This window comes from Alligator mississippiensis, chromosome 2 (assembly GCF_030867095.1).
Source record: "Alligator mississippiensis isolate rAllMis1 chromosome 2, rAllMis1, whole genome shotgun sequence".
In the NCBI taxonomy this organism is placed as follows: domain Eukaryota; kingdom Metazoa; phylum Chordata; order Crocodylia; family Alligatoridae; genus Alligator; species Alligator mississippiensis.
In genome coordinates, this window is record NC_081825.1 from 59,648,515 (window position 1) to 59,792,693 (window position 144,179).

A 144,179-nucleotide genomic window follows, 5' to 3' on the forward strand; every position below is an offset into this window, starting at 1 on the left:
TTGGGGCGGGGGGAGCTCAGAGTGGCTTAGAGCTGCCAGGTCCTTTGACAGCGACTAAAAAGACTTCGGAGGCAGTTTTGGAGTGACTTGGGCTTGTTAGTCCACCAGACAGGGGAGGCGCATACCGCCTGTCGGGATGAAAGCCCGATGTGACTGCGAGTAAGAAACTCGGAAACATGGATCAGGAAAACATGGACATCAAATAGACTGAAAAGGTTAAGGAGCACTGCACTCCGCCTTTTAGCTCCCACTCCTTTCTTGACTCCGGAAAAAATCCAGAACCGTTCTTGTGTTGCAAAGATCTCCCAAAACCCACAACGGGCCAGACTGGGAATTCCCTTTTGAAATCTCCGGGTTCATCATCTAGACCAGGTGCAGGTGTTTGTCCATCTAACCAGCGCTAATCCCGCACCCTTCAGAGGATGTCGAGGAACTTCAGGACTTGAGAAGCGCTGAAATCAGCCAGGAGGAGATATCTGCTTTTAAAGTGCTGGAGGGAAGGATCCGTCTTGCGTCCTGCTCAGGGGCCACCGGTGCGATTGCTGGGCGGGGAGAACAGCGGTCCGGCCCCGCGGGAGGAAGGTCTCCGGGCCGCAGCTTTCAAGCAGTCACTCAGGTCCGCCTAGACAAGCATCCAAGACGGATGCAGACTGGACCAAAACAAAGATCCCCGATGTGTTGCAGAGACGAAGGGAAGGGAGAGAGATTCTCAATTCAAATACTTCACACTGTTTAAAGCAGAAGGTGTTGAGTGACTATGAAGCCGGGCAGGTTTAGTAGCACCCACGGGTTTCTTCCACTGCAGATCCTGGGCAATCAACCGGCAGCTTCCAAAGCTTGCCCGTGTCCCAGGTCTCCGCACGCACGCCTTGCTCTGGAGACTGTCTGCCTCCGGCACAGCTTGGCTTCGCAAACTCGCCAAGCCTGGAGACTGAGATCGACCCGAGTCTGGAGTGGAGGTATCTGGGCTCGGCCCTTTGGCCCCCGGTGCCGTAATGTAGGGATCCTGGATTTCTCCGAAGTAAAAACATCCCCAATTTTCGGTTAAATCCACATTTGTCCATAACTAAAATGGAACACCACTCAGATGAGTGATGTTTCATTTAAATCACGAGAAAATGTGGATTTACTCGTTTTAACCGAAAATTGGGGATTGTCTTTAAACCAGAGAAAACCAGGATACCTGCAGATAAGTTACGGTCTTGTTTGTTCAGCAGAGGAGACTGAGTGACTCACTGGGGTGGGGATGCTGCCCTCGATGCACTGACTTTTTGGCATTCTGCTCTGCTTTAACGGGGGAATTGGGGAGGGGAAACTAGGGGAGCGTTGTAAAAACATTTTTCGCCCAGTGGCTCGATTGTCTACAGCTGATCGCACGGAGCAAAAGTCGAGCAGAGCAACTCATCTCTTTTCCTTTAAGGAGAGATTTGGCGCTGAAGCCGGGCTGGTAACCCTTTCCCAGGCAGGCACGATGCAGGGAAGTGGAGATGCATCCACTTGCATCTGGAGACACTTGCTTCCCAAGGTGCGAGATCCTTTCGGTCAGCTGGTTACCAGCTCATGTGCTGAAAGCAGGTCGCGGATTGATTATTAACTAGCAGCAGAGAGACTTTCCCCAAAGAGCAGCTCTTTTCGGGCAAACCCTTCCCGAGAGTGGCTTAGCAACACGGGCAAGCTAACGCGTCCTAGCCTGTTAGCTAAACTTTGAGGCAACCTTCCCTTCGCGGCTGGGACTGTATTTGGACAGAGCCCATCGCGGCTGCTGTTCCAATCATGCGATAAAGGGACTCCTGAGATCATAGGAATAAACCAAAGCTCTCAAAGAAGATTTTTTTTCCCAACTATTTGAGTTGGTTTAATAAAAGATATCAGATTTACTCAAAGAACCTGGTCTGCCCCAAGAATAAAGCCAGGAAGTCCTACAGCTGGAGTTTCTGGTCATTCAGAACTGGTGAATTATCACCATCATTATTGGTGTTGTTCATTTTATAAGGGAGGACAAATGTCAGATTATAACCGCCTTGAAAAATAAAAGCCCAGGCTGTCACTTCAGCCGGCACTTGATGAGCGCTCCCATTCGCAGCAGAAAAGCTCGGCTGCTTTTAGGAAAGATAAAGTTTGCTAAGTGCTGAGCCAATAAACACCACAGGCAATCAGGCGAGAGGCGCGATCTCTAAATAAACCCGCTAGCTGCCCAGCTGTACAGTTCACCCCATGCTTTCTCCCCGGGCAGAGGGGGGCTGGGGTTGAAATTCCCCTTTTCAGCCAGACGCGCAGCCTTTCCTTTCTCTCTCTCTCTTTTTTTTTTTTTTTTTTTGTGATCGCCAGGCTCTGCCTTTGAAACCCGAAAGCGGCGTTTTAACTTTACATCCTTATCTTGGGAGGATCCTAGTTTTTTGCCACTACATCTCCTGAGAACAATCGGAGTCTAAGACCCTGAAAAGGGAACTCTTGCCCCGGTTCTGCTGAATGCACTTCTGAGTTCATATAATGCTAGGGCCTTTTGATGTGCTACAATGCGTGTTACGCCCAAAGATTGTCTCTTTGGACAGATCTACAACGCTTGGCTTGATGTTTGGAAGTTAAATGGACAGCGGGGATGTTGAAACTCCCACGCTGTAGCCACTGCCGCAGCTCGCTACACTGCCCTGCTCGCTCGCAGAAGGGAAACAGGCAGGGTGGAGTGAAGGCGGCTGGGGGAGGGAGTGTCCCTTGTTTCAATCCGCACTCAAGGAGGAGGAAAAAACATTCCCCCCCCGCCTTATTCGTGCCCCCCCCCCCCCCCGCTTTACTCTTTGGCAGCCTGCAAATAAGAGCTGTTGGCTAAAAAAGTCCGCCTTGTATAGGTAGCTCGTCTCTTCCAGTCACTGGAAACGTTGCTCCTTCATTAAATAAAAATTTATGATTATTCAAATGTTAGTGACTGTGAAAAGAGAGGAAGAAAGAGAGAAAATTAATATTGCAGCTGTTCTTCTGATTAATGAGAGATAATTGCTCATGAAAAGTCACCCCTGTGGCATTTTGTTGTCTCCTGGATCTTTGTTCTTTTCCACTATTATTGAGGACTTTCTTGAAGACTAAGCGGTTCTTTTCAATTTTTGGTATTCAGAAAGTGTTGCTTGGTTACAGATAATGGAGAAATCTCGGGCTATATTGGGTAAGATGTGCCACAGACAGCAATATCACAATGCCACTTTCAGAGAAGGATGGATACAAGTTAACGATGCGCTTTCAATAAAACATTAATAGACTTGTTCACGCTTTTCTAATGACCTCATTAATGGGAGCTGGGGGCAAGTCCTAGCTCCTGTTTGTGTCCCCCGGAACAAAAACCCGATTCGAGATCGCGGAATGCTTTGGAAGCGAATCTGATATCGGGGTTAGATTTAAGGAATACATTTGAGCAGCAAACGCGGGGCAATATTCCGCTCGGCTGCTAAACTGCTCCAGAGCAGCAGATGCGCGGGGGGGGGGGTTGATCGGCCGGGGTTTGCGAAGTTTAACTCGGAGCCGTGTGCCCGCAGTGCTAGCCAGATCCCTGCCCAGCCCCCCCTCCCCCCCCGACAGGCAGATCCATTCCCTTCGCAGGCATTTGGGGAGGGGGGGTGGCTTTTGTCACCGAAGCCGTGAATCTCCTAGGAATAAAGGTGCTAGGGACATCTGGGAGAAAGGGGAGACGTGAGCGTCGCTGGCCCTGCGGAGGGGAGCAGCTCTGCTGTTCTTTTTGAACTGCTCCACTTTGAAAAGGGGGCAATTTCGTTACATTCTCATTTGTTCCAGCGTCTTGAACTAAAGGCAGACAAAGCTATACCCTGTCACCCCGAGCAGAATGGAGGGAATCAAAGGATTTTCCCTTAAAAGGACTAATTTTCTCCTTGAATTATGAAAGTAATGGCTAGGTAACAGCCTGTGCTCTGTACCCGACTGCTTAATACCTTCTAAATCCTTCCACGTGGCTCGACTAGTCGTGGCAATTAGAGCTCATTATAGGCTCATAAGAGCGCTCATTTTGGGGATTACTTAATGGGCAATGAAATTTTATCGGACAGAATTATTGAAAAATAAAATAGTGAGGAGGTCGCTGTGATGTGGGCGCGCGCCGAGCATCATTCCGCCTGGGCTGGGGTAGCTGTGCCCGCAAAGCGCTGCTTTCTGTCTCTCCCCATCGCTGAGCTCAGTTTATTATAACAATTACGGCTTAAAAGCCCGATCTGATCCTTACTCGGTCTGACTTCCCTTGACACAAGGCCATTTCCCTCGCAAGATCGGTATTGGCGCAGCAGAGAGCTTGTCCCCCCCCTCCCCAGCTCTTCCAGGATGGTAGGAGAGCAGAGTTGGGCGGTGGATCTGCAGTAGGAAGGAAGGACCGGGCAGACTCGAGATCGTGATGATTAAAGTCGTGTTTGTCTTTCCCGCGGCTGGGCTGGGGATGGGAACAGCAGCTGGAAACGCCGGCGCACTTCAAACCCCGTGCACAACTGGCTGGCTACCTAGCCTGGCTTTTCTTTTGAGCAGGGAGCAGGTGGGGCAGTCTCGCATTTGCCCTCTGTCCCCATAGCCCGTGCCTGCGACTCCGGGAGTCCCTCCGCTGCCCCCGCAGCAGCCCGCCGCAACGGGCCGAGTCGGGGCCGACAGGCCCTAAGCCGCAGCTCCCTAATTGTCACAAGACGCGGGATTAGCGCATTGCTGGAATAGCTGCCTGTTTACCCTCCCGGGGCTGCAGGCCGGTAAACACTTTCTAATTGAATTCTAATCACATTAAAATAGCTCCGTGGCCAGCCTCCGCCGCAATTCATAAAACTTTAATTGCCATCCATAAATCCTCAGCTGCCCGGGTGCGGGAGGGCCCCAGTGGGGCAGGGGCAAGCCCCTCTGTCCTGCGGCTCCTTGCCTGTGGTCACCTGGGGATGGGGAGCAGAGGACTGCGGCCCTTTGGCAGAGCCCGAGCAGCCGCGATGCGCTGAGTCTCCAGGCGCGGCGGGGTTGAACGTGCCCGCGGCGCCCCTCGCTCGGTTTGCAACCCGCCGGGGAGCCTGCTGCCTCCTCCGGCGCGGCCCGCGGGCACCTGGGTGGCGGCGGAGAGCGAGGGGCCCGGGCTGTGCCCGCGGGCGGGATGCGCTGCGGGGAGGGAGGGCTGAGCCCCACCACGCGTTGCTGCCACCGCACGTTACGCGGGCAGCCGTGCCGAGCCGGGCTGGCGGGTGCCCCCTCCCCAGCGGGTCCCCGGGGCGGGGCGGGGCGGGGCAGGGCCCGTCGCAAAGCGCAACACGTGGCGGGGCCGGCGGCGCGGCGCTGCGCTGTCCTGTCCTGTCCTGTCCCGGCCCGGCCCGGCCCGGCCCGGCCGCACCCCGCGCCCCCCGGGGTTTGCCCTGCCCCCCTCGGGCAGCCTATCCCGGAGCCGGGGGCAGCCGCGGAGCGGCGCGGCCCGCGGGAATCACGTGTTAAATAGTGGCTATAAAACGCTGGCGCCGGGGAGCCAGGCGGGGGACTTGAAGCCCAGCCCTCTCCGGGGACCCTTTTGTTCGGGCTCGCCGACATCAGCACCTTCCTCCGCCGGGAGCCCAGCCCGGCCCGGCCTGGCCCGGCCCGGCCGCGCCATGTCCCGCTCCTTCTATGTGGACTCCTTGATCATCAAGGACTCGTCGAGGCCGGCGCCCGCGCTGCCCGAGCCGGGCCCGGCCCAGGACTTCCTGCTGCCCCTCGGCGTGCCCTCGCCGCTGGTCATGTCGGTGCCCGGGCCCGGCTGCTCCGCGCGCAAGAGCGGCGCCTTCTGCGTCTGCCCGCTCTGTGTCACCTCGCACCTGCACTCGGCCCGCGGCGCCGGCGGCGGCGGCGCCCTCCCGCTGCTCAAGAGCCAGTTCCCCGCCGGCGGCGACGCCCAGTACTGCCCCCGCCTCGGCCATGCCCCGCACCCGCACCCGCAGCAGCAGGGCTCGGCGGCCGCCGCGGCGCTGGGCCACCCCGCGCATCACGCCCCTGCCTGCACCGCCGCCACCTACAGCGTCAGCGACCCGCGCCGCTTCCACTGCCTCGGCATGGGTAGGAGCGCGGCCCTGCCCTGCTGCCTGTCAGCACCCGGCAGGCGGGGATGCAACCCGGAGCGGGGCGGGAGGGAGGGAGGGAGGGAGTGATGGGGCACGGGCCCCAAGGGAGAGGAGTGTGACTTTCTTCCCTGTTCTCCCTCCCCGTCCAGGCGGCTCTGACACCAGCCAGATCCCGAACGGCAAGAGGATGCGGACGGCGTTCACCAGCACTCAGCTGCTGGAGCTGGAGCGGGAGTTCTCCTCCAACATGTATCTGTCGCGGCTCCGGCGCATCGAGATCGCTACCTACCTCAACCTGTCCGAGAAGCAGGTGAAGATCTGGTTCCAGAACCGCCGGGTGAAGCACAAGAAGGAGGGCAAGGGCACCCCGAGGAACGGGCACGGGGGCTGCAAGTGCGCCAGCAGCCAGGGGCATTACCCCCGCTCGGAGGACGAGGAGTCTTTATCCCCCTCGTCGGCCCCCGAGGACAAAGAGATCTCCCCCTTGTAGAGCACTCGCGGCTTCCCTTGAACCTGGCGTCGCCGCTCTCTGAACTCGCTGCTCGGCCATATGGGGGCAAGCCGGAGCCGGACGCGGGAGCCGGGGCTGAGGTCGCTTCATTCACCTGCCGCGAGCTGCCATCCTGCTAGGAGCAAACACACACAAGGACGCAGTTCTTTTCCGGCTCCATTCTCCCGTGAGGTTACCTTTACCCCAGCCCCAGCCCTAGATCTATATTTTTGAATGTACATGTTTCAGTCGTGAGAGTTTCAGCGAAAACGCGACTTTAACTATGAGCGAACCCGGGACTGGATTTTCCTATGTGCATGACAGGTTTCTCTCCCCACCACCCCCTTCCCCAGTACAGTTTAAGAAAATCTCATTTCATGGTTTGTTTGTTTGTTTGTTTGTTTGTTTGTTTGTTTACTGAATGTTCTGACGTTGAGGATTTAGACATAAAAGGAAGACAAGAAAAACGTTTAGGTCTATCTGCCAATCATCTGTACAGAGTTTTAAAAAATGACAGTCCTCCCTTTGTATGTGAATAGTTTTATATCAAATTTATATTTATATTTATTTAAATAAATGAGGTCAGGCAAGAATTTTGATTGTTTTTCTTCTTCAAGAGCCAGCCTAGTTCAAAGAATGATGGTGTTCATACTCGGGCAAAATGTTTCTCTCTCTCTTATTTCTAATCCCCTTTGTACTATAAATGAATTAGTATGTTTCAGAAATATATAAACGATGCCAATAAATGCCATTGGCTACTAACCTGAATAATTATGTTTTTTGTTGCACCCTGACTTCTGGCATGAAAATAAATGCAAGCTGGCTTTAGGTGAGCAGAATGCAAAAGCAGCAACTTTTCTAAGCATGGCATTGTAATTAGGTTTGTCTCATTTAATAGCGCTGGACAAGGAGTGTTCTTTGACTTTCTGACAGCTTTTATTTGTCTGATGATATGCGTCATTCAGCATCCGAGCAGTTTTGAATTTGGTGGCTGTTAGGTTCCAGAAAGTAGGAAAATGGGAATAGCTGGACAGCATGAGGAAGCATCCCTTGAAACTACCAATGGGGCAATAGATCCCAGTAAGCAAATGATTCTTCTCCCACTGGGTCAATGGTACAGCTTTCCCTATAGCTTCTCCAAATGGGATGTGCATATCCTTGGGGACTTGTAGGGGGCTGCCTGAAAGGAAGAAATGGGAAAGCAGAAGGAAGGAAAGGAGAATTATTTATGGAAGTAATGGGAGGAAAAACAACAACTCTATAATATCTCTTAGGTTGCTGGGAGTGTTCTAATATGCTGCCTTGTCATAAAATGTTGCTTTTTTGGTAATTCACAGCCAGGACTCATGGGGTGCACAGTACTGCAACCAGCTAAGGACACAGGATTCAAAAAGTTTCAGAACCACTGCTCCAGAGGGCAAGAGCTGGAGCTTGCATTCCTTGTGCAGTGAAGCTCCCCCTAACTTCAGTAGCTGGCTGAACTGGACTTTTGAACGGGCATATTGTATACAAATCCTAAATAGTACTTTGAGGCATATTATTTTACCTGATCTGGGGTGGACAGTTTTACTTAGAGGATTTAAATAATTCTAAAGATCCTCAGAAGGGAGGAACCAAATGTTTACACTTGATTGCAACCCCCTGATGTAACATTCAGTCTTCTGTGTTCAGTGAGCTGACCCTGACTGGTTTGGCTCAGGCAGGCTAGTCCTGCTGAATTCAGGCTGCTTCTAGGCAGAGTCAGTAGGAACTGGTCTTGTAAGAATAGGTTTAGGGAAGATAATAAATGCAGAATGTGAATTTTCTAGCTGTGTCTTATGTTGACTGTGGATGCTGCCTAGAAATAGGCTCCATTCTGAGAGCCTTAGTTAGGCAAGTGACCCTTACTTGCATTGAAGTGTCTCTCAGGGGAGGAAGGGATAAAGGGGTAAGGCCTCTGAGTTTTATTTATAGTCCAGTTCCACTTCCTGACTGCAGAGGTAAAGTCTAGAGTGCTGCTTATTAGTGCTTGTCACCGGTTTCAATGGAGCAGGATGAAGCCCTGTACATTAGTTCTTGGCAAAGAGTCCAAGACTATCCTAACTTTATCACAGACTCCCTGTAAGAGCCGGAACACCTCTGAGATCAAGATTCATACCGAAGCCATTACTGATATCCTTGCACAATGCATCAGATCAGATTTATCCATTTTATACTGACTTCTTTTTTAACAGTATTTTTCCCTGTTGCAATTTTTCCCTAAACATTTTGCAGCCTTTTCCCCTTATGTATATCTCTTTTGAGGATAGATTTTAACTATGACTTAAGTTGTACTGAAAAAGCCTTTAAAAACAATATTTGTGTCTCTTACATTTTATTTCACATGTTTTATGTTTAATAAAACCCTGGAGTCTGGGTCAGATATAGATCTCATCCCAATTGTCTGCTCCACTTTTAATCTCAAGCTAGATAATAAAGTTCCTTACTGTGTGCAAAAGTGAATAACATAAATGCACTGTACATTAGCAGTGAATAATACATAACTGGTGCATTGTTCAGATGAACTTCCTAACAATGGCATTATGAACTGTCTTCTAGAAAAAGAACAAATCAAAACGGTTTGTAGCCTCAAAAGACACCTGTGATAAAGGGGTAATTAGTTAGGCACTATTTCTATATTGCGTAAGTATGTAGATATTAATATTTTCATTTGTTATTTGTTTAGAGCCTGATTTTTGCAATGTGTTTAGCACTCTCAACTGCCTCTGAAGTCAGTGAGTTGACTTCCCTATTATTTACTTAATCTTGAATTAAGAATAGCTCCATTGCAGTTGAGGAAGTCAGTGTGAGGTGAGAGAAGAATTAGATCAGATCAGAGGGCTAAGTGATTCATCAGATCAGATGCAAGGAGCTTGATTCTGCTACTTAACTCCTGTTTTTTGCTAATGTGCTGAATCGGGTCTGGAGTGTTGGTAAAATGTTAAGACCATGTAATACACAAGAGCTAAGATAGCCCCTGCCCTAAACAGTTATGAAAACAGTTGCATGCTTGGATAGTGTGTCCCAAATAATCAAAGCTGAAGACTGCTTAGAGTGCTTTGTCTGGCTGATTTGGTTTTACTCTTGCACTCCAGAGATACAATAAATTCACTTCTTATGGGCTTTGCATGGAAAATCTATGAAGTGTAACTGGAACGGTCAGAGGGTGGCAGTTTTGCAAACCTGACCTGGGCTGTCAATCCACACACAATATGAAAAATTCACCACTATAGAAGGAGGAAAAAGAAAATTAAACAGACCAGGGATGGTGGTATGACTGGTACAGGGGGTGGAATGTGGTACTAGGCAGTACCAATTATCTGCTTATTAAAATCACATACTTACCTGGCTTTGTTGGTAAGTGTTTGATCTGTATGTGGACTCAAAGCAGGGACTATAGTGAGGTTGCAAGGTAAAGGTAATAGGCAGGGGGTAGCAGATTGGGACCATCCTGCCCATCTTGTATTTCTAAATGGGAGAGTGTCCTAGCTAGTTCCTAGCTATATGAGAAGAGGACTGAGAGAGGGGGCCACTGAAATGGAGCTACTGGCACCATCTTGGTATAGTATAACTGATCCCATATATCAATGATATACTTCAACATTTTTCAAATTGAAGCCCAGAGGTACATGCTTTACATGGCACATATATATTGGGAGATAAAATAACCAGTGGAAGCAATGGTTTCAGCCTGTATGGAACTGTGCCTGTCATACAGATATTAATCACAGTATAGAACCAAAGAAAAATGATCCTCATGTTTTCATTCCTGAAAACATTACATTTCTTCAGCTCAAGTAAGTGGGTATGTTCAGAGATTTTAACCTGTTACCCCAATCCTGCTTCAGTTAAAGTGAATGAGTTGGGAGGGGGGGGGGTGGGGGGGCTGCTGTCAAAAAATGGCCACTCTTAGTGTAAATACCTGGGGCTAGATTGTCTTCTTCTACAGAGGAGCCTCTCAGATGGAGAAGCAGAGGCTGGAAGTTTCACTAAAGTAGTTCTCAGGGGATATCCAGCCAGTTGTCTCCTCAGGGGCCACATCTACACAAAACGCTGACTGTGTAGTCATTACTGTGCAGTAATTTAGTATTGTTATACACAAGTACTAAATGACCATGCAGTAACTGGAATTACTGTGTAGTAGCATTGCTGAACGGCTTTTAGGTGATGCTGACTGCACAGTAGCTTGTTACTACTATGTAGTAGCATTGTGTCACACTTTCTGCCATGCAATGCTACTGCAAAGCAGTAATGGGCTACTGTGCAGTCAATGTCTTGTGTAGACCCGGCCAGGCAGAAGGGATATGGGGGAAAGCAGAGGAGTTTGAGAGGCAAGGAAATTCTAGTTTTGGGGGTTGAGGCCTCTAGTTGACACCTCCTTACCATGACTTGGCCTGCTTCCTTTACTTCAGGCAGAATAGCATAGCAGCAGAGAGCACCCTCCTAGAATTATTACTGATTCAAGAAATATTTATTTACATCTGAGAAATCAGAGGAATGGCAGGACAGGGCACCAAAGTCCAAGTAGACCCTGATTCGCCCTATCTGCCTCTCCGAATTTAAATTCCAAAACTCCAGAAGGGTTTCCTCAATGGAAGTTTTCCTGCAGTACTGTGGAAAGAAATCATACCACAGAGTAGGATTCTTCTTTAGCACCCACTAGGAAAGTTGCATGCAAATCCCCTAGGGTCCCTCCGTACACATAAGGAGAATCAAGCAGGATATTAATACTTTCTGAAAGTAACCATGAGAGAAACTTTTATGGAGAAAAAAACCTTCACATTTCTCAGACATGAGAAGTGAAAGTACAGCTGAAGAATACTGCATGAGAGAATAGCAATATGCTACATACATTCTACTTCAGAGCTGAAATTTCAGAATCCATTTTCTTTTAACTGTAACATACTTCCTTGGACAGAGTTTACCTGTTTTTATATAATTGAGTGGGAAGATGTGACTCAATGCAGAGATTAAATATCTCACTCCCTTTCTGGTACTTACGAGCTCCAGAGATGTGTGTGAAGTGATATCTTCATTATAGTTTTTCATAATTTCTTTAAAAGGAAAGAAAATGGTAAAAAAGTTAGTCATGTTTCATTAGTCAATGCTTGTATACTGCTTTGAAACTATAATATAATGTAATATATGCTATAATAGCTATATATGTAATGTAATATAAAATAGCTTTTTATATGGTATCCACCACAACAATAAGTAAGCACCTCATAAATGATTTTTTCTTCAGAATATGCCTGGGAAATAGGGAGATTTTCTTATTTCCATTTTTCAGTGAAAGAGGAATTGAGACCCAGGAAGATGTCTTATACAATGCAGTTTGTGGAAAAACTAGGAATGAAGTCAGCTCTCCAGAACCCTAACCCAATGCCTCAGACATACCTTTAAACAAGGGATATGTAAAATTACACCCTTTCCCAGCCTACATTTAAAGCACATTAATATGGCAAAAGCAAGTGCTCAGAAATTAGCCTCCCCCCAAATTAAGATTCCCCATGTAGTTTTAGTTCAGCTGCTTTGTGCATAGGTGCCATGATATGGCCTTTAATCACATGATCACAAATTATTTTTTTCCAGAGGATCCAGGGCATGGAATGGTTGGAGCTTCCTGAGTGTATAACTCTTCAGTATTTCTATCTCATTCCATGTGTGATCCCAGACCTTCCTTACTATAAATCTCCAAAAACCACAGTCAATACAGAATTGCTACTTTCCTCATCAGCTTTGCTGTCATGCTCATCATTGCTGCATGACTGCTTCAGAACTTTATTGACTTTATCTTTGTCACTTCCTTCTGAGATCAGTTGGTTTTATTAGCTCTTTTTACAAATATAGAACTAAAGCCTGAAGAAATTATGGCCCTAATTGTCCCGTTGGGGTGTTCATTATGAGGCACAAACAAGGGACCACATTTTTGGTGTAGTTAACATTTTTAGCACTTTATATGTTCAATGCATAGTTTGTTACTTCAGCTCTTGCAATGCTCAGCACTTCTACAATTCATACCACAGGTAACTCCAACTGAACACACAGGAAAGAAAGGGTGCAAAGTGGCCCCCTTTTTGCCCAGCATCTCATATAAACTTGTCTTGTCACAAAAGTTGTGGACTTTTGTGGCAAAAGCAGACTCCACGTCTCCATAGCAGCTTTTTCAGCTTGCTTGGCCATAAAACTGTCCTTTATTTTCTTGCAGTTCCCCATGTCATTCATTCCACACCTTCTAGTTTCTGCAGCACATAAACCAGGGGTCCTACGGATTACATATTCCTTTACTGTACAGCTCTGATTCTTTCTTCGAGCTCTTGTCTACTGAACAATGCAGAAATTTTGAAAAAAAATAGGGTAAAATCATATCCTTAAAGCTGTGTCAGGATGCATACACAGAACAGGGTGAATTAAGTTCGAATAACCTTAATAATGACTATTCCTATATTTTGAGGAGTCATTTGCAGCTTCAACGTTAACAGATTTTAAAAAAATGCAAATGAACAGACAAAAATTAAGTGCTGTGTAGATATCTATGCATGCTATCAGCAGGGTCTCAATGGTTAGATCCAGAGAGTAGATTTCTCTCACTTGAATTACTTGAAAAACTGTAGCAGCAGTGGCAGGCTGTTATCCCCTATATGGATAAACTACTTTGAGCAGCCCATAGATTTCACAGCTATTTACTAGACAGGAGATGCTGGGAATCAAGAATCCTCCTTTTGTGATTATAAACCTTTCTGGTGTGTCTCCCTACCACTGATCCCAATAGTAGCCTAAATGGACTTGAATGTAGCCATCAGTGACTAGTGAACATGTGCAAAAAGCAATAGTCAGAGGCTTATAACTTAGCAAGATTTGGTGGATTTTCAAAAGAATGACAAAAGGCACAGTCCTAACTGCAGACCACCTGAAAGCTCTAGAACTTCTCAACACAGCGGTTGCATAAATGCTTTAATCTCGGCAAAACAATATATTTGTCCTAAACTCATTCGCAGAAAAGGCTGGAAATTTTCAGTGTGAACAGTTAAAGTTTGGGAAAGTTGTAAGCAACTAAAACTAGAGCCTTATAATGACAAATGTTAAGCAACCTTAACTATAGGCTTTACTGTCAGCTCTGTGTATGTTGTCTCTGCTCATATAAGAAGAAAACCGGCATGGCAGTGAAATTCCTCCTGATAGTTTAATCCTCTATTTATTTGTCTTGTGGAGAGAACATGCCAATGATTTTTAAGTTAATTCCATCTCAGCAAAAAAACCGTAAAGGCACAGGCAAAACTCAGCTACATGCAAGACTGCACAGACCTTAGTGTTCATGTGATTAGAGTTCATGTGATCTAGTTGGGGATGGTCGTGGTTTGAGCAGGGGGCTTGACTAGATGACCTCCTGAGGTCCCTTCCAACCCTAATTGTCTATGATTCTATAATTCTGAGTTGCATATAATATGTTACATATAGATCAACACTTCTGAGTCACATGACAATAAAAGCAGATGCTTTTCCCCCTGAAAACTCATATCGTGTGTGCTCCTCTGTTGTCTATTTTTGGTCCTTAATTGTTGCAGCCACTTCTATTGCCCATGTGTTAAGATAGCACACAAAATCCTCCCCCAACATTTCAAGAACAAGAGAGAAATCGTTCTTCTCTTTCTTTTTCATGACGGATAGCCTTCCTGATGCCTAAAAACACCCAATATCCAAAGTGGAATTATGCTGGAAGCACTTCCTCAGGAACATATAACAATTAGGAACAATGGCACAATACAATATAACAAAGGGTTGACAACATTTTTGGGCAGAGTGCCAAAAAACACCCACAACCTTGACTTGTAAGATGTTGGCGTGCCAAGGTCAGACAGCAGGGAAACTGAGAGGGGCCTGATCCTTCTTGTGGCAGTGCAGCCCCAGCCTCTACCCTGCCATCCACCCTGAGGTGTGCATGCCCAGAAAAATCCCTTTGTGTGCCATGCTCTGGCACCTGTGTCAGGGGTTGCCTACCCCTGCAATTTAACAGTGGTTTCCAAGATTTTCATTAAAGCAAGTATATAGATGTGAACTGTAACACTTGAAAAGTTCCTGAAGGTAGGCTGTTGAAGGATACAAAAATATCTATTTCTACTGGTGGCTGTATCAGTAGAATTACCAACCATCCAGAAGTAGTTTTGGACAGAAACAAGGTGCAGCACTGAGAGAAGAAAAATCTAGTGCTGTAAATGGCATCTCCACCCTGGAAGGAAGATCTATTATGATGATGGTAAGAGCCCATGACAGCAAGCTGTAACCCTTCCCTTAGCTTAGGGCGACTTTCCCCAGGGCTGAAGCTGGATGTGTGATATTAGTTCTGCCTTGAGAGAAGGCCACAGCTGTGACAAGAAAAGTACACCATTATCCAATACTGTGCACTTCCATCTGAGGATCTCAAAGTGCTTTGTTGATGCATTTAAAGAAAGGGAGGAGGATGGGAGATGAGCTACCAGATTTCTCCCAAATTGGCTGCAATTAGACAGAAAGGCTCAGAAACTAAAGCTTTCTACTTACCAAGCCTCAAACGTGGCTCATAGGATGGGACAAAAATCTACATGCTAACAAGGACACACAGATACACAAAATGTATGTAGACCCATCTCTTGGGCAGAAATAACAATTTATAGAATCATAGGATCACAGGGACCTCAATCTATATCTCAGTTCAGCCCTTAACTGATGTTAAACCACCTGACTTAGCCATGTAGGAATTCCCTTTGAGTACCGGGAATGTCCAGGTGATGAACAGCAGCTAAAATAATCCTGTTCCATGAACTTCTGGTAGAAGGAGTGTTGAAAGCAGAAGTGGAAGAGACAGAACCAGCTAGAATATCTTTCTGAGCTGGCTATTCTGAACCAGGATAATGCAAGCCTCCAAATGCTCTGCTACAGCTAGGAATTGGGTCAATCACTGGACAACTCCAGAATACAGGAGGCAGAGACACAACTGTGTGGAACAAACCTGAGTTGGAACAAGGAACTGCAGGCCCATGAGACAGTGCCTCCCTGTCCTCTATTTGGTAAGCTACACATATAATAAGGGCAGAAAATCTATAATTCTCCAAGGACTGGGAATCCTGCACCACTAGCCACCCTGGGGAAAATAAGTTACTGAGTATGTTCTGGAAAGATTATTTCCCAGAATCTTCACTTATGTTTTTTTAAAAATTGAAGAAAAAATTTTAAGCAAAAGGTGTGGGCATTTTTTTTTTTTTTGTATGTATGATTAAGGAAAAAAAGATTGTGTGTAGGATATTTAAAATGTATTCCTATTTCTGTTTTTTTTTTGTGTGGGGAGGGGTTGTTGTTTTGTTTTTGTTTTTTTTACATGTAATGGCACTGTCTGCACAGAACCAGTGGAAAACTACTATGCACTTTGGTAGTGTTATCGAAGCTTCAGGAGAAGCTCCACCCATGGTTCAAAACAGCATCATACACACTAGTGTCTCCCATAAAGCTTAAAAATGGACACCGTATCTTCTGTCAAAAATAACAGTTTTAAACATGCTGTACTATACACCTCACTATTCTGGTTAAGAATGTAATGGGCTTATTTGTGGTTTGCAGTTGTAGTCCACCATGCTTCAGGGTAACCAGCTCTATCATTTTGATGTGTAAGTATATTGTTTGCACTGTTACTGTTTATGAATGAAATGTCCTAATTATTGTGAAATAATACAAATCCTACATCAGTGTTACTAAAGAATTATAAAAAAAACTCACTAAAATCTTTCTCACATGCCTGTTTTGATAAAGACCACTATACATCCTTGAAAAAAAAAAGTACTAATTTCACACAATATCTGATCTAAACCAAATCCCCACTATTCTTTCTGGCACTGATGCTATACAGCTTTGGAGAAATCTGATTTTCAAGCTAAGTTTGCTCTTCTCTGACTGTTTTAAAGTGCTTTGAACTGGTTCCATGCTTCTTTCAAGGCCTCATACATATCAAACATATCCAGGGGATTTAAGCTATTGCAAGTGTATCAAAATAGATCGGAAGTGTATACTGTGTGCTCTGGAAAATAACTAGTTTCAGATTAATGAAGCAGTGACAATTTCAATCTGTTTAAAGGCTGAGGTTGGCACTGCCCAAGCCAGAGCGTGGGGAGCTCGCCAGGCTTTGCTTTATATTGTCTACTTTTCTGAAGAGTAGACAAAGATGGATAGAGAGACATTGAAAAGCAGGAGGCGTATTTCAAACAGTCCAATAAAGAGGGTTGTCACTTTAAGACAAGAACCATAGTGCTTTGATGACTTTGTATTAGCCTCACCATTTCAAATAAGTGACTCTCCTCCCTTTGCAGAACTCAACCAAATTTAGTGGATGACACTTCAGTGAAACTACTTTAGACAGTACCAGGAGTCTATAATTCCAGGGGGAAAAGCAGCTTCTTTAGCACGTTTAGGAAAGAAAGAACATGGATTAGGACTTCATAGGAAGGTTTAATTGTTTCATCCTTAAACAAATAACTTCCGCAAAGTGGTAGTGCTGAGAACTTGTATAACACTCGGATGAAAACAGAATATAAAAGAAGTAAAATAATTTAGTTACACCAAGCAATAAAAGAATAAACTGGAGATTCTTGTAGATGGAAGGAAAACACAGAACTGAACATGCTGAAGGCTTATTGTAAGGGCTCTTTACAGCCAGTGGGGAAATGTTGCATCTCAAAAGGTTTATGTGTGTAAATGAAAAGGCATTCAGCAAGAGCTTGCCTTCTTTTTAAAATCTAATTGTTAAATGCTTAGGTGAAACACCGCCAATGCTGATTTTTGGAGGATTTCTAGTAAACAGCATCCAAGACATTAGAAATTTTAATTGAATTGTATTGAGATTACATTTTCTATGGATTTTAATGTAGATATTAATATAGATTTATTGTCCTGAAGTTATACTTTGATGATGTATTTTGTTACTCCTCCCACTATTAGGTCTGTTGGAAAGTTCTAAAGTCTGCCCCCAGCAGGGACATCTCTTTGGAGCCAATGCAGCAGTTTGAAGATGTTACAAGCCCCCGAGAAAGAGAGAGAGAGAAAGAGAGTGTGTGTGTGTGGTGGGGGGAGCTACATTTCCGGGCAAAGCCGTTGACAGGTTAGATTTTTCTGCCAAAGACAAGTATTTTTTAAGATGGGGACCCCCGACTGTTGCAGCCCCACATGCTTTGAAGGCACAGCGAAAGGGCTCCACTGTAGGCTTGAGAGAACCATTTAGTCACTGTTTCATTAGGCACTATTTGAACCTTGCAACATGTGGTAATTTCTGGGGCAAGCTGAAAAGGGGGGATTATGTAGGAGGGACACAAGGAAATTAGCGAACGGTTAATTTAACTCGTTTTCTGGTAGAATTTTCGATACATTCCTAATTGACTGAGGAGGCAGGTGAAGTCTCAGTTCCAGGCAGACTCATTCACGGTGGGAATAAATGGCTCTTTTTCAACTCACACGGCTCACAATATATCATCAGGGAAAAGACATGCAATGAATATGTTGATTTTTTTTTTTATTATTATTAATGGAATTACACCCTGCCACGCAGGTGTGAGGCGGAAAAACCTATACTGCAATGAAATCAGATTAACAATGAAATGAGAATTTTATTAGCTTTGTGTGTCACACAGACCTGGATTTAAACTGTCAAAACAAGAAACAAGGGGGGAAGGGGGAGGGGGGGAGATCCTCCGAAGGCAGCGGTGTCAATCAAGAGGGAGCAGTAACAGCTTGGGAGCTAAATAATAATTAGGTGTAATTCCCAGTGAATATCTGCCCCGCGCGGTATATGCTATTTATATCATATGGAGGGGGGCTGATTAGCGTCTAATGGCAAAGCCCTGGTTTGCCAATTAACCCCAGCGCCTAATCACTGTGAAACTAGGCGCTTTGTGAGGGCGGCGCTGGAGGAGCCGGCGGGGAGCGGGCGCGGGCGCGGGCGCGGGGCCCCGGGGCCAGCCCTCGGGCCGGGGCGGGCAGGGGACGAGCCTCCGGCCCCGCTACCTGGGTCTGGCAGGCGGAGAGGTGCTCCATGCAAATGAGCCCGTCTTAGCCCCCAGAGAGCTACTCCCAATGGCCCTTTGTCACCTCTTATAGAAAAGGGAGGCATTCTGCATGACAAAGCACAATTAAGCTGGCTATTCAGGGCTTGTGCAGCTGGTAGCCCATTGGGAAAGTGGGAGGAAACGGGGAGAGATTGTGTGGAAAAAAGTTGTTTTGTTCCTGCCTCCCCCTCCCCCTTTCTTTTTTTTTTTTTGGAAATGTATGTATTTATTTATTTTGGGGAGCTGCTGGCTGGCGATCGCGCCTGCCTCTCTTCCCCCTTGTCACGGATCAAGAGCATTTGGAGGCAGCCCCGCGCCTCCCCCAGGCGTGCGGGGGGGCTGCCCTCGGCCGGCCCGCGCCCGGCACTGCGGCTGCGGCCGCCTCCCCGCAGGCTTGAGCCCGGAGGGTGCCCTGTGCCAGGCCCGCAGGTGAGGAGACCCCTGCGGGGAAACTGAGGCAGGCCGGCCGGCCGGCCGGGCAGGGCGAAATGTGATCAGGGACTCGGAATCAGCTCGGGGCAGAGAGGGGGCCCTGAGAGGGACTTGGGCTTAAGGCCTGAGCTTGGTTTCAGTGACATCCTGCCTCGGTGCAGCTAGGGAAGGGAAACAAACATCATAGAAATCATGCAGAAGTGGGGCTGGAAGGGACCTCAAGAGGTCATCCAGCAGTGCAACCCCCTGCCCCAGGCAGGAAAGATTTTGTGTCCCGAAACCAAATAAAAAGCCAAAAGATCATCTCTCCAACCAAAAACACCACCAAGGCCAAACCACCAGTTAGGCCCTCCAACCAGGACCAAGTTCTTCCCTGGATGGGAGACTCAGGCCAAAATCGAAGTAAGAGGCTTGCAGATTCTGACATAGACTAACTTCCCACCTGAATTAATGCTCCTGTGTTATGAAAAGATGAAGGCATTTGCACTTCAGTGTACTACCATCTAGTACATCCAGGTGTCAATTACCTGAAAGCTTGCAAAGAAGAATTTTTCCCAGCTATTTGAGTTGGTTTAATAAAAGACATCAGATTTACCCAAAGAGCCTTGCCAACACGAGTAAAACTGCAGTCTCACAACAAGGGAAAGTGTTTTCTGGCATTCATTTTGTAACAGGAACAGCTTGGCTGCAAGTCCCCCTGTCTCTCCTAATATATTTGTTTCCAAGGAAAAAAAAGAGAGAAAAAGTGCCTGGGGGGAAACAAATCCATCTTTGAAAAAAAAAAATTAAAATGAGACTGATAGTTTTCTCACACTGCTTAAAAGTGCTGAAAAAGGAAGCAGTGGAGGTTAGGGATACTGCAAGCATATCAAAATAATTTCCATGAATGAGGAAGCATGGCATTCTCATACAGGAATGCATTGGATGTGCAGGGGATGTGTAGGGGCAGCCCCCTCCTTGGTTGCTGTATGGCTCGTGGAAAGAGGCAGTCTACCACTGACAAGCCCTTAAGGAAGCCAGTCAGAGTATTACAGAAATATAGGGCCATAAGGGACCTGAAGAGGACACCTAGTTCATCCTCCTATTCAGGACCAGGCTGGTTTAAAAACTGCCATGTATGAAAAGTTCAGAAGTGGGCAAGTTATAATTTTAAAACTGATTGAACACTCCATTTCTTTCAGAGTTTCTGCTCCCTACTAGGGCTTGTTGGAGCTTGTTAATCAAAAAAGCACTGGATTATATCTCTTGCCTTCTACGTACCCACTAAATTAAATGACAGCTATAGCTCCTTAAAAGAAAGAGAGGATAGAAAACTACAAAAGTAACATTTAAAATGCCAAACTGTTTTATTTGCATCTGTCTTTACCTTAATGATATATATATATATATATATATACACACACACAAAATTCACATACAAAACAACCTCAGTGTCCAATTCAAAGTTTACAGATGACCGAATCCTTTTATATTTAAATATTCAGGTTCTCTACATGGCAAATGAAGTTTACATCAAAGCTACATATAACTGTACAAAGAATTAAGCCCAAGCCTTTAGACCATTTTACTCTCAGGTCTCACCCCAAGCATAGTGAAGTTGAGAGCAATCGTTCCATTACCCTCCATGGGATTGGTTCAGGACTTTTCTGTGAAACTACAGCCCAAAAAAGCAAACTGGAAGAATCTAAGACACAGATGTAGACAAATATGCACATAAAGGAGGCAAATGACACTGGGGCATATTCAATGTGAGCCAAGAACACATGCTGTAGATAAGGGATGTACAATGCAATTAAAACAAACAAATGCTCTCAGTCTGACAACACTGTTCCTGTTCTGGATGGCTGAAAAACTTTCAACTCAGGTTTCAGTCTATTGGTATGTCACTACCCCACCACCAGTCTCTACTTCACTAATGAGTCTTCCATCAAGAATGGAGAAGTTAAGATTTCACATTATTGATATTACAAAACAAAAACAGGCAGGAAAAACTAATACGTTAAAGCCTCCACATTTATGCAGTACAAAAGAAAAGAAAATGGATTAATGGGTGCATCTACATCTGCAATTAGCATGTAGCAATAAACTCCAGTGTAATTTGTATCTGAGTTTATTGCTCCTGGATGCAGCATTTACACATGTGCCTGAGACCACAGCATTTTGAGCCAGGGTAGAGCAGCCCTGGCTGGCAAGGGACAGGGAGGGGGTGAAGGGGCAGGGGCAGGTGTCAACCTGCCAGCCTGGGGCTGCTCCACCCCAGCTCAACCGGCTGCAAAGGGGCTGGCTGGGGCACAAGGGTAGCTGGCAGGCAGCCCTCATGTTGTAACAACCTAGTGCCACAACCAGTCCCAGTCACTGTCTACACGTGTGTTTTGGTGCACATAACTACTCCACTTGTCCCAGACAGTACTATCCTACAGCAGAGTTAATTAATTTACTGTGCCTTAATAGGGGCATATGCAGTGACTTTATTGGGGCCCTGGGCCCAATAACAGAAAATTAGAGGCCCCCCACCAGGTGAGGGTAGACTTCCTCTGCACCTGCAAGGGGGCTGCAGCTGCCCCCCTCCCCCAATCCCTCCCCTGCTCCTCGGCATGAGCCAGGGGATGCAAGCAAGCACTGCTGAGATGAAGGCAACCCTGGCCCTGGCCTGGCCCCTCAGCCCAGCGGGTGTCGCACTGCTAGGGCTGCAATCCCTCAGCACTGTGGGAGGTGCTGGGAACAGGCCTGGTCTGGGTGGGGGTCATGGACTCTGGACTGCCCCCAGCTGCCTGCCTGCCTCTCTGTTGGCCATGGCAGGGCAGGGTGTCTCATCCTGTCCTGTCCCAGTGGTGCTGATACCTGTGACTGCACCTAGAGAGCAGGCAGTGGGACCACCCATGGGGCCTCCTGGCAGAAGGCAGCCCTGGGAAGCCACCACTGCCCACAGGGAGCCCCTCACCTGCCATAGCCCCTATCCCTGGCCTGGCCAGAAGGGAGGAAACACATGCTGCATGCCCTGGTTGCCCACAGCCAGGATACCTGCTTGGGCTGTGCTTCCCCTGGCCTGCCAGGGAGCTCCTGATTGGCAGGGGCCCCTGGGCCCAGGCCCTGCAGGCCCTTGCATTAATCCACCCCATAGTACACATGTAGATGGTGACACTTTACTGTGGAGCTAATTAGTTAACTCCGCAATAAAGCACACATGGAGATGTACCCACTGCCTGCGTCTACACGAGACACTGACTGTGCAGTCATTATTGTGCAGTCATTTAGTACTTGTATTTTTGATGAGTCCATTGACACAAGTGGTCTTTAGGAATTCTACTGGATTCATTGAAACTATTTGCTTGAGTAAGAGTTGCTCACATAGGAACAACTTTTCTGCATGATGAAGACTCTATCAAGGAGAGTTATGTTGTGCCTCTAACTCTCTTCATTCACTCAAGGGACTGATTTCAATGAGTTAATGGATAGCAAAGCATCAGTTTCTATTTTTTCCAGGTAGTGGGACCTGACAATATTCCAGAGGAAAACAGGTATCAGCCCTAAAGTAGTTCTATTAAAATGCTTCTGTCATTATGGAAAGATCACAAGACAGATAATTTTTTTATGTTGCTTTGTTCTCTCCTTACAAAATCTCTCTCTCTCTCTTTCTCTCTCTCTCACTTTTTAACTGATTTGTCTTTTATAATTGCTCCAAGACTTGAGTGGGCTTAGACAATGTACAATGAGTCAGTTTAATAGATTTTGGCAGTTTAGTCCATTGGGTTTTTAGTTATATCTGTCAAATTGCAATTAAGTTGTCAAGTTTTTTTTTCAACGTGCTACTCAGTTAAAGTGTAAACAAGTGATCACTGGTACCAAATTATTAGTGTGCAAAGTAGCTCTCAAGTTTCAAACTTTTCTAAGGCTAATATGAAATTCAATGGATTCCTTAAGCAAAATCAGTCATGTCTACATTATCTTGCCAGACACTCAGTTTATGATAAAATGCCAACATTAAAATATAGCAACCTGTTCAATAGTTTAGCTCAGAAAGCTTATACTTACAGAAACAATTCAGACTTTGAGAGAAAACACATAGCTAGAGGTGGCCACTAAAAGGAAGGAAGTCAACATTGGTTGAAACCTTGGAACAATACAGAAACACTGACTCTTGCCTTGATTTGTGACCTGAATTTCTTAAGAATAATTGATTAACAATATTTAGTAAGGTTCACTGAGAAGGAAAATGGAAAAAGTATGATGGTCTTCCTGGTGTGTATAGAGAGGGCTATTTGCATATGAAATAAGGGCTAGGAGTTTATGGTCTAGGAACACTTAGGGCAGAATTTTATTTCACCTATTGGTTGGCCAAAGTGCAGCTCCTGACCAACTCTGAGTTAACCAACTAAAGTGAAGGTGTAATTCTATTACTCCTTCTCAGCATATAAATGCCCCCGTTATTACAGGAATAGAATAAATCTCTGGAGACAGGCAAACACAAGCCTATTGCCAAAATGGAGCCACTTACATTCACAGAGGTGTAACAGAATCACCACTATACTTTAGTCAGTTAGTCCAGACCTGGTCACAAACTGCACTTAGGTTGTTTGCAAGAACAGACAGAATTCTGCCCTTACTGGATCCATCTCCCTACCCTTGCTGCTGAAGTCTACGGAAGTTTTGGTAGCCGAGGAATAGAGAAGACTGATGGCTAATAGCATCATAAATACCTGACCCTGGTCATTTATTTTTGGTACTTGCTGAAGGAACTTTAAGCTGTGCCCTGTGCAAATGTAAAGTGAGAGATAGAAAAAACAACTTATTTTATTTTATTTTACTTGGTATGTGAAGATAGTGGAAGTGCCTAGTGAATGAATCTTTGAAAAAAAACAGACCATCTGGGATTAACTATGAAACTTGGGCCCTTTCAGGAAGCAAAAGATACTGCTTAGGGCCACATCCATATAATCATGGATGTTTGTTTTTCCAGAGACAACTAGCAGTGGCACACCTTGTGCCACTGCTAGTTGTCCCCAGGGAATGCCCGTGCCACATGCCCTCTGGCACGCAGAAGGTTACCCTGAGTGGGGTGGGGGAAGTTGGGCCAGCAACTGTGCTGGCCTCAGCAGCCTTACCTGGGGCCATGGGGGTCTTGGGGAGCTGCAGCTATGGTGCTCCTGCAGCTGGGAGCCTGGACAGCAGCTGGATCATGGCTTCAGCCAGCCAGGCTCTGGCTTTGGGCAGCACATGTTGCTGCCATGTGCTTTGCTCCACTTTTTTTAGTGTGGGTTTTTTTGACCCCCGAGTAGCAGCATGGGGAACACCTGCATGTGTGGTATGTGGTGCCACAGAGCCATCTGCAGCACCACATAGCGCATGTTCACGCTTGTCTGGACATGGCCCAGTAGTCCTACTTCTTTTCCCATTGAGGTTATAGCACTGATCCATGTCACGATACCTTGGTGGTGTTACCAGTTTACACTGGCCACTTCCATTGTTACTACTATATAGTTTAGAACTGCTTTAAATAGGATTATATTGCATATTGGTAAACATTTCAGTGGCCAATAGAAACTAGTACTTCCATGATAGCTAAAAGAAAGGTGAGATAATTTCAGTTTATCTGAAGAGCAGATGTAATCTTTGTAACTTGTCTGATGTGCCATGGAGAGAAGCTATAGACTTGCCTGTGAAATAGACACAGGTAACAGAACGATGCAGTGTCAGAAGCTAGGGCACTGATCCTTTATAATAATAGACTTTGTTCAAGAGATAACCAGAGGATCCCACTTGTAAAAATGGGATTTTACAGCAAGATGAGAAGGTAGGTATTAGTGCATCTTTACAGAAGAGAAGATCACTGATTTGCTAAGCCTACCAGGTTTTCCTGTTGAGTTTCTTTATGCAGAGAAATTAATGTAATGCATTGTTTTTTCTCCTGAGGCAAGACGAGAGTGAGAAGTGTTAAGGGAAAAAAACCATGCAATGAAGACATTTTAAAATGATCTCAATTCCCCTGACTTTTCTCATAATTTAGATTATTCAAATCCAAATTTTCCAGAAACTGATACAAGACACAATTGTAAGTAAATATTTGTCTCTTTCATTCAATATCCACATAGCTCAGACTGATTTAATTTTATTCAGATTTTAAATGTTCCATGAGAACTTCTTGGAAGAACTTTGGAATTTTTCAAGTAGTACTTTGGCTTGCAGGGGAGAAGTGGGATGCAAAGTTTGAATCCATGACTTTTCAGGAAACAAGATTAAGGTGTCATTTTTAGATTTCCTCACAACGCTAGTCCAGAATTAGTTTAACTGGCTTAGTTTCCTTTTGCTATTTTAGGAATTAAGTAAGGGAGGTGCTCACAGGCTCCACTTGCTTCTACTGACTAACAAATTTACCCTTTAAAAGAACATCCACAGGATTTGAATAATTGTGAATTTATTTGTGATCTGCTTGTTGGCTTGGATATAAACCTGTGCTCTTCATCTAATATTTTAAACTCCCAACAACTAAATGCAATTCTCTACATGTTGTGGATTGTATTACTATTATTTTAAAATAATTAGTCATGTACTTCAAAGGATTTAGGCCTAGCTTTATGCAAATTGATGAAAAATATATTAATATATTATTTACATGTTTTTGGTGTTGGTTATTAGAAGGCATGGAGAAATAACAACCAAGAGAAGGTGAGACACAAGGTTGAGACAATGAGTGAATACAGAAAAGATGAGCTGGTCAACTGGGAGTGTCTATTGACGAGCAATTTCAGTGGAACAGTTTGTGCTGGAAGTGAAAACTTCCACTCTTGAACTGGTGCCATCTAATGGACAGAAGGGATAACTTAAAAGAGTTGAGGTTAGCTGACAAAAAGGGTATTGTATTGTAGGGCCAGGCCCGGGTAGCTGGGTGTTGGTTCCATCCTGGCCCTTTTTGGGAGGTATGGCAGAGGCAAAAGGTGAAAACTAAAAAGAGAAAGTGGAGAACAAAAGTTTTTCGTACAAAGTGGATATTTTGATCCACTGACAATTTCTCTATTCCAAGCTGCCAAACTGTATGAAAGGGAGAACAGGAATGACCATCAAATCAATGAATGTATGTGGATTTAAAAACTTCATTCTTTTGTAACCAGAGCAGAAAATGGCACAACATGAATCCATTCTAGTGGCAATGATTGTAAATGAGAATGGGAATGGCACAAAGGTAACCCATTACAGTTTTAATAAAGTAATCCTGTGTGGTCTTCCTTGGATGCCCTAACACCCTTGGCTCTTTATTTGTGGAATCTTATAGTTTCTTTGCTAGAATGACTGCATGCTCATAGCTCTGGAACAGTGCATCAGCAAAGACTTATTCATCTTTAAAGAGCATAAGCGTCCACTTTAATTACATTGACGTTGATCAGCAAACTTCTTTCAACTCTTCTATAGCATCATGAAAGTGATGTTAGAGTGACTAAGGAGGTATTTGAAATATAGGCCTGTTCCAGGCACTTAAGAGCTCCATAAAGTAGACTTTTGTTTGAAATGTGTCATGCTTTTTCTCAGAAAAAGGAAGGGGATGGGGGGGGGAAGCAAACATTCCAAAATGTGCGCCTGACTTGGGCATGTCTAAGTACAATTGTACACACAAACCCTGATTTATCTGTATGGGCATATACTGGTACACAGAAATCAGGGTTAGAATGTGTCCAGAGTGATCGGCTCACACACAATGTCATGTGCAGTTTATCATGAGAATGCTATTTATTTGTTTTGGATGATTAAGTTGGCCTGAAACACCTCATGCACTTACCTATTTTCCACCCTCCTGGGAAAGTGCTAAGAGGGCTTGGCTGATTCACAGGTGTGGTTGGCTTGTTACTACACCCAATTATAAGATAGATGGGACTACATCTCAGGAGACAGTGGGTGCAACTACACATGCATTTTAATGTGCATTACCCTATTTTAATGCACATTAAAGCGTCGTTAAACCAGTTATTGCACATTAAAATAGGCTAATGTGCATTAAACCATCACTAAAAACGATGCTCTTTAGTTAATGCACATTAAGATAGTCTAATGTGCATCTTCCTAGTACCTCACAATGGAGGTACTAGATTTAATGCGTATTAAAGAACATGTAGATGTGTCCTGTGTATCTACAAGTGCACTTTACTATGCAGTAGACTAATTTAATATGCAGTAAAGAGTCATTGTACATACCTCAAGATACCAGGCGCAGCTTGTGAATGCTGAGATGGTGGGGCAGATGGAGCATCCCACAGGAGGGGGACGCTCACACTTCAGGTCCACTTCTGGGTCTGCTGTGGAGCATGCGAGGGACCCCCCCTTGCTCCCCAGCTTGGCAACTGGTGCCTTCTGGGTCTGGGGGGGCACCTGGGGTCCCCCCACAGCCAATCGCTGAACCTGAAGGCACAGCAGTATAAAAAGTCACCCTGGTGAGCAGCTCAGGGCTACTTGTTCTCAGGAGCTTCTGAGGACCCCCACGTCATTCCTACCCTTTTCTTCCTTAGTTGTCCCACAAAAAAAAAAAATTAGTTGTATCTTTCAAACTTTGGCCCCACAGAGTAGTGTGACTATTAGGTAACTAGGTGGGCCTTAAGGCCCACAATCTCCAGAAGATACAAATAGACAGGAGCTTCTGAGGCTCAGCCAGTTGGTATCTAGGGACATTAGCCCCTTGTGCCACCTGGACTGATGAAGCAACCCTAACCTAGAGTGGCCTCTGCACCCACTATCCAGTGCAGAAGTGGTTCTCAACCTTTGGTACCTTGTGTACCACCTGCCGATCAATGTGGCAAAAGCGAAACCTGAAGTCCCACCATGGCACTTCTGGTTTTGCTGTCGTGAGCTGAGTCCCACTTTTTCCTCGTGCACCATGGCCTGGGGCAAAACAGCCTGTGTGCCCCGCCTCCCCCAGTCCCTTGGCAAACTGACACTGAGGACTGAAAGCCCCGGCGCACAGGATGCAGTGGGAGGGGCAGCAGCTAGAATTGCTGTCCTGAAAAGGGAACGACCCCTCCAACCTGCTGGGCAGGCGCGTGGGGCAAACTCAAAATGCAGCACCTGCATACCCACTGCCCATGTCTCACATACCCCCAGGGGTACGCATAACTCTGGCAGCGGGGGCTGCTGCCTGGCTGTATCTGGCCCCTTGGACCTGTGGCTGCACGGCTGCATGCTTGCCAGACTCAGTTGGGGACTGTATGGCCACCTGGGCTGTGGTACAAGCACTGCACCAGAGCTGCCTGCAACTCTGGGCCAGCTGCCAGTGGGCCGTGGCTGCACAGTTGGCCTTCAGGCAGCACTGCTGTCATGTCTTCTGCTGTCCCCACTCTGCCATCTGGGTACCTATTGCCCAGAAGATGTGCTCATTGTGGTGGCCCACTTTGAAGCATGTTCTCCTGGCCCCAAGTGGCCAGGAGGTCAGCCACCTCATCTGCCCTCCAGCTGGGTCCCCAGTGTTGGCCCTGAGCAGACTTCTCTGCCTGGGTCCCGCCACTTGCTTCACTAGCAGAGTTCCTGGGGTTCCCTGTTTAAAAATTGCAAATTCTCTGATAAAAACCCAAATTATCTCATAAAACACCCCAAATCTATGTTCTTCTGCAATTAAAATTAAACACCACTATATATAGAGAGATCAATTGGTCAATGTTTTATTGATATATTTATAATTTTAAAGCAATTTAAAGCAGTTTGAAAGCCTACCAGTGCCTCTATCATCATAATAAAATGAATTCTAAATATCTATATATTTTGGTGTTTGCTTTTGGTTTTCTTATCCTTCCCCCTTTGCTCACCTGGATGTGGGGCACTGAGCAACACTGATATGCCAGTGCCCTGCCCCTCACTCCCAACCAGCAGCCCCGCTAGTGCCCCTCACTCCTGACCCTCAGCCCCTACCTCCCTGCACTAGCTCACTCCTGGCAGCAGCTCTATCCCAGCACCAGGATATGAGCCCAGCTGCAGCTGTCCCACTTACTGCTTTGTGGCTCTGAGCAGTGCCAGCCCTTATTGTTCTGATCCCTGCACCTGTACCCAGGCCCCAGCAATCCCCATGTTGTTCCTGGGAAGCCCTTGACTGGGCTGGATTGTGAGGGAGTTTGTAGGTGTGGGGGGACTGTGAGGGTGAGGGGACTGTCGGAGGGGGACTGCTTGGGAGGGGTGGGTCTCCTACCTGCTCCTCCGCACAGTGCACAGCCCCCCGAATGGTGCACGCCCCCCCCTCCATCCCCGCAACTGCAGCAGCAGCAGCACCAGCAGCAGCAGTGGCTATTGAGGCACTCATGGCTTGCTGCTGGCAGAGACCCCCGCTGGTGCAGTTCTGCCTCAGACCTGGTGGCTTCACATGGCACAGGGCACAAGCCTTCAATCAGGACCAGGCCGGCTCTTGCTGTCACCCTGGCTCCCAGCAGCACATGCAGAAGCCGCACACTATTGGGCTAAGCTGGGTCCTGCCTCCATGTGTCCTTCATGCTGTCAGGCTGGGCCAGCTCCATGGAGGCAAGATCCAGCCTGGCCTGATGGTGCACAGCTTCTGCGTGCAGTGCCAGGTGATAGAGCTGGCCTAGTCCTGGTTGATGGTGTGCACCAGTGGGCTGGGCCAGCACCCTGCACTATGTGCAGCCCCCAGGTCTTGCAAATAATTGCTAATATTCATAATATTTATTACTACAATAGAGTTATACAAGGTAGAAAGCACTATGCTTGACTCAGTCATGTTTGTTTGCAGAACTGTTCCAGAGAAATCAGTGACAAAACGCTCAGAAATCTGTAGGCACAGGGTTAGATTTTTTTCATAGTTCCTAAAATAAGCCTTTTAAAAACCCAAATGTTGGCTTGTAATCGTATAAAAACCAGCAGTTCATATGACACTTCCATGCCTTCCTACAATATAATTTTTACCCAAGACTTGCTTTTCTTCAAACTTCAGGAATAAAAATGTTTACAACTGGACACAGTAATGTTGAGATGATGTTGGAGGCAAGAATTCTTGTGTGCAATACGTTTTATTGGACCAACAGCATGGTTGATATAAACATAGGCAAGCTTTCAGGTATCGCAGTACCTTCCTTCAGGCTTCTGAGAAGGAAGCAGACACAACTTAACTATCACAGTAGATGGAACAAAAGCTTAAGTGTTGGGTCATTATTGCCTGTGAAGTGCAGGGGACACTTGGAAATTGAAAGACACTTGAAAACTGGAGACAACAGGAGAACTGTTACAGCAGATTATTATGTACAGTGTATATTACCATAGTACTATAATATTACAAAGCTGGCTTTTAAACTTTGAGATCCAAGAAAGTTATCACCGTTTCATTACCAGTCCTGAAAATATACATTCTGGCAACATTTAGGGACCTGCTGAGGTCATCTAGTCTAATCCCTTGCTCAAGGCAGCATCATCTCTGTCTAAAACAGCAAGTGTCTGCTGCTTAGTTTTTTGTTGCTGGGTTTTTTTTGGCCTTGTCTTGTCCTCATTTTTTCATGCCTTTTTCATGTTTGGAAAGAATGATATGCATCCATAAATCTCTTATCATTCAATATTACATATTAGTTCTACTGCACTACACAATACATTTTAAAACGTGTCAATAATAATATGATTAGCAAGGACAAACTATTTTACATAAACTATTTTACATAGTTTCATAGTAGCTAGGGTCAGGAGGGACCTGAACAGATCATCTAGCCTGACCCCCTGCCACAGGCAGGAATGAATGCTGGGTTCACAAGACCCCAGACAGGTGATCATCCAACCTCCTCTTGAATTTGCCCAAGGTAGGGGTGAGGACCACTTCCCTGGGAAGCTGGTTCCAGATTTTGGCCACCCTAACTGTAAAATATTGCCTTCTGATCTCTAACCTAAACCTATTCTCCATCAGTTTATTACCATTGTTCCTTGTCACCCCAGGTGGTGCTGGGGAGAAAAGGGCTCTGCCTATTTGCTGTTGATCTCCCCTGATGAGCTTGTAGGCAGCCACCAGGTCCCCCCTCAGCCTCCTCTTGCTGAAGCTGAACAGGTTCAGGTCCTTCAGTCTCTCCTCGTAGGGCCTGTCCTGGTGCCCTCTCGCCAAGCGGGTGGCCCTCCTCTGAACCCTCTCCAGGCTGCCCACATCCCTTTTGAAGTGTGGCATCCAGTACTGGACACAGTACTCCAACTGCGGCCTGACCAAAGTCGCATAGAGGGGGAGTATCACCTCTCTGGACCGGCTTGAGATGCACCTTTGGATGCATGACAAGGTATGGCTGGCCTTGCTGGCTGCAGTCTGGCATTGGCAGCTCATGTTCATCTTGGAGTCAGTAATGACCCCAAGATCCCTTTTCGCCTCTGTGCTTTCAAGAAGGGAACTCCCCAGCCTGTATGTATGCTGTGGATTCCTTCTCCCAAAGTGCAGCACCCTGCATTTGTCTACATTGAACCCCATCCTGTTCTGTATTTTGTGTACTATTTTTATAGCTTCACTGTCAAGCAAAGTTCTTGAACGTGCTTAAACATGCTTTTGAGTAGCATTGAATTCTATTGAAGTTAAGCACATGATGCAATTAGAGGCAAAAAAATACTTCTAGCTTAAAAATTAGACAGATTAATCTAAATTTAACAGATGTTATGTGCTACTTTTGCAAGGTTTTTCTTTTTGAACAAAATGTCATCTGTTTATTTGACTAGGTGTTCATGAGAGCTCCTGAAATCAATGGGAATTGCACCTTTTACTTCAGTGGAAGCAGGATTGTATTTTTCAAGAATAAGTCAAATAAGAATTCTTCTGATTTGAGGTATTGTTGGACATGGCTTCCAAGTAAAAATCCTTACAGACTGATTAATGGGATTAACAATAACACTGTCAACTGTTCTGACAAATGCACTACAGTACCTCTAAAAAGGGTTCACTTCCAACACTATAAACAAGATGGTTCTTTGTGTTACATGCAAGAGAAGTGTTTGTTGATAGTTTGAGTGTATTTTTTCACGGAGTCCTTCAAACTGAAATCTTTGTGTAGTGTAATGATTATGTTTCTCAATGCTTTGAGCACAGTTTGAGTACAGTTGGATATTTTGCTCACATTAAAAAAAAGGTATCACAATACTCTCTATTTCTTAACTAAATAGAGTACATATGAATGTCTAAGCATACTTGTAACCCTTTATGATGAATGCTGGGTGTCTCCTTTCACCTGCAACAAATCCTATGCTTTTGGAAATCTGCCTAAATGTGAAACTGGCAGAAGCTCTGCACCTCCTATTTCAGCAGCTTCCTGTCAACATATTTCCATTCTTCAAACTAAAGATGTAATATGACTGTGATTGGGCTGAGTAGTTAATATTGCCTGTCTTCATATTTTCCAGTTTTAGCCAGTTATTACCATGTGCGTAGCATTAAAAATTAAAAATCCAGCTTTGGATCCTTCTTCAGATTACAGATCTGACCTTCACAAGTAGGGTCTCACACCAACTTTTAAAAATGTTCTCAGATTTATTTTCTTATTCATAACGTTTTAAGACTCCAGGAGGGAAAGAGGGGTGGAGGTAGATCTGAAATAATTCCCAAAGGTTTTTAATATAAGAGAAATAAATAAAATAGACATCTAAAATCACTATTGGCCTTCACCTAGACACTATTTTGGGATTTCATTTCTGGGGTGATTTCTTTTAATGAAAGAAAAGCAAGACGGGGCAAAATACAGAAGAAAAATAAAAGTCTGGAGGAACTGTTTAATGCATTTTAAAGTTCTGCTGGTTTTGGATGAAGAGCTTATACATTCCTCAAAGTTCTCCGATTCCCTTTGCAAAGCTTGTTTGAACCAACAAGTGTCTACCTAGATTGCAACCTCTTTCCATTGATTTTAATGGGAATTTTGTCACAGGAACAGGATAAAGTCCTTAATTAGCCTTCTTTGCAGTTAGGGCTTGATTCTGCGAACATTGCCATGAATAGAGACATTGACTTCAGTTTTGACCATGGTCAGGTGTTAGTTGAGCTGCTAAGTAGATCAAGACGAGGGCCTATAATTAGTTACCTTGAACCTCATCCTCTCTCATTCCTTCCTGCTATTAGATCTAGAAGGGATTTTATACATCGTATAGTCATCAAAGATTATTTGCTATAGCTTCAGAGCCCATTCACTAGGGCCCTTCCTGGAACTGGCCAATTATCCCAGTATGGAAAACTGACCTGCAGCGGAGGAGAGCTGTTCTTGCTTCTCTTATAGTTCCACCCACTCCTTCTTTTGAGGGTAGCATTCAGAACAACCTCTCTGATGCAAACTTTGCAAAATCTCCTGAACCCCCTTGTGAGACAGTCCTCCTGTGAACCCTAGTGTGGGAGATTAGGATACCCTTTTGGGTTTTCCTTACATAGGGCCAAATACAATGTAAAGGGTCTATTCCAAAGACATTACTTTGTACCAGAGTGGACCAGAGGAAGAAGTCTTATACTTCCAGCCTAAAAACTGGAAAACCAGGCTAGATCCCTGGGTTTTTGGTTGTAGCTGTGTTGATCTAAGGACATAAGCAGGCAAGGTTCTTTGAGTAGATGTGATATCTTTTATTAGACCAACTGAATAGCTGGGAAAAAGTTCTTAGCAAGTTTTTGGGAGCAGTCACCCTTCTTCAGGCATTGGGAGTTTCTACTGTTCTGAGACTAGGAGTCTCTGCTGTTCATGTGCAGTGTATGGTGCTTTGGATGGGCCTGTGGCAAGAGTAATCCAATGTTCATTTTCTTCCAATTTTAAATCTTGCTAGCTCCTATGAATGCTATCTGGAAAAGCAGATACTGTTGGGATATTAGTTGTGATACTTTTAATCACTTGTTCATTTTTGTGAGCTTTTACTCAGAAACATTTTCTCCGAAGTCTTGGGGAGAGCGGTTATAAACGAAGCTGAAAGTACCCTGCATCCAGAGCTGATATGTACCTTTCTCTATCGTTAAATGGACAGTGACTTTGACCTAATGACTTTCCCTTAAGGCCAATTTCATATAAGCAAGAGCTGCACATGGAGCCCTTGAGCTGTACTTTATGAGCACATTTTCCAAATCAAGAGGATTTCTGGGCAATCTCTGCTTCCTTTTCTTAATTTTTTTCATGTAATTCTTCTGTAGTATAGAAGAGCTTGGAAATGCATATCTTATTGTAGAAATCAGGGCCTAGCTGAAGAGAGAATCTTTCTTATAATGAGCAAGATTATTTCCTTAATTTTTTTAAAAGTAGCCTATCATTGAAAATACCAACAAAAAAAAAAAGAAAAGAAAATATAATACAGTTGAATATAAGTAATGTGAACACATGAATCCTTTGGAGTATCTCAAGTGAACAAAAACCTACTGAGTCATTTGTAGGTAGAGCAGGTAACATACACCTGTTCCTTTCCCTGAAAGGTGCTGCGCTTCTCTGTTATATTGGGGTTTTTTTTCAAAAATATTATTCTATTGATTTCAGTGGACTACCTCCTGATCTGCATGAGTAGAAATGGAATCTCTTTCCAGTTCCCCATAAGTCTCCTCTACCACTGAAGCCACGGGGAAAAACATTTTACTGGTGCAGCATCTAGCCTACCAAAAATTATGTTGTTCCCATATGATTTAGCTTATTTTCAGATGTATAGACTTCATTCCCTTACAATGTCATTTAAAATATTTATATAATAGGGTGCACAATCAATTTAAAAGAATTCATCATTAGAGTTATACTGCTTTTTTACAGAACAAATGACCAACTGTTATTTCCATTCTTCCACTGTTCCTAAGAGTTATAGTTCCTTTTGGCATAAATTGCTAAATAGGACTGACTCCGCTCATTTAAGAAGGAGCTTATTATGCAATTGGGAAAACATTACATACCAAAGCTACTTACAATGAAATCACCACTGATGGCTTAGAATGCACAATAGCAGCAAAATATCTGTAACTATAAACTTCCTTTTAGTTTGAAAATATGATCAATCATCAATAGGTCTTTCATTAAAAAGAAAAAAATTCCAACCTGGGAAGTATTTTTTTTTTATCCTGTTGTCCTCTGTGGGTGCATCTACACATGCAATTAATATGAAGCAATAAACTCTAGAGCAATTTGAGCTAGAGTAAACTATTCCTCAGAGGTCAGCCTGTCAGCCCAGGGCTGCTCCTGCCCAGCTCAATGTGATGTGGAGAGGCTGGCTGGGGCATGAGGGGGCTATCTGGGTCAGCATCTACACACTAATTAGGCAACTCTGCAGTAAACATCTTGTGTAGATGTGTCCACTGGGGAACAATCATTAAAGGCTGATAACCTATACACAGATGTACAGAGCAAGATGTGATACTTGCTCACATATACATTTGAAGAGCTAAGACATTAGCAAAAACCACTTGACTGATTACTAGAATCTACCCACTTAAGTTTCCCCTCCAAAAAAACCCCACAAAACAAAACAAAAATCCCAAAACACCAAACCCAACATCCCCCCCCCCCAAACCTCCACCCCCTACCATGCAGGTATTTCACTTAGTTTTTCAAAAAGATAATCACAAAAACAGGAAGGTATACCCAGGGCAAAATGTTTTATGTCTCCCCAGAAAAGGCAGGGAAAGAGATGATGAGGGAAACTTACAAAGCAAGGGTGTCATTTGCCCTGTGAGTCTGAGTAAGCAGAAGGAAATATTTTCTTGTACCTTGGGGAAACCCACAGTTCTCCATCTCTCAGCAGCCAAGAGGCTAGTAGTATATACAACTAAGAGGAGACTGGCAAACACCAGGCCCCCACATGCAGTTATTTGAAGAAACAGAGACATAACTGCTCAGGACAGCACACTCCCTAAGAGCAAGCAACAATGGCATCTACATATAGAGTTACTTAATAAATACCACCAGAAACTCAGTTTATTTGATCATTTTTTTAAAGGAAAATAGAGATGATATGTTGAAAAGTGGGAGCAGCGGTTAATTGCTTTACAGGTACAAAAATCTTGAGTTCAAATGACTGAAAATCAGATTTTTAAAAAGCCACTCCCAATATCTCTCTTTGAAGAAGCTACTCCAAGTCATTAGTGCAATAAGGTGATTAACACCTAAGCAAAACAAAGGATTTTTTATATGCTTTCCTCAAGTGAAGTGGGAACTGTTACTGATAAAAAAGCCTGGATGCTGAGAAAGTGAAATAGTAAATCAATATGTTGTGTTGGTCCTGGAGAAGACTGGCAGTTAAAATATTACCATCTTTTAGAGTCTGCAGTGAAGTTTGCAGGTTACAGTCTTGGTTTCAGTGTTATTTTCCTTTTCTGTGCCTTCCTCTACCACTGCAAGTCTATATGTAGAACAAACTGTAGTTACCAGCTATTGCTGCAGGCTTCAAATATGAGTAAAAATGTTAATGAACAACTGATCAATACTAGAAAACACAAAGCACAATAACTGAGAACCTCTATCAAACTAATAAATAATAATGATGCAAACGTACCTGCTTTTAAATACTCATTTTTTCCTGAGGGCCAATTTTTGCAGATTAATGAATATAAAGTGCTAGGAAAAACGTCAAAATGATTCTTTCTTTTTTATTTAGGACCTTTGAAACGGAATGCAAAATGTATCAGTTGCATGTTCTGTAATGGTATTCAGAATGATGGCATTTGATTCATTTCTCAAAATCATTGTGTATTAGAAGTATTTCTATAAAAATATTGCAGATGCAGCCAGGGGAAGAGTATAGTGGAAAGAAATCAGGCCTTCAGTGGACGCATCTATATGTGCCTGAATAAACTGTGGAGCTTATTGCTCTGAAGTTAATTGCTCCTGGGTGCAGCATTTGAACAGCACCTGGGAGCAAATAATTCTGGAAAAATAAACTCTGTGGTTTATTCAGATGTAGCATGTGGAGCCTGAGTGAAGAAGCCCTGGCTGGCAGAGGGCCCCAGGGGTCAGCCTGCCAGCACAGGGCTGTTCCCCTGGCTCAGTGTGTTGTGCAGAGGCTGGCTGGGGCATGAGGGAGCTTCAACGTAGGGCTAGCTGGCAGGCAGCCCCTGCACTGAAGCACCCTCATGCCTAAGCCAGCCTGGCAGTGTCTACATGTGCACTGCTGTGCATGAAATAACTCCACAGCAAGGTAGTACTTGTATTTACAAGCACTATCTTGCTAAGGAGTTTATTACTTTTCAGTGCCCTAATAGGGCGCATGTGTAGACACTGAGATGTTTACTGCGGAATTAATTAGTTAGCTCCACAGTAAATGTCTTATATAGATGTGCCCAGTATTACTTGGGACCTGATCCTGCTACCAGTAGCATCTGCAAGAGTGGCCATGTCTACACAAGATTCTAAAAAAATGGCTTTATGCCATGAAATCAATTAGATTATTTATGGAGCAAAGTACTTTGTGTGAAATTGTTCTGACAATATTCTGAGTAAATTGCTATTGGCAGAAAATGTGGGTAGAATTGGGCTGGGAATTATTTGAATGATTTTTTCTGAATCATCCACCATGCACCTACTGAAGGTTGTTATGATCACTAAATCCCTATTTTTAAAGCCTGAGGGACTCAGTAAATCTTGTGGGGAAGGAAAGGTTATCTGGGAAAAGAAGAGAGAAATATGAGAATTTTAAGGAAACCTGGTCTTATTGTTTGGCACTATATTGATGGGGAAGTAGGCTGGTGGGATTTATTATCAGACCTTTCATATTTGTACTTTGATTTAAGAAGGTACTTTGAGTGAGCATGTAGGCTAAATACAAGTTGAAGACTTTATTATACCTCTTTTGCTTTGAATAAAATGATACATACTTCCTCATCTTTGTTTTCTTTCTTTTGGAAAAAAATTCCTTTAAATAAATCCATGTTAAAAAAATTATACCTCTGATATTTTTTTATAAATGCATTTAACCCAGGGGCCAGCAACTTTTTCATGCCATGGGTCAGAACAATCTGGCTCCAGTGTAGCATAAGCTGGGTGGTTTGGTGGTGCAAGGGGATTTTGCCTGCGCCCACTTCAGTCCAGGCAGCTGGGAGCTATACTAGTGCTGGCACTGCTTTTCCTAGCCCTTATTCCCCAGCTGGGGTGTAAATGTAACTTTTAACTGGAGGGGAGCTGTGCTAAGGCTGGGCAGCTGGGAACAGCTGCTGCTGATTTTCCCCTACTCCGCTGCAGCTTGGGTGGTCAGCCCCAGCTCAGTTCCCCACCACTTGGAAGCCATGCCTCCAGCAGTTATGTGGGCACAGCTTCCAGATGCCCAGCCTTCACACAACTTCTTGCTGCCCAGCCGCAGGGCAGGAGTGAACAGAAGCAAAGCCCTCCAGTTCTGTGGGCCAGATCTAGTAACTCTGTGGGCCATATGTTACCAACCTCCCATTTAACCAACAAATATTTTACACACACAAGTGTGTTATGGACTTATTCCATTTCCTGCAATGTGTTATGCAAGAGGTCAAACTAGCTGATGTTAATAGATCATTCTGGCCTTTACATCTATAACTCTGTTTTTCAGTATAACTCTGTATTTCAGTAGTGGAATACACATTAAAACCATCCCAAACATTCATAATGTTGTAGCATATGTATGTGCTAGAAATCAGCAGCAGAAATGAGATAACAGAAGAACTCAAATCAATAACTGGGTAGAAAGCTGGTCTAATAGCTAAGGTTTTGAGGAGATTCATATTTAGTTAGGTACATAAGAATCTAGGAATTACGCATCCACAGTTCATCTATTTCACTACCTTGTCCCTAGTAACGGCTGGTCCCTGCTGCTGCTGAGGAAGATGTTAGTACATTGTAACAGACAGATGTTTGATAACATGCCCCCAAATTAGGTTCTGTCCTGGTGTCTAATGATTAGAATGGCTTAACACAGAAGCATAAGATTTTATATTCCTTCCAAAATGTTTGTTACAACTAACTTTGATAATATGCTTATGTCTTTTCTCTATAAAATCCATTTTTATGTTAATTAACTTCTTTCTGACTTATTGCCTGCCATAACTTATCTCCCGTTTATTGGATTAATTAAAGACTGATTTCCAAATTTGAAGATTTATTAATTTGCTTCAGATAGCCTATTTTACCCTACCATTTAGTCATATTTTGTTTAGAGGTTAATGTATTGTTTTTTTAAGGAATGTCCATCCAACAAACCTTGTTTAACTAAAGGGCTTTCTTGACTAAACAACTCATTTAACTAATATCTCCCTTTGTAAAGTTTAGTGTCAGTTCTGGAACCTTATCTCCCCATTTGATGCTAAACCCAATTATATTGTGGTAGCTTATTAATCAGTAACTCCTCCACAATCTCTTCCCAAAGTACGTGTTATTTAAGACTTAGTTCCAAGCTAAGTCACATCACAGACTTCCACAGGGCAAGTCACTTGGGACAAATCCTCAGCTGGTGTAAGTTTGCATTGCTTCATTGACTTCACTTGCCCTTTATCTGCTATTCAATCAATCAGCTATTAAATAAAAGCACCAAAAAGCCCCGCTGAAGTGCATGATCTATCTATACAGACGTTGGGCAGGATGGGTCAAACTGACATGGGTCCTCTTCTGGGCATGCAGTGCTCTCAGTGTGGGGGCATGCTGAGCTGAAAGTAAAGCGTCATTTTTGGTTTTTTAATTTCCCATGTCCGTCAGTAGCCTATACACCTAACACACCAGGGTTCTGGCCTAGGTTGGTGATGTAGCCCTTACAGTTCATAAACAAACAGTGTGATAATTTATTGTAGAGGAAATAAAGAAGCTGTGGGAAAAGAAACATGACCTAAACCCAACTAACTTTTTGGTGGATAACTAGCACTTATATGACTAACTTTAACTGTGTAAGTAGCTTTTTCAGATTTTATGCAGATTTTTGGATCTTACTCTCTCTTTGTGTAACTAGTCAGGTACTTCTGGGCATGCTTAGAAAGATCGGTTTTAGCCACCTCTGTTTTACTGTGATCCTATGCCAGAAAGAGAGCAAGGCAGGAGGAGTATGGCTCAGTGAGATGGAAACTAACCTAAAGAGAGAGGACCCTGGGCTCTGGCCCCCACCCCCAATGATAGAGCAGTTATTCCCATTGCTGTTTATCCATTTTATTCCTTGACTATTAGGTATGATATGCAGAAACCATATTAGGGGCAATAGAAAAGGCCAGATGCCAGGTCTTGTCTTTTCCATGGCAGTGACTATCTCACTGAGCCATACCCTCTCCAACTTGAATTCCTTCTGCTTCTACATATCTTCCTTTCTTAGCTACCATGACATTTGTTATACGATGCTAACCCATGACATCTGTTTCTACTGACACACACATTTTTTACTAACTTATATTTTACATAATATAGATGCACTGTCAGGCCCTGAACAGCAAGGGCTGGGTTTAAATTTAGGAGTTTAAGACCAACTTTCTAGTTGTTAGTTTATGGGAACCTCCCAGATTGTGTTGCAGACACAGTAGTCCTGAAATCAGAGTTTAAAGAAACACTAATGATGAGAGGAATTTTTAGTTCACTGGACAACTCCCCTGCCTAAGTTGTTATAGTTGCTGTTTCAGTGTCACACTGTTTATCTTATGTTGTGCAAATGTTATAGTTCCATTAAGATTATTCTAGCAAGAGTGAACTTTTGCCCTTTGCTGACACAAGTGACATAATTTTGCTGTGAAGCATGCATAAGTGGCTAGTATCTACCTGTTGAGTGCTGAGTGCTAGGTGTGGTGCTGTGTGCAATAGTGTAGTAGCACGTGCATAGACATTTGATTGGACAGGATACGGTCCAAGCGAGTGTTTGAAACAAAGTTTGATGAGGGAAATGGTTGCAGACTGCATGAGATAAGTGAGAATTTGACTGGACAGTATATGGTCCTAGTGTGAGCTTGATACAAAACTTGATGATGAACAGGTTAGAGTGTGAAGTGTTGGATGAGTAAGATGGAGTAATTTTGGGGTATAAGCATCTGAGTTTAACTTGTGTGTGTGGGGGGGGGGGAGGGGTTCTGCTCCAGAGAGAGAGACCCTGCCCCATGCTCCCTGGATCAGCGAATGGCTAAGGGGGAACCCAAGTTTCCCCCACAAGACCCAGGAGGCACCAGTCACTGGGTTGCGGGGTGCGGAGGTCCACTGTGTACTCCACAGTGAACTCAGAAGTGGACCGGAAGTATTTCTGGTCCACTTCTGGGTCTGCCACTGAGTGTGCGGGGGATCCCCGCCCCCGTGCTCCTGTAGGATGCTCCATCCACCCCACTATCTAGTGTTCATGAGGCATATCTGGTACATTGAGGTACATAGAAAAAAGATATAAAGCTGTGTCTATGGCCAAATCATCAAAAGTCTACAAATCTCTCTGAATTGATTTGGAGGCTTCCGATTCAATTTGGAGAGATTAAGGGGTCTCCTGATTTGATTTGGATTCAGAGATTCAGCCACTGAATCGGCCCAAATCTCCTCTGAATCAAATCAGTGACCGAAGCTTTGCACAGCCCTGTGACCTTGGTTTTCATAGATGTTTGGGTCGGAAGGGACCTTAGCAGATCATTGAGTCCGTCCCCCCCACCCTGCAGGAAAGAGCACTAGGGTCAGATGACCCCCGCCATGTGCATGTCTAGCCTCCTCTTAAAGACCCCCAAGGTAGGGGAAAGCACCACCTCCTTCAGAAGCCCATTCCAAATTCTGGCAGCCCTTACTGTAAAGTTCTTCCTGATGTCTAACCTAAATCTGCACACCATCAGTTTGTGGCCATTGTTCCTAGTTACTCCAAGGGGTGCCCTAGTAAACAGAGCATCTCCTATTCCTTTCTGCTTCCCCGCCCCCTGGTGAATTTGTAGGCAACCACAAGATCACCTCTCAACCTTCTCTTGTGGAGGCTGAAGGGATCCAGGTTCAGGTCCCTCAATCTCTCCTCATAGGGCTTTGCCTGCAGGCCCCTAACCATACGAATGGCCCTCCTCTGAACCCTCTCGAAGTTGTCTGCATCCCTCCTGAAGTGTGGTGCCCACAGTACTCCAACTGCGGCCTGACCAATGCCACATAAAGGGGAAGTATCACCTCCCTGGACCTGTTTGTCATGCACCTGCTAATGCACAATAAAGTGCGGTTAGCTTTACTGATTGCTTCATCACATTGACGACTCATGTTCATCTTGGTGTCAACAATGGCTCTGAGATCCCTTTTCTGCCGTTGTGCTGCTGAGAAGGTGTCGTCCCCCCCCAGCCTGTAAGCATGCTGGTGATTTCTTCTCCCTAAGTGCAGCACCTTGCACTTGTCCTTATTGAACTGCATCCTATTCTGTTCCTCCCACTTTCCCAACCTGTTCAGATCTACCTGGATTCATTCCCTACCCTCTAATATGTTAACTTTTCTCCATAATTTGGTGTCATTTGTGAATCTGGACAGAGTGTTTTCCATGCCTTCATCTAAGTCACTGATGAAGACATTGAACAGCACTGATGAAGACATTGAACAGGACCGAGCCTTGTGGGATTCCACTGCCCACATCTTTCCAGGTCGATAGTTGTGAAGCAATGCCAACTTGTTACCTCTCAGTGTTCCCAGCTTGAAGTGTGACTCTGGTATATGTTAATATAACTTTTTTTAAATGTTCTGTCCTGTTTTATAATTTATATTCTATAACATCTAACAATATACTTACATTTAATTTACTATATTCCTGTGTGTGTGCTTATTTTGTGCTCTTTTACACAAACTCTCAGATAAAGCCCAGCAGATATCCAGCTTAAGCTTTATCTCATAGGTTACCTGGTTAAACCTTATGGCCCTTCACCACTTCTTTCACTTCAGTATTTTAATTAGTTTCCTGCCCAGCTTAATATAAATTCATCTGTGGACTCTATTTAAAATATTGACGGTTTACACTGCCAATTTAAAAAACTGTAATTTTAAAATATATACCTATGTAAGAGTTAGCAGTATCTAATATAACAAGGGTGGGCAAAATATGGCCTGCAGGCCAGGTGGGGAAGCAGCAGGGGGAAAGGGGGAAGTTATAGCTGGGTGGGAGTGCAGAGTGTGGGGCTGGGGCTGGTGGGAGGGTGAAGCCTGTGGCCCACACCCAGGGGGGCAGTGGGAGCACAGAACTTGAGTAGGCAGGGTGTGAATGTGTGGGGTTTGTCTGGTGTGGGGGAGGGTGGGGGTGTGTGGAGACCCTGCCACAAGTCCCCCTTATGGCAGCAGCAGCAGCAGTACTAGGCAGTGGGCCCTCGGGCTGCTTGTGGCCCACTCAGGTGCAGCCATCTGTCAGTGTTCAGCTCCAACAAATTCTGGAAGCTGCATATGGTGGCAAGGAGTGGAGCCAGGCCAGCCCAGCTCTATTATGTGGGGCTCATGTACAGCTCCCAGCACTCATGTACCACCAGGGGGAAACCCCGTGCAATGGAGCTGGCTGCCTTCCTTGCTTCCTGCCCCAACATGCAGCTGCCAGGACTCCACCAGGAAGCAGGGGGCAGGGCTCCTCACCACTTCCAGCAGAATCCAGGGCATTGGTGATGCATAGGGGGTGCACGTGGGTGTATGTGCACCTGCTGAGCTTGGCAGTGCACCCCCTGCAAAAAGCACCACCAACACTGCCAGCAGCACCTGCAAGCAGCTGCCAACTGCTGGTCAGCACACGCCACCCCCCCTCACCACTTGCCAGTGCGACACTCCCACCACCAACACTACTGCTGCCACCTGTGGGAGCTCACCGTGCCCACCCAGCCTCCGGGGGCATGCGGCATTCATGGTCTAGGGGACAGCACATGGTGGCAGGGAGCGGGGAAGGCATCCAACTCCATTGTGTGGTGCTTCCCCCTCGTGGTGTGGAAGTACAGGGAGATGCACATGAGCCTCAAGGAGCACCATGCAATACAGGCTGGCTGGCCTAGCTCTGTTCCTTGCCACCTCCTAGAACTAGCTGGAGCTGCACACTGTTGGGTGGCTGTGCCCATGTAGGCCAAGACCACCCCAAAGGCCTGGTGCCTGCTGCTGCTACCACCAGTGGTGGGGGCTGTGTGCCATGGGGGAATGTGTGGGGAGGTCCCCACATCCCCCACCCTCTCTCACACCTCACAAACCCCACAAACCTACACCTTGCTCCCACAACCCTCCCTCACATCCACACCCTGCAACATACCTTATACCCCCCCACACACAGACACACTAACTCACAAACCCCACATACACACCCCACACCCCACCATATACATACACCCATACCCCACATACTTCCCCACACACAATATATAAGAGTAAGACTATTTTTGAGCTATTATGCAATCATGTCTATATATACTACATAAACACAAATAAATGAGGACAACAATATTTTTTAAATAAAATTAAAATACTGTATAATAGATGTTTGACTTTTAGTATATGATGATTTGGTTTTTTTTCTGGTTCCAAGATGGCAACCCCCCTTCCCAAAAGGAGTACTTCTGGGGGCAAGGGGAGGGACTTCCAGTAGCAAAGGTCAGGGGCTAGGGGTGGGACTTCCGGTCCCAAGATGGTGACCAGGGGTTGGGGCACCTGTCAAGGGGCAGGACTACTTTTGCAGCCCTCGACAGTGCACCAAAGCTCATTCAGTGGCCCTCTAGCCAAAATAATTGCTCACCCCTGTAATATAATGGCAGGAGTTAGCATACCTTTTATCTTTCACTCATTTTTTTCTTTGCTGAAAAGACCCTTATTAAAAATCACCACTGGAGAAGAAAAACTAACTAGCAAACAAAACCCCAAGTATTTTTAAAAGAAATGCTATCAATTCAGAATCACTGCAACTTGAACCCAATCAAAAGTTAAACTGAAATAAATTCAATAAAACTTTACTTTGAAGTAAAACTTGATTATACATTTAGAAAAAATAATGGTGAATTTGATATGAGTCCATAAACGTCCGTTTAATTAGAGTGCATGGAAAAACTTTTCTAAGGTGGTATCTCCAGGTCAATGTAGTCGTACAATTAAGGACAAACATCATCTAAATATCTAGTGAAGTTTTCTTGCTGAACTATAATGATGTGCATTTATTGGTTTGCTTGTAAAATACAGTGTATTGAAAATACTATGTCTCATTTTCCCTGAGATAGTATACCCCAAATCTAATATTTTCTTTGAAAACACATACTTTACCATCCATCGAAACTATCTTTCCTTTCCTTGATGTAATCTAGAAATATTTGGCAGCATGCTGTTTCCTGCTTCTAATTTCCCCATCAAAATGAGGGCTGAATGTGCAGCTGTGCTCAGTAAATGCTGGGTGCAATAGAAGGAGAGAACTGAACGAACTGTTTGCAGGCCTTCAGTTCTGGAGCTGGTTTTCAACGTTTCTATCCCCAGCATAGTTCAGAGCAGCCTTGAGGACAATTTGCTGATGAAACATCACAGGAGTACAGCATGTTCTACTCATGCTGCCTCTCATCCAACAAGGCAGCTGCATAGAGCTATTTTGGCTTTATGTCAATCAAGGATCCCCTTACATCAGAGGAATCCTCATTGTCTGGTCAACTTATGCTACTAGAGAATTGCAAAGGAGTCTTTTTTACAGACCAGAATCTGTCTCTGAGTGCTGCTTTTGGTGCTAAGAGGCAAAAGAACTAAGGCCAAATTTACTAAGTCTAATATGAAAGTTCTGTGGTTGTTACTCAGAGGTACTTAATCCTTACTCTATCAAATGAGGTTCCCTTTAGTAAAACTGAGTAAAAATATAGTAAGTCTCTCAGGATGTAGCCATTTGTAGCCACAACTTGAAAGCAAACCAGGACTGCTTTAATGTTGCTCTCCATAAAATACAATCAAGATGTATAGCTAAGAATGAACCAACCATGAGATATAGTCTGTCAGTCTTTTGGGGGACCATCACCACTTAGAGTGATTTTTCACAGTTTTCTGAGAGACAATGAAAAACCAAATTCTGGCATTTGTTCAGCTTTTTCTTTCTTTCTTTCTTTTTTTTTTTTGGACTTGGGCTTGGATTTTTTTCCTAAACAAGAAAAAAAAAGAAAGAAAAAAAAAGAAAAAAAATTAAAACAAATGAAAAATATTCCAAGATTTCCCCAAAACCAACAAATATGTTTTGACCAACTCTGGCTTTCAAGTCCATTTTTAGCATCTGATAAAGTAGGCTGTAGCTTATAAAAGTTTATGCCTCTCTGAATGAATGAATCTACAACATGCTACCTGGACCTGCCTTCTGTCTAGTTCTCATATTTGTAGTAAGAACTGCAATCGTAAACCCATTTCCAGATGTGATCCTGCACCATTCAAGTCAATGGCATTTTTTCCAATTATTTAAATAGGAGTAGAATCAAGGCCTGATATAGCAATAAGTTGTTATGCAGTTCTAACACATTAGAATTTTTGAGGTAAGGAAATCAGTATTTTGTGAGATGTGAATATTTCCCAATAGTTAGTAAATGAGATGTGATGCTCTCTCCCCAAATGTCAGCTATTTCTAGTTCATTTCCATAGAGCACGACATCAAAACAGTCCCTACTTTTAATGGCAGCGATGATTTGAAGTGGTGTGTGTATATGTTCTACATGTTGAGGTTCTCTAATTGTTTGGTATATGAATGTTGGAAGCCATGAATGGGGTGTGTCCCCGGCGGCTGGGCGGGCACGGCTGTGCTGGTGGCAGCGGCATCTGGCGGCGGTAAGTGCAGATCTCCTGCAGATGCCACCGATGGTGTTGGTGGTGGGGGGCAGGGTGGCAAGCATTGACCAGGGGGTGGCGACCACCTGGCAACCACAACAGTGTTGGTGGCGCCTTTTTGTAGGGGGTGCACCGCCTTGCTCAGCAGGTGCACGTGCACCTGCATGCACCCCCTACACATCACCCCTGTTGGAAACACTGATATTACTGTATGTAATAGGCCTGCTTCCACTTCTTGCTTAAGGGAAAATAACGTCTGTTTGAGTATTAGTAGTAAATATAAAGTGGTCTGGTTTATTTATAACAAAATGTTTCTTAAGTTCCCTGATTAGTGCCTACACAGTTAGTTCCATTTTACTAATGTATTTTTTATGTTAGGAAAGAGCAGTTGCCAAGAAATGCTACTGCTGGCTCTAATTAATTGTTTTTCAAGAGGAAAAGCTGCTGGATTAGCTCTGAGTAATGTCTTCTCTTGCCCATTTGTAAATTCTCTGTGGCTAAGTACAGACATTCAAAAGTCCTGAGGCAGAATTGATCCAATCTATGTGGGTTTCTCTAAGCTGTGTAGATTGGATCGGGGGTTAATGAAACATATTGTAGTGGGGCAAGGGCTAAGACCTTCCAGTGGCAGAGTTAATAGCTGATTGTCCCACTTTCCATCCCAATCACCCTGAGTTCACCCACCACACCTTGATCTTGAGTGATAGAATGGGTTTAATGTATCTGGTCCTCAAGGTAGACTGTTGTGTGGGTGAATCAGAGTTCTGCCTCATGTTCTCACAGGGCTCTTCCTCCCTTACACCTCTCCTACGCTTCTCCCAAAGAGGTATTCTGCAGCAGATGTCAACAGCTTGTTTTTCCTAAATTAGTTTCTCTTTCCCAAACTCAGGTTTCTCCTTTTCTACCAGTGTTACCCCTTTTGGAACAGTGGCTTCCCTTCCCAAATATTGCTACTTTAAGGGTCATTAATCCAAAGCAATAAACAAAATCAGGGGCTTGCCTGCCCAGGCCACCTATGTAGTAGCTTTTTGGAAGTCTGAGGGGTCCCCTACTCTTTGGCTTTGGCTATTCCCCTCCTGGTTGCTGTCCACCTAGAATCAGCCAGGCCATTTACATTCCTTGGGCCAAGCTGCTTGCTGCCTACCATCTGCCGTGTCTCCCATCTGGTGAGGTGGCTTTCTGGCATGACTCTGGTCTCTTCTCCGGTGCTTCCCCTCCCAGGCATCAGATGAAACTGACCTCAGCCATAAACACAAGATCTTATGACTACAAATAAATTCCTACTCCAATCCTGGGTCTGTATTAGGGATGTGCGAAGCAGGCTGTATTTGATTCAGATTTAGACTTGGCCTGATTCGGGGACAGTGATTTGATTAATTGATTTGGATCACTGTCCCAATTCAATTCAGCCGAATCCGAATCTGAATATTTGATTCTGATTTGGAGAATCGGCAATTCAGCCATAGACACAGCTTTCTATGTTTTTTTCTACATACCTCAAGGTACCAGGTGTGGCACGTGAATGCTGAGATGGTGGGGCAGATGGAGCATCCCACAGGAGTGTGCGGGGGCACCCCCATGTGCTTAGCAGTGGACCTGAAAGTGGACCAGAAGTACTTCTGGTTCACTTCCAGATCTGATGCCAAGAGCACGGGGAACTTCCCCTGTGCCCCTCTGGCTCAGTAATCAGCTGCAGGGAGAACCCAGGTGCCCTCCAGACCCAAGAGGCACCAGTCACTGAGCTGGGGGCCAGGCAGGGCAGTCCCCTGCATGCTCCAGGGTGGACCCAGAAGTGGACTGGAAGTGCTTCTGGTCCACTTCCTGGTCCACCGCCAAGCGCACTGGGGACCCCCCCCCATGCTCTCATGGGACACTCCATCCACCCCACCATCTCAGCATTCATGAGCTGCCTGGTACCTTGAGGTATGTAGAAAAAACATATAAAGCTGTGTCTATGGCTGAATCATCGAATCTCTCTGAATCGATTTGGAGGCTTCAAATTGATTGGGAGAGATTAAAGAGTCTCCTGATTCAATGTGGATTTGGAGATTTGGCCACTGAATCAGCCTGAATCTCTGCCAAATTAAATCAGCGACCAAAGCTTCACACAGCCCTAGTCTGTATGTCTGGCTAACCTCAGTTTCTTTTCTTGCTGTCACCAGGCCTAGCTTGCTTCCAACATGCTTCTTAGCCACAAGCCCCCCTGCTAAGCACTTCCTTGCTTGGTTTTCATGGCCAGATGGCCTGATCAGCCTCTGGGGCTCCCTGGCCCTGCTTCCTTCCAGTCAGGTGACCCTCCTGGGTTGCCTAGGAAGCCCTAGGTGTTTCCTAGTTAATCTCATTATCTAGTTGGGATGACAACCCAGCTACAGCTGTGCCCTGCCCTTCCTGCAGGGCTGTGCCTGGGTTCCTCCATTGCACCAGCCCCGCTACCCAACTACCTGACAGCTGCAGGCAGGAGCCGTAGTTCCTGGATGGAGCTGTCAGGCGAGGGAAAGGGGTGGTGGAAGGAGCCCCCACCACATGGCCTCCCACCCCACTGTGCTGGCTCAGAGTCAGAGCCATGTGGTGGAGGGCTCTGTTCTCCTACTCCCAGTTCCTGACCCAGCTAACAGCTGCAGCCAGCAGCCGTGGTTTGGAGCCATGCAGCTCTCTGCTGAGCTGGGAACTGAGGGTGAAGGCAAGAGTGGAGCCCTTGCTGTGTGGACCCAGCTTGCCCCACCACCCCCAGACCTGATCCAGCAATCTGGATGGGGGGCATGTAGCAGGGGGATCCACTTCCCCTCTCACCTGCTGTTCCCAGCATAGATTCATAGATGCTAGGGTCAGAAGGGACCTCAATAGATCATCGAGTCCGACCCCCTGCATAGGCAGGAAAGAGTGCTGGGTTCAGATGACCCCAGCTAGATGCTTATCTAACCTCCTCTTGAAGACCCCCAGGGTAGAGGAGAGCATGGCAGAGAGCTGCACAGCTCCTAGCTGCAGCTGCCAGTTGTTTGGGCAGGGAGGTGAGGGGGGAACAGAGCCTCCCACCATGCCCCCCCCCACACTATGCTGGCTCATGAGGTGGCTGGGGCAGGGGTATCTGCTTTCCCCTTCTCTGCCTCCGCCACTGATAGTTGGAGGGGGGGGGGAGGAGGGGGGTGTTAAGGCTGTGGAGAGAAACCACACTGACAAGGCAAGCCAGGCAGTGGGGAAGGGGGAAGCCCCTGCCATGTGGCTCCCTGCTCCCACCCTGCCCACCCAGCTGACAGGTAGGACACAGGGCTGGGGAGCAGAGGCTTTGCTGCCTCAGTTCCATGACAGATGTGGGGCAGGGCTGGCCCAGAACTCAGCTGGAGCAGATGAGTGTGGGCTGAGACTAGTGCACCTGCCCTATCAAGGGGGCTTGGTGGGGGAGCTGCAAAATCTCCTGGGATGCTAGGGGTCTGAGAACTAACTTGAGTTGGAAGGGGATCTAGGACAGAAGTTCAATAGACTGCTGTAGCTTAAATCGATTAAATCCATCCAGGTCTATCTTAGATTGGGTCCTGCCATTTTTAAACTGGACTATGTACACTGAACTTCTATTTCATTACAGGTTTAGGCTGGTTTCTGACCACCTAAATTGGAAAAAGTGTAATGTCTTCACCTGGCCTGTGAGTACAAGTTATCTGTTCCAGAAGCATATTGCACCTGATTTTTTAATTTCTTAAATCAGTGTAAATTATGAGTACTCTTGTTGCCTTCCCCCCAGCACTAGTAAGGCATGTGATTCTCTAATTTATCACACCAGTTTTATGTGGTGTGTTTCCATTGAAGACAAAAAGGTGAAGAAGCAAGTGAAATGGATATAGAGCAGTGTAAAATATGTAGGGACAAACAATCCAAAACCCACTGAAGTAATCTGAAGTCTTTTCACCAACTACATTGTGCCTCAGGATCAGACCTTCTGGTTTTATTGTCTGCCTGCAGACTGCATAACTTTCTTCTCTGCTTCCTTTCTCCTTCCTGTTCATGATAACAGTAAGGTCAACATTTTCACCAGATCTTCTGTATAATCCTTTTGGGAATATGACCTTCTAGTCACTTAAGTGCAAGTACTAGTTAGGAAACAGCAGACCAGTTTAGTATCTTGGGAGAAGGTCTGTTCAGGAGATTTCAGTAAGGATTACTGCATTGAGATTATCTCCATACATTATTCCACTGAGGGAGAGTTTTGTATCCTTCCACTAGAAAACGCTGTAGGACACATTCCCAAACCTGACAGGTCTCAGAGGGTCCACAGGGGCAGTTATATGCAAATCATGTCCCTGCACCACCACTGATTCTCAGCAGCCCCCTTTCTTACATCCCTGGGATCTTGGCTGCACTGAGGGCCACCCTATTGGAGAATCCTTTTGCTGCCTCTGGCTTTCAAAGGTGGAGCAGGCTTCTGCTAGAAAGATCAATATAATCCCAAACTGTATTATCTTTACTCACTAGCTGTGGGGATTCAGCTAAAAATATATGTCCTCAGATTTGCCCCAAGCACTTTACTCTTTCCCCCCAATCCATCCATTACCTGTTCTTTTCCCTGTGTGGACTGTGGGCTAGAAAACATTTTCTGTAGGATCTGTAGGAAGAGGACTAACAGTGGCACAGAGTGGGTAAACCTATCTATCAACATGGGAGGGCAACAATCCATGCAGAGATCATTTAATCCAGGCGTTTGTAGCAGTTTGGAACAGGAATTGTAGAAGAGACAATTTGAAGGGTGACACTAGGAGATTCCAAGAAGCTCCATGTGTTTGGACAGGGAACAGTAGCGCTGAGCAGAAGTGCACAACATGAGGAAGAAAAATGTCCAACACACCTACAGTCTAGGGAATGACCTGCTGGGTGGCACGGAAGTGGAAAGGGATCTTGGAGTCCTAGTGGACTCCAAGATGAACATGAGTTGGCAGTGTGACGAAGCCATCAAAAAAGCCAATGGCACTTTATCGTGCATCAGCAGATGCATGACGAATAGGTCCAAGGAGGTGATACTTCCCCTCTATCGGGCGCTGGTCAGACCGCAGTTGGAGTACTGCGTGCAATTCTGGGCGCCGCAATTCAAGAGGGATGCGGATAACCTGGAGAGGGTCCAGAGAAGGGCCACTCGTATGGTTAAGGGCCTGCAGACCAAGCCCTACGAGGAGAGACTAGAGAAACTGGACCTTTTCAGCCTCCACAAGAGAAGGTTGAGAGGCAACCTTGTGGCCGCCTATAAGTTCATCACAGGGGCACAGAAGGGAATTGGTGAGTATTTATTCACCAAGACGCCCCCGGGGGTTACAAGAAATAATGGCCACAAGTTAGCAGAGAGCAGATTTAGATTGGACATTAGGAAGAACTTCTTCACAGTTCGAGTGGCCAGGGTCTGGAACGGGCTCCCAAGGGAGGTGGTGCTCTCTCTTACCCTGGGGGTCTTCAAGAGGAGGTTAGATGAGCATCTAGCTGGGATCATCTAGACCCAGCATTCTTTCCTGCTTATGCAGGGGGTCGGACTCGATGATCTATTGAGGTCCCTTCCGATCCTAACATCTATGAATCTATGACTGCAAACAGTATTCATAATAAAGATCTAATTACCTCAGTCCTAATGGAATCCATTTATGGTTGCACAGAGTCATGGTATTTTATATATCTTTATAAGCATGTAAAATACTTTTGATACATGGTGAGGGCAGGACTTCCTGAAAATCTGCTTTGTTTGCAGAGTAAGTAGCATAATGATTCATTCTTGCAAAGCAATGAATGAATCTATAACATAAAACAACCCTGCACCCCAAGCTCTGGAGCAGCAGTAGAGATTTTTCATAAAGTCTACTTCCTTGCAATGCCTGTAGTCATCTGGAAAAACCTTCAGGTGGCAAGAAAGGAGGATTCAACCAGCAACGGATTCCTACCCTGGTATTGCCAAGACAATATCCTGGCATTGCCTTGTAGGGTACCTCTTCAGTTCTTGGACAAGTCTAAACTATCAAAAGAACATGTTGGAATGCTTCAGTGAAGCATGTTGCTCCCATTCTACATATGCTGAACCATAGATAAATGTAAAGTATCTGCCTTTGTGTGGTGCTGGGTGCTCCAGTAAGCACTCCTGACAGAGCAAGTTTGTCAGCATGCATTCAGCTCCACAGTAAGGTGGCTCCCTTTTGTGTGATTCAGGACATGGTGTACATGAGGTGGGCATACTGTGTCCTTTGACAGTGTAGACAACCCTGGTAGAGTGGTGTGATCCTGTTTTAATTTTCAGAAAGCCTCTAAACCTAGGGAGCCAGAGCCTGATTGTGGATTAAATTCAAGGTCATTCTAATGCATTTTTAAAACAAGATGCTATGTTGTGGTCCTGCCAAGAGTTTGGAAAAAATCTAAGCTAATGGTCAGCTCTTTGAGGTTTAGGAAATAGTCTGGTATTCAGGATAGAGTGAAAAAAAATGAATATTCTCTCTGATGTGAGATGAGAATGGTGAATTTCTCTTCCTAAAATTTGGGGCTGGCAAAACATAAACCTTTTTATTCATATCAAATCAAAATTTTCTGCATATTTTTTTTTCTAAATGGGCGGTACTTGAAATGGAAAGTTGGCTCCATTTCTTGTATGTTTCCAAAAACAAAATTCTCTCTTTGTGATTTTCCTAACATATGAGTTTGAAAAAGTGCAATAAACATATTAGCAACTTTCTTTGAGCTCTGCCTTTGGACACATTTGCTCAGCTATGTGTCCAAAGTTCTTGGTGCATAAAATTTGTTATTACTTCATGCGTCCTTGAAGGTTTTCAGTCCCTGTTTTACCACTAAAAAGAAAACGTGATTACCATAGTCTGACAGAAAAGACGCTAAGCTTCAGGTTTTGATTCTCCTCTTCCTTACACCATGGTGTAACTGAAGGCATGAAGAGATGATAACCTGGTGTAATTTGCCTCTCTTTTGTATCCTGATACACCAGGATCAGGCATGGACAAATAGACAGCTATCCCTGGGTTGGTCATGTGTAGCAGATAGGTATTACTACACTTTTTTTTACAATGAAGCAACTGGGGAGCCAATAATAGTCTTATCTGCCTTTGGCAAATAACAAGCTTGGAGCAGCAAACCCAATTACAGATAACATCTAAACTGGTGTACAGTGGCGACATGTAGGGGGTGCACGGGGGTGAATGTGCACCCACTGAGAGTGCCAGTGCACCCCCTGATTGGCTATGCTTACTGCTTAGGTGATGGGCAGGTGGAAGCACTGGTGTCCTCCCTGAAAGCACCAGCCGATCGCTACAGCTGCTCCCGGAAGCAGCCGCAGCCACTCCTGGAAGCAATTGGCCGTGGGGGAACTCTCTCCAGGCAGTGAGATCTCCCATGGGGGGACATCCCCCCCACCCGGGCAGCGAGACTAGTCACAGGGGAGGCAAGTGTCCCCCCGACGAAGGTGGCACCAGTCTCCTGTGCTGGTGTAACTTTCAGCTGTAGACTTCTATCCCTGCCTCTTTCAGGAGCCAATTCTCCACCAGATTGGGTGAAGTCAACCCAATTTTAGAGCTTGCTTTATTTGTCTGCTACTTTTTTACATCAGTGTGAGTAGTGCTGTAGCAAAAGCAGGGGAGGGAGGGAGCAAGTGGGGCAACCACCCCAGGAGTCGAACCAAAGGGGCCCCAAAAGGCACTGCCCAGCTGGGGCAGGGAGTGGGGTGTGGGGCAGAGCCCTGAGTGGCTCATTTGTGGGAGGTGCAGGGATGGGGGAAGGGCAGCTCCCACCTCTGTATGCACTCCCTGGCAAGCATGGGAGGGTGTGCGCCCCACAGATCTGTATGCAGGATGAGGGCAGGCTGCTGCTGTGGACTTTGCCCCAGGTTCCAAACTTGGTTGCTATGGCACTGAGTGTAAGGCCCTTATACCACTGTATGTTCATCATTTGCCCAAGCCCTGAGAAGCTCTTGAAGTCTTTTTCAATTCACAATTAGCAATGAGCATTGGTTGATGAATTTCACTTGTTAGGTAAAATCCAGCCTTGACCATATCTTTCAGACAGTTATGTATAAACTCCTCCTGCCCCCCACTCCCACCTTTGGATCCTGCTTTTATTATTCTCTTAGGGATCTGGGACAGAAATTCCATAAACTGCTTTGACCTAAAACAGTTAAGTCTGATACTACATCCATCCAGGTTTACTGTAAACTAATTTTGGTCATTTCGAAAGTGGTTTATGTACACTCAACTTCTATTCTGTTACAGGTTTAAACTGGGTTCTGATCACTTAAACTGGCTTATATATAACATATGGCAAAAGCCCCTTTTGCAGTATTTGCCCCCTTTTGGGGATGCTTTCTCTTTTCTACCTTTTCTTCCTTCCTCCCTCCTCTTCTTTTATTATGTTATTATTTTTAATAGAATATACGGTGTACTTGTAATAAAAATATAATTTGTAGATGCTTTTATGGGTATAAAATAGTATTCTGCATCCGTATGCCCCCCCCCCCATTTTATTTGGTCTATTTGTTGTTTGTGCCATGGCATTTCACCCTTTATGTTTTATATTCTATGCTTTTTAACTTTGTAACAAATGTACTTTAAGTTTAAAAGTACCATGTAACAATGTTAGCAAGGGTGGGAATCGAACTGCTGGTTCTCCGTATTGAGCAGGTCCCTGAATGAATCATGATTGATTGCATAACACAGTAGCTAGCCAGGATAACAAGTTAATGAGCAGCAATTAACACCTGGAAACCACAGACTAATGAAAGGAAAGAATCAATACTGAGCCTGGAACTCCCTGAAACTTCACTGTTAAAGGTACAGAAGCCCCGGGTTGAACTAATCAATGCCGAAGACCAACTCTTGGGACTGAATATCCTCCCCCCCAGTCAACTGCTCCCAGAGCCCTGGACTGAATATCCCCCCCCACCCCTACCCCCCCAGTCAACTGCTCCCATTGTTGAGGTTTGATTAATTCATGGCAGTGAATTAATCAAACTTCATCAATGGACTCCCAAGACTGCATGTACCTGTGGACATGACCCCTGGGGCTGACAGCTGCCATCCAGCAACCACTAAGGGGGATGTCCCATGAGCTCAACAACCCCTGGATTGGGTAAACCTGAAAATTGGGGAGTCACCAAAGTCTGCCAGAGAGGGATAAAAGGCAGTGAAGAATGACCCCCAATAGCACCCTCTTTGACCTGACCAGCACCCTGCCTGTCCAGTCAGAAGGACCTGCTGGCAACCCCCTTATGAAGCAACATTGCATTGAAAGAAGCCTCAACTGGCCAGCGACAGCAGACTCCAGCGTTTGGGGATACGTATATCTTGACACCGGTGTTTAGTGTTCATAGCTAGCTACTGTGAGTGTGTTTGTGCGTGAATGTGTGTGTGTTTGAGGGGATCAGCCCCAAGGTTTATGATCTGACTTTTGCATCCATCTAATAAACTAGAATTTTATGATGATCCTGTGAGTTGGTCCTTTGTAGCCAACATAACTTCCAAAACAAAACATAAGTATCTGCCCATGCCTTCTTCCCAGGCTTTACCACTTCCTCTGGCGCTAGTTCCCTTTGCTTCAGAGAGACACTCCAGTCCCCTTCACACTCCTAGCTTGGAGTTGTTGAACCTGATCATAAAGTGCCAGCAAAATTCTGAGGCATAACAAGCAGTGTTGGCACCCTGGGCAAACCTTGCATAAAAAGTGGGGTAGGGCCCAAGGAGAATGCTAGAGGGGTGCAGGTACCAAGAGTAGAGGCCAGAGGTGTTGTTGAGTTTTGAAGGGGTGCAGATTCTGAGACCAGGGCAGGGAAGCATGCAGAAATCTTACCTATGCCAGGGACTCAAAACAGTTCCCTGCTGCATGATCTGTCTTCCCCAACTGCTGCTCTTACTGTAGCGGCACCACAATGTCCCAGCATTCAACTGCTGGTAGAGAGCAACACTGTAGATTACTTTTTGGTGCCAGGGCATGCACTCTATGAGAGTAAGGGGCTTTTCTGGTACCCCTCATAAGATGGTGCTCAGGGCTGGTGCCCCTCTCACCCGCCTCTAATGACATTACTGCCTCCAGCAATGGTGTTAAAAATAGCGATGGGAAACAACTTCAGACTATTTTGAAATTTCAAAATTGTTTCCCCTTTTAAATGGTTCAGAGGAAAACTTGGGAGCTTTTACATGATTTGTTAACTTTATGAATTTTAGATTTTTCAAAGTGTAAAATTTTGTTTGCTTCTTCAATGTGTTCCACTCTTATTCTTTTTCAGCAACATAACTAGGGGTGGGCAAGCGGGGCACCAGCCACTAACTTAGGAGGGGCACCAGAATCACCCTTCCCCCACTCCCACAGCACTCTCCCCTCACTCTTGCCCAAGATACCAACCTTTTTTGCTACCCCTCTGCCTGGATGAACCCCAACTCTGGTTGTTTAGATGCCATTCCAGGTTTTTTTTAGATACACTCTCACACCCACAAGCCCCTGGACCCTTTGGACACTATGATGCAAGCAAGACTTCATGGCTTTCGCAGCCACAGCTCATTAAAAGGCAGAATCCTTGTATATGCTCTTCAGTTGTAAACAAATGTTGCTTTTCTCCTGGGAGAAAGCCTTTTGTCCTGGGACCCCACTTAAGTCCCTTTAGCTAAAAACAGATGACTGGTTTGATTCAGATTTGAGCATTTTGTCTGGCAGCAAACCCCTGACTTAACAGATGGAAAAGCCAATTGTCCCACATTAAGTACCTGTAAAGCATCCAAATTAACACTTTGCCTCTGAACAATTGCAGCTAATTCAAATTAATTGCCATTTAAGCTTCATGTGTAAATGACTGTCCTATGCCCCTTCTGCTAGGAATCAAATCTTGGACTAATCATCTCTGGATTAAACCTATCATCTGTTTTTAGCCAAATTTGCTAACCCTTCCCCCCACAAGGACAATGCTGCCTGTGTATGTCTGTAAATTAATTGGAGGTCATTCAAGGCAATTGCTAGTCATTCCAGGGACAAGCATATCAGGGTCTGTGGTCTTCCTGTCCACCAACTGCAGATGGGCAGCAATGCAGCTTGGAAGAGCGACGTGTGTAACGAGCTGTGTCACTCCTGTTTTGATCCAGGTTAAAACCCAGGATACTCAGGACTACCTCAGAGGAGATGTTTATTTACAGCCTCACTAACCACAAGACAAAACTTGACCTAAAGGAGCTTCTCTCTAGAGCCTGGGAGGGCACTCTTCTTCTGCATAACGTGACTCATCTGTACAGATGAGCATTACTGAGTTCTGAATTGTAGCTGTGGTGATTTCTCTGGAGAATCAGTCTCAGGTTCTTTTACAGATTCTTGGAAATGGCTCTTTTTGGGCATGTTGCTGATGCTCTTGCTAATCTTGATTTCTTGCCTTTCCTGGAATTCCTGCTGCTGTTGCTGTTGAACTGTACCCTGGATTTGTTGCCACTTCTGTAAACCATGGCCGTGGGGCTACAGCCTGGGCTTGTTCGTGATGCTGCTACCCCTTCAGACATGAATGATTCATGCCTCCTGAGGCTGGGGGTGCACGGTGATCGCCTGCAAGTGGCAGCTGCAGTGGAGGCATGGTGGCGGCTAGTGGGAACATAGGTGGTGAAGGTGAGTCGAGCAGGGACTGTCCGCAGGCAGCTGCGGCTGTGTCAGTAGCTGGGAGGTGGGGGGAGTGGTGAGCACCCTCAGACACCGGTGGCAGCGGCCAATCTCAGAGGGGACAAGTGCTCTCATCCCATGCCCTTCCTATGCATTGCCTATGCCTTCAGAAATTGTATCACAACCTGCAGCAGTTGCTTATTCCAAGTCATGACCTGGTTCAGGGTTGCTTCCATGTTCCTCGTTTGTGCAAGTGATACTACTCAGGCCCACTCTTGCATCACATATAAACAAATAGCATTCCCACCCTGCTCTGGGGAGGATATGCACACAGGATATAGTTCACACTTACATCTTCCAGAATAAAGATCATCCTTGGTGTCCCTCAGTGGGTTAACTGCTTGTTCTCTCTGTTATACACCTTGCCTCTCAGCAGTTTCCCCCTCTTTTTTCCTCCCAACTTTCCTACCCTTTATACTCTAATCACTGCTTTCTACTTAGCAGCTCTGCTTCCTTCAGCCCTTTCAAAGCATCTAAGCTCTCTGGTTAGAAACGCTTATGCTGTGCATCTCTGACTTAGTTCATCAAGTTACCAATCTGTCAAAACAGTAACTCCTATTGTCTAATGCCCAAGGTGTTTTTTTCTTGTTGAAGGAGGCCTTTCCATAATTTTTCATGCCTATCACCTTTGGTTTTGATTGTTCCAATGTGGTCTCTTTTATGCTAATCCTGAAGACCACTCCGATGCTCCAAAGAGTACAGATTATGGTGAACTGCCTGTTGAATGAGTGGGAGAGAGTGAATGTATTGTAGCTATACCCTGTGTTATGTTATTAATTTCCTTCCTGCTTCTAGGTGCAAATCAAGAAGTTGATTTTAATCTTTATAGCCTTACATGACTCAGACCATGTCATTTTCAGAGCCTGGCTCTAGCCTGATGCAACATTACAATATTGAGATCATCTGAGATGCTTTTGCTAACAGTTCCAGCTGCAAGCTCTTTGGAGACTAGAGGTAGAGTGTTTTTAGTACATGGTCACTTGTCTGAGTGCTTCCAGCTGTGAAATTCACTTTCTCTGGTGGTCTGACTGAGTCAAAGTTTACTGACCTTCATAAAATTGTGCCACCCACTGTAGTCAGACCCCTGGCATCCCACTCTCACCCACAGTTGCTGTTTCCCACTACTATCCCAAAACCCAGGGAGTGCTTTTTAGCCTGCTCTGCTTACAGTCTGTTGGCTACAAAAGGCTGCTAACAGTTTGGAGGGAAATGCAGATGGCAGAGAGGCTAGGAAAAGAAAGGAAGAGATCTCTGAAAAGAACTGGGTTATCCATACTATCAACATCTGAATCTGGTATCTAGTGGATATATTTAGGGTAAGGCTGGATCTGATACATAGGTTAAAAGTGAGTTTGTCACTACCTTAATTCAGATTAATCTATGCTGCTGAGTTGCTCAAATGGCATCTGCTGCTCCTGCTTCTACTCTCTGTTTTGAAATAATTGATGGGGTGGTATTTACACAAGGTGACTGCCTAACCCAGTTTTCTCCTATGACCTTTATCTCTATTCAGATGCTAATGATAGCTTAAGTCAATGTTTGCCAATGAAGATCCTAAAGCAAAGCTATGCAGTGGGTCTGTAGACCATAACAGAGCAAGTTATTTTTAACTTTCTTTCTTCCTAAGTCAATATTGGGATAAGCTGCAATGAAAAAAAAAAACAACATACGGAAAATAAGTTAGAACTGTTCCATGCTTTGGAAGCACTCAGAGTAAGCAGCTATACAGGGCAAAGGGCAATTGAAGGGTAGTGACAGGTGCAAGTCTGCTGTGGAACCATTTGTCTCCCTGGAAAAGAAGGCACTCAGCCCCTTATATATTTACAATACCTGCAGTCAACGAAGCTGTCTAACAACCTATTTATTTTAACCACCCATAAGCAAAATTCCATGACTCCAACTTCACTGTTTACATTGGTGACATTAATAAAAACTTAAGTCTCATCCTTCATGACTATTGGTGAGTAGGATTTGGATCACGCCCCAGACAATCACTTAGTAGTGTCTTTTATGTGCAGTAAAGCAATTTCCTGATTTATTTATTTTTTTCATTTTGTTAGGTTGACTAAGTCCTGCCCCATTTTGTAAGTCATACAATCTTAGGCATTATTATAAACTTGTCCATAGCACAAGAACCTACGTCTCATTGTAGCTTTATTATAAAACAAATTCTACATACACAATCTAGTATGCTAACTTAGGTATGAGGTATGCTTAGACATAAACTATCAAATACAGTATCTGTGCATTTCTAAAACTTTTCACAGCCTATGTTGTGAATTTTATAATAGTATTCTGTTTGAATTGGAGGTAGTAGCAACTTGGAACCAAAATAAATCATTACAAATATAGAAAATAAAGGCTGTGAAATTGGTAGGAATTGCAAGAATGTATGTGGATTGAAACAGGCTTGGCAAAAGTTCTACCTTTTATGAAAGGGAGCTTTAGTGCACTAAAATGCTTAAATTGGATCTTACTCCCTTTGGCCCCTGAGATAAAAAAAGAGTGGGTTCAGTTCATCATTACTCTACACCCTCTGGAGTCACTCACATCAGGGCACATGCTACCATTCTGATTTGCCAATGTTAAATGCTTTGTACATAATTTACACCTTCATCACTTTGCAAAGTATAAAATACTGTTGGATCAGAATGGCAACTGGAAAGGTTGGCAAGGTTCTTTGGGTAGATGTGATATTTTTTTATTAGACCAACTAAATAGCTGGGAAAAAACTTGCAAAGAACTTTTTTCCAACTACATTAAAAGCTGTGTTAACCAGCATGAGTGGTGTAAGTGGGGTGCCAGGTATCTAAAAATTCCAGTTATCTGAGGCAGGGGTTTTTCAACCTTTTTGAAAATCCCTTTGGAGCAGGGGGTTGGGGGAGGTGGTGGTAGCTGCACCTGGAGCGGGGGTGGGGGAATGGCGGTCACATGCAGAGTGGGGGCAATGCAGGGTGGTGGGTGGCAGTGGCAGCTGCCACATGTGAGCTTCCCTCCCCCACTCCACGTGTCTGGCTGGCTGGCTGGCCATAAATTCTGGTTAATAGAGTATTTCAGAAGTTGAATGCCAGTTATAGAGCTTTAACTGTATTTAGTTGGTCTAATAAAAGATATCACATCTATCCAAAGAACCTTGCCTGCCTAGGCCCTTAGACCAACACGGCTACAGTCAACAACCCTGCAACTGGAAAGGTCAGCATTTAGTCCTATAATTACTTTTATTAAAAGAAATTTTGTGTGTTTATACCACAGTAGGCCCAATTTCCAGTTCCTTTCAGTAAGGAAATACCTATGCCTTACTTTTCCTATAGAAAAAGTAAAAATTAATCTGGCATCTGGAGCTATTTCTAAAAAAGGGAGTGCATGCTATCTGCAATTGTAACCTCTCACTGAGACTGGCTATCTCCCTTCAAATCCTGCTTTTCTTCAGCTTTCTTCTTAGACATTTGGATCTTATTTACCCTGTTGTTTTCAGAAGACTATAGGTATCTGAATAACTACTGCTATTTTGCTGTCATGAGTAACAAGAAAGTGAACCCTGAGCAAAAGACGTAAAATAGATTATTTGAACCTCTTTGATTGTTGACGCTTTTTATTAAACTCTATTTAACTCAAGTGTCCAGCAAGCATCTGAGAGCAGAGACTATTTTGTGAAAGATCCAGATTGAATGGGTTGCTGAGAACACACCTGTGTCATTTGCTTGGTTCAGTGAGTCCTCCAATGCACACAGGAATGACAAGACCTAAAATTTCTGTCATTTCCAAAGAAAAAATGAACAGGCTGCCTGTAGCCCACCTCATCCTTCCACTCTCAAAATAATGAGAAAAGAAATAAATCAGAGCACAAACCTATATATCCCTCCTTTACTTTTGCAGTCCTTTTAAAGAAATTCCTACTAACCTGGCCACAGGAAAATTAATGGCAAACTTCCTATTGCCTTCAGCACATTGCCATTGACTCATGCAGCTATGTAGAGACATTATGGGTTGCAACAATTTATGATAAATTGATACTGTAACAGTGATGTAAGCTAAGTAAACAAAGGACATAAGGGCGAGCATTAAAGGATATTGCCTTCATGATGCATATGGAATTATATTTGTTCACACAAAAATGAATGATGGTGCTTCAGGTTTTGAGTACCCAAACAAGGAGACCACAGAGGAGTTTGCTTTGGAAAGGCATTAAACAACTGCTCTCTGAAAATTGGGCTTCTTCCAAGTGTGTCACGGTAGGCACACAAACACTTAAGCACCCTGTATCACTAGCTACTTCTGATAATACAGGTCATAAACTCTGGTTCGCTAAGATTTGCATATAACTCCTAGCTAGAACAGTGAACAGCATTGTTCATCTCATGACAGTCCCAGCCAATCAGTAACCCTCATGTTGAATGATATGTTTACATATACACTGTATTTGAAGTAGAACTGTGCACTCCACAGTTAACTTGGATACTGGAACCAAACTGAACATTTAAAAATGCTGCTGCCATGGAGAATAAATGTCTTTAAAGTGCCTATAGCATATTTTAAATAAAAGCATTCACAAATGATCTGGTTCAAATTATTTTTCTTCCCAGAACTTCTCTAGATTTATTGCCAAAGAAAAGATATTCAGGGCCAATTTCTTATCTCAATTATACATTAGATTAAATCTGGACTCTTTCCAGGAAAGTTAATGATGTTGCACCAGATTTATAGGAAAGTGCTGAATCTCACCTCAATTTCTATAAGTACCTACTTTTCAACTTAAAAATGGGGGTACCTGACTGAGAGAGCCAACAGTTCAGATTTTCAGAGGCGAACACCCACTGTTTTTCCTGAGTCTCACCAGTGGCTTCCTGTTCAATTTAAATTCACTATCCACAGCTCACAGTCACTGCTCTGCACAGCTGCTCTGCACAGCAAACTGCCTGAATTTTCTCTCCCCCACTCGTTACTTTTGCACTGAGCTTCACCCACTGTGCCTGCCTTGCTTAAATGACAGACAAAAAGCCGAACGTTCTAAAGACTGTTCAACAATAGGGGAGCAAAGGAACTTGTTAACAAGACAGTATGCACTTCCAATGGGGAAAGAAAATGGCTGGGTTTGAATAAATTATAGAGAAAACTGACAACACAAGACTGAAGGAAAACATCTCTTGGGCCAAGAATGGTCCCACCTGCAGCTGGGCCATTAGGTGGCAGAGGAGAGAGGGGCAGTCTCCACTGGTTTTCCTGTCTATCAACCCTGCCTGTTTCCTTGTTGAAAAATGCAGATCTTCAGACTGACATCTGTGGCTCTTTAGGGTGGTTCCAGGAACTATCCATTGAGATTTGTGCTTGATTTTTTTCCTTGTTGACAAATCTTTCCCCCCTAAAACAATAGTTATCATTTTTTATTCAGGGTCATATGCATAGTTCCAGAACTGGAAATCTTCTATTTATTCACAGAAGCATACAGGACCCTGAGAAGGATAAAGTTCTTTGTGTTTTCTGATGAATATGCCCCAGCCATAACCTGCATAGAGGGAAAAGCTGTCTGCATGTCCATTCACTCCTTGGGCTTAGACTGCCAGCAAAGATACCAGTTAATGCAATTTACCAGAATGATCTAAGGCTAGATCTGGTTCTTTCATGATGAAATCAAAGAGAGTAGGAGTATGTGTGAAGGAGGAGGACATCTCTAGACAATCCTCATCTCTAGACATCCTTTCAGAATCTCTTCCTGATTGTTCCCTGTGAACCACATCTGCAGGTTGCTCTGGGCCCTTACATCAGCTCTCCATATTTCCCTTCTGCAGTTTACCACAGATCCTTCATAGCCATGTAAGCCTCAAACTTTCATAGCAAGGGACTCCTCAAAACAGGTAACCTGATCCCTCAGTGATGTTCTCTGGAGCTATATGTAAAAAAGGCCTCTGGTCCCATATGGAGACATTTGTTTTTGCTCCCGTTCCACACAGCCTTAGCCTTAGCCTTTTAGATCCCAAACCTGAAGGAGACTCAGAAGTGGAAGAATGCCATGATGTCACCCTTCCTCCCTTACCCTTCTGCAGAGGTCTTTTCATTAGTATTGCCATGAATGGGACCTGAATCAGAACTCCCTAGAGAGAGAGATGGGGGGTTGTGGCTAGATATATTGGAGCCTAGTCAGTGACAAATAGGAAGCTTTGTTAAACATGGCTCGGAATTAGGAAACCTTGGGCATAGCTAGAGGGTTGAACAGAAGTTCACCTTGATATAACTCAAAACCAATAGGCAGAATAGCAAGAAAATACGCAGGGATAAAGCAGACAAATTAAACATATCACAACCCAAGGCGTGTTGGAAATTAATATCTCGGGGGCCTAGAACTTGAGAAATTCAGCTCTGAGCTGCAGAAGTCAGGGAAGAGATTTGGAGCACAGCGTGATACCAAAGGCAGCCGGGCTCCTTAATGCCCACGACCTCCCGGGCAAGCGTGCTGCTGCCCCCGCTCCCTGCCTGCCTTGGCCGGAGCGCTGCGCCGCGCTAACTCCGGGCGGACACTGCCCTCTCCTGGACCGGCCCGACCTTCCGCCACCACAGCGCCGCTTCCAGCGCACTGGCAGGGTCTTCCAGGAGCACTTCTGCATGATGTCGGGTCGTGCTGGGAGACAACGAGCCCATGCACAAAGCATCCCGAGCCCGGCAGCACTCTGTTCACTCGCTGTCGGCTGAAAACATTTCTAAAATAATTATCTCAGGTGTGGCTGATCATCATTACCTGGGCGACACTCGACAGCCCCGCCCAGCTGGGTGGACCAGCAGAGATTTACCCGTCGAGCAGCTGGCCTCTAATCTGTCGCTACTCTGAGCCAAATTCGTCCCTCGTGCAGCTGCAACTGCACTGGCTCCAGTACCCTGGGGGAGGCGCCCTCCCTGCCTGCAGACCTTCCCTCGCAGCCTGCGTGCAAAATGCAGAGGACCGCCAGCTTCAAGTGGGCATTTTACAGGGAACGGGCCGGTCGCTGCGCTGATCGAGTCACTGTGCTGGATCGGTTCCGACTGAATTTACCTTGGGCCAATGTGACCATGACTATGGGTAACGGCCGGGTGTTTTTAGCACTCTGGGAGGTGAAGACCAGCACACTCGGAGAGCGGCCCTGCGGGTTCATCTGGCCGAGTTCCCATTCACCGTACCTACCAGGCCCACCACGGACCAGAAGCCATTAGCACGTTGTGACAGGCAAAATCTTCAGAAAAGGAAATCGGTGGCAAATGCGAGGCTTTTTAAACAGGCTTAAACAGGCTTTTTACTTCGTTGCAAAGTCAGCGGATGCAGCGCGCGAGCACACACGCGTGCATGCACACCCGCCGGCCGCGGCGAGGCGGATGCGGAGCTGCGCACGGACTTGCGATCGGCGCAGGCAGTGGTCCAACTCTCCCACGTGCGCCGGGCTCAAGTTTTGCCCAGGCCGCCTCGGAGCAGGTTGAGTCCTGTGTTGGACTCGAGCGCCCCCCAGTGCTCTCAGCGGTGGCCATTGGGGGATGTTTCGCAGCTTTTCGAGATTTAAGTATCTCCAAGATTTCCTTGCCGTTAGCTGTCTCCGACTCCGGGCGGGACTGGTTTTAGGATCCGTGCAGACACCTCTCCCCCATGTCGCTCGAAAACGTCCCTGGCGCCAGGCCAGCGCAAGCCAGGCCGTTTCGACGACAACAAAACCCAGCCCACTTGTGCAATGCTATTGCCAGCAGCAGTCTGCACAGGAAAGATGTTGTTTTCCCTTCCACAGATGCTGACAGATGTTTGTGAAGTGATGTTGTGAAATTCTCATACACAAAGGATGTTGCTAATCTCTTAGGTGACTAACCTCGGACCACCTGGAGGTTTTTATGCTCAGGGATTCCTGGACAGTGTTTGACTCAGTCCCTTCTAGGGTGGCCATCATAGAGGACAGTCCAGTTGTCCTCTGTCCTCTATTGCTAAGAAACAGGACACCTTTATGTCCTTTATTTTTCTTGAAAGAGAAAAATAGAGGACATAAAGTCATCGGGTTTCATAGCAATAGAGGACAGAGGACAACCGGACTGTCCTCTATGATGGCCACCCTAGTCCCTATGTGTGTCCCCTCCATCCCATCTGCTTTTTCCTGGGATCAGTCAGCTACCTCTGCACTGAGTCCAGGAGTGCTGCAGCTTTCCTGGCTTGCCTCGGGCCTCGACACCCAAAAGTACGAGACATCCAAGTCCCCTTGAACCAGAGAAAAGCCAGGCTGCCCTCCAAAGTCTGGAAGCATTTAGGCTTAACTTCCTCTGCCCCTCATCTTTGCAAAGGGATAACAAGGCTTCCTTCCTTCTCTCCTCTCTCTTGCCTGCTGACATGGCAAGCTCTTCCCAAGCAGGGACTGTCTTTCACACAGATTGTCACAGTGGAGCATTGCGAGTAATACTAGTATTACTAATTAAAGTACAGCGCGTCTGTCTCTGCCTCTCTGGATGTGCGGGATGGGGAAGCAGCTTCACCCTCAGCTCCGTGGCATGAGCGGTGAAGAGCGGGATGGTCTGCCTGCCCCCTGGCCCCGGGCCCCAGGCCTGGTGCAGGGCGGAGGAGTCACGGTTTCCTCGCCTCCCCAGGCTGCATTACCTCACCTCTGCGCTGGGTGAGGACCGCCAGGACCCGAGCCGCCTGCGTACACTACCGCAGTCCAGACCCAGGGCGGGAGCAGCAGGAAAACACAGCTTGTTTTCAGAGAATAAAACGCTTTCACCTCCCACCCCTCCTCCTTTTTAATGTTAAAAGGCAACGCCAGCAATGGAAACAAAACATCTCCGCGCTGCAGAAGACGCCCCAGAGAACCTGTGGGCACAATCGCCTGCCTTCAGCAGCACCGGGAATCCAAATAAAGGTGGGAGGGAGCTCGGCGTTAACTTCTTTTGTCTGGCTGAGCTCCCCGCCAGTGTCACTGGAGCTCATTCAAAGCCAAATTGTGTTGAGCAAACAGAGTGAGTGGAACTGGTGTTGTGGAAAAGAAAACATCCCAGGGAAACGGGGAAATGTGTGCACGTCAGCAGAGGGGCTGTCTGCCCCTGTCAGCCCCGATGGACATGACGGCTGGCTTCCTCCTCCTCCTCCCTCGCCTCCTCTTGTCTCCGCAGCGGGCACTCGCGGGAGAGGAGAGTTTACGGCTCGCTGTCCCAGGGGCTGGTCCTGTCCTGTCAGGGGAGGCCCTCCGGGACACGGCGCCCTGCAGAGCGCGGAGCGGGCCGGGAGATTCCCCGCCCAGGCATGGCCCGGGCTGCAGGTCCGATCCGGCTGGGCTACGTGGTGTCCCGAGGCCCCTTCCAGCCTCTTCCCTCTGACACTGTTGAAATCAGCGTCTGCCCCAGTATCTGCTGCTGAAACCCCGAGTTGCGAGTCTCATTAAGACTAGATCCGCACCCTCATTCCTTCCCCTCCTCCTTTCCAGCGAGCAAGATAAGCGTGGGGGGAACCGACCTCGTCCCCCAGCCGCGGTGCGGATGAGCCCAGGCGCGAGGGGAGGTCCGCGCCTCCGCAGCTCGTTTCCCGCTCGGAGTGCGCATCTGACTGCGGATCAAAGAGAAATTCCCAGAAGCCACTTCCTGCCGCCGCTCCTGCACATGCTGCTCAGCTGCATCGGGGCAGGGAGGCGTTTCTTTGAGACTGGCAACGGCGGGGAAGGGTGCCGCGCCTCCCGAGCATGGCCTGAGCCAGGCGTCCCTTGCCCCGAACTGGGCTGCCGCTCCTGGCCTCGCGGGGCATTCACGGCTGCATGGATCCAGATGGAGTGGCTGTGTGTCCCCCGGTGCAAGACAGAAGCAGGGGAGCCCCCCCCTGCCCCTTTCCCGCCTGCCCCCGCCACCCCGCAGGGCCCACGCGAGAGATCGCGGTGTGTGGCGAGCAGAGGCACGAAGACGGGCGGGTGCGCAGGGAACCGGGTGCCCCGTGCTCCCAGGGCCTGTGTGCTGCAAATGCCTGAGCAGGGGTTGCCATAATTAAAAGCAGGCCTCCGCCAAGCAAGACAAAGGCTCCCTCCCTGCGACGGCATCTGGAGAAGCCCGAAGGAACGGACTCTTCGCCCGCCTTGTGTCCTCAGCTACTTAACCCGAGTCCATCGCACCCTCGGGAGAGGCAGGAAAGGGGTCATTACTTCCAGCAAATTGTTTCTTCTCCCGAGGCCAATAGCGCTGCAGGGGCGAGGGGGGCAGGTTGAGGCTCCCGGCCCGGCCCAATAAACAGCCGCGCGTTGCAGACTGTAATGAGCAGCCCCAGAGAGGCGGAAGCGCGGTTCCTCCCAGCAGAGCTCCCCCCTTCTCCCCAGGGAGCCAGGCCCGCTCCCCACAGCAGCCCTGGAGCCTCCCTCCCAGCTGGGCCTTGCAGTCAGCGCGCGGGGAAGGGCTGAGGTGTCAACACCAGGCTCTGTCTTGTTTCAGCTGGGACTGGTTGGAGATGTGGAGCTCGCATCTGCGTGCCACATAAACAGCCCTCCCTCCCCCCAGCACAGCGCCGTATGCTTCAGGCTGCCTGTTCTGGAAGAGCCTGAAAAGGGAGCCCTGTAACAGCTTGGGATAGAAGAGACCCGCTTGGCCCCACTGTCACATACAGTCTCAGGGTTGGCAGGGACCTCAAGGGTTGCCCAGCCCCACCCCCTTCCCAGATGTTCCTAAACCATCCCACTGAAGTGCTTGCTTTTGCACCCAGAGCCCAGGCACTCGGGTTTGTCCCACGCAAACACAAGCAGCTCAGGTGCCTCCTGCCTTGCCTAGCTGCCCTTCGCTGGGGTTGGGAGAAGACAACTGGTCACGGAAGCCATCTGGGAAACAGCGCACACAGGAATACATCTTGCTGAAGCATCTAGCTTAGGAGAGAGCTGTTTGTTTTAAGACATCATCCTTAAGAGCTGCTGGCTCTGGCAAAGCCACAACCACCAAGCTTTTCTGGAAGAAAAGTGGTAAAACTATCCAGATGTGGGGTGCCGTGTAAGGCAGGGCTTCTTAGCCCACCAGGTTCCCCCCGCCCCCCCTCCAACCCCTTCCCCCAAGCCAGACCCCCGCACACGGGCCACCCCCGGGGTGCTGGCATGTGACAGTGGTATGGAGTGCCACCTTCTCCACCGCCAGCACCGCGACAGGATCCGTTTGCAAAGCCTGTTTCTGAACTCAGGAAGGAGGAGGCTGGAGGGGGCTGGGACGTGAGCACAGTGGGGTCTCTCTCCCAGCAAATGGCCAAGAGTCAGCTGTGCTGGGAACTGGGGAGAGCGGGGCTCTCCACCCGAAGGCACATCTGGTGTGCATCTCCCTTTGCTCTCTGCCCGGCAGATACCTCGGGAGGTACAAAAATAAACACGCAGCCTTGTAAACGCGGAGATTTCTCGCCCTGTTTCCAAGCGCGGGACCACACAGGACAGCGTTGCTCCTCTCTCCGTGCAATAATCTCGTCGGATCTTACAACAACAGCATGGAGAGGGCTCCTGGCTCTCCCCCCCGGCGAAGCCCTGCAGGGTGATTGACACAGAGGGGCCTGGAGACAGCTCCCCCGGTTAATTAATGAGGTGACTCGGGACTGGAGATAAAGGGCTGCTAATGTCATCACTTTTCAGGTACCAATCCCTGCGCTGGGCCAGGAGCAGAGGCAGGAAAGGTCGAGTGATTAACAATTGCTCCCGCTCCCCAAGCATGTTCGCGCCGGGCCCGGTCAGCCGAGACGAGGGCAGCCCTGCTGCTGTCCCGGCCCGGGGCTGGGGACCATGCCCGGAGCGTGCGTCCCGCCGGGGATGGAGGCCTGCGAGGCAGCCACCTCCCCAGACCAACACGGCTACAACCTACACCTCCCCAGACCTGCACTCCAAGGAGGTTCGCTTTGTTGTTCAGCCCTGTGATCTGATCTCCCACATGGAAGCCTTTAGCGATTGTTTGTTAATGATCATGACAAAGGCATTATTCAAATTAGGCAGGTAATTACAACCAGAAGGAGCTTTTTTTTGTTTTCTTTTTTGTTTTTTTTTTCCTCTTCTGCTTCATTTTTTTTGTTTGTCCTAGAATGGGTCTCCCGTCACATCTGATCACGAAAGTACTCCATCAAAGGTCCCTTTACAGCGTCACTCGGCCTATCCGTGCACAAATCAAGGCAACGAAAGTGAAGCCAGCCTGCAAACCCACTCCACGCTAGCTCCTGGCAGCCCCTGACTGATACCCTAACTTTGTTTCAAAATTTGAAGTCCATTTGCATTTCAAACATCTTAAAGCACCTTTCGATTTCCTGAGAGCCTTGTCTCCTCATTCTCTCTCTCGTCACCACCACTTTAAACGATCAAACTTATGTATTTATTTACCTGTCAGGTAAAAAATTGCAAGATGAGTGTACCCTCCACTGCCCCTTACCCTTACTTCCAATCCATGGGAGCCTGTTATTTATTTACAAGCATTACGGTATCCTGTTAGCATTCCGAACAAGGGGCTGTTCATATATCTGCTTCCAATGATTTCCTGAAGGAACATGTGGAAGCAATAGTGAGGTTGTGCACTCACTCAAGCTGAAGATGTATTAAGGCTGCAGAAGGCTGCAGGCAATGTGATCAACTGAGCCCAGGCAGGGGGGACCCTGCCAGCCCAGCCACGGGGACTCGGCTGGCCCATGCTTTCGCTGCCTGCCTTTCACAGCCTTCCTCATTTCCCTTCGGGGGCATTTTCGCTTCAGAGACTAATTCTCCTTAGTCTGGGAGAGATGGAGCCTCTGGAGCCTGCTGCTTGACTTTGAGAACAAAGTTTTGCTTAGAAAGGAAGGGAAGGGGGATGCACGCAGGCACTACGCGGGGGAAGGGGAAAGCAGGCAGAGGATGCAGACAAGAAGAGGGGGAACCACTGTAACCTCCTCTTCTTCGAGAACCCCCTTCCCAGCGCCCAGGCGCGTCCGGCCCGGTGCCCTACGCGTCCCGAGAGGGGCCAGTCGGACGCGTCTCAGCCTCCTTTCCTGAGGCTGCAGTGCCCCCTCTCCCACGACCGCTGCAAAGACACCGCACGGAAAAGAGCCCGTCTCACTCCCCCAGCACAGATACCCCTCGGCGCTCACCACCCCTCCCTGTCTCCAGCACGCAGCAACAATCAGCAAGGCAGAGATACTTTTATCTCCCGCCGGGTGATCAAAGCCCTGTCCAGAAAGCCGGATTCACAAGATCAATTCAAAATTGTGGAGACGTCGTCTAGACAGGGTTCCCCGATCTCGTGCCGAGACCATCCCAAGCCTCCCGGTTGTCGGAAAGCAGCGGGCTTTTTGTTGTTGTTGTTGTTGGGTTTTTTTCCCTAGCGTTACCTTTCGCGGTTTCTTTCATTCATAACTATTGCTCACTCGGCTGCGGCTCAGTGCCTGCTGCTTCTGGCTAAGACGCTGCCATGCGGCTTTGTGCGCTGAGCCCTGAGCCCAGTCGGGTCGAAAAGACGGCGTGACATTCATTTCCAGCTCAGCTTTTCATCCCGAGACTTACATGGGGAGGATGGACACACGTCCGGGCATCTGGCACACCTTCCCCGAGTGCGTGGCCGAGGAGGAGAGCTCGTTCATGACACGGGGAACACTTGGGGCTTTAAAGAAACTTTGTTTCCCCCTCCCTGCAGTGCACAGCTCTCCTCGCCCCCTCCCCCCCCATACACGCTCCCTTGCCATATGGCTAAACTCCCCCCCCTTTGCCCCCCCGGCCCAGTCCGGGGCTGGTGGAGTCTGCAGGCGGCGAGTGGCTCCCCTGCTTGCACAAGAGCCCCCCCCCCGCACGCAGGCTGCAGGCGGCGGGGCCGCAGGCGCGGGGCGCGGGAGGGCGGCTCTTATTCTGAAGGGGCCGGAGGGGAGGGGAGGGGGGGCTTCGTTTCCTGACAGCTATTTACTTAAAGCAAATGATTAGTTTTGGAAGGATGGACTCGAGCGCTGGATCAATGACGAGGCGCGGTTTCTGAGCCCGTCCCAGTCGGATCTAGGGGGAGGAGGAGAAGCCACCAAGGACGTGGAAGGATTTGGGACTCCGCGCGTAGGGCTGGCGGCGCGGGTCCGCGGAGCCAGGAGCAGGTACGGGCTGGGTGGGACGGTCCCCCATCGCCTCGCCTTCTCCAGGGGCCGCTTGGGAGCAGGGGGAGGCGAAGCACAGCAGTCCCTTCCGATGCAGGCCATCAAGTCGCGGGGGGTGTGGGGGACAGAGCCAGCGGTTGTGCAGTCCCTGGGGCGGCTCACCTGGGAGCGCCGGGGAGGCGGCGAGGGCACATCTCAGCTCCCGGGGAGCTGCTGGGAGGGGGCGGGCGGCAGGATGGAGACCGGGGCGGGAGCGGGGATCTGCGCAGGGACGGGGATTGCCCCGCGCTGCGGGCGGCCGCGGTGGAGCGGCAGAGACTGGCGGACACACGTCGCGGCTCCCGGGGAGCTGGGTCGGGCTCGGGGGGCCGGGACAAGCGACCGCGGGGCATAGCCTGGCTGCTACTCCCGGTGCCCTCCGCAGCAGGACCAAATGGTCCCGATCTCTGGGTACGGCGGCCCCTCAGACCTGCCCCCACAGCTCCGGGGGCCCCGCAGCCTCGTCCCTCCCGGGCCGGCGTCGGCGCGGATGCGGTCAGGACCCCTCGGCAGGGTCCGGGGAGAGCGAGGAAATGGCTCCTGGGGTTGCGGCGGCGTTGCTCAGCCCCGGGGGGCTCCGGCAGCGCCAGACCCCGGCCCCCGCGGCGCGGCTCCTCCCGCCGGCCCGGGATCCCTTGGGGCTCGTCCCCGCCCGGCCAGCGCGGGCAGCAGCCGCGGCGCCCAGCGGGCAGAGCCACGTCCCCGGGGCGGGGGCGGCCACGGGCGGCTCCGGGCACTCGCTCGGCTCCCGGCCGCGCCGTCGCCCCGAGGGATCCTTCCCGCTCCCCCCGGCCCCGCCCGGGCTCCCCCCAGGGCACAGACGAGGCGGACCCCTGCCCTCTGCTCCGTGGGGCAGCCGAGCCCTGCCCGGGGAAGAGGGCAATCCGAGCCTGGACAGCATTTCAGTCCCCAGGGAGGAAATAATAGCGGGTCCTCCTCTCCTCTCCTCTCCTCTCCTCTCCTCTCCTTCTTTCTTTTCTTTTTCTGGCTAACCCGCATAAAAAAATGTTGCTTCAATTTGGCAAGGGCTCCCCTATTGTTTCCTAGGAAAACAACTCCGAGGCTGGATGTTGCTATTGCTGCTGGACGCCCCCCCCCCCCCCCCTCTCGGATCATCCCCCCACGCTTTCCCCGCTTCGGGACACCAGCGCCTGCCAGGGCTTCACTTCCCAAGGGCCAGTCCGTGCTCTGGAGACATTCAAAAACCCAGGACAGGGGCTTTGAAGGGGTGAATGTCAACACCCTCCTCCCCCTCCCAGCTGCCCGGCTTCGTAACATCCAGAGGTGGAGGAGCCCCCATGCCCGTGCCTTCCCGAGCTGAGCCGTCCCGGGGCAGACCCCCACCTCCCAGCTGCTCACTTCGGGTCCTTGTTGCAGGCAGACCAGGGTGGAGAGCAGCCCCTCGGGTGCTTCCCATTCACGGCCGGCGCTGCTCTTTCTTTAAGCTGCCTAAGCTTTCTGCGTGATTTCGGCCGCACCCCATTCAACATCGAGAGACCCCGCTGGTTTCGTCCCATTTCCTCCCCCAGATCCGGTCCGGTCCGGTCCACATGTGCGAGTGGCTCTGGGCGGGGAAGAAACTATTTGGCCCCTGACTTGTGACCTCGCTGCCCAGCGCCCGGATCCCGCCCAGGGGGTCATCTCATCTCAAAGAAGGACCCCCCGGAAGGATCCGTGAGCGAAGGGATCCCGCATCTGGTTGTCTCCGCGGTGGGAGGCTGAGCCACCCCCCCGGGCTGTGCGTTTCCCAGGGGGTCCTAAGAGCAAAGTCAGGCTCCCTGGTGCAGGCCGAGGGGCTGGAGGTGGCTGGAGCAGGCTCTCGGCTGAGGCGGCTCCCGAGGGCAGGCGGGGGGCAGAGCTGCCGAGGCGGCTGCTGCCCGTGTGATGTGGCGGGGCGGAGAGGAGAGGAGAGGAGAGGCTGCCGGGTGCCAGACAGCGGTTTCCCAAGGGCAAGGCAGCGGCGGAGTCTCCCTCGGGCCGGCCGGAGCGCGGGCTGTGCTGCCCCCTGGCCGCCGCAGGAGGGAGCCGCCAGCCGCTCCCCGGAGCCTGCAGCTGGTTTCATTCGGCGGCTGCGCCGCGGGCTCTGCCGGGCTCGCCCCACGCGGCTCGCTCCTCGCGGGCCGGATCCTGTGCCCTTGCTGCGGTGAGGCTGAACCTGGCCCCGGCTTCATTTCAGTGGAGCTGACGGGAGCACTGCGCCGTAGTGATGACGAGGAATCAAGCCTGTGGCTCTTGTCCCAACTCATGCATATGCAACCAGTCTTAGGGCTTCGAGCCTGCCACAGCATCTGCCAGCACAGCTCCCCCGGGGCACCAGTGCTGAATCCCGGAGAAGAAGATTCCCTCAGAGTTTCCTACCAAGCCAGTGGGAAGAAGCACAGAGCCTGACCAGACAGGAGGTCAGAAATCAAAGCCTGCAAGGTTCATATTTTGTCTGAATCCCAATGATAGGGTTTTTCAAAATGATCATAAAATCATAGAGCATTAGGGCTGGAAGGGCCCTCCAGAGGTCACCTAGTGCAACCCCCCTGCCTCAGGCCGGATCATCGCTATCCCAACCACCCTATACCCTCCATAATCTAAACTACTTAAGAAGACCGTCAGCCCTGACACAACACAGACCTAACAAAATCTGATCTAGAAGCAGAAAATTCTTTTCCAACGAGTTTCCTTGCTCTGCATGTTGGACATGCCCCCAGACAAACAATGGCTTCAACAAAGAGAATTTTTCTCCAAAACTTGGAAACAGTTTTAAGAAAAATTACAACTACACAAAAATTTAGGATTTAGCAACCCAAACAACACTGGGCTCCCCCTCCCTAGTCAGTTTACTTTAAAATCATGCTCCTGATGCTGAAATTACAACAGCACAGGAGGGTGCAAAAATCTGTGGGCACTTATTTGATTGTGGGGTTGTGAGCAAGTTTGCTATCATTTGTGGTCTCCTGTCTAGGCTCTAACGAGATCTTTGCACAGGTTTTGGTACCAAGGAAAGCAGGAATTAATTAAGTACATTTTAAATCGTATTTTTTATGTCTCTTGGTCTGCAGTCCAAGACTAGGGTTTGAATGTGTCTTATGCTTTTGAGTACTTTGAGGGGAAGACATTTGTTTCAGCTCTTTCAAAGATCATAGCAGGATTTTTCAACAGTTGCCTCACTGGTACCCACAAGAATTAAAAGAGCCAGCAAAAGCATTCCCTCTCCCCCAAATTTCCGTGCTTAGCCATTTTGTTGAGTTTTCTCCATCTTTTTAAACATTTGGACCCCGATCCTGCAGCAATTCCACGAGGGGAAACCCTTATTCTTGAACAAGCTCTTTGAAGTCATTGGAGCCCTGCTTGGGCACATGGGACTTGTTCCATGCGTGAGATCACAGAATCAAGGCATTTGACTTGTAAACACTTTGGGACTCTCCACTGTGTAGCTTGTACAGGGCTGTGCACAATGTCAGAATGTCGTACAGTTAGATCTGATAGCTAATTATGCTTCTCTGGTATAGAAGAAATATTTAAATCATCCTAGAGGTAATTCTTTGTAAAGATGTATCGGAGCAAACCTCCCTTTAGGGGAAAAATTGAAACCCAATGTATGCTTTACTCTGTAAGGCTGCATTTTAAGGGGATAGATGGATAACTTTTTCTTGCTCATTCCTTTCCTCTCTGCTTTCAACAAAAACTCCAGAGCCTGCTTTTGTTCATTGTATGGAAGGCTCTGCTTTCCCTTATGTTCTCATAAGGAAAGGAGCCAACCACCAAGAAAAGTTTCAGGTGGCCCTGTCCTCATGTTTAAATCAACCTAACAAAATATACCATTTTCATTAAATGATTTCCTTTTGTTGGGCTTGCCTGAACTTTTCCTGGAAAAGATCAGAGCTTCCTGAGGGAGGCCAGACTTACAGTCTGGGGAGACCTATATTAAAGTATCCACCCTTTTCATAGTTAGGATTATATTTCCAAGACCTGAAGAGATAACAGAATTTGGGGTACCAACCTCTGACCCTTTATTCATATCACTAGTCTTCAGAGGTACTGCTCACCCAAACGAGCAAACAAATGATTGCAAGACCATTTTGTTGGGTTTTTTTTTTCAAAAAAATAGAGCTCGTATGAAATTAAAATATAAAAAAAAAATGACGGTTTTAGCTTGATCCCTGGAGACCCAGTTCAAATTCCATCTGCTGCCTTTGAGACTAACCTTTTCCTTCTGCCAAGGAAAAGAAATTTGATTACATTAGGATGGATCAACATTGCCATCATGTGGCCAGTTGAATTAAATGCAGGTGAATAGTGTCAATGGGCAAGAGCTGTTACTATTGGTTTAATGGTGGATGTGAAATTCTACAATCCTGGTAATTTCTGTGTTTGATTTAGGACAGCAGAAAAAAAGCTCTTTTTCTTTCCATCATAGTAACATTTTCCTCATTATATGCAGAAGGGTGGACTAAGATTGTCAATTTTTTTCTATACAGTTTTTTGGCACATTTTGCTTTTCCTTACAAACCACTGTCAATGGTGGTCTGCCTGTGCTTAGCTGTAAGTTTTTGGAAGGTCAGGTACTTTCAAACAAAATGTTTTGCTTATGTTCATGTAATAATTTATTTTAATTAAAAATAAGCACTAATATTTAATTCAGACCACTTCAAAATCAAAATTTCTGAACAAGTTAAATTTCTGCTTTACTCAACACCTCTTGCTTTTACCTAGACGCTGGCAAACTATTATTTTGACATTTGGGCCAGGTCTTGTATTTCTTGCATGCTCCCAAACTCCTGTTAGATGCTTAAGGAATGAAGGATCAGACCAGATATGCATATGTGTTAGTGATGTTGGGTCAGAACCTCAGCTTCTTTGGCTCTAGAGACTTTAGTGGTACGTGTTACTCCAATTTACAGTAGCTGGTGATCTGGTCCCTGGGGTGTATTAGGAGGAACTAGACTTGCTATGTTTACTGAAGATTGCTAGACAAAAATAGTTGAAGAGCATGGAGGACAGTGATGGGTTCATTTTTTCTGTTGCCCTGGGGTGAGGCTTAAAATGTTGCGCATCTAGCAAAAACTAAATCATTAGATTCTGACCAACATGCTGCCTAAAGTATGGGCACTGAATTAAGTAAACAGGCAAAATGAGCATAAGCCAGAACATGTGGGTGCAGCTTTCTGGTCCTCTGTGCACCTTCACAAGATGCAGAACATTAAGTCAAATTCTACATGGAATCAGACTTATGTGATGTAGCATCACCCATTTGTCCCTAGTCTCTCTCTGACAGTTGCTCTGGGCCTTGTCCTCCAATTAATATCATTGATGGAAATGATCAGTCATGAGGTCTTAAAGAGCAACCAGTCTGTCAAAGGACATCTAGGAAATCTGTACATTTTAAATTCCTCACAGTAGATTAAGCCACTCTGCTCCAATTGGTTTTTGTGGTAGTTGAGCTCTTTGGCTAAAGCTCACGCAGTACTTTGGAAGTATATTGTGTTGTCACCTAAATGTACATGGGTATTTATAGGGCCTTATTCACTATTAACTTATACCAGTTTCACATCTGTAAACTCCATTGATTTTAGTTGAAATTACACCTCATTTATGTGAGATGAGAATCACGTCCATATTATTACTGGTTGCACTGAATAGTCTATAAAAGTGAAGGCAAGAGATCCTTCTATCTGAAAGGCAGAAGGAAACCTGGTAGGCAATGTGAGTATCACTGTCTCAAGAATCCTGAACACTTAGGAATCAAATCAGTAGGGCAAACTATGGGATTTTTTAAGGATGTACAGTAGGTCACTATCTAAAGAAATACAGGACGTACATGTGATAAAAATGAGTAAGAAGGCTGAAACCGGAGGACTTCTTTGATGTCCCAGAGTCTGTTATCAGTGAGAGGCAGATACATAAACACATGACCATTATTACTAATTGCAAAATCAGCCTAAATGGCTTGTCTCTGTTGGAATTCTGTCTGCTGAATTTCTGAAGCTGCTGCACATGTTTTTGTAGCTGGTAGTGTGTAAATCTTAGTGTTGCCATGACACCATTCAAATCCTTCACTTGATACCAAACACATTTTGCTCTGCCTTATATGTTTTATTCCACATGTTGCAAGAGAAAGGAGGGTCAAACTCATCTTTCATAAAGAAATTTTTCCTGGTATTCTGTAATAATTTTATTAAAAGGTGTAGGTGACATATTCTTAATATCTGGACGTGTTTACATGCTTTCCTTTCCCAAAACCAACTGTTCTGTATTAATTGCATGAATTGAAGATACCCCAAATCTTTAAGAACTGATCCCAAGCACAGTGCATTATCATTCTTTTATTCACGTCTAAGTGGCCTGTGCTCTCCAGTAGAAGTCCATTGGTACAGCTCTTATTCAACTTATACCCACTTTGGGCCAGAATGGATTCCTGTTGAAGCTAATAATAAAATTTCTGTTTGTAGTAACTGCAGGATTTACCTTTGAAAATCTGCTGATGGTTCAATTACTGTAAACTGAAATGTTATAATATGGCATGTAGTTAGATGGCTATTTGTTTCAGTTTTATGGCAATTTGCTTTGTATATCTGAAAGAAGCAAAGATATAAATCATTGTCCTTCATACGGCTTGGGAAAAGAAGTACTTTATGAATGCTAGTCTTGAGCTCCCTCCTGCGTTTTACTGGAGAATCTCAACATATGTTTTAAACAGAATGTCTTTCGATCAAGGTAATTCTGATTGGATGAAACAAACACATTAATTAACAATTAAAAATATGGAATATTAAGATAACTGGATGATGGTACTTTTAACTGTTAAAATTACATTCAATATACTTTTCCTCTCAAAAATCCAATCAAAGGACCAAATCTTGCTGTCAGTTACACTAGTGTAAATACACTGCTACCCCGTCGACTTCTGTGGCATTTTCCTATATGTGCAGTGATGTTCTTATGATGTCAAATCTGAAAACTTGTTGAAGTTTCAGGCACTTGGAATTTAGCAAGAAGAGTTCAGTGACCTGCAGGATTGGACCATGGCTGTAGAATTTGGCCCAAAATGTCTGGATCATTTTTATGGGAGGGCTCTGAAGGGACTCTTGTTTTAATGGAATCAGAATCTCTGTAAGTAAATATTTTTGAATTTATTTCAATCTGTTTACTAACTTTATTTTTTCCTTTATTCTTTTTTAGTTTTCTGCAATCATGGGTACTTTCCCAAGATTACTCCTGGGCCTGGGATGTATCCTAACAGGTAATATTCCCAAATCCCTGAGGTTTCTTAATTATTATTTCTTTATAAATCTGTGCTTAAATCAGTATTCAATAGTGGATTCCTCAAACTATTCTTTTCAATGTCATCTGTGGCAATAAACATCAAATGATCAGTTAATCTGCTATAAGTTCCATTTTTTTCTCACTTTCAATATGGTAAAACTAGACAAGAACAAATCCCAAGAATGAAATAAAATCTGTTGACAGGACAGTATTCATAGAACCATAGCCTGGTGTCTTGTGTCAAGGCCAAGTAAATGGATGGGATTCCCAGAAGCTCTAGGGTTGTCAGAGAAATGAAATCTACCATGCACTTACTGCTGTAGCCTTAGGGCTGTGGTGCTCTCTAGCTCCCTCAAGTAGGTGGATTGTGTGATTGCCAATGCACCAGCCATCCCATGTTTTTCACAACAGATTTCCTCGAGCAGCATGGTGCAGACTCCCTGAGTGGGCTTCTTGATTCTTTTCACTCGGCAGCACATAACCAGACCAGCTGCACTGTCTATCAGGTCTTCCATATCTGCAAAAGGAATGGGGGGGGGGGGAGACAATATTTGGTGCCAGGTTCTGAGAACAAAATAGCCAGTAGATCCAAATAATATATATAAAAGCGTCCATGCTTGTTTTGTTACCAAACAAGTATGCATAGCTGGTTTATTTTACAGAGCCTACCATTTTACTCTGGGCTCAGTTTTCAGTTGCATGAAGTCTGCTTTGTGCTTGTCTCTTGGCAGTCATAAACAGTGTATCTCACTCCTTGATGATTTCTCCAGGTGTTCTAGAATTGTAGGTGTGACTGCTCATACTTATACTGGGAATTAGATTGGCTTTTGGCCAGGCCAAGCACAATGTCTGTGAATCAGAAAATCTGGTGCTGTAAATGCAGATTACATATTAAAAAGCACTTCAGTTACAATATCCTATTTAACGAGTTACAATATTTGACTACAAACCTTCCTCACGTTTTAACTTGAAGTGGGTCTGAGCCACAACACTTGGTTTTGGGTCTCTGCCTAGCAGAAACAAAAACTAGTAGTAAAGTTTTGTTTATGGATCTAAAATAAAATGCTCCCCAAATTTGGGTCTGTTTGGATCTGGGATTTTGGAAGCACCGTCTCTAATTTCAATTCTGTCTTTAACATCTTGACACAAGTAGGACTGAACTAAAATAAATTGTATTTAATCTCCTCAGAGTTTCAAAGAGATGTTTTTTTGCCTTCTGTAGAGAAATGCTGTGATTTTTCAAAAAGGGCTCATTTCCAGGGGAAGCCACATAACTGAATCATTCATGAAAATTATTACAATACAGACAGATTGTTCATTCTTTTCCACAGCTCTGTGGTGAGAATGTCCTGCCTAGTAACATGTTGCTTTTTACTTTCCCAGGACCATGGCTAACATTTTGCCAGCTTCCATTGCCAACTATATTTCCAAATAAAAATGAAATGGTTGTGCAGTTGAATTCCTCTTTCACCCTGAAATGCTCTGGGGACAGCGAAGTGAGCTGGCAATACCCTATGGCTGAAGAAAACCAGAAAATAGACATTAGACTTGAAGAGAACAACAGTGGCCTCTTTGTGACTGTGCTTGAAGTAGGAGATGCCTCAGCTGCTCTTACTGGATTATACACTTGTTATTACAATCATACCCAAGTGGAGGATGGTGAAGTAGAGGGGACGGATATTTACATCTATGTACCTGGTGAGTGGATTATGCCATGTTTCCACTGAAAAATTCACCTGGATTGCTGTAACTTGTATATTGAGAAAGATATTGATAGTACGTTGATTGTTGTTGGTACTTTGGCAGCAAGGTGACATGAAATACTATCAGGGGCCATTTTTAACATTTAAATTATAAGCAACCTCTTTGCTTGGACTAGGTATATTAGAACACAAGACTTATTATGTTAGATCAGACTAAAGGTTCATCTGGCCAGGTATCCTGATTAGTAAGAACATTTTGCTGTATTGAAACACATGCTTGAGAAAAGTTTAAAAAGAGAAATGGCACCACTGGACGGTCTTGTGAGAGACAAACAATGTTATGTTTCCATTTATAATTTCCTACAGTGCTTTGCAATTTTTATAGCTTTTTTACAGTATACTGCTTTCCCTGTCTCTAAACTGCCTTTCCTGCACAGTGGAAAATCTACTGGATCCACTGCCCCTCACTTCCTACCCCCCTTATAAATCTCAGGGAATATCACTCCACCTATTAACTTCCCCCGCCCTTTTAAAAGTGCCCACCATTATCCCCACCCACATACTCTGGTAAGATGGGTTGTCCCAGGAAGGTCTTCTATTCACTAGTCTTCTAAGGCTAGGGTCAAAATCTCACTCTCTCTTTTTTGTTGTTGTTGTATTTTTCATGGTTATAATAGCTCACAAACTGAGCTATAATTGATTAATACAAGAGCCCATGAAATCTAAGTTCTTTACATCCAAAACTTTTGATACCTTTGAATTTTTATATGGGGGTTGGGTAGGGAATCAGTGGGAAGAAACATGGGGCTATAAGTAAATGTAAGGATACATCTTTTTCATACTTCATTGGGAATCTTTGTAGAGTATTATAGAGGATCCCAGGGATCTACTAGGATGCAGGGGTTTTGTGACAGCATTAAAGGGACAAAAGACCACACTGGTAGAATTACTGTGTTTGTTCGTGGGTAAGTAGGCTATCAGGGCAGTACAGAAAAATGGGAAGAGGTTGAAATTCACCCCACAACACTTGAACATGATTGTAAAAGAAGGAAAAATGTCTGGGGCTAAAAAGAAGATTATATAAGGAGGAATATGCAGCAAGTACTAGAGGTTTTCCGAACAGCCAAAACTTGAAGATTAATTTTGCAAAGGTAGCTGAGTATCCATAGATTATGGCTTGTGACATTGGTAACACAGGGTACCCACATGTGCCTGATGTCTGTTTCTAACTAGCATGTGTCAGAGCAGACTCAATTAATGTAAACAAAATAGCACGCTCCCGCAGCCTTAGCATTTCATATATTCAGTGTCCCTGTGCTTCAAAAGGGCTGCCATTTTGAAGCGTGGGATACTGAATACACGAGACACTGCTAGTGCTTTAATTAGAGCAGCTCCCTAAAGCCACGTTAATTAAAGCGACTCCCCCACCCCAGAGCGTGTGTAAAGACATCCATGATTTTTCCATTATTTTTCTCTATATTTACCATAACAAACTTGAAACATTAGCACTTCTTAAAACAGTTATTGAAATTTCAGTATAGTCTTTTTTCTACAAATTTTAGAATTGTAAAATTTCCCTTTCCACAGCAAACCTTCTTGATTTTGGATACAAAACCATTCTTTTTCCTGTAATAAATTATAAGACTTTCTTTATCAAGAAAAAGCCACTTCAAAGTTTCACATAGGGTATATACAGTTTTATGGCAGAAGCTTCTTTTTTCTCTATTTAAAACACTTTATTGCTGTGACTTACCAGATTGCATAGCTCTGAGGTACTTTAAAAATGGGTACAGCACTTAAAATAACCCTTGTTAAATGAGGTATTAAATTTGAAATGCTGTATTTTACAGCACTTTAGCAACCAATAGTGCTTTAAATAACTTCTGGAAGCAGGCCAAGTTTCTGGCCAGTGGAGAAGCCCCAGGAGGCTGTAGAGCGCCCCCTGCCTCCTTGTGTTTATCAGGCTCAGGGGCCTCCCCAACCAAATGTTGCACTTCTGTCATGTTTAAGAGCACTGTAACTTCATAATGCCTTAAAAATGCTCTAAATGATATTTCTGTAAAACATGCATGGAGCACTTCTGTGCACGCTCCTTATGTTGCAATTTTAATGCAGGCAGAAAAAAAACTAGGTAAATTCCCTTTTTGTATTAAATTGTATTTGGAAAATAAATATATAGAATTGGCAGAAAATTCTTATAGGCTGCATCCAGATGAGCACGGTTGTGCCGTATGTAGTGCGGCAGACACATCTGTGGTGCCACATACCGCATGTTCTGTTGCTCTGTGTGCTGCAAGGGAGCAGCCTAGATGGCTCTTTTGACCCCTGGATATCCCTACCAAAAATAAAATTGGAGCAGTGCACATGTTGGGACACACTGCCCAAAGCCAGAGCCTGGCCGGCTGGAGCTTTACTCCACTGCCAGCCAGGCTCTGCGTGGCAGGAGTGACACAGCTACAGACCTGGGAGGCCCCCCAGGCCCCAGGTAAGGTTGCTGGGACCAGTCCAGTACTGGACCCACCCTCCCCTAGCCCACCTGGGGTAACTTGCTGTGCTCCAGAGTGTGTGGGGCACAGGCATTCCCCAGGGACAACTAGCAGTGGTGCAAGGTGTGCTGCTGCTAGTTGTTCCCAGAGAACCAAATGTCCACACGTGTCTGGATACGGCCATAGAGTGCCAGTTTGGATTATTTTTATAAAGATTGCCAGTGTTCAATGTTCTAGTGTTGGAGGGTTTATACTCCCATTGTTAAAATTTACTATAACACTTGGCTCATAAGCTTGTAGTTGTACAGCAGTTGTTTATTTTGAAAATGACAGATTTTCATGATTTGAGAGCTGTAGTTTTCATTTTTTATATATTTGGGGTTTTTTTCTTTTTATGTTTTCTGATGGTTGTGGTTTATAATTTTGGAGATGACGTGATAATCTGAGTTAATGGCCCAGTAATGGGCATTTTAGCAATATATAAACAAAGTGATGTAGCTATAACTATTTTCAGATGAAATCTGGCTTTAACTAATTTAGCCAAACCCAAACTATTCAATGTCTTTGGTTTGTAATGCCATTTTAAAACAAAAATTCCTAGGGTTGTTTAGTTATATGGACTCTGATATCACAACTATAAAGGAATTAGAATAAATGGCAGTAAATGCCAAGACATTCATTCTCTTCTGCTTATTCTCCCTATTGTTTGTGGCATATATTATATGTCCAAAGTACAAGTTAATGCCTTTCAGCTTGAAAATTGGACTTTTGGATTCAAAATCTGCCCAATAGGCTTTGCTATAATTTGATTTCAGTGAGTCTATATAGAAGTATCCAAACTTAGCCTTTTATTTTTAATTCATTCCACTGAAAAGTGTGACCATTTTTACATGTCAATATTAGTGACCATCTTGTTTTTTGTCATTTAATCTAATTTTGCCAGTGAATAGCACTTTGGAGAACCTCCACCAGATGTAAATGGAAAAGAAATAGCAACCCTTACTTTTCTCCTGGTGGCCTTACACTTTCTGTTATAAATAATTCTTTGTGCTTTGTGGGCAAATGGGATCTCTGGTTACATGGCCCATCTGCTTGCAATGTCATCATTGTGAGTTTGTATCAGGTACAGCATGCTACTTTAATATCTGTTAACAGTTACCTCTGGAAAAGCAAGGAAAAACAATTTCATTCAAGATGCTTAATAGCTGCGGATCTCTCTACTCCTGTACTATGGAAGTATTAAAACAATACAATGTAAAAACACTTGTGATTTTTTTTTTACAGATCCAGATATCCCTTTTGTTCCTACGCTACAAGAGGATCAATTCATCCTAATAGAAGAAGGCGATTCCACTGTTATCCCTTGTCGTACAACTGACCCTGATGCTCAAGTAACCTTAATTAACAGTGAAGCCAAGCCCTTATATGCCTTTTATGATAGCAAGCAGGGCTTCATAGGAAATTTTCCTGCAGGCACATACACATGCAAAACAACTGTTAAAGGAGTGGAGTTCAAGTCCGATGAGTTCTTTATATATATTTTGAGAGGTAATCCCTTTTAATTTTTCATAGGAGGGGAAGTAAAAAATGGTGATCCTGATTCTTTTCTTACTTCTGTCATAAGATCCATAATTCTTTTTCATTCAGGACATGAACAGTTCATTATCTGGGTTTAGAAAGAGCTTTTTTCTTCCCCTACAGATTACATTGCATTTGAAACATCTGGCTCTGTCCGTTGATTAAGAAATGCTACTTACTAGATGTTGTATCAGTTCGTTCTGATGTAACAATTCCTATGTTCTAGTGAATAGTGGTAAATTTTCTAATAATGCCTATGTGACTTATGTACCTAAGATCCATTTTCAAAGGTAATTTAGACACTTGGGGTGCCTCTACATGTGCCATTAATGCAAAGGGATAAACTCTGGAGCTGTTTGAGCTGGAGTACATTGTTCCCAGGCACAGCATCTACACATGTGCCTGGGACAGCAGCAATTTGAGCTGGGGAAGAGCAGGCACAGGCTGGCTGCAGGCTCAGGGAGTCAGCCCTGGGCTTTGGATGGCAGTATTGGGTGGTGGAGGGGCTGGCTGGGACACAAGAGTGCTGAAAGTGTGGAGCTGCATGGCTAGGTGGCAGGCAGGAGTCTGGCCCCCTGCTGTCTGGGCTGACCAGGTGTCATTTTTGCCTGCAGTCACCATCAACACCTGCATTTTGTCATAGTCAATTACTCTGCTGTAAGATAGTACTGTACCTAACAGTACTATCTTATGGTGGGCTTAATGAATTTACTGTGCCCCAATATTGATGGATGTGTAGATGGTGAAACTTTACTGTGGACCTAATTAGTCTACTCTGCAGTAAAGTGCACGTGTAGATACACCCACGGGAGACTAAGTGTTGTTGAAAATTTTTGGAACTTAGGCTACTAAGGGATCTGCAAAGACATTTTGGTTCCTAAAGATGTAGATAGGTACTGGATAAGGTACACAGAAATTCCTGGGTTAGTTAGGGGCTCCTGTTTGCATGCTTTTTAAATCATATGAGTCACATATGTGTATGTTTAGGTGCCTATATATTTTTCAAATCTAGCCCTAAGCGTTAAAGAGTATGACTACACTGACATTACTTCAGTGTTTGCAGATCGTGTGGCTATACTTGAGAGAGCTTTAAACTAAGTGGCTCACGCACTGATAGGAGTGTAGCTTGTGGTGTGAAGCACAGTGCAGCTGCAATATAATGTGCGGTAAATACTCAGGCAGTTAAACTGCATTGAGCTCTGGGCTACCACAGCTACACTGCTATTAGTATTTGATGAGGTAACTAGTTTAAAGCTGATTTGGATGTGTCTTCTTAATCAGCAGTCACAATGTTAGTTGCTAGAGGTGCACCGATACATAGGTCTGATATTGGATCAGTACCGATATGGAGAAAATTATCCATATCGGCCTTATGGGGCCGATAATTTGGCCAATAAATGCCTGTGCTGCATGTAGCTGCAGTGCAGCAGGGAGCAGAGCCGGCAGCATGGAGAGCTGCCTCCAGCTGGTAAGTCAGAAGGGGAGGGGAAAAGAAAGGGGTGTGGGGGGGCAGATCAACGTCCCCCTGTGGTGAGGGAGAGGGCAGTGGCAGGGGCAGGCACTGCCCAACCAAGGCAGGGGGGACCCAGGATGGAGGCATGGCTTGTGGGGTGGGGATGGCTCCTGACACTGTTTGTACCCCGTGGGGGCTGGGAGGCATGTGCCTCCAGATCTGTGTGGCACGGTACAGCATGGGGCAGGTGGCAGCTGCAGGTTGGAGCTGGAGTTGGCACTATGCAGGGCTTTTCTCACTGGGGGCTGGACTCACACTGGGCTCTGGTGGCACTGCGAGGAGGCTGCAGCCACTCCAATTTCACTGCAACTCCACTCCCAGCCTTGTGTCACCACCTTCCGCCTGGCACAGCCCCAGCTGAATACCCCACCTCCACCCATGTGCCAGGCAGTGGCGCAGGGCTGGGAGCAGAGCTGCGGTGAAATTTGGAGTGGCTGCAGCCTTCTCCCAGCACTGCTGGAGCTCGCTCCGAGCCCAGCCCCAGCGAGAAAAGCTCAGTGCAGTACCAGCTCCTCAAGACAGCTGCCACCCACCCCATGCCACGCAGATCCAGGGGCACAGGCCCCCCCTGCCCCTGCCCTCCGGTGTGCAAACAGTGTTGGGAGCTGCCCCCACACCACAAGCCGCACCTCCGTTCCATGGACCCCCTCCACCCCGGCTGGGTAGTGCCTGCCCCTGGCCCCTCCTTCACCGTGGGGGTGTTGATCTGCCCCACCCATGCCCCTTCCCTCCCCCCTACCCTTCCACCACACCGGACTTACCAGCTGAAGGGAGCTGTATCAGATATCAGATCAGTATCGGCCAATATGCCTCCTTAGGTATCAGGTATTGGTATTGGCCCCCAACATCTCTATCGGTGCACCCCTAGTAGTTATAGTGTAGACAATGCCCTAAGTCACTTTTGAAAATGAAATTATTAAGGCTGCCTTGTGGTAGGAAACACCAGCCACCACAACCAAACAGCCAGAGTGCAAACCCAGCCATGGGTTTTTGATAGCTCCTCACAGCTCCACACAACAGTTGTGCTGGTAAATACGCATGTGTGCTGGCTGAGGGCAATGGGAGTTCCTACATGTGTCATGTAGCAACACATGACACACATAGGATGTGTGTGGTGCTGTGTGGTGGTAAAAGCCTTACTCTACTCAGCAGATGTGGAATAACTCTACTAGCAAAGAGGAGGATTCTGCCATTACAGAGGGGTTTATGAGGGTGAATGCCTTCAAAGTGTGGTTGGCAGAACTTGAGTAATGGCAGCATAGTCTTGTTGTGCACACTAGGCCTAAATTAGTGAGGTGCTTTTGAAAGTTTTATTATAGGTTTCTCCTTGGGTGAAATTGATGAGTGTAAAAGACTTTTAATTCTGGGGGGAATTTGTTACAAGGAATGTGTTCTATATTTGACATTTCCATTGTATTTGCTGCAATTCAGCTAGAAAGTGATAAGATTTCATATCATTTTAGTACTTTAGTACTCTGGAAATTGTTAAAAATAACCAAGAACGATTATATTCTCTTGGTGGTTACACCAATGTTAATCAGACTTGCTTCCACCGATTCACTGGAGTTATCTCTGCTTTACAATAGCACAAAAGATATTGCATTGTAAAGTTTTTTCATGTACTGCATAAGGTTTTTAAACACGGTGCACTTTCTCTCTATTTTTCCCCTCAGCTACTTCACAGCTGCCAGTTAAGATTGAAGCCCTTAAAACTGTATATAAAAAAGGCGAAACCATTGTTGTAACATGTGTGGTCTCTCACAATGAGGTTGTTAATTTAGATTGGAATTATCCAGGGAAAGTGGTAAATATTCCTTTTTTTCTTTCTGAATAATTGTGTTATCATCAATGAAGGAAAATATGAGGTTCAAAGGGTCAACTCTTCGCTGTTTGAATGAGACAGATGAACATGAAAATGAATTTTTTTAATATTATTTGGTTATCACAACTGAAAGTAAGAATCAGAAGCTAGAAGTCACTGTTAGTAAGAATTCAGAATATTCGAGGAAGAAGAGGGCTAGCTAAGAGTATGCAAACGTTTTAGAAAGATGGAGTCTGGTAATGAGGGAAGGCTGTCTCTTGGAACAAAATGGAACATTCAGGAAATGACTTGCGTAGTACCTGAACCTAAACCTCCTGCTCACATACATTTGTGAGTCTCTAAAAATTACTTTCTTAAAATCACAGGCTCAGAGGTTTTGATTTTTCTTTAAGTTAAACAGATATAAATCAGTATGAACTATTAAAATCAGTGGAGTTACACTAATCAAACCCCATTGTGAGAGGTGAACCAGTCCCAATTTTCATAGTATTTGTTCTAAAGCAAAGGTTTAGTAGAACCCCATGATAGACAGCACCGCAAAGTATAGTGTGATTGTAGCATTGTGTAAAAAATCTGATAATTTCGCCCAACGTCCAAGAATAAAATATTTCATTTAGGAAATGTTTATTTTACTTTCAGTTTTGAATATCACAACCTTGTTCTTCTATGAATGATTCTAATTTCATACTGTATCCAACAGTGGTCACATGGGGGCTCAAGGGCCCTGGCCCCCCTCAGGAAGACAGCTGTCACCTGAAATGCGTAAACCTTTCCACATGTCCATCATCTAGGCCCCCTCAGAAAATAAGAGTCAATTCCTATGATATCCAAAATATTATTTTATTCCAATTCCTCAGTCATAATGAATGTGCTGCCTTCCATTTGGAACACTCTTGTTCTTGTAAGAACTCCTGGCTAAGGTACTATACTCAAAAGCAGGGTACATAGAACATGGTCCCTAGGAGCAGGCATTAAGAATTTGTCTCACTTTGTGAAATTGAATAAAGACTACCAGAATGATAATCAATAGCTTTACGCTTCTCTCCCCACCCCATGAGCAGAGGAGACAATCTCTTAGCTTATGTTAGCGCTAAAACGCTCTTTCAGGCTCTTCACCTAATTTTTAGATGGCAATTTACTCCATCTGCACAAAATACACAACTTTTTAACTTACACATTCTTCTGTAGTTAGCTCCAAAATTGTGTATTCTTATGGATACCCTTCTTTCATTCATGGCTGAAAACTTGTCTTGTATGATGCAGTTTCTTTAGCATGTGAAATTTGGAATGTATAATAGCAACTTTTTCATTGCTCTTACTGAAGTGATATCACAGCTCTTTAACACTTTCCTTGGTTGCTTAAGAAAGATTTTTCCCCTCTCCAAAATACAGAAAGAAAAAGGTGTGATAAAACTTGATGACATAAAAGTTCCACACCAGAAGCTGGTTTACACCTTGACCATTCCGGAGGCATCAGTGAAAGACACTGGGGATTATGAATGCACTGCCAGACATGCAACCAAGGAGGTTAAGGAAAATAGGAGAGTAGTCATTACAGTTCACGGTACAGTCTGATTCTAGTGTTCAAATATTTGCATACTGACAGATGCCAATCTACTCTGGGCAGAATTATTTATACAAACTTTCATCATTTATAGACAAAGGATTCATTCATCTGGAGCCCCAGTTTAGTCCTTTGGAAGCTGTCAATCTCCATGAGGTCAAAAATTTTGTAGTTGATGTGCACGCATATCCAACTCCAAAAATGTTCTGGCTGAAGGACAATGTGACCCTGATTGAGAATCTTACCGAGATTGTTACTAGTTCAAATAAGATCCATGAGACAAGGTAAAAAGTTCTTGTCAAGGTTTCAATAAGCATCTTAGAAGTCATTTTGCCATATTGATTTGAAAGTTTCTTCTACAGACATCTTCTGATTTCACTTACTGACACTTAATGACATCTATTACTAGAATTTAATGAAGAACAAGGACATTGTTTAAATATGCAAATATATATATATTAACTATATATATATAAGGTATGCAAAAATGTATATACATTCATCTTCCTTGTCTTTTCCCAGTTGTTGATCACTCTATCCTCCTTGATTCCCTCTGCTCCTTGACTTCTCCCTGTTTTTATTCCTGCTTCTTCCACTGTTCTTTAAATGTCTCCTTTGGGGATGTCCATACCACCTCACCGAAGGAATGTGCCAAGTTTCTCTAGTTGGACTTTTCCTTTGCACTCTAAAGTTGAGTTTCTTTTTCCTTATATTTTTAACTAATTCCTTTCTGGTGTAAATTCTTAAATACACTTCTCCACATAAATATGCATCTCCTGGGACTTAGTCTCACAAATCTAATTTTTTTCCCTGGCATCTGGTTTTGGGTAGTTGCAGCCAGCTCAAGCCCATAAAAGCCAAAATCAAATTCATAATATTTCCTTCACACATTCCCTCCTTTATTCATTTATTCATTGCTGTTGACAACATGATCATCTTTCTAATTGTACAGGTTCACAACCTGACAGCATATTTGACTCCTATTTCTTCTTTCCCCCACAACCTGCCACATCTTCCTTAATAATACTGAAAAAACAATATCCATTCTTTATCCTACTGGCTAATTCACTTGCTCAAACTGTACTCATCAGTTACATTAATTACTGTAACCTCCTCCAATCCTCTGTAGTCCTGTCTTGATACTAACCTGGCCTCTTTCCAAACTCTATCTCCAAAATAATCTCTTGCCTACAATTTCAGTCATATTAGGCACCTTTCCAATTTCCCATAAGGAATAATAATGCTAGCTCACTTTTTAGTGACTTTATGGTAGTTAGTTAATGTTTGAACAGCACTTTCAAACAGAGGCAAGGCACTATAGAAATGCAAAACATCTCTACATTACAGCGTCCATAGACAGATATTAACTGTACCATTCAATTGTTTGTTTCTACTGATTTGGATTAATTAAGTCTGCAGTTTTGCAAAAAGTGTGAACAAAGTCTTTTGCTTCCACAGGTTTCAAAGTACATTAAAACTGATTAGAGCCAAGGAAGAAGACAGTGGATATTACACCTTGGTTGCTGAAAATGAAGATGAGACTAAAAGATATACTTTCTCATTACTAATACAAGGTAAGCCCTTTTGGGGCTGTAGAAATACTAGTGGACAGCAAAACTGTAGTTAATTTAAACACAGGTGTATTAGAATGGCGGCATGCCAGCCCCCTGCCCTAACATCCCATCCTGTAAAATGTGTGTTTTTATGGATGCTCCTGTTCCAAGAAAATTCTTCTTCACTCCTAAGAGGAGAAAATCATGTGCAGCTTCCTGCAACAGCCTTGACAGGAAGCTTTTATTCAGGAATCAGATAAATGGGGATGACAGACATCTAGCAGGGCATTTTATCCCAATCAGGAAGAATTTGCAAAGGGTCCAATATTCAAGTAACCTGAGAGGATATTATGAGACTTGATACATGGCATTGCTGAGATTAAAGTTTAGCTCAACTGGTTGCATCCAGATATAGACATCCAAATTGCTATCAACCTACTCTCTCTCATAAGTTCTCTGTTTTCTCTTTCTTTCTCTGATCCCTGAGTCCAGCATAGCACTTCCATGCTGTGACTATAGGTACTGAATGGACCTGAAGGTCTTGGCCCAATTCCACCCTACAAAATATGAATACCTCCTATTGAAGTCAATCTGAATTATTTTTTTCCTTCAGGGAAGTAGAGAATCAGTTTCTTGGGAGCAACCAAAAACCTCTGGATGCAGTTTCAGAGTCTCTTAGGGGCAGGACTTTGGACTTTTATGAGTACTGGCTGGAATTTTTCTGACTAAGTGATCTCTTGATTATTTCAAAATTATTTTTGTTTGCCTTTTCCCTTTTATGGAATATTTCAAAGTGTAATCTGTTTGTTCCAAATAAACCATATTTTTTGCAGAATTTTGAAATTTCCCACTAAGTGGAAATCCTGACTTTAAACTAGTTCTGGTTATTACTAGTCTGCTGGCCAAATGTCTTCTGTTCTGTTCCATCTGAAATGCTGCCTGGAACCTTAGAAAAATCTACTGCTTTTCTGACTTATTATTTTTCCCATATTTTTCTAGTTCCAGCCTTAATTCTAGACCTGGTGGATAATCATCATGGCTCAGCCGGAGGACAGACAGTAAGGTGCTTGGCAGAAGGGACACCTCTTCCTGATGTTGAATGGCTAATTTGCAAGGACATTAAAAAGTAAGAAAAAATAGATGCTTCTTCATCTCAAATGTGACTGTTTTTTTCTTGACTTGTCAGATGTCTATGAACAATAAATACATTTGTCTTTCTATGGCCTGTTCCTTATGGTTAGGTAGAGCTTGGGTAGAAATGGTTAACATCAAGTCTACAGATTTAATCCCATAGAAGAGATTCAATGCATGTATTTAAGGGTTTTCTCTAAAACAACGTATCTCCTCAGTGGCTGCATCTACACAAGATGCTTACTGCACAGTAGCTCATTACTACTATGCAGTAGCTCCTTACTACTGCTCAGTAGTGTCACGGGGCATGAACCGTGATGTGACACTACTGCACAGTAGTGGCAAGCTACTGTGCAGTAGTAACAAGTTACTGCACAGTCAGCGTCACCAGGAAGCCTTGCGTCGACACTACTTTATGGTAATACCAGTTACTGTGGAGTCATTACTGCACAGTAACGTCGATTACAGAGCAGTGATTTGGTACTTGGGTAAGCAAGTACTAAATGACTGCACAGTAACAACTGAAGTCAGAGGGTGGAGGGGGTGCTGAGCAACCCTGAGTGGAAGTGACTATCCCATCCCCTGCACCACTAAGCCACTCTGGCTTTCCCCATAGGGAGCCCACTCTGGGGTAAGTGTCATGGCTGCAGCCCCTGCCCCTGTCAACACAGTGCCACGCTGCTCTGTCCCCCGGAGCCCCCTCAGGGAGAGTGGGTGGGGCTCTCCCCCAGTACCTTGCCAGTGAACTATATGTGGCTTGCGAGATGCAGTTTGGCCACCACTGTCTTAGACCAGCCCTCTTACCCCATCTCCTTTTCATATTCTCCAACTTTTTGAAGCTGATCCCACTGTATATTATGGTAGCACTTTTCATTTTCAAAGAGTTTCAGGCACACTGTTTAATTATTCTGTTCATATTTACTGAGCTAGAAAGAGAGTCACCCTCTGGACAACCACAGGTGGATGGATCTTCATGAGTCAGATATGCAGTTCTCTCTCTCCCCTTTGAAGACAGCAACACAGGGAAACTACAGCCCTAGTAGAGGCCAGAAATCACAAAAACTATCACAATTGCTTTTGGCTGTCCTTATACCTACATTTCACACTACTGTATGGGATTCCCCAATTCCCCAAATACATTTGTGCAGCACTGAGGCCTCAGTCATGAATTTTGAGTGTAAAGAGAAACCCCCAGAGGAATGCAAAGGGTGGATTAAATTGTAGTGGAACATAATAAAGAGCCTGCCACACCTGCTTGGCTCCAATGCTTGAGACTCAAAAGCAGTATTTGCTAGTGGAGACCACAAATCCATGAGGAACAAGAAGAGGGGGGTCAGGAGATTCTTAGGAAAAGGATACTTGCTTCCATAAATATTTTTGGCCTTTAAAATGACTTGTCGGAGACAGGGTATATGGAACTGCTTGAGGTGATTCTTTGTTCACACTTATCCATCCATATTTAAATTAAATGTATATATTTCTGTTTCTTCTTTCTGTAGATGCAGCAATGATACCTCATGGATACTTCTGACTAGCAACATCTCAGATATTAGCATGGAGGCTCATTTGGATGAGAAGAACATGGTGGAAAGCCAGGTGACCTTCCAGAAGGTAGAAGAAACCCTGGCAGTTCGGTGCATTGCAAGGAACGACCTTGGTGCTGTTACTCGGGAGCTGAAGCTTGTGGCTCCTAGTGAGTTAAATTTGTCCCTCCTGTGAGTTTAGGGCAATCATTTTGAAATCCCCCTTAAGTAAAACCAGTCAAATCTGGAAGTAATTATGCAGCATGCATGTCTTCTAGATAAAAAACAACAGCCTAGTAAGTAAATATGAAAATAGAGACATCTGAATATGAGCTATTCATAGTCTTAATTCTGGAACCATCTTTCATGTATTATGTGGTTCCATGATTCATCTTTTCATCTGAGTTACCATTGACCTTGGAAGCTTCTTCCAAGCAAATCCTATGGTTGTTTTTTAGATAGGCGGACAGTTATTCTTGATGGAGAATGATTTAATATCCCTTGCCTTTAGGGACCACACTTACAACATCTGTAGAGCATATGAACTTTGACAGCAAAGGAGATAGCTGTCTTATTGTCCCATACAAACTTGTACCTCTGTCAGGTCCCTCCAGGTTTAGGAGACAAAGCTAAACTGTGGCCTTTTTTTTGACAGCATTGCGATCAGAGTTAACTGTGGCTGCTGCAGTCCTAGTGTTGTTAGTAATTGTGATTATCTCACTGATTGTCCTGGTCGTCATATGGAAACAGGTAACTTACAAAAAATTATGCTAACTTCATATTGTTATTTGATCTAGTCTTAAAGCAGGCATGAACCTGACCTATTTATGTATAATTTGTTTCTGCATTGCAGAAGCCACGATATGAGATAAGATGGAGAGTCATTGAATCAATCAGTCCTGACGGCCATGAATACATTTATGTGGACCCAATGCAACTGCCATATGACTCAAGATGGGAGTTTCCTAGAGATGGATTAGTCCTTGGTAAATACTTCATAGCCTTTTTCTTTTGTAGAGATAAACCTTTGATTTAATGGGGAGTCAGAACTCTGAACCTGTACTCAGTGGTGAACTCTGGGAAGAGACATACTATTTTAGAGAAAGTTAGATAGAGAAAGAATTTCCTATTTTGTGAAAGGGTATTATAAAACTATTACAATATCTTCACACTGTGCCAGTCAGTATTAACAGGATTCTTAAGTTAGAATATAATAATCAACACCACAAAATGTATCTGTAATGATCAGCTTCCTCACCCATCAGTCCAGCCATGTCATACTCTCTTGCACTACCCCCATTGGATTTCTGTGCTTCACTGCATTAAGTTCAAGTCCCTTCTTTTAATTTTTAAGGTTTTGTGTAACTCTATGTCCACCTTCTTATTTGACTTTACCTTTTTTTGCATTACGCTTTGCTTGTACTTCTACTTCTCTGCCAATAATGTCAGCCTTGGGCCTCAAATGTTAGCATCTTCCATGTCTCTGTTTTAACCTTCTTCCATATGGTCACTCAAAATGGTTCCAAGCCTCATGTTTTTCAGGCCATTACTTTCACCTCCTTTTGTTAAATTCCAGCTTTAAGACTCACTTTAGCTGAGATGCCTAGAAGAAATGAGTCAGCAGGAACATGTTTATCTTATAAGACATTTGTTTATTCAATGCAGAAAGCTCCAGTGCAATATGGAAGTAATTTTACTTATTTATTAAAAAATATTTTAAAAATTATTAAGCCATGATATGCACATCATTGTCAGGGTAGGATTAACACATAGGCACACTAGGAACATTCCTATAGCTCTGTCCTTCCTTCCACGACAGCAGCACAAATGGTCCCATCCGCCTCCCTTCCTTTCCCTTCCCTCCCCTCTGCTGGCCACACCGCCACTGCAGCTGCTTCCTCGCAGCAGCTCTAAATCCCGTTCCCTGCACGGGGCAGTGCCACGGTGGTGGAGGGCCTTGACCCACCCAGGGCCCATGAGTTTGTTTGCCTAGGGGCCACTAATGGGTTAACCTGGCCCTGATCACTGTTGAGTAAGATCATAATTTTATTTCTGTGACCAGTGTTTTCTTGTCATGCATTTTTTACTGTTTTGCTGTCCCTTTGTTGAGTCTCACATAGAATTTTATTGAAAGGACAGGTACCTTATATCATTATAGGTGAACTGTAAGATCCTAGCATAATCCCCAAAAATGTAAAATAAGTAATTATGCCCTCTCTCTATTTTCTATTGAATTAAACATTTCTAATGTTCTATTTTTGGAGGCATGCACATCAAATTATATGAAAAACTACAGGTGAAGCAAAAGTGGAAGATATTTTTGTCCAGTACATTTTTAAAACATGTTCACTTTTTCTACTGCTCCTTGTTGTTGCACAAGTCAACAAAAACAAAAGCAATTCTTGTTTTAGAAAGGATTGGTGTTAATTTTCACAATTAATGTATCACACACACTTTTATTCAGAAAAATAATCACTTAATTAAATTCATGCTGCTAATATGAGCCTAAACCATGCTAGATATTTAAAGGAATTATTTTATTACATTTCTGGATTTAATTATGTACATAAAAAGATTTTGTCAGAGCTGAATTGTTAGGATTCCATCACAGTAATTTTGTTTCTCTGACTCATTACCATTAGTTTACTCTATTGCATTCTTGTTTATGAGTAAATTCATAATGAATAGCTATAAAAAATGATACTGTATGTTCTTGTAGCAATCAGCGATGGTTTTCACAACTATTTTTCTGATACATATTAAGCTTTTTACTATACTTGATAGGCTATATTCTGCCTTTGTTTAGCCCAGTAGAAATCCACTGACTTTCAAGGAATACTCAATACTCTTTGAAAATGTATAAGTTGGGAAAACCAGGGATTATGATTTAATTTTTGGCATTCCTAAAGTGAAAGCTTCAACTGTCTGGAGTTCTATAAATAAGTTTTACAATAATATGTTTACTTTGTTCTCATTTTTCCAACATAGCACATACAGGGAAGAATTCTATTTAATTTTATATGCCCACATGGCACTTTCCCAAATGTGTAATTGACATTTTTTACATTTACACACAGTTTGTGAGTCTATTCCATATGCAGAGTAGATGCACAAGTGTCTGCATGACTATTGTGTATGCCTTGTAAACTACACTCTAATTGGGCAGGTACATGGCTCCATATGCACGTACCTATGTATAAATCCTAAATTGTAGCTGAATATGACAGAAGGAGTGGGGAACCTTCTTATGATTTAGGCCAATAGCCTAGTTGTTAGGACACTGGGAAATGGGATACCCATGTTCTAGACACCCCCTCACCTGGGGGGGGGGCTTGAATATGCATCTGTCCAACTCCCCAGGACAGTATGCTAACCACTTTAGGCATAGATTTGTCCTTATCCAAACTCCTTTCTAGCCCTCTTCTGAGGCTGAACCACTGAACCTTGCATTTAATATTCATTGAATAAAATAGAAACTGAGCAGTGAAAAGTTTTTGCCCCATTGGAAGCAAAGGCCCAGGCTATAACACAGCAGAACAGTAGTCATCTCACTGAACCTTGTTTGGCCTTCTTGGCTCATACATCTCCCTTGTTTGGCTGCCCACAAGGTTAGCTTCAAGAGGAGGGCTGGAGAATGTCTAACTTGTCACTTGGTGCTTAGAATACTGTTCTGGGAAGTGGCAGAAAACTTTATTTTCAGAGTAGCAGGATTTGAGTTCTCTCCCTGCTAGTGCTGTGAACTTCTGAATGGCCTTAGAATGTCACCACCCTGATTCAGGGTGACCACCCTGATTTCAGACCTGATCATATATTTGTCACAATGTACTCATTAAAACCCAATGTTAGTCTAACAGATAAAACTATAGATACCATTCACATCTTTAGACTACCAATATTACATAGAAATCAAGCCAAGCACCTAACTACTTAATGTATGGAACTACCATTGAAATCAGTGGTCCACTAATTTACTTGTTTCAAGAGTTTGGATGTAGGTTACAAAGCTTGTCACTTCTTAGTCATTTTAGTACAGTGTAGCCTAGTGTGGTAATTATTCAGGGCATGTCTACATGATAAATTGACTGTGGCTGGCAGTAGCACTCTCAAGTAGGCAGGCTACCTCCTAAACCAGAATCAGTGTTGCTAAGGCAATGTATTACTTTGGGTGGGCTAACTACTTAGCCAAATTACAGTATTCATTAACCTATCCCTGTGCTATTTAGCCCACCACTGGAGTGAAGCCATGTGGAGGGAGGGGAGCTCAGGGAAGAGGAGGTTACAATAGTCAGTACAGGGCAGAGGTCTGCTCTCTGGCTGGAGAGCACTTAAAATATTATGGAAGAAGAAGAAGCTTAGATGGGAAAGGTAACGAAGAGCAAGGAGACAAAGATGGCCCTAGATTTCAAGGCTTGGGTGACATTGTCAACACAGACAATTCTATTTAAGTGCAGATTTATCTGCTTCATATGTCTAAATATGGAACAGCTCTATTGACGTCAGCATTTTACCAGACACAGAATTTGGTTTATATTTGCTAAAAAAATCACACTCTCTTTGGCCATGTCAACAAGAAAGCCATGAGGATAGGGACGGAGGCTGTACTGAAGAAAAATTTCAATCCTTAACATGGCTTCTTCATCAGTGTGAGGAATCTTGTATCATTGCTGTCCAGGCTATACCCATTTTGCAGAAAAACTGTAATTTGCTTTCCAGGGTAGTTGCCATGGTACCCTGTGACAGCTTAGAAAGAAAAAGTCATAGTTTGATTTTGGGCTACTAATTCAAATCCAGTGTAGTATCAGTAGGCAGAATTTTGCTGTGTGTTATTTGTTCAGTCAGCTCCCACCCAATTTCAGAAAACACATGCAGAGTAGGTCTAAAAAATAAAGGTATAGAGAGGAATGAAAAGGAGAGATGATAACAACAAATTCCTGGAATCCAGGAAGTGCTCCTGGCCTTCTCTGCATGGGGCTAAAGTTATCTGAGGTGCTGATGAAGAGGAAGCATTTTCCATGATCAACTGACAATATGGTTTTGGGCGGAATTGGCATATGAAAATGACGAGATCAAGCAGCTTCGGCACATACCATTGTGTTTTAAGAGCTGCATCCTGCCATGTGGTTCACAGACCTTTCATCTGAACATATTCAGAGGATACATTTCAACCTCAATATGTTTGAATCAGTTTGCAGTATAGTAGGAAGCTTGCTCATATCCTGAATCATAAGAGAAACCAGGAATACACAAAAATCAGAATCAGTGATCTTGGGACTGATTTTCCATGAGAACTAAATTACACCAGCTGTAATCATTTTTTAAAATACTGTCTTTCACATAGGATCATAGGAAAGTAGAGCTGGAAGGGACAGGGTCATCTAGTCTGACTTCTGTTTAAGGCAGGTTCATCCCTGACTAAACTATCCCTGCCAAGTGTCTGTCCAACTTTAGTAAAATAAAAGATGATTTTTTTGGCTGAAAACACAGAGGACTCAGCCTATTAGTTATATATATACACAATAAAATTGTGTACTGTGTGTTGTGACAATACAGAGTAGGTTCTCTAGAAACAGCACCACTAGGAGCATGGGAGAGGTAAAAGTGCAGTATATGGCAAAATAAGTACTTAAATTACATAAAAACTTTGAAAGATGCAATACTGTATTTTTCAGCGCTAAGAACAAGCACTATTTTTTGAACTGGTTGTAAAAAGTAACGTGGATGACAAGTATGATAAAATACTAACTTCTAGAATTTATATGTGGCTTTGTTCACTAAATTTTCACTGTTTTAGTATAAATTTGACTTTGACTTGACTTGACTTTGACTATGAAATCTATGAAATACATTTATTTTTATGTATATTTGCCCATCGCATATTTCTTTAAAAATCTGGCCTAAGCCATTGTATCAGCTCTATACCTAGTCCTTTTGCACACTGAATCCATAACAGAAGACAAGATATGATAATCCAACATTTTTGTTTGACCTGATTTGCGGGTAGGAAAAAGTAGGTATAAACATCAGGTGTCTTATTATAGCACTTGGAAATTACAATAAAATACTGTTCTTTCATATGAAACACACTTGTGTATTAAACTTCAGAGGTTTTTTTTCCCTCATATGAGATCAACATGTATTTTAACATCTCTCAGATTGTTTGTAATACTTGCTTTTGTAGTCTTACACTGAACTGATACCACCCTCAACTATATTGTATCTTTAAAGTATGGCTCTCATGGTCCAAGACACTTTATGGAACCAGCCTTTAATTCAGGGGTTGGCAACATTTTTTGGCAGTGAGCTGGAATGACCCAGCTTGGTCAAAGATGGGCTGGGCTGGCACTAGGACCTAGCCTCCACTACGACTTCTCCCTGCTGCTGCTTCTTTCTGCTGCCCAGCTATGACGCAGCATAAGGGAAATGGCTGGCTGCACAGCTGTGGTGCAATGTGACCTGATGTGGTGTGGCACAGGTGGAAACCCCTGTTGCTAGATGTTGCTGAAGCCCATGCTCTGCAGACTGGATCCAATGGCTCTGCAAGCTGCATCTGTCCTGTAAGCTGTAGGTTGCTGTAGGTTGCTTTAATTGCTAGTTCCAATCTGAAATTCTGTCCAGTACTAGGTTAAGGGCCTAACGTTAAACACGGAGGGTTTAATGGGTTCAACCCTTAAGTAAGGCAGGAAGGCACACCCCCACAGAAGCCAGTTATAGTTGCTCTTTGCTGTTTGCTTATTGTATTTTTTTTAGAAATATTATTCGATTAAAACTACTATTTTTTATTTGTTTTCCTTTTATGAATAACAAGAACAACAACAACAACCATAATACAAGATTATGATGATGTTTTGGATGAACAAGTATATTCATGCTGTATAAGAGTGAACATAAAGAGCAATGGTTACAAACACTGAGATAAGCTATTGTGAAACTCTGTTATCTGCAGGTCGAATTCTTGGTTCTGGTGCATTTGGCAAAGTTGTTGAGGGAACTGCATATGGGTTAAGTCGCTCTCAACCAGTGATGAAGGTAGCTGTGAAAATGCTGAAACGTAAGTAATCTTTGTGATTCCACTTTTCAGACTAGATAGCTCATGTTCATAACAGATTGTTTGTTTCAGTTTGTATAAGTGATTTCTCCCTACTGTTAAATTGGAAAGTAAACTAGAGAACTATTTGATTTTGAGATTATCCTTTGGATTGTTTAGTGTTATTTGTGATTGTTTTTATTCGCTATGCTTCTGAAGTTTTTTAGAAGGTACTATTTTAATAGTATCAGCCAAAATGTCACAATACTTCAGTAAGCTTGGAAAATGATATAATAATCATTAAATTTTTGAGCATATTAGAATGACATCATGGTGTAACTAAGTGAATCAGACAGGTTTTTAGTTGCTATAAATGCATGTAGATTGAAATACAGCTAGCTAGTAGTTCAGGATATTACTCAAGGACTTTAAAAGAAATTTTAAATGAATGTCTACAACATAATTGTGTTCATGTCCATTACACAGGAAAAACTTACATGATGTGACATTATACATAATTATACATTGTTGAATTCTAATATTTCTATTTCTATAAGTGGTACTGAGCTTTGATAATAGCAAGCTGTTGGCTAGCTCTTGCATTATAAATAATATAAAAAGCAGTGATACAAGTGTGGAATAATAGAACATAATTGTCTTTAAACTACTTTTGTGACCTACTGATCTTGGGTCTGTCTGGCTCTGTTTGCTTCCCACAATGAAGTCAAGTAGTCCCCAGGGCTGCTCTACTTTGTTCCACCGGCTTGTGACTACCAGCGTCATTCTAGGTTCTGGTGTCACCAGGGAACTGGAATTCTCAATTATGCCCCTTTTCCTAACAAGGCTCTTCTCAAAGGGGAGAAATGACATAGGAGTTCTTAGAGTGGCAGTGAAAATGGGATGTATGGCTGCTGCTTTGCAACATGGGATATGTGCAAGCAGGCAGGACCCTTTAATAAATTAAGTCAAGTGAGTTCTTTATTGGTCATTAATAGTATTCTTCAGTGTTATGCGTTCATCATATGAAGTACAAAGGCCACCTCAAGAGATCTCTACATAAATGTTTCCATCAAGAAAGCAATATATATTGAATGAAAAAATTGCCTTGACTGTATAGGATTTACAATAACATGGAACATTTGTCTTAACAGGCTTGTTTATTTTTTCCAATAGCCACAGCGAGATCCAGCGAAAAACAAGCACTAATGTCTGAACTGAAGATAATGACACATCTTGGGCCACATTTGAACATTGTGAATCTGTTAGGAGCTTGTACCAAATCAGGTAGGCTTTATTCAGCACAAAGTTACTGGTTACTTAAGAGCTAAAGTTAAACACAGTTGAGCAGTGTTTAACAAGAACTTTTAAAAATAAATATGACAGAATGGGTTCATAAACTGATATCAGTATTTACCTTCACAGATCAACAACCAAAATCTTATAACTCTTAACACCTTTGTAGTTGGATTTCATTATTTTTACAATGACTTTTTAAATCAGAAATGTATTATTTTGCCTTATTTAATTAGGTCCAATTTACATCATTACTGAATACTGCTTTTATGGAGATTTGGTAAACTACTTGCATAAGAATAGAGATAATTTTCTAAGCCGACACCCAGAAAAGCTGAAGAAGGACTTGGACATCTTTGGCATGAACCCAGCTGATGAAAGCACAAGAAGGTGAGAAAAGACAAAAACTATTATATTTTGCAAATTAAGGGTGTGATGTTGAAAACTCTCCTTTTTTTCTTTCCTTATTCATGATGTCACAGCCCTCAATAAAGCTCCCTCTTCTGGATACTCATCAGGTTTCCTTCAGTGTTAGCAAGGTCCAGCACAATACACTTCTTGGACAATGATTCTCTGCTGTCAGCCCTTCAGAGAGTTGCTTTAGGCCCCAGGACCAGTGCTAAGCCCCTCATAAATAACCAAATTGCTTGTGCATACCCTTTCCCAAACCCAACTATGTAGGCACTTTGAGTTACAGTTGACTTTTTCAGGAAAACATAATAGTTGAAACATACCACGGAGACCTTGCAAGGTTGTAAAACTAATCACTCTTTACATTCGGTAACGCAAGAGATATAGAGACCTAGAAAAAAATCATATAAAACCTGTACTCCATTTCCCATCTCAGTTTCCTCACAACTTTCAAGCGTTTTTGAGGATTTGGGCCTTCAAGGTTTACAAGCCCCCTTCCCTTGCACCTCTCTCTTTATCATTTTTCTTCTGTAGCCTGCAGTTTGCTGTTTCTCTCCTCCAGCCATCTTCCTTTTTCTTCAACTGTTTCTGAATTCACGAAGTAACCTTTGTGAAGAAATCCCCTCCCCCTCTCTCTGCCCCTCACTTGGGCCAACCCAGGTGACCCCTCTATCTCCTGGTTTTCTTCTTAGTACAGGCTGGTCAATCAGGTGACCTGGTCAGATAAATTCCTAGGGGGAGGCGGGAGTGTCCTCTTCCTGGTGGCAGGCATTTTGAAACACCATGAGCAACATGCCCCTGTGATTTGCTGTAAGTAAAACTCTGGACAGTGGCCAGGAGTTAGGAATTATGTTTAGGCCAGTCATGTCTTAAAAGGATTGTGGGTCCAATTACAGTAAAAGCTCTGTTATCCAGCATCCCCTGGGAAGGGGGGATGCCAGATAACAAAATATGCCGGTTAATCGAGAGGCCTGAACAGGCGTCTTTGCCTGTTTGGGCCGCCGCTTCTCCCGCTGCATCCGAGGCATCGCCGCCCCTCCCATGGCATCACCGACCATCCCGCGGGGCCTGGGAGCCCCGCAAGACAGGGAGGCGTGCCCCATTCAGCCTGTTATGCCCCTGGGCAGTGGGGACTTGGCAGCCCAGGCTGCTTTGCCCTGGGCTGTGGGGGCTCAAAGAAACCAGAAGTGCCATGGTGGGCATTTCCGGTTTCATTTTACCTTACAAGCCGGCATGCCAGTTAGTAGAGCATGCCAGCTTGTCAGGTGCCGGATAACACAGCTTTTACTATACCTGTAAAAGACTTACATTCCTTATGTTTGCTCAAATTGTATTCTAATTTCCTTGTTCTAACCCCCCTCTACTCCCCTGCCCCTTATCAATAAAGGTATTGAGTTGCAATGTGCCGTGTTGTGCTACTGTGGGTAGAGAGAGAGAGAGACCTTTCACTTCCACTTCCTTTCCACTTCCTGGCCTTTCACTTCCAGCTTGGCCAGTTTGTCTTTTTATTTTCCCTCAGTTACCTGATGCTATCTTTGGATGCTTTGGACTGAAAGAACCACCCAGAAATATTACTGTGGGCAAATCACTCACAAGGGTTGCAGGGTCTGTGTGCCCTGCGCTGCACAGAGCCCTACCAGTGCCCAGTGCCCGGGTAGTGGCAGCGTTACTCCAGGCTTGTGGGTGTTCTTCAGGAAGTGGGACAGCTGGCTGTAGGCTCCCTGTGGGAGACTCCCGAAGCGTGGTTTTGGGCCTGGCACACTGAGGCAGGTGGCTTTTCATAGTAGCACCCCCTACTGTGAACACTGCACCCTTCTATAACAAAAAACGATCCATGTGTTTCTCTCACCCACTGCACTTATCTTTTGCTTCTGTGTGTCCTTCTAATCTTTTAAAGATGAACAATTTCTGACTGTTTTTTGTTCTCTTGGGATTTTCCATTCTCTGACCCTTCCAACCTTTTAGAGCACTTACTAGCACTGGTTCTCCAAGGGCAGACACCTTCCTTTACATGAACACTCTTTGGCCAGAGTCCCAGCACTAAAGTTAATACCTCCTTTTATTTGTTCTTTAGCTCCTACCACCTGAAAACATTATATGAGTCTCTACACAATTTCATAAAAATAATCAGAATTCATTAACCTTACATAGAGAGATTCCAGGAATTGTCACCCATGTAAATACCCCATTGACTTGTGTGAATAGGAAATATTTAGGAGAATATGGGTTCACACAGCAGAATAGTTTCTATGAAACCTGGCTGGCTGGCTGGAATATTTTTATCAACTGTAATATTTAATACCATATGTGAGCTTTTATACTTTTATACTTCAGAGCAAAATGAAGAGAAGAGAAATTATGGGTTTAGAGTGAACCACCATCCAGAAATTGATTGTGAAGATGTCATGTGAAATATTAATGTATCTACTGGGCAATACTTGTTTATATTTCAGTTATGTAATTTTATCCTTTGAAAACAATGGAGAATACATGGACATGAAACAAGCTGATACGACCCAGTATGTGCCCATGCTGGAAAGGAAGGAGGGTTCTAAATATTCTGATATCCAGAGATCTATGTATGATCGACCTGCTTCATACAAGAAGAAATCCATGTCAGGTAACTGAGAACTCTCTCTTTTGTATTCATTGTTATTAAAAACACATTCCTACAGAAACACACCAATTATCTCTGTCCTCATGGCATTGGAATTTCTCACCTGTGTCGTGTAAGCCTTATACTGTTTAAATTTAATGATAGGAGCTTGTGCTCCATCAGGTGCAGAATGGATAGAGTTTTGTTTTTGTTGTTGCTGTGAAGTATGAGTGGGTATGTTGCATGGCATGAAGGCATTCACAGAGTCTTTCATGGCAACAGTTTTTTGTTACTTTTATGTATTTTTCAAATTTTTGAGCAATAGGACCAAGTAATAATAACAATAATCTATCTTTTTCTGTTTCCATTTACATTCCATGTTAACTGACACTTACCAAATAGAGAACACTCACAAATACTTTCCTGCATTATGTAATGAGGGCAATGAAAACATCCCATTCCCTATCCCTTTTCTCAGCAGCTAAATGCATTGCTTCCGAAATAGTCTTGATCACTTCTGGCATTGGAACTTAAATCATATCCAGAGCCAGAATTAGATGGTAGACTAATGCACTGTTGCTTTGATCTGGGTTAGCAGGGTTGAATGAATGACTGGATTTAGTCTGCATTTTGCTGTCATTTTTCATAAAAATTAAGAACTCTTGCCATAGAATTCCTGACCTTTTTTTGATAGTATTGGACATGTCCCAGTGAATGCTTGCTGAGAAGCATAACAGTGCTCAGCAAAAGTTAATGGTAAAAAATGTATATACATGTACAAAAAAAAAGTAATGAAGTTACCATCTCTAAATCAGTATTTCATTTTTTAACCACAAATTGAATAGGAAAAAGCAACCCATGTAATATGCTGACAGCTTTTTTTAAATTTAGTATTTTGCTATAATCCTCTGGGAAAAATTATATACAGAAAAAAACAAACCTTATATTTGGTACTGGAAATTTCTTTTTAAAAAAGAATGTGGTATGTGTCAGCAACTAATACAAACAGACACAGGGGTTAGTTACTCTGAGAAGACAGTCTTGGCCCATGATACTCTGTTAAAGTCATCAACTCAGCCTCACAGAAAGTAGAAAGAATTGGACATTGTTTTCACAACTTTAAGAAATGTTTATAATGCAAACACATTTTTACCTTTTTTTAACAGAATCTGAAGTCAAGAACCTACTTTCTGATGACAGTTCTGAAGGCCTCAGCCTATTGGACTTACTGAGCTTCACCTATCAAGTTGCACGGGGAATGGAGTTCTTGGCTTCTAAAAATGTAAGTGTCCCTGAGGAATACAACTGGCATGGCCTAGTTCAGGGGTCTTCAACCTCTGGCCTCAGGGCCAGTTCCAACACTCAGAGCCTTGTGATCCAGCCTGTGGGGATCCTGAATGGTCCAGAAATGTGGTGGCAAGGGGTCAGTGGCAATTAAGGCTGCCACCACTTTCCCACTGCCAAATTTCTAAGCCTTGAGAGTCAGATGACATGGCCGTCTTCCCATGTAGCTTGCAGAGAAGGTAGGACTGGGGCAGTGGGGCCCAATCTGCCACAAACCAGCCTGGGGCTGGGACTGGGGCTGGCACAGTGGGCCCAATGTGTTGTTGGGCCCTCACCTGCTATTACTTTAGATAGGGCCCACACACTGTATCTGGTCTGCAAATCCACCTTGCACTTCTCATCTGGCCCACAGGGCCAAAATGTTGGGTAGCACTGGCCTAGTCTCAAAGCATGCATTTATTTTTTTTTTGGATTGAGAAACACAGCTAAAAGGAAAGGCCTTTTTAGGGTTCTAGGCACTTTTGCCATTAACTTGAAAAACAGGATAAATGGGATATACAAAACAAAAGCAGCAGCACTTTTCTCCCATTATGTCCTACAGCAACTGCCAGTCAGGTGCATATGGCAAACCAGAACTACCCTCCCCCACCGGTTGTCCTTTGCAAATACCTTCTCAATAAGAGGCCCAATTTATATTGGCCCCAGTAGATTAACAGATCTAGGCCTTTTCAGGGAGGAAGCTGTGCATTCTTAAGGAAAAGGGATGTCATGGGAATTTGTATCTCTAAAATGATTTATTTTCTTTTCACGCAGTGTGTGCACCGTGACTTGGCAGCTCGTAATGTCCTTCTAGCTCAAGGAAAAATTGTGAAGATCTGTGACTTTGGTCTGGCTAGGGACATCATGCATGATTCCAACTATGTCTCCAAAGGCAGTGTATGTACTTCTTAATCTTTTTAGTTTAGAGATGATGTGTCAGCTTAAAATGCCATTTATAATTCTTCTGCTCAACATTTGGTTACACTAATTGATAGTTGGATGAAAACTCTGGGAATGATTTTTCTTCAGTTCATTAATTCACATGACTTAGTCTGCTGGAATGATGAAAAGTCCTTGGCCTCATCTAGAGTTTTTCAGGCTGAAATTTTAATTGGCAAGCTCTGTGACTGGATAAATTACTAAGGGACTGTCACTGTGATACATACAGCATACCATATCAGTCAGTGACTTCTTATATCATGTCCTTAATCAACTGGCTCATTTGCTAATAAACTAGCAATTCAGATATCCTTGGATTAGATTTTATGAGGAGGAAGCAGTTCATCTCATAATCATTTCATGTTTATTTGACGAAAAATAATTACTAACCATTTTAGCAAATGTCTGCTTATTATAGAAAACCTTGTTCATGCTATCAAACAGATCATCCAGTGTGCTGAGGAACATTTAATGATTAATGGGGGTTTTTTTCAGACATTTCTTCCAGTGAAATGGATGGCACCTGAGAGCATTTTTGACAATCTGTACACAACATTAAGTGATGTCTGGTCTTATGGCATTCTACTGTGGGAAATATTTTCCCTTGGTATGTACTATAAGGACTTCCTTACATGCAATAATTAAGCTTATTGAGTTTGTAATGCCTTAAAGTACTGTACACCCTACAGTATTGATAAAATACCTGTGGTTAATTATTGTTAGTTATTTATATTATATATATTAATGGGATCAAAGTCCACATTGAGCTAGATGCTCCATCTGTGCTTATCTTTGTTTACAGCCAGTAAAGAGAAGTGAGGTGCAAAAGGGCTGGAAGTGAGGAACAAAGAATTGTGGGATTGTTGCTTGTGGTCTTCCTGTATTTGAGGCTTCCACAACTGGCAGGAACTGTTGCTGGGAGTTAAGAAATACAGTTTATAGTACAGACAGTCAGTTAACATGAGCTTTAGGCTAGGGTCAGACATTACAAATAAACCAGTTTAAGTGATCAGAAACTGGTTTAAACCTGTAACAGAACAGATGTTCAGTGCACATAAACCAGTTTGAAAATGGCTGAAACCAGTTTGAGATAAACCTGGTTGAATGTAGTGTCAGGCATAACTAATTTGGGTCAAACCAGTTTATGCAATGTCTGTCCCAGCACCAGACACCCCCAGTATCCTGGCATGCTCTCTGGGTTGGGTGGAGCTCCCTGCTTCACAGCAGAGCTGGCCCCTCCCCTCTGCTCCCTGCCTGGACCTCCGGCAGAGACTGCAGGCTACTCCCTTGCAACTCCCTCACCACTCCTTGCTAAGCAGGAATTCCCCTCTCCCCTCTGCCTTGGTGAGAGGTGTCTGTGTATTAGCTAGCAGACCACATGCTGGCTATGGTCTCTGCTGTAGCAGATGGGAACAAAGGCAGAATCAACAGATAGCTGGTAATCTGTTGTTTTCTTAATGGGGTGATAAACACTGAGTTAGGGGTGATAAACACAGTTATCAGTTCCCTGCTGGGATAATCGGAGCATCCTGCCTTGCCCTTGCCATGCCCCCCCTCCCCCCCTCCCGGCTCAGTGTTGCTGAAGGGAAGGCAGGGCTGCTCTAGCCTGCATGTCTGGGATGTCTGTGCAGTTACAAACTGATTTAGCCTAGCCAGGTTAGACTAACCTGCAAAGATTGAATCAATTCAGACTCAGGCTTTTTGAATGTCTGTCCTTAGCCTTAGAGCCAACTTAAGGTCAACTCCAAGTATTCATATAGACATAACTATATAGAAAAAAAAATTGTATCAAAGCATCAATCAAGTCTAAAGTCATTAAAAAGAATGAGCACTCTACTGAAAAACATAGTGTTATATATGCTATATAAATAATAGATCCTTTCTAGTATCCTCTTGTCAATTTTTAGAACCTAGATATGATGCCATTTTGGTGCCTTACAAGTAACAAATAATATTGCCAGTAATTAAGTCAAACCATTGTGGTCTTCCATGAATCTTTGTTGGGGGTTGAAGAAAATGCTCATTATGACCATGTCTACATGTGATGTAGACATTTGGTTCCCTGGGGAAACTAGTGGTGGTGCACTAGACACCCCCAGCATCCTGGCATGCTCTCTGGGGAACGCTCATGCCACATGCCATCTGGTGTGTTACCCTGGGGGCAGTATGGGAAGCTGGGGCCATCACTGGGCTGGCCCCAGCAGCCCTACCTGATGTCCTAGGGGCCTCTTGGGGCTGCAGCAGCAGCAATTCTGCCACGCAGAGACTGACTGGCAGCTGCACCATGGTTCCAGGTGGTTCAGCTCCACTCTTGAGCAGCAAGCACTGCCCCTGCGTGCACCACTCCGCTTTTTTTCTCCACAGGTTTTTCTGACCCCTGGATATCCAGGGGTACAAAAAACCCTCCGTGCTGCTCCCTTACAGTGTGGAGAACAACTGAACGTGCGGTATGTGGTGCTGCAGACGTGCCTGCGGTATCGCATACTACATGGCCACACTCATCTGGACATGGCCTATATGTATATGTATGATAACATATTTATATTTATTTGCAGTTTTAAAGCAGCAATTAATCCTTAGCTCTTGTTGCATCACAAAATTTAAATGAATAATATACAGCACAATAGTAATAAATTCATAACATTGTTAATGGTTTTCTGATATCTAGTTTAGCCTCCCTATCCTTCATATAAAAGACATTCTTAGCACTCTCCAAAATATAAAAAAAATCCATCTCAAGAATATTAACGAGATGCCTTAATTAGGAAGCCTTCCCTGATCCAACTTTCATGTCCAGCTTTTCAAATGCCCACCAGAAAACATATGCAGTTGCAGAACTGTCTGTTTGGGGTTTAATTATATATATGTTTTTTCATATAGAAGTCTGCAGTGTAATGCAGCCATGCAAAAGGCAAATGCAGTTGTGGGATACATCAACAGATGCAAGGCACAGGAGATGATAGTGCCTCTCTACTCAGCACTTGTTAGGTCTCATCTAAAATATTGTGTGAAGTTTTGAGCTCAATATTTTAAACAGGATATGGAAAAGTTAGAGAGAATTCAGAGGCAGGTGAGAAAAATCATAAAGGGCTTGCAAGGCAAGTATCAGGAAAAACCTCTTCACTGTTAGAATAGTGAGACCAGGGAATTGACTGCCTAGGGAAGTTGTGGACTCTTCATCATAAGGTATTCAAGAAAAGGTTGAACAACCACTGGTCAGGGATGTTTTAGGCATAGTTATGCCAGTGTTCTACTAGGGGTATTTCCCATGCTTCTGGATTTTGCTGGTGGATGCATGGGGCTTGGAGGAATTTTTTCCCCCTCCTGCTGCTACATGTGTCAGGGTTTTTTTAAACCTTTCTCAGAAGCATTGAATAGTGGCTGTAGACAAGGCTGAAGATTTTGACTGGGGTGTGCCAATGTTCTTGCTGGGACTAAAACCTGGAGGTTTCTTGCTGGAGGAACTTGAGACTGATTGCCACACTAGGGGTCAGAAAGCAATTTTTGATTGGTATGGACTGTAGGTTTTCTTGCCTTCCTCCGTAGAAGGGGTATGACCCTCTTTCTGGTATTTCTTGACCATATTTTAATGACTTTTGCAGCAGCAGGATGTTGGCTGCCATGGTCCCTCTGCTTTGCCTGTGGCAGATTAGGGTGTTATGTCTTGTGCCATGTTTGGGTTGTGTGTAGTTTTGCTAGGGGGTTAGACAATGGATTTGTATAGGATGGTTTAGATAGGGAAGATTCTACCTCAGGCAGGGGCTTGAACTAGATGACCTCCAGACATTCCTTCCAGCCCTACTTCTCTATGGGTGCCTATAAATGTACTCAAGCAGGGGAGGGTGTTTTAATTAGAGTGGTTTTTGGAGAGCTAGTCTAATTAAAATGTTACAGCATCACGTGTATTAAGCTCCCACAGGTTTAAAAATGGTTGCAGGACACTTTAAAGCTCATTCAACAAATTTTAGTTAAAGCACTCCAGCAGCCATTTTTAAACTTGTGGGGGCTTATACATGTGATGCTGTGGCGATGCTGGAGAGTTCTAATACAAATCTGGAACAGACTTGATTAATCAGATCTAATCTAATTAGAATACATTGGAGCACATGTAAAGGTACCCAGTGATTCTGTGATTATAACACTACAAGTATTTAACTAAACAATGTAAGTGTCACTCCTCACTTTTGGTGCATTTGTATCATTGTTTTGACTATTAGGTGGCACACCTTACCCTGGAATGATGGTTGATTCTACTTTCTATAACAAGATAAAAAGTGGCTACCGAATGGCAAAGCCTGACCATGCCACCAATGAGGTGTATGTATGCTTTTTTTCTCTCTTCTAATCCTGACTAAAATAATAATTTATTTTATTTTTCATCACTTTTGTTGGCTATTTATTGCAATTTCCAGCTGGTTAAACTGGCTTCCATCTTGTTTTCAGGTATGAGATCATGGTGAAGTGTTGGAACAGTGAACCAGAAAAAAGACCTTCTTTTTACCATTTAAGTGAAATTGTTGAGTGTCTGTTGCCTGGAGAGTACAAAAAGGTTTGCCCTTTGGAATTTTCATTGTATTTTGTCCATACAGGAAGGGCTGTAACTGCTATTCAGACAACCTGAGCAGTGAGCAATTTGTGTGTGTGTGAATTAAATGATTCAGATAGAGTAAACAGTTATGAAGACATGAATGTTGTTGGTAGAGCCTAGTTTTATAATATTACTTAAGAATGGCATCCATTTTCAATAGGCACCAATACATCTGAATCCTTCTGATCACCAAAGAGATGGTTTTACATATTTTATAGATTTTCTTAAAGGAAATGCAAGAATCATTTAAAAAGAAAAGATATCAGTTGACCTGTATGCATAATCTCACTCAGCATCCACAAACCCTCTCTGTTCATGCTTTAATCCTTCATGCCAAGGCTCCTCTTACTGAGTCTCCTTTATTTCTTTTCTTTTCTTTTCTAATTAGCCTGCCCAAGGAACCATACAATTGCAGCAACATTGCTTCCATTTTAGGATGCAGTGCATGTAGAATAGCACAGCATGCTTGAGGGCACCATTGCCAGGCAGTAAGCTTATTGTATAGGTGTGACCTAACACTCAAGTGGTAATCAATCTCACGGCCTAAGTGCCCACTGAATTTAACATCCCCCTATATGCTTTACAAGTGCCAATCAAAAGATGCCATCATTTGCCTGCACACAGGTGCTAGTGTACCAAAACACACACATGTAATGCATATAGGCACTACTTTGAAAAGAAACATAGTGTTCTTTCTAATATTAGCAGTGTGGCCCTGCACCCAGGGCAGCCATGCAGCACCCGGGGCAACACCAGTTCCTGATGTGCTGGCTGCTGCTGTGGCAATACCTTCTTTTGCACCCGTCCCCAACAATGGCAGCACCCAGGGCTGCTGCCCCAGTTGCCCTACTTCAGTTATGCTACTGTAATAATCTGTTTTAGAGGTCAGCAACTTTTTGCTGCCATGGACTGGAGCTTGTGATCCAGCTTCCTACTGTGGGCTATAAATCTCCATCCCCTGGAGAGCTAAAGCTTCCTGTACTTACCTCACTAAACATACCTAGCTCCTCTGCAGTGAAGTTAAGCACAGGCATGAGAGAGCAGAAGGGAAGGTCTAGGAGAAGGGGACTGCAGAGGAGACCAGTGGCTAGATGCAGTCACATGTTGTGTGATTCCCATACCACCCAGGCCAGGCTGGATCCAGCCTCTTGGTGGGACAGAGCCAGCCGTAGCATGTAGGTTGCCAGTCCCTGGGACATCTCATGCTAGGATCCTGGTAACCCAGGTGCTCAGACGTCACAACCTCAGGCACTAGCACTGTACTTGCTTACAGGGTAGTATCATTCTTTTTCTTTTAGTTCATGAAGCATAGCTAGCTGCAGAAGGTGACTAAATAATTGAGGCCTCATTGTAGTGCATCATATAACATTTTAAAATGAAAATTTTCAGAGCTATGAAAAGATTCATCTGGACTTCCTGAAAAGTGACCACCCAGCTGTCACACGCATGAGAGGGGACTGTGACAACACCTATATTGGTGTCACCTACAAGAATGAAGACAAACTCAAGGATAGGGAGAGCGGATTTGATGAGCAGAGGCTGAGTGCTGACAGTGGATACATCATCCCTCTGCCTGACATTGACCCTGTATCTGAAGATGAGCTTGGCAAAAGAAACAGGCACAGGTAGATGCTGTTTTCAGTTTGTTATATGCCAGAGACCATCTCACTGACCACATTTTCTTGTACTACCCAATTCTGGCCCAGTTTCTGATACCCTTAGTTTTATTGAACAATACCTTACTCCAAAAATAGCTCAACTGGCATCACTGAGACAACCAACAGAACAAGAGTGGGCTCTATAAGACTAGTTCCAGTGATTTCAATGGGGCAATCCATCAAGCCAGACCTTCATTGTGGACTAGGACCTATTTATGTGAGGGACCACCCTGTTCCTCAGCTGTGCTGCTGAAGAAATGGGGTAGGTGTTAAGATGTTCCCTCTGACACTCTTTAGAACTTACTTTCCAGTTAGATCCAGGATAGCACAAATAGATTAACCTGCACACACTTGGAAGCCCATTTGTTTTTTTAAAAGATAAATGGCTTGAAGCAGGATTTTAAGGTATGTGAGTGATTTACTATATGTGAGGCCTTCTGATACTCGTAGAAGGGGTCAGGCTGCTTCAGGTGTTCTTATGTGGGGGTTTGGATGGCAGAGTGCCTGAAGTCTTTAGGTGGGCTCCTTTTCATGGAATCTGATCAATCTAAATAAATAAATACCGTGCTTGATGTAAATTAGTGTGGCCAAATCTAGGTTTAGCTGGCTAGTAACATTTTCAATAGCATTAATTTATACTTAGTTATAATAAAGCCAATATCATAGGAAGCAAAATTGTGGACCTTTTGGATTATTAGCAAGAGACGTAGGACTGACATCACTACTGACTGAGGGAAGGAGTCTCTTTAAGCACTTATGGTCTCTCTATATTTTGCCATCTTTCCCCAAGCTTTCCAGTACCTGACTTCCCCCACCTTTTTAAATTGGACAGTTGTCATCAACATCTCATTGTTCTGTTGGGGGCTTCTTTAAAGCCAGCTATTTCTTCCATACTGACTGGATGAGTTTGCAGAAGGTGTCCTCAGGAAAGAGTTATAAACTTGTTCGCTTAAATTCTAAGACAATTAATTATCCTTTGGTGACTTTCTTATACAAGATGTCTATCTTGAGAGACAGGTTTCTAAGATTACCAAGTTGTTAGAAAGTCTGTGCTGAGACTTGTACTATATTTATTACTCAGTGTATAGTTCCTAAGTGTTTTGTCTCTTACAGTTCCCAAACATCTGAAGAAAGTGCTATTGAGACTGGTTCCAGCAGCTCTACCTTTATCAAGAGAGAGGATGAGACCATTGAGGACATTGACATAATGGATGACATTGGAATAGATTCCTCAGATCTGGTTGAGGACAGCTTCCTGTAATTCTCATGAAATCAAAAAGAAATCTTCAAGCTACGTAAAAAGGGAAGCTGCCATACAACTTGCAGACTATTACTCCAGAGAGAACCACCTTACTGCAATGCAAAGGATGTGAGGAGAGTTTGGATATGTAAAGAGAAGTTCCCAGTAATGATCATCATCCTGAAACAGAAAGAAGTTGAAGTCAACTTTTTAGTGTTGCTTCTTGCGTACTTCAGTAGCATTTCAGTGTGGTTTGCAGTCTGAATAGGTAGAAGGACAAAGGAAAAGACCATAAACAGACCAGCTTGTGTTTCAAGGGCATTCATGACTCCGATGGATAGAATTTCCACTGCAGCAAAACTTCACTGTTGTAATTATGTAAATAAGCATCTCCACAAGGAACTTTTGAGGTGCACATTGACAATACTTTATGGACTATAGAAGAGATCACTCTTGATTTTTGTATACTTCCTTCTCAATGTCAGCTGCTGTTAAACTACCACGTGCATGAAGTACATGCAAAAACCACTTTTGAAACATAAAGGTACTGACTGGCACTACATAACATTATACTTTTTACAGTTAATGAAAATAAAAGAGAATAATAATAATTAAAAAAACCTTCTATAATAGGGGTTAGAAGCCTAGTAAGTCTTTATTAACTGTAGAAGATAGCTGTTTTCATAATAATACTACTGTTTTCAGTAACACTAAATATATAGTTTATAACTCATTGTCCTTCAGCAAAAGCACAATGTTTAAAAAACCATTATTAAATAAGTAAAGAGGTTTAAGATTCAAATGCTGGTATGAAAGAGCAGTGGTTTTTAACTGATCACATGATATGTCTGGTGAGCTAAATCCAGCTTAGGAAGAACATGTTTCTTCTAGAAGAAGTTCAGATTTGATTTTCTACCATCTGCTGAGTGGCTTTCCCAATAAGATATACTAAAAGCAATCAATCAATCTTTGATTTACTGATTCTTTTTAAAATGTAGAGCTATTTTTAAACGTACTCGTTTATACCATGTTTCTCATGTTACTGTTCAATAGAAGAATGAGCAATCAACAGCAACAGCATTGTTAGTGTTTAAATAACGTTGCATATCTATTCAAAAGAATTTATTTTGAGGTCAAATGTGAAAAACTGATTTACTATTTCAACTGTACAAGATGTTAACAAGGAAATATATGACTATCATTTCTCAACAAATGTTCTTGTTTTAGTTCTCAGGTTTAAGTAAAAGTAAAGAAGGCTGACTGTATTATCTTTGCCAGCACTAAGAGAAGTAATTGCTTCCAAGTGTATTGGTAGTTTTAATCTGCCCCCTCACTTACAAAGGAGGGAGCACAAAAATTAATCCACTTGTGGTCTGCAATGTTTGTTTGCTGACACAGTATGTTTGAAAGTGTTATGATTATTGCTATCACTGTATGATATATTATTGATATAGAATACTTGGGAAGATTTACAGATTAAATTAAGGTACGTGCCTGCAACAGGCCACATCTTTCTCTGGTGCTCGGCTTTTAAACTCATTAACAATTAAGTGCACTGAGTACATCACATAGGCCAGGTATAGACATTACACTTTTACCAGCATAAGTGATTGGAAAACAGTCTATAACCATAACAGAAAAGAAGTTTGGCACAAAAAATACAGTCTATAGCGATAACAGAAATTCAGCACAGACAAACTGGTTTAAAAATGGCAGAACCCAGTCTAAGATTTGTCCCTCCCACCAAAGGGCAAATGTGTGTTGTGTTTGCTACCGATCTAAACTATGCCACTTACAGAAAACCTCATGAATTAGATGGATTCCACAAGCTTTTTGAATGTCTATAACTAGCCATAAAGTGCTCAGCACCTAACATGACACAAACAATGCAAATGCAATACAAAATCAAGCTTGTGTTGTAATTGTTTCCTAGTTGGCATGTCTACACTTGCATTTATGCTGGCTTAAATTCACTGCACAGTAAATTACTGCACGGTAAGCGGGAATAGGCTAGTGTCTACACATGCAAATGTTAAAGCACATTTACACTGTGTGTGGTTTGACTTGGAACTAAAGTTAGTCCCACATCAGTCCATACACACAGCGGTACTGCACAGTAAGGCATCTACACACGTGTTACTGCGCAGTAACTAATTGGGCATAAATTTGATATCTGCATAATGCAAGTATTAAATTTACGCTAAAGTTGGCATAAGTCACCATATTTACTGTGCAGTATGGGAATGCACCTGTAGACATACACCCATACTGTGCAATAATTTCGATTTCTGTGCAGTAAATGTGCATGTGTAGACATGCCCAGTAAGTATGGACCAGGAAATACTAACTAAAAGAACAAACTGGCTGGATTCTGAATAACAAACTACAACTAAACTTGAAGGACCAGTTGGACCCTTTGACATGCAGCACAACTCCTGTTGACTTCAGTTGGTGATAGTGAGCAAAGAGCAAATGTAACACTGAGTGTTATAGGTAACTTGTTATGGGTCTGAATTTCGAAATGTCATAAAATCAAGGCTGTGTGCAAAAGTTTGCATACAGAAAATTATGACTGCAAGTTAGGTGCATATTTTCAAAACTGGGTGCGATTAGCAGTTAGAACAAGCTACCAAAAGAGGCAGTGTTTTCTTCATCTCTTACTAAATCATAACTGGAAGCCTTTCTGGAAAATGTTTTAGTCAAGCACAAGTGACTGGGCTCAATGGTGTAACAGGGCTTGTGATAGACAGGATATTGAGTTAGGTGATCTAACAGGCCTCTCCAGCCTTTAGACTGCAGGCTATTTGAAACCACGGGTAGCTTAATTTGGGTATGCAATCACAGCAACTGTATGATCAGAGCTCTGTATAGTTGCAAGGGATCCAACCATGCACAACTCATTTCAGGATAGGGACCATACTTTTTAGCTTGGGGGGAAAAACACTTGGATTTTAATCTAATAGGGGGTTGGTTTGTTTTTTTTTGTTTTCAGTATTACTGATTTTTTTTTATGGCTTAATTTTGAGAAGCCACTAGAAGAGATGCTCCCAATTCCTTCTGTGTAGTAACTGTATAATGACAATCAAACTTTGCCTATGAAACACACCTTTTGATTTTGAATGGCCAATTGATTCTTTATAATGTGGTCTGGAACTTGTACAATATGGTCCTATTATGTGATGAAGGACGTAAGATATGGTGATGTTATACATCAATATGTATATAAGTATTTTTATATAGACTTCTAGAATACTGCCAAAACATTTATACAAGCTGTACCACTGCCTTTGTTTAAATATTTTTTTTTACTGTGATATACTCCACAGGCACGTTAACTGTTGCACTTTTGAATGTCCAAAAATTATATTTTAGAATAATAAAAAAGTAAGTGTTTCCAAAATGGTGGTTTGTTGTGAAATGTTTGAAGAAGGGCAAACTGGCATGAGTGACCACAGGCACAAAATGTATTAAAAATGCCCCTGTTCAGATTTTGTCTAAAAACTTGTAAATGAAGATCTTTATATTTCAATAAATGATATATAATTTAAAGATATACAAGGGGTCTATACTCACTTATTTAAAGAAGATCACTTCATAAGGAATCAGCCCGACTTCTCATTTTCTAGACATGTTTTGTTGATTTTTTCTGCAATGCCATGAACAAGCAGGGACAAAACATATTCTGGTCTTGCAGAAGAACACAAGAGTAAGCAACCTTGGGTGGGCATGTCCTCTGCAGTAAACCATGCTGTTCCTTTAAAATGTAGGAGGAGCTCTGCTCCAGAACCTGCTGTCAACTACAGACTATATACAAAAAGGAAGAGGCCTAGCTACTCTTCCAGGGTGGCAAACTATCTTATCTCAGGATGCTGACAGATATGGTAGTTGCTAGTTTAGTCCAGTCTGGAGGGCTAAATTGGGATCCTCCCTTGCTTATCTTTGAGTGAGATGCTGGGGAAGGCTAGAGGTGTCCTGTACTCTCTTCCTCTCCTCTTGAAGCTGCATAGCACAGGAAATGATTTACATAGAGTTATATTTTAAAAGTACTGACACCTGCAAGGCTGAGTCTTTAACCTAATGTTCTTGATGGCTGAAAAAGTACCATCCTTGATGGTTTCCCTTTCTCTGGCTATGGCTGAATTTCCCCACCCCCTTTTTTTTGGATGGGGTAGCTGAGGAAGGGGCAGCGGGGGATAGGGGAGTGTTTAAACTTGTCCTGAGAAAACTCTTTCCCAGAACCAAGCTAATTCACTCCATGGGTCCAATTTCCCACACTATATAACTGAACATAAGAGAGTCACATGTTCTGAGAAGAATCCCCAGGTGCCAGCATGAAAACTAAATTTCAATTGTTAGGTATGCTCCTTTTCTTAGTGTCCTTTGCCATCCATCTCAGTGGGAGCTAGATGGAGCCCAGCTGTGGAATAATATTAGAGAAAGGCTTTCAGATTAGCATTTTTTATTGGATAGAACAGTTGCTTCTGTCCATTCACTCTTTTTTAGCTGATGCCTTTAGCTGATGTTCTATGCAGAGTCCACCTGTCTATTAAATCAATTTCTCATAAAGCAAGGCTCCACTTCATTTAGCTATAGACAGAATCACCTTTGAAGAGTTTAGACCTTCTCCTAAATTTGAAATAAGACATCAACAAATGGACTTAATTTCCCCTTCTCTCTCTAAAAGGGTTTCACTTTAACAGTTCTGGTAAGGCATGTGACAATTCATACAGTCTCATTGCTAAGGAGGATGTATTTATTGTTTTAGGCAGACAAGGTTCTTTGGATAAATGTGGTATCTTTTATTATACCAACTAAATAGTTAGAAAAATTGTCCTTTTCAAGTTTTGAGGCACAAACACCCTTCTTCAGGCATAGGAAAAGTCTGCTGGTGTTATGTGTTCTCCATGGTAGAATAGAAGCCAATGTATAAAATGCAGGTCTGTAAAAATGCAAATGCGTGGCAGTGAGGATCGGAGGGAATGGGAGACAATACGTGTGAAACAGGTGTGTGTGGGGGGGAGGGGGTGGCGGGGACAGAGATTGGGGAAGGGGGATGTTGACCTGTTGATAGAAAGTAGCTGGTAAAATGCAGACAGGTTACCTGGGGTTATCAGATGGCAGGCAGGTTATAATGTGCCATAAATCCAATGCCTATATTTAGTCCATGATTTTTTTGTATCAAGTAGATTTATGAAGTGAAGTTTGTAGGCTCATCTATGAAAGGTGTTTTGCAAATTCCCTTTGAGGATTAGAACTGAGAGATTGGAGAGAGAGTGGTTGCCTTGTGAGAATGTGCATCCACAGGTAATTGGGTATTTTTGCCTTTGATCGATTTTTGATGTACGTTCATTCTAGTACACACTTGTTTGGTTTCTCTTATATATTTTCCATCAGGGTATTTAGTGCACTGGATGAGATGTATTACATTTCTGGAGGTGCAGGTGTAAGATCCAGGAATGGTGATGGTTTTGTTGTGGGATGTAGTTATTGTGGAAATGTTGGAAATGTGTTGGCAGGTTTTACATTTCTTGTCCTGGCATGGTCTGGATCTATTCATGGTCAGAGCTCATAGAGCCGAGGTGGGCACGCTGGAGGGAAGGGACAAAATCCGGCTAGATCTAGACAGGTTACAGAGGTAGGCAGATGAGAACAGGGTGGAATTCAATGCAGACAAGTGCAAGGTGCTGCATCTAGGGAGAAGGAACCAGCAACACACCTATAGGCTGGGGAACACCCTTCTTGTCAACACGGTGGCAGAAAGGGATCTTGGAGTCATTGTTGACTCCAGGATGAACATGAGCTGCCAATGCGAGGAAGCAGTCAGGAAGGCTAACTGCACCTTGTTGTGCATGTACAGATGCATCACAAGCAGGTGAGGTGATCCTCCCCCTCTATGCGGCATTGGTCAGGCCACAGTTGGAGTACTGCATCCAGTTCTGGGCACCGCACTTCAAGAGGGATGTGGCTAGCATTGAGAGGGTCCAGAGGATGGCCACTTGCATGGTCAGGGGGCAGCAGGGCAGGCCCTACGAGGAGAGGTTAAAGGACCTGACCCTATTCAGCCTCCACAAGAGAAGGCTGAGAGGGGATCTGGTGGCCATTTACAAACTCACGAGGGGGGACCAGCAGGAATTGGGGGAGGTTCTGTTCCCCCGGGTACCACCCAGGGTTACTAGGAATAATGGCCACAAATTGTTAGAGAGAAGGTTCAGGCTGGACATCAGGAGGCATTACTTTACAGTTAGGGATGCCAGGCTCTGGAATGGGCTCCCAAGTGAGGTGGTACTCTCTCCTACCTTGAGGCTGTTCAAGAGGAGGCTGGACAGATATTTGGCTGGGGTGATATGACCCCAGCACCCGTTCCTGCCCGGGGCAGGGGGGCAGACCTGATGATCTGTTTAGGTCTCTTCTGACCCTTAGTACTACGATACTATGATACATTTGGTGTGCTTTGGCCCACAGAAAGTTTGCTTCTGGTGATGTGGTTGGTGAGGTTTGGTGCTTATATGCCTTTGCTGATATCCCTTTGAGTTCTATGGTTATTCTTCTGTAAATTCAGTCAATACATGGAAAACTAGCATTGGGTGATTTTTAATTTTTTTTGGCGAGGGAAGGAGGGGTGGGAAATAACACACATCCAGTAGTTCAGTGGCTGGAACAGTCAGGCTCCTGAAGACTCAAGTTCAATTTGCATATTTGCCTTAGGCCATTTGAATTTACATCTCCTACCTCCCAAGAAAGAATCTTAAAGAAAGAGCTATTATAGTCGGCATAGATAACTAAACTTTCTCTAGAGTGGGCTCTGGAACCCATGTTCCAACTTCCCACTTGAGTGGTCAAGATGTTAAGTTAGAAACTCCTTGTCATAATCATAAAATGACTGCTTAAATAGTTTTATATTAAGTGGGAAAACTCTGCGTGCATCTCTAGATACATTACAGCCTGCAGCTTAGGAAACTGTTTGCCTAAGTAAAGGCAGGTATTTGAGCAGGTATCTCCTGGAGGGCTCCATTGAGTTACTGGATAAAAGGTAGCCTTGTGAACTTTCATTTTCAGATAAGTACCAAAACTTGCTTGGAGCTGGTGATTTCACATTGAAGAAAATTAAATAGTTCAATGAGAAAGCACAATTTAAATTCTTTGTGATGAGTACTTCACTTTCCCTCCACCCCCAAATTCAGCAGCTGACCTGAAAAACCAATTAGTCTCACAGCTCAATGTCTCTGGTCACAATCAGAATTTTCCCCATGTTGATCTTCAGTAAAAGCTGGTGAGAATTAAAAGTAAGGCCCAGACCCTATTCCTTCCACCAAGTGTCTAAGGATTGAATCCCAAATTCTAATCCTCCTCTTTTCTGTGGCAAAAAAATCATGCATCAATAACACAGTCCAAATCTGCCCAAGAAGACACACAGCTCTCCTAGTTTCACAATGGGCAGCCTAGCCCAGTCCCACGATTCAACCTGCATGGACAAGTGATTCTCCTATTCATATAAAGACTGCTTTTTCTATTCCTAATACATCCAGGAAAGTACATAGCTTCTACCTATTCTTATAGGGCATGTCTATATGAGACAGTTATTGGTAGAGTTGCCTAATTAGCTAAACATGCTGCACTCTAGGATGCACATGTAAACATGGTGATTAGGAGCAATAAACTCTAGTGCATTATGCACTGGAGTTTATTGTGTCGCATTAATATGCACGTGTAGACACACCCACATAGCTCTATTATACAGCTACCCATTTCACTCTGAGGAAGATGCTGAAATGACAGAGAAGGAGGAAAAGGGGACCTTACTTGCCTTTTATCTCAATAACCGGGATGGTGTGCTAACCTATTTGCATTAACCCATACTCCTACAAAGTATGCCACTCTGTAGGAGTCTCTGGATGATATATCTGCAAACTACTATAGCCTTCCACCCCAGTTCTCCCAAGCCCTATCATTTTGGGATACAGATGGCTATTACAATTTATATGTGGCCCACCACCTAAAAGCTGAGGAATAAAAAGGCATGTGCTCAGGGCAGTGGTGATGACTGGATTTCTGGCTGCTGCTGTGCTACCAGTGTGGCTGCATGGAGGAAGGAGCAGCTGTCATTTTTCCACTGTTCCCAAGTCAGTGCCTGGGGTGATGTCTCAGTTGCCCTGCCTTAGTTATGCTACTGTCTGAAAGGGCTTCAGAAATCCTTCACTCCTCACACCCATAAACTTGAGCAAAAAGGAGTCCTTTTCAGTAGGAGATTTTGACTTCCTTTAAAACAAAATGGGAATTATACCACAAACTGTCCAAAAATAGAAACATTTATTTTTACAACAGATCAAAAAAAACTTGAACGAAAGCAGATGTTTTCATTTGGGCAAATACCCACTTTTCCATCCATAATGTTTTTAGCAGAGAAAAATGTGACCAACTCTATATACATGCCGGCAATGTTCTAATGTCGTAATACATTTATTAGTGATTTAGTCAGTCATTTTAGTATGTCATGTTTCTTGAATTGTGGCATAGCTAATTCTTAATACTGCAAGAATTTACAAAAATCCATATAGTTTTAAGGAGCTTCTTATTCTGTGTTCTGAGAAGTTCCTCTCTTTCCTAGCTGACCACAAGATGGAAGCATTGCACAAAAATCAGTAAAGTAACTCATTTTTTTTCACAGAAGCATGGATAAGGCCAAGATAAGAGTTCTCCTGAAGTACCTGATAATCTTTATGGATTTTTGGAGGCAAGTAGAATATATATATATATATATATATATATATATATATGCATGCCCAAATGCTTTGCTAAGAAATATTTGAATCTGCACACAATAGCCATATTTTTTCTTATACTTAGAATTACAAGCAAGTCTGTTTTGTTTGAATAAATAAAATGGCCAAATGCTGCTAAACACTGGAGAAAAGTGGTATAAGGCCTGTAAAGACAGTGAAGTTCTTGTGGGTCTCCACCAGAATTTAGTCAAGATTTAGTTGTTATTGTTTGTTTTGGCGTAGGAGGTATGGTAGCATATTAGATAACATATTTCTGTATATTTCCATAGCTGGAAATTCAAGTCTTGTTCTGTATGTGTGGGGAAAGCTGGTTCTCACTGACCCAACTGTAAATGGACACCTGATCATTCAACCAAGGGGCCAAAGACAGCTGGATGTGACACTAGCCACAGCACTTTCTTGTTTAGTGTTGGCTGTAGGAACCAGAGTTTCCTAATTACAGTAGTCTGATAAGGCATTGAAGCTCAAGGTCAGTTAAACCACTGATGACTACTGCCCCCCCCACTCCCTCCCCCCAGAGCGCTTCTCTTTCCCCAACCTTTTCTTCCCCTGCAAGGACTTAAAGTTAAGCACATGAGTAGTTCCACTGTCAATAACTGAATATAGAATAAGGCATGTTTTTAAGCCTTTTTGGGACTGGAAATGACTTAATTCAACTGAGACTGACTTCTAGAAAATGAGTATATTTACCAATGTGAGATATTTACCATCATTTTAATATGTTTCTAGTATTAGGGATGGAGCTTATTCACATAATTCTTGAATCTGGTGAAATTCTGATCCATATGCAAAATTCACTGCTGGCCCAAAATTTCCATGATACGCTTTTGGTGAGTTTTGATATTATGTCAGTAGGCAATTGTCAATCCTCTGGATCATGGTGTATACATGAGAGGTCTAATCAGGTGCCTGATGAAACTGCTTGTACAGAGTCCTGTGAATGTCAGACCAAGACCTTTGAGGTGTTTGCCTAGGCGAGGGTATGGAGGAGTGGAAGCTGCCTAAGACCTACCATCCCCATTTTAGGCCACCAAAACAGAATTCAAAGGCCAGACCAAGTCCAGACATTTAGTGCCTCAATGACTGTAGCTTTTTCCAGAAAGCAACAAATAAAAACTGCTGCTGACTGCCTAACACCTCAGCAAAGGTATATTTCTGTAAGGTTGATGTCACACAGCCTTTCTTCAACCAAGGAGTACCACATGGCACTGGGGGGGGGTAGATTTTTGAGGTTCCCTATACTTGCCTTACTTTGGAGGTCGCAATATTGTGATATTTTATAGGAGCAACCCCACTACAAGTAGCCTTACCACATTACCACCAGGCCTTCCAGTTGGCTGCGGTTTATGGTCATGCCCAGGATCAGTATTATGTCAAGCTCTTATCTAACTAAGATGCTATACCCCTTAATGTCCCCTTAGTCATTAGTGCTATTGTGCCCTGCCTGGACAAGATTCACATCCTGCAGCATTTCTGGGAACACTTATCTAAAGAGACTAGCACTACAAGTTTACTCATGTTTTGAGACAATAGCTACTGTGTTGATAGCAGCTGTACCCTGGCTCCGATGACTGAGCACTGTGAGGGAATTATCCACTCAAGAATTATCCCATAGGCTTGGAAATGTAATCTATCGTGTGAAAAATAAACTTAGTATATATTATTCAGAATACACATAGTAATACCAGCTCCATAGAAAACCCTCACTTACTAACCAATATAGATGTGCAATGTACATGTGTGTATATATACTTGTATCCAATTTTTTGTTAATTTGGAAAAAATGTTTGGGGAAAAAACCCTTCATTCTTACACTAACTTATTCAAATAAAGAAGAGTAGTTTGATCAGTAAAAATGTGGTGTCATATTTTTTCAATGCCAAGATATTAAAGCATTAGATTCCTTCCTAGACTCATAGTTGAGAGAGCAGAAGGGACTTATGTCATTATCTTGTCTGACCTGATGCATGTATAAGCTAAAGGCCTTCCTTGAGTTAATTCCTGTTTGTACTAGACCATATCTTTAAAAAAAATTGGCTTAACTCTGCAAATCCTTGTGTAAATACCAATTTTTGCAGCTGCTTATATATGAAGTAAATATTAGCTCTACACACTAGGCATGTACTAGGCCACATCTCAGCATTGTTTGCTTAGGTGGACATGAAGGCCCAACAGCCATTATTACTAGTATAACTGGAGAAATGAGTGGGACAGCAGTTGGCTTTCATCAATGCATCTTGCTAGGGCAGAACTTTTTCTACTGGTTCATAAAAACTTCCATTAATCAGTATAAAACACCTGGGGCTATGTCTATGCAGGTTGCTCATCTTGGACCTGATATCATCAGAAGAAGGACCTGGAGGCAGAAGTGTACCTTTCAGCTGCCACCAGTGCTATTTATAGTCTGCAACAATAGATGAGTGAATTGAATTTGACATTCCTGATTTCCTTCCATCACCTGAGAGGATTTCTTTATCTCTTCTGGGCCACAGCTTTGCCTCTTTCTATGGCCTACCTGAGCTGGCGTTTCTGCTCCAAGGTCTTTAAGGCACTATACTATGTTGAGGGGTGGTGGTACAGAGGCTTAGCACCAGGAGATTCATGGATTTTTTTAAGAACTCAAGGACCTTTATCCACATCTAGTCTGATCTCTGGCATGACATACACAGGCTGTAGAATTTCACCCAGAAATTTTTACTGCAAATTCCTAACTTCTGGTTGGGTTGGAGCACAGAAGTATGGATGTATCAGAATGTCTCCTCCAACTTCTTGCCATGTTAGAAGGAGTGCTGCAACTTTTGGTGATACAGTGAGGCTTTCCCTGTTGTCCTGATCCATGAGGGAGAACAGTGGGGGTAGGGTTATGGCCTTATGTCCTTCCTGCCCCTTCCCCTTTGACCCCAAAGATTTCTTGGGGACTCTGCAACAATTCCAGGGCTGCCTTGAATTCAGGCAATGCAATTATGCCAGGATCTTAGAGCAATCATGCAAAGGTAAGAAAAGACTTGGAAGAAAGGAGTGGGGGGAAGCAGGTGGGGTGCAGAGAAAGCTCCTTGTACCATTCCCAACCACTGTGCATCCAATCTGGTATCAGTGACCTTCCATCACTCAAGCCACTGCCTCTGGCCTCAGCTAGCAGTGAAGCACATGGTTCAAGGAGCACTGTTTTCATTTTTTGGAGTAACATACGATTACAAGCAGCATTGCCAAGGTTTGACTGGCAGGGGCTGACTGCCTTCTTTCTCTTTCTGCTGTCTTGCCACAGGCCTTTGCAAGATAGGTCAAGTTCATTCAACCTATTTTCCCTCCTTCTTGCTGTATGGCAACCTTCCCTTGACTCCTCCTGGCTGAGAAGTGGCTCTGTGTCAGGCTCTGCAAACAGTGCTCTGTCCAGAGCAGCATGCTTGAATGAGGATTTTAACATGGCCACACATTTCACTAGTGTGTTCTGATCACCAGTGCCGTAGTAAGGGGGCTGGGGGGGGCAAGCAGGGTGACTGCCTTGGGTGCCTAAGTGAAGGGGTGCTAACAGGTGCTGCCCAGCCGGAGTGGGACACAGGACAAAGCCACAAGCAGCTCATCTTGGGGGTTGTGGGGACAGGGGGAGGGTGGGTCTCGCCACTGTGTGCACTCCCGGACAAGCATGGGGGGCCGTGTGCCCCCTGGATTTGTGCATGGGATGAGGGCAGGCTGCCATTGCGGACTTTGCCTCGGGTGCCAAACTTCGTTGCTATGGCATTGCTAATTACCAAAGTCGTTCCAAAGATTCCGCCACTCCCAAACCACTAGTTCAGGACCAAATATTTTGTCTTCTACATGAATGAATAAATAAATAATTTTGTGTAGAGCTGGTGGGGAGGGAGAGGAATCCACTTCACTGAGCTGCAGCAACACTGAAATCAACCATGTTTTCCTCCATCTCAGGAATTTGGGTGGTTGATCAATTGGCTACACTACTCCTTTACCAAGTTTTGCCCCTCTCCATCTATCATGGGCTCCTGAGAGCATTTTTTTTCAGCCCCCATGCAGGTATGCAGAGGCCAGCTACCCTCCTTAAAACAGCAGATCCAGACTGATTCATTGCCTGGCTATTTTTTTCACATTGCTTGAATAAATGATGTGTCTGGATTTAGAGGCGCATTGGTGGCATTTTTAGATTACTGAGTCCCTCTACTGGTGGAAAAAACACCAGCTCCAGATACAAAAATATTTTTGATCTACATTAGCCTGGGGCTGCTGAGGATACAGATGAAAAAATTCATGCTATGATGTCAGAATAAGAATAGACAGGCATGTAGCACATGACAGACCTTTTGAGAAAACAACAGGTTCAGACTGACTTTAACTACTAGGTGGTATTATTGCTCCTATCATAATGTTTCTGTGTTTGACATATTGGCAGTCTCCAAGGAATTGTGACAGACTTCAGATACCTTCCTGCCTGTGGGAAGCTATCTGAAGTCTACTAAAAATTTTTGTGTTTTTAAACTGAGACATGCACAAAAACAGGAGAGAAGGAGAAAATTCAGTACATCTGACCATGAAAGATCCATTTAGTTCTCTTGCTCTTCCCTGTGGTGTGAATCTGTAGGGGATTTATGCAACACATCCAAGGGGAGCAACTCTGAAGTAATCGATCACAAGTGTGAGTGCAAAGAACATATCATCTGTGTAAATGCACACTACCATGTACCCAGAGGCTCTTTGTTTTAGGCCAGTGGTTTACAACCTGTGGTCTGTGGACCCCTGGGCATTCAAAGAGTATGTCTAAGGGGTCTGTGATAGATTACTATGATCAATCAGAAGTATGTGAATACCCACAATTACAATTTAAAGGGATCCACACCTCCATTCATAGGCAATGTGTGGGAGGGTATGGGGGAGTACATGACCCCTCAGATTTTTTGTGCTAACAGTGGGGCTTGGAGTGTGGGGCTGCAGCCCAGCACCTGGGAGCAGTGTGGGTGATGGGGGCAGCGGTGGTGCAGAGTTGTGTCCTTCCACTGGTTACACTTATGTGTCATCTATGCCTCCATTAATTTTTTTTTTAGGGGTCTGCAAACGAAAAAATGTTGAAAACCACTGCTTTAGACTCTAGGAATAACATAAAGGAAGAATTTGATTACTACTGCTGTCATATTATTGTATGTATGTTATAGCTACTGACAATATTGTATAGGGAAAAACATGAGAGAAGCCTGATATGGAGAATGTGTTGAGAACAGAGGATGATTCAAAATCTTTTGTATGGGGTTTTATAGGACCAAAAATTGAATTCTGTAGACACAACCTAAATACCTTTCTTCTCTACTATGGTAGTGAGTCTGAGGCTGAATTCATATAGACCCTGAAGAATGATATTCTTAACCCTGTACAAAAGTACAAAAATGTTTCTGGCAGTTAAGGTTTTACTGTCTTCTACTTCTAGCATATCCCAAACTTGGTCCCCATGGGCCAACGTGGTCCCCATTTTCAAAAAGGGGAAGAAGGAGGACCCGGGCAACTATAGACCTGTCAGTCTCACCTCCATCCTTGGCAAAATCTTTGAAAAAATTATCAAGGCTCACATTTGTGAGAGCCCGGCAGGACAAATTATGCTGAGGGGAAATCAGCACGGGTTCGTGGCAGGCAGATCGTGCCTGACCAATCTAGTTTCTTTTTATGACCAGGTTACAAAACGCCTGGACACAGGAGGAGGGGTGGATGTCGCATACTTAGACTTCAGGAAGGCCTTCGATACTGTATCCCACCCCATACTGGTGAACAAGTTAAGAGGCTGTGACTTGGATGACTAAACAGTCCGGTGGGTGGCGAATTGGCTGGAGGGTCACACCCAGAGAGTCGTGGTGGATGGGTCGGTTTCGACCTGGAAGGGTGTGGGCAGTGGGGTCCCGCAGGGCTCGGTTCTTGGACCGATACTCTTTAATGTCTTCATCAGTGACTTGGACGAGGGAGTGAAATGTACTCTGTCCAAGTTTGCAGATGACACAAAGCTATGGGGAGATGTGGACATGCCGGAGGGCTGGGAACAGCTGCAAGCAGACCTGGACAAGTTGGACAAGTGGGCAGAAAACAACAGAATGCAGTTCAACAAGGAGAAATGCAAAGTGCTGCATCTAGGGAGGAAAAATGTCCAGCACACCTACAGCCTAGGGAATGACCTGCTGGGTGGCACAGAGGTGGAAAGGGATCTTGGAGTCCTAGTGGACTCCAAGATGAACATGAGTTGGCAGTGTGACGAAGCCATCAAAAAAGCCACTGGCACTTTATCGTGCATCAGCAGATGCATGACGAATAGGTCCAAGGAGGTGATACTTCCCTTCTATCGGGCGCTGGTCAGACCGCAGTTGGAGTACTGCGTGCAATTCTGGGCGCAGCATCAAGAGGGATGCGGATAACCTGGAGAGGGTCCAGAGAAGGGCCACTTGTATGGTTAAGGGCCTGCAGACCAAGCCCTACGAGGAGAGACTAGAGAAACTGGATCTTTTCAGCCTCCTCAAGAGAAGGTTGAGAGGCAACCTTGTGGCTGCCTATAAGTTCATCACGGGGGCACAAAAGGGAATTGGTGAGTATTTATTCACCAAGGCGCCCCCGGGGGTTACAAGAAATAATGGCCACAAGCTAGCAGAGAGCAGATTTAGATTGGACATTAGGAAGAACTTCTTCACAGTTCGAGTGGCCAAGGTCTGGAACGGGCTCCCAAGGGAGGTGGTGCTCTCCCCTACCCTGGGGGTCTTCAAGAGGAGGTTAGCTGAGCATCTAGCTGGGGTCATCTAGACCCAGCACTCTTTCCTGCTTATGCAGGGGGTCGGACTCGATGATCTATTGAGGTCCCTTCCGACCCTAACATCTATGAATCTATGAATCTATGAAACTTGTCTTGAAGAAGCCAGCTCTGTGAGGGAGAGTTTCCATACTGAACTTATTTCTAGATGCTTCCACTAAGATCGTTACTAATGGTGGTTTGCTAAATTTTATGGCATGGACACCTGTGCACCAGGAACTGGGGTCAGAGATTGATATCCTTATCTAGGAACTCAAGTGATGGGTACTCTAAAAATATCTGAGTAAACTACTGGCTTGTTTGCCATAGACAAACAGCTGTCAGGTGGTAAAGACTTTCCACTACTATTATTTCAATTGGCAATTTGGGCTGGATTTGAATAGCTGATATGCTGTATATCCTCTTGTCAAGACCCAAAGCCCTCCATTTAGTTACTGTTGGAGATCAACTGTACCCTAGCATTAGTGGAAATAATGACAAATTATGACAATTCTTGATTTTTTTTACATTATTCAAAGTAATGTGATGTGGTAGGATAAGAGTTCATGAAAGTTACCTAGATTAGAAGCCATGTGCTAGTATTGGTTGCTTTTCCTCGAAACAAAGGGGCTAAGCTAAGAAACAGAGCATATTTGTGCAGGATCAACAGCATCAGATTGTTATGTTTATAAAGGTTATCAAGCCATAGCTGCAGTCTTTGATTCCCACACAACCTGAGTAGAGCTGTTAAACAACTTTGAATGAAGTATAAAAAGTACCTCAAATTTCTATTCTTTTAATGAAACAAGAAAACAATGTTTTGAAAATGTCTTGATCTCTCTTCTTTGTCCTTTCTCCTCACTCTGGAAAACCTGAGGTGAGGAGGGGAAAATAGAAAAACTTGCAGTTCTTTCTTGTTGATTTTTGAAAGCTGAAAATGACTTTTTCACTCATCAAAAACACAGAAATTTTTTACTCAAATAGTTGAAAAGAACTTTTTAATAGTATTTTAGCAACAACAAAAACAAGTCAACCACCCCACATCCCTTGTTATTCAGGGTTGCGGAGAAGATCAAATCCTTCACACACAGCAGATGCATCTAGAAGCAATATCTACTTACAGTTCATCCAAGTACACAGCTCCACTGCCATCTGTACAGATTCTGTGTATGAAAGGTCTAAGCTTGGACATAGGTAGGAAATGTTCCAATTAATGGGAAAGAACCCAATTTACTAAAAATATATACATATTCCAAATGTCACCACATCAGAGCATAATTGCATCAGAATGCTCTTTTGAAGTGCAGCCTAAAAGTTAAGGTTATGATCCTGGAAAGACTTGAACACACACATAAGTTTGCACAGATAGGCAAGGTTATTACACTTTTACCGGTATAAGTGATTGGAAACTGATCTGTACCTATAACAGAACAGAACCTTGGCACACACAGTCCATACCTAACCATAAATAACATCCTTAAAGTGAATGGGGCTCTTTATGCACACACAGGGCGCATCTACACATCACCCTATGGTGACATAGCAATGTGCCACATCACCATACAATGCACTATGGAGATATAGTAATTACGCAGGTCTACACGTGATTGCCAGCTATGTCACTTTAGCAGCATGCTATAGTGCACCGCTACAGTGCAGCACTCTGCATGCATGGTGCAGTAACCTGTATTGCCCCATCCTTTAGTACATACAAAAGGAAGTATTAAAGCATGGCGCTGTAGCAAAGTCACTGTACGGCGACATGTAGACACGCCTATAGGAATGCATGTGTTTAAGTACATACAGGACTTGGCACTCAATTACAGTGTGACAGATTTTTCTTTGTTGATAATGTTAAGTTACTGCAGAATTCTTTTTTTTATAAGAGTGCATTTTAAAAATCTTCCACAATATGTGTATTTATCTAATACTGATCTATCCCATGTACAAGGAAGGACAAAAAGTAAGATTTAGAAGATTTTATCAGCACAAGCTTTGTTTTGAGATGGGTTAGAGCACAGGTGAAATAAATGCAGTGGTCTCACCTGAATGGACATCTCCCCATGTCCCAGTATGGTCTCTATTTCAGGTACTCAGGCTCAGGTTAGTAAGGATGCTGCATGCCAGTTGTAAGGTGTATTTCCTGATCTGTGTAGGGAATGTGGGAAGCTGAAGTAGGCAAGAACTATTCAAGCAGTGATTCTCAGTCAGGGTGCCCTGGCACCCTGAGGTTTCTTGAGATCCTTTAGAGGGTGCTGCAAGGTACCAAGCAATGTTAGCACTGTTAGGTGTGCAAACATGATTCACAAGATAAACCCAGAGTTTTCAAATTGGAATCCACAGTGTTAAAAACATTCGGACCTGCTGTGATCTTTCTGAGTTCTTGCAAGAAAAGAATTGGTCTATTATTTTTCTGTAGTCAAAAACTTAGTGAAAACTAAGAGCTAACATTTTCTGAGGGGTCCCTCGAGTCTCTCAAGGGGTGACTTGAGTCTGAAAAGGTTGAGAACCACTGACACAGAAGCTCTCTGCATTGGCACTGACTCCTGGGCAGTAACTGAAATCGTTTTGACATTCAGGAACAATATCTCTTTTAAAAGTGTCTGGCAGAAGGTCCCTTTGATATGTAGGACCCAGAAAGTGACAGCTGATGGACATGGGCCTTCCCATATTTCTTCCAAAATTTGCACACGTTTGTCATTCTGAAATGCAAACAGCAGCAGCACAATCTGCTGCATCCTCCTTTCTCATTGCCCTTGCCTACAGGCCACATCTCTATCAGTGGTCAGGACTATGGAAAATCAGTCTGACTCCTTCCCTCCCTGCAGGTGTTATGATTCACCCTCTTAAACACTGCTGTGGAGGATACAGCTGATTTACTGTATCCTCCTTGCTGCTCTTTAAGTCACAGTCTGCCCTTGTGTTTGACCCCCATTGCATTTAGTGGCAAATTTCCATGCCCTTTCTCTTTCTCTCTCTTTTTAAATTAATCACTTTTCATTTAAAGGAAAACATGGTTGTGTGGAGGAAATTTTAGGCATTTTTTTTTCTCCTAATCAGTGTACAAGGCCAAGGTTTTCCAGGCTTGGAAGCCTTGGGGCCTGAAAAAAGTTAAAAGACCAAACAGATAATTTCCAGCTGGTCTCTCATAGCATTTCCAGATCTTATTTGCTCTCCTGGTGACTCCCCAGTCCTGATAGGTCCCTAGCTCCTGGCAGGCTCAGTGTATTTCATGCCACTCATTAATATGGATAGTCCGTTGGATATGTAACTTACTGTTGACAATGGCAGAAGGTTGTCCTCTCTCAGATGAATAGTTGAAAGAGCCTGTCCTTGCATTAATACCAACCATAAGCTTTCAGAAGTCATTGGACAAACTCCCCAGAACTCATGATTTAAAGAAACACTGCATGTTGGGCTGTTTTATTTTGCTTGTCTAACCCTTTGGGCTGTACTCACTTCATGCTATCCTATCTTTCTCTGAAAGCATGAGTGTCAGAACCTTATTTTAAAAAAATAATAGGCATGGCAAAAAATTACAGGTGTTGGCAAGATGGTGTTTGGTGCAAACCTCTGCTTTCCAATTCATAACCTGGGTCTCCAGAAGCATATATCATCTTCCAGGACAGGTCATTGCCAACCAAGATGATTTAGCTGTCCTCAGGCTGGGGCTAAATATCCTGAGAGAAAAGAATATCATCCCAGGCCTCCCCTCAGTTTGGTGGCAAGGTTTAAAAAACAAGCCTCCTGGGAGCTGTGGCCCATTGATCAAGTATAGCCATTCGTCTCATCCAAACAGTGGTCTGAACAAAACTGAATAAAAGTTCGATGTCTGCATCTCACAGGAGTGCAACCTCCAGTCTGGACCCATAGTTTCTCCTGCCAAAATGGACCTAAATTTTCCAGTTCAGAAACAGACTCAGATAGAGACCAAACATCAGCGGAGCCAAACTTGTTTAAAGAGCAGAGATGAACTCAAGGGCAGATATTAGCTGATCTATTCCTTATCATAAGTTAATATAATGTAAACGGCACTGAAAATTAACTTTAAGACACACTTGGCCTTCTTGGAAACTGCTGCGTTAGTAATAGTGGAAATGGTAGTTCTCTCATTACTCACAAAACAGGGCATTAGAAGTGCCTCACATGTCCCCACTGATGTACCCCAACTTTATTCTCATGGGATCATATCTTAGTGGGAAGCTGTACCCATTTAATAAACAACTTGAAAGTTGTTTATTTCCTAAAATGAGATAAAAGTAGCTTAGGGTTTCATCTGTTTGCCAGTGTATGTAGTTGAACAAACTCCATTTTGTGTTATCTTCTTAATGCTGAGCCCCCTGCTGTTGTCTGAAGGATATATAACTAACTACAGGAGAGCAGAGAGCCTGACCCTAGTCACAGTAATTGTGACTGTACAAAGGCCCTGATTCTCCAGTAGACGTACTAGTGAATAGGTCTGGGCAAACATTTTCCGGAAAGTACTTTGTTAGCCCTGGAACTGCTACTTTGGTTGACCATAACCACTGGGCTATGGAATTGTTCTCTTTCTTGTACAATTCATATTTAAGTATTCCATGCAAAGTGACTCAACATCAACAGAGAGATGGAGGACAGACCACGTGAGAAGGCCTCATAGTCTGGTGGTTCAGGAAATCTTCTGTGAGAATAGCAGCTGGGTTAAAATTTGCTAACGAAAAGGAAGACAATGGTCCAGGGTCTCCCTTATCCTGGGGAGGTGCTATATCAGCAGGATATTTAAGTAAAAAGGGGCATTGCCTCCTTCTTACTGAATAATACAGAAAAAAAAAGTTTTGTTTTTCCATGTACTCACTTTCAATTTAAATAATCTTAGGTGGGTTTGCTATCATTGTTTGTAACACAGAGGCCCAGGGACCCTGATTAGCTTCCCTGCATTGTGCTTACTGCCATATAATGCAAGCAAAAATAAACAGATGATAGTAGGGAAATGTATTTCTAACTGACACATGACTTATAGATTGCTGGTGTTCCTTTAAATTCTTTTCCTTTTTCTGAGGCTGCCATGTAGGGTCAATTGCAGAAGCAATTTCTGTAATATAGGCACCTGTCTTCTAGAATCTATACTGAAAACACCGGTTCATTTAATCTGGCTCATCAAAAATACTGTTCTTTAGTAACTAGTGTTTAGTCACTAAAGCATTGGTTCCCAACCTTGGGGCATGACCCAAACCAGGGTCATGGGAGGTCCTTAGCAGGGTCAAGAAGAGCCCACACACACATGCACATGCACTCACAGGCATGCAGCCTGGGATTGGAGGATGAGTGGGTCAGGGCTGCCATGCACAAGGGGGTACTGGCAGCTCCCTTGCCCCCACCATCAGGGCACTTCTGCCACTGCACTCTGCCCCCAGCAGCCCCTACGGTGCCAACAGGGAGGTCCTGTTGGTGGCCAATTTAGGGTTGCAGCAAAAAAAGGTTGGGAACCACTGCACTAAAGACTTTGGATTTCATTCCCAGTTTTGTGCCATTGTTAGTAGAGTTCTATTAGCATAAAACTAGAATAAAGCATTTGTGAATATGGCACTGTTTTGTATTCATACAAGTGGCTTTCAAATGCAGGGTTCCATATTTCACTGCTAATCCCTTGAGCCATGTGATACTGTAAAAAAAAAAAGGACAATTTCTGCAGTCATATAATATGATAAAATCAGTCTAACATTACAGCAAGACTTTTGATTAATATATTAATTTATATAAGGGAAGTAATTCTTGGATAAAACATGAATCTCTATCTTACTAAATATGTGTTTTTCCATCAGGCTATTAAAGTAATTCTTCTAGCTCTAGCCAGCAGGTTTTCTGTTGTGTTTTACCCACAATTCTTTAAACATTAAGCACTGACTAAAAGGCATTCCACACAAAGACGTATATGGAGAAAAGGCTCTTCATCAGTCTGAACCAAGATAAACAACCTCAGGAAGTTTGGGATGTGTTATTAAAACTATTCTTCCAGTTTCCGGGTCACATGCTGTTTTGGCATTGTATCCCGTAGTATAGGTTTGTTATGTAATTTGGGTGCTGGCTTAACTCTCATCTATCCCATGATCTTTCATTAGAAGATCTCATCCTTGTATAAATAGGATCTGAAAAGAGAGACCCAGTGGCGATGCTTTTTAAAAATCATCTGGCTTATTTTCTCTCTCTGTCCTTCCCTTGTTATTTCTTTGTTTCCTGACTGATTTGTCTATCTTGGTTGTTCGGGTATTTCTCATGAGTGTAACAGAAGGTAGAAGAGAAAGTGTATGTCCTGTTTGAGGGCTTTCTGAATATCACATATTGTATATCATGCTGGATGTACAATAGATAAACTTGTAGTTCGGCAGGGTAGAATTGCACATTATAAACTAACTAAATCAGAGACTTTTAGTTTCTCATTGTAATGCAAGGCATAGATAGGGTTTGAATATGGGTTTAGAGCTGATAAGGAAGAAGAAAAGGTTTGTACCAGGTCTTACTGAAATTAACAAGCTAAACCCTTGGAGAAAATGACCTTCTCCTGAGCTCTGAAGTCAGTGGGTTTTACAGGTATTCAGCCACGTTCAAGATTTATCTCCTTGTGGACAACAGAAATATAGTCTTTTGACTTCAATTGGCTGGTCTCCTGTTCTGCAATCTCTGGGCACCCAAACTTTTTCACTGACTGGGTCCCTGTGCAGCTCATGCAGGCAGGCAGGTTCCAGGGGGGGAAAAAAAGAAAAAGATCAGGCTCACCACTTTTTTTTTATTTCAGTGGAGCCTGCCTTTCCAGGCTGCTGCCAGGCTGCCTGCATGGGCTGCCTGCACAACACCTGAGCTGCACAGAGCCCGGTACTTCACTCCGTGCCTATAGGGCAGCAAACAAAAACTGTTTTAGTTTGCTGCGCCCCAAAGTCATTTAAGGTGCATTATGCTGCCGAATGTGCTAAAGTGGATGTGCAATATGCCACCAACACGTGCAAACACCAACACCATCAAAGCAGTGCAAAAGCATTTAATCTGCTTTAAAGTGTCGTGCACACATGCCCCTCATTTTGTATACACCCTTAAGCAGCTTGAGGGCATGTCTACCCTGGCTCCATGATATTCTCAAGACTACTGCCAAGAATTAAGCCTTGCCCACCTGCTCATACTCTGTGTACTGCAGATCTAGAACTGAGGTGACAAGTATGCTATCTATGGACTAAGGCATATTAATGGACATAGATGTACATAGGTGATTTTGAATAAAAGTAAGTGACAGAAAATATTTACTGCCTACATGTTTAGAATTCCTGAATGTTTATTGCTGTGGGAGAATAAGAATAAATGAAACTGGATTTTCAGTTTCAAGTTCTATCTGTCTATGTACAAGAAGCATTTACAGAACTAATACGAAATTCTCATTTCTACTGTACAGTCATGTCATCACCAATATGGCGTAAAGTAATTAAGGGTATAAGTTCCTCATTTGAACTAAGTTCACTATATTTGAACATAAAAGGTGCTACTTGTATCATTTAAAAAAAAAATGTTCTCAGGAGAAATAATTTGTCATAAGTCTTCAACTGTAACATATCTCTTTAAAAGACCCTTCCCCTCGGTATTTATATCAGTTGAGCTCATCAGATTGAATAGAACCCTGCCCTCATAAATCACCCTAAAAATTAAAAAACAAGGTTGAAAACTATACAGCAATGTGGACATGAGAATACTGCCAAAAGGTCAGTTCAGACTTCCTGTAAGATTACAAAAATGATGTGAAATGCCAGAAGTCCTATGACCAATATAAATTCAATCTCCTTCAAAGCTTCCTGTGCTGTTTATCAGTTCTTCAAGTGGCACTAGTGAATATACCACAAGCATCAGAGATCATAAGGTATGGCTCTCATTATGAAGCAGCAGAAAGCTATGGAGAAAGAATAAAGTGCAATATTTAAAAAGTCTTCCTTTAGCTTTGTTAGGACTTTATACTCACTTGACTATCTCATGGTAAAGTAACATGAAAGAAAATGTGTATGTAAATTGGTAGTAATAAGAATGGATACAAGAAATTAGTATAGAAACTTGCCAATATTTGCAGGTACTTCCTCTGAAATTTGATACGGAGATAACCAAAATGTAAAGATTTTGATTGCCTTTTGTAATAAGTCCAATTCAGAAAAGATTACTAAATGACTAAAAATGTTATAAGACTGAGAGATGTCAAAAGCCTGCTATAGAAATGAATAGTCTGATACTGATTTATATAGCACATCAGCAGAAGGGGATATCGATGTTTATATACTGTAGTTATAAGGAATTTATTAACCTCTGGAGACTAGAAATTAGCCATTAATGAATCATCCATTAATCATTTATTAATTATTTGTAAAAGAAACCCTTCATATAAAGGGCAGTCATTTTTGCAGTATTTTATTTTATCTTCTCTTTGCTTCTACATGTGTATATTTTAATACAAATTATCACTGAAAGACATGACTATAGCATCACAAAAAAGGCATTCCCTGGCATTACTGTACAGTAACTAGGGTTACTGCACATTCATTTAGTACTTGCTTATACAAGTGATAAATAAATGTGCAGTAACCACTGCGCAGTAGCGTCTCATGTAGACACAGCCACTGAGCACTAATACCAGTGAAGCTCAGTGTTCAAAGGCTGGTTCTGCTCTACACATGAACACACAACATGGACCAGAAAAGAAACCTTTGCAACAATTCAGTTAGTTTTTTTCAGTTAATTACATTTCATTAATGAATTAGAAGTTAGAGTAATATGTTTACAGTTTCTAGGTGGAATTATTAGATTTATTTTTATAGGGTTTTTTTACTTATCCACGTTTTGCAGGCTAAGCCAGGATTTTTCCTCCTTTCACAACAATGGTTAAACTTGACATTTCCTTGCTTGGCTAAGAGAGCATTAGGATTAAAATTTAAAAATATAAAAGATATAAACCAGATTGCATTATCTAAAATATACATCCTCTCCTGTCGTTTTGGTAACCTAAGGTCATGCACTGTAAACACAAAACTAACAAGTTCTGGTACTGTCATTCTAGTTAGCTATTTTTTCATGTAAACTTGCTCCACTATGGCTCATCAAATCCTTTAAGAGATTAGATACATAGATTTCTACACATGTCTTCAGTCTAGTGAAGTGTTTGATTGATATAGCACAGTATTCCTGTTCATATAAATATTTGAAGTTGGAGAAACCTTCTGTTATTTCTTCTGTTATAAAACAGTTTAAGCAAACTTTTCCCATCGCTGAACAATTCTTCTACATTAAAAAATAATTTTGTCTCCCTGATTCCTGTATGTCAACTGCAAAATGAACTGTGGCTTTTGCACAGTTGTTTGGCACTGAAAATTTCTCACAAATTCTTAACAGACAGATAACATATATAGATCCTAATTCAAAGCCAATCAAATTCAATGTGTCAGTATTAGGTACATTGGATAGTAAAATTTTTACCCAAGCAGCAATGTTCTAAGTTTTGTACAAAGTGTTTGGGGAGTTAAACCATTCCCCTTACCCTTCATGCAATCTGTAATCCTGTTAATGTATTAATACAGATACTTGTCACAATATAAAATAATGGACCTTACTGGGAACATCAAGTCCTTAGTTCCAGTTAATGTGAAAGCTTTAGGGTTACACTCCACTACTTTATGACAAACTGCCACCAAGTTTTGATCACACTGTTGCCATAAAACAAGGAAGGCCAGGCATAGTTAGTGTCAAGAGAAAATTGGGGGAATCAAAATTTTAATTTCTTTTGTTGGATCAATGTGTATAGTTGGGAGAGATAGGAGACAAGGGGTGTGTCTTCACATGCATTAGATCTGGGAGCAGTTTACTTGTGAGTAAACACTCCTGAGCAGGGGTCTACATGTGCAGGGAAGTGGGAGCAGATTTGCTGCTATGAGAACAAACTGCTCCTGCTTCCTGGGGCCCCACAATGGGCCCCCACTGCCACCAGGAGGGAGCTCTAGGCTCCTTCTGGGTGCTAGCTCTGGGGCTGGCAGGGGGGTCTGCCTGCTGCCAGGGCAGGAGCAATGTCCCCCTGCCCTGGCAGCAGGGAGCTCCTGGCCCCAGCTTCCCAATAAGGGCAGGGGACTTAGAAAGAGCTGCAGGGGTGGGGCAGGTCCCAGCCCTCTGCCACAATCCACAGGGAATCCCAACCTGCCCCACCACTGCAGCTCTTTCCAAGCCCTGCACCTCAATTGCCCCATCGGGGCATGGGGTTGGGACCTGCCCCTGACCCAGACAGTTCCCAGCCCCCCACTTCTTAATCATGATGGTGGAGTGGGGGCTGGGAGATAAAGATTTCCCAGCTCCCGCTCTCCAATCACAATCTCCGAGTGGGGGGCTTGGACCTCTTTGCTGCCAGGACAGGGGGACATAATCCTGAACCAGGATCCAGCGGTGGAGCCTGCCCCAGCAGTAAGTAGCTCCCGGGTCAGGGAGCAACCTCCTGCCCCCTGGGGGCTAGCTAACCAGAAGCAGATTTTCTCCCAGTCAGGCATCTACGTAAGCATTACCTGTTAGGCATCTACATAAGCGTTACTGCAAGTAACTAATCACAAGTAAATTTGCTACTTGCATTTGCAGGTAGCAAATTTACTCATGATTAGTGGGTTTTACTATGCAATACGTGTGTGTGCATGTATAGATACACATGCTTACTGTGCAGTAAGCTACGCTACTGCACAGTAAAGTATATCATGTAGAAGCACCCAAGATGCTGCGTTTCAAGTGCTTTCATCAGGTCTAGGAAACAAGCAATCATAGTCTGAACTTAATACAAATCAGAATAATGTTTTAATGGGCACGTGTCCACATGTGCTTTAGCGTGCAGTAGCCTATTTTACTGTGCATTAAAGCATTGCATTAAAAAACATGCTCAGCATTGCATTAAAAACATGCAAATTCACCGTAAAATAGGATACTGTGCATTAGGGCAAAAAAGTATGCGCTTTTGCTACTGTGCATTAGGGCAGTCTACTGTGCTTTATTTAGTACCGTACATTGGAGCTACTAAATTGAATGAGCATTAGGAAAAGCACATTAATGAATGTGTAGTAGACATGCCCAGTTTAACTCACTTATGTTAATAAATTTGATCATGCCTATTTCTCCACACTATGCAAGTTAGTCCAATAAGAGATACTATATTTCCTTGCCAATTTTGCTTCTCTGAGATCCCTGGACCATTACAGCTTCAATCAGAAAAATATGGATAGGTTCATTTCAAGTGAATAAGTTTTACAGAGGAAATGACATTACACAGATCCAGAACCAGTTCAAAGCACTGAAAGAAAGTAAAGGTGATGGAACTAAGAACAGTAGTAAGGAAAGTAGAGATTGAAATGCAAGCAGACTGAAAAATTCAAATTCAAAGCTGTAACAAAACAAGTTTAAATATTGAGAGAGAAAGGAGTGGGGAAGGAAGAGAAGCAAAACCTGATGTCAGAAACATCAAGGCATTGCTACCCATAAAGTCAAAGCTAAACTCCTATTAAATCCAAGGGGGGAGGATTGGATAACAAATTGTTACTCGTGCCTGGTATAATCATTCACATCACCCAAGTTCAGTGCACCAGGCGGTAGAATACCATTAGATGAGATGGATAATGGTTACACTCCTCTGCACTGGTTTGTATGACTAAACATGTTGCAGGGCTGTTCAGAATCCAACCCAAATGTGTAAGCATAGGAAAACTGAAAGGACAAAGATGGAGGGAGGTGATCTAGAAAGCCAATCTTAATTGTAGTGCAAAATATACTGGAAACATTGGAAAAAGAAGGAAGGAAAACATTTTATTGAACTCCTCCGTAAGTGTTAATGAAGCAACTGTCAAGGGCAGTAATATGATTACAGAGAAGATAAGGATACTTAGATATGAATTTGAGTGTCTCAGGTGTTTATAAGATAGCTAAATAACAGTAAGATAGGAAGTTTAACATTCAGATTGATTCTGCTCCTCTTACCTAGGATTCTTAGATGCTTTTTCTTTGATTTTTTCCCCCACTTAGTCTCTGAACTACTCTAAAATAGTGGTCCAAGTATAAAATCCTGCACAGAAAATACTATGTCAACTATCTACCAGGGTGCTATTCATAACCATGTTACTGATGAGCATAATTATTGAGAGGTGTCTGAGGAATCTCACTCCCAGCCCTATGAGGACTTTAAATTCAAGATTAATAAAATCAGGATGCAAACAGGAGTCAGAAATGATTTTTCAAACATAGAGTATGTGCCAACAATAACTAGTTTTGCTGGAGACTGACAAGCATGAGTCATTGAACATAACTTTGGTTCCAATGCAGCTTGGTGGTAAACTAAAGTCACTGCCATCCGATGCATATTTGATAGCTTTAGTGAAATAAAATTGCTAGTAACAGTATAGTTCCTGGTGAATATAATCAACCATAAAAACTGAGTATCAGCAGCAAGACCAAAGACAGCGGATACTGTGACCCATATGCCAGTAGATCAGGTTTCAGATGCTTCAGACATGCAGCATGAATGAAGTAATGACATTGCATTCCTCTGTATAGTTCAGATTAAGGAATGTGTGTGGAAGAGGTCTTCAGTTTGCCATATTGTCATTCTTACCCTTTCAGTAATAGACTTTGCCTATTTTTTGTTTGTTTGCTTGCTTCCTTTTTGTTGTAGCTTTCTGGTGCAAGATCACAGCATAGATGTGATTGTTGTGTACACTATTGATGCAAACCCTGTTTTGTATCAATTCAGTATGTTTGCATTAGGGATTTGCACTGAGATAACAAGTAGAGGACTGCTAACAGACTTTCAGGGATTAGGCCAGTGACGTCTGACAGTGGTAGCTGAACTAACATGTTCAGTCATATTTTAACCAGTTTATGACACAGCTGCAAAGCATATCAAATCTAAAACAGGTATAGATAACCTTACATGTCAAACCCTGTACTATATCCTTTGTACTAGTAGAAAGGGGTGGTTAGCTTAGTTAGTCTGAAGTTAGGCAAACTTCAAGGCAAGGTAGCATTTTACAGACTAAATCACTGGGAGAGGCATGAGCATTCCAGCCTGCTTTGCTAGATGCTGAGCATAGTCTATAATGCCACTTGACACTGT

The 144,179-nt window shown here is 43.9% G+C and overlaps 2 protein-coding genes and 2 long non-coding RNA genes across 4 annotated transcripts; 3 read left to right on the top strand and 1 right to left on the bottom strand.

Annotated features, from left to right (window-relative positions):
- Positions 1-5,227: 5,227 nt before the first annotated feature.
- Positions 5,228-7,296, top strand: GSX2 (GS homeobox 2). The gene is made up of 2 exons (XM_006276210.3): positions 5,228-6,039; positions 6,194-7,296. The coding sequence occupies exons 1-2, from the start codon at positions 5,598-5,600 to the stop codon at positions 6,532-6,534; spliced, it is 783 nt and encodes a 260-aa protein (XP_006276272.1). The 5' UTR covers positions 5,228-5,597; the 3' UTR covers positions 6,535-7,296.
- A 150-nt stretch (positions 7,297-7,446) lies between these two features.
- On the bottom strand, positions 7,447-71,825 carry LOC109281589 (uncharacterized). The gene is made up of 3 exons (XR_002088256.2): positions 71,701-71,825; positions 11,554-11,606; positions 7,447-7,714 (listed from the first exon to the last, which is right to left on the bottom strand). It is a non-coding gene; the product is annotated as an uncharacterized LOC109281589 (long non-coding RNA).
- Positions 67,757-70,482, top strand: LOC132248550 (uncharacterized). Its single transcript, XR_009459771.1, has 2 exons — positions 67,757-70,173; positions 70,259-70,482. It is a non-coding gene; the product is annotated as an uncharacterized LOC132248550 (long non-coding RNA).
- A 282-nt stretch (positions 71,826-72,107) lies between the features above and the next one.
- PDGFRA (platelet derived growth factor receptor alpha) lies at positions 72,108-119,068 on the top strand. Its single transcript, XM_006276211.4, has 23 exons — positions 72,108-72,272; positions 79,482-79,542; positions 80,949-81,263; positions 85,039-85,302; positions 88,519-88,649; positions 90,060-90,231; positions 90,326-90,515; positions 91,690-91,805; positions 92,784-92,910; positions 94,415-94,608; positions 95,094-95,188; positions 95,292-95,424; positions 101,382-101,486; positions 102,636-102,746; positions 102,992-103,145; positions 105,620-105,786; positions 106,929-107,044; positions 107,860-107,982; positions 108,520-108,631; positions 112,242-112,341; positions 112,468-112,573; positions 114,002-114,237; positions 115,384-119,068. Exons 2-23 carry the CDS (start codon positions 79,494-79,496, stop codon positions 115,529-115,531), a joined length of 3,264 nt encoding a protein of 1,087 aa, XP_006276273.1. The 5' UTR covers positions 72,108-72,272; positions 79,482-79,493; the 3' UTR covers positions 115,532-119,068.
- The last annotated feature ends 25,111 nt before the right edge of the window (positions 119,069-144,179 follow it).

Coding starts and splice junctions, on each gene's coding strand:
- GSX2 (XM_006276210.3), top strand. CDS start 5,598: ATGTCCCGCTCCTTCTATGTGGACTCCTTGATCATCAAGGACTCGTCG. Junction 6,040..6,193: donor CTTCCACTGCCTCGGCATGG/GTAGGAGCGCGG, acceptor CTCCCCGTCCAG/GCGGCTCTGACACCAGCCAG.
- PDGFRA (XM_006276211.4), top strand. CDS start 79,494: ATGGGTACTTTCCCAAGATTACTCCTGGGCCTGGGATGTATCCTAACA. Junction 81,264..85,038: donor TATTTACATCTATGTACCTG/GTGAGTGGATTA, acceptor TTTTTTTTACAG/ATCCAGATATCCCTTTTGTT. Junction 105,787..106,928: donor CAAGAAGAAATCCATGTCAG/GTAACTGAGAAC, acceptor TTTTTTTAACAG/AATCTGAAGTCAAGAACCTA.